Consider the following 144179-nt stretch of genomic DNA (forward strand, 5'->3'; position numbering starts at 1 on the left):
CCCTACTGGCACACATTATCAGTCCCCTTGTGCACGCTGACCTAATCCCGTTTGAAACAGCAGTAGATCAAAGCTAAATAAGCGTTCCCCTGAAGTGTGATCAGCTGAAGGCCAAGTCTTGGTTCAAGAGACCTTCCATAGCTGCTCCTCAAGAGAAAAAGTCATGAAAAGAAGGAAGGCAGTGTGGTATAGCAGTTAGAACAGGGGTCTTGGCAGCAGACACACGGGTTCTTTTTCTGACCCTGCCACTACCTTGTTGTGTAACCTTGAGCCAGTCATTTAAATGCTCTTACTGGCCATATGGGCAAAATAATATTCCCCCACCTTTGAAAAAGTACTTTGCGATCTTCACTGCAAGGTGCTGAGTTTTATTTCTTAGCACCATTAGTTAATGCCCCGTAGCCGGGGCTGTACATAAGGAAGCAGTGCTGCACATGGTGAGTGTACTGCTCTTGGAGTGTGCAGCAGGGTGCACAGACTGAGCACGCTTAGGCCCAGATCCTCAAAGGTATTTATTTAGGCTCCTAACTGCCACTGACATTCAATGCCTCTGAGGATCTGGGCTTTATGGCTAAATTGTCACCCTCTGTTGTAGCTGGTATCCTAGTGGCTCATTTTGCCAGTGTTAGTGAAATTTTCAGTACAGATGGGCCTGAGCCAAAACCCTGGACTTTGGGAGGGGGATTGGTTGTATTTTGCAAATAGCCCTTTAACCCCCCCCTGGGCTGAGCTATAAACCCAGAGCACCCCAAATTCCAGCTCCAAATGTCCTGATTTGTTCCCTCCCTGCTTTTAGAGGACCTGCCTGGCTTTGGGCTAGGTCAGAAGTAACTATGAATCCAAGTTTGTGAACTTTTCATTGAGCCTTGGAAGGAGGAATGGCTGAGCCTTCATGGCAGGGGTAGGCAACCTATGGCACACGTGCTGAAGGCGGCACGCAAGCTGATTTTCAGCGGCACTCTCACTGCCCAGGTCCTGGCCACTGGTCCGGGGGGCTCTTCATTTTAATTTAATGATAATAGAAGCTTCTTAAACATTTTAAAAACCTTATTTATTTTACATACAACAATAGTTTAGTTATATATTATAGACTTATAGAAAGAGACCTTCTAAAAACATTAAAATGTATTACTGGCACACGAAACCTTAAATCAGAGTGAATAAATGAAGACTTGGCACACCATTGCTGAAAGGTTGCCGAACCCTGCCTTATGGTATGGTTTTGCCTAAACATAAATGGATGGTTTGGGGGTTTTTTGTTTTTGTTTTTTGGACTGAACTTAGCTTTGAGTTTCTAGGGCATTTTAACTCAAGAGCTTTAAAGCCACGTGAACCAAAGGAAAAAGGTTTACACAACTTTCTGCTGACTAAACCACCAGGATTTGCACAGCTCCATAGGAGTATCTGTGGGGCAAAGGGATGGTGCAGGCTTTTGGAGGTGAGGGGGGGAGTCTTTTTTTGATCACATCACCATTAGGAGGAGATAGAGACCCCATCACCGCTTTACCAAATTTACCAGCCATGTACCACTGACTCAATCAGCAGGAAGCTGAAGGGGACAGTTAATCTTTTCCCAGTACAACTCAAGCTTTGGCATATTCACCCTCAGAGAGCAGACCATGTGAAAATAGAAAACAGATCTTCCACAGTACTATAGCTGTATGTGCATGGGGGGTGGGGGAGTTAAATTGCTAGTCTTTGAATGGCTGCACGATCCAACCATTGCTCAGCTGTGTTAGGCACACTGCACACTATAAAGGAAGGGTGGTGGAAGGTTAATGTGTGTGTGAGTGGGGGGGTGTTAATATTTTGGGATTTTAGTCTTGCCTCTGCTCAGACTTTCTTTGTGATGACAGGCAGCTTGACTCACATCTCTTTGGCTTCCCAGCCTGTGAAATGGAGCTCAAGCTATTTTGCTGCTTCCCTGAGTTGTTTGGAGGCTTTGTTTACTAATGCTTTGCAGTGCTTGAATGGAAAGCTCTGCAGCAGGGCAAAGTATGGTTGTTAAAACACAGCGACTGGTGGATGGGATCTGTGAATATCCCACTTTGCAAATACTAAATAAACCTCACAACATTCCTGTGGCAGTTGAATGCACTCAGCGCCTGGCAGGATCGGTCCTGTAAGGACCAATATCAACACCTTGAATTGCTCCCAGAAGTAGACAACCAGTGCAGCAGATGGCACACCAGCATGATGTGCTCCCTATGGCTATCCAGTGCTAAGCAGAGCTGTACGGATGGGGTATTAGGGCTGAACCACTGACTGAGCTGCCCCAGCGTACAGAAGCTTTTACTAACCGGGAAGGTCACTTTTCAGGGTGAATGCTGAAGCCTTCTTATTTTTGGCAGGATGAATTTTCTCATCCTTGGGGGAGATGGCAGGGCCAGTAAGAAATCGGTGTAACACCCACTCCACCAGCAGAGGGTACACACAGAGGGTACACACCTTCACTTGTAACGGGAGCAACCGCTTCCAAGTACTGGGCTCAGGGGTATGCAGAGCCTGATTTTCAGGAGCTGCTGAGCACTGACACTCCTCTTTATTACTATTGGAATTGTGGTTGCTCAGCACCCATGAAAATCAGCCCCACCCAGTTTGGGATGGGTTAGGGGGATTTGCGAGCAAATGATACATCCTGGGAGTAGGAAACATCAATCAGCTGAGTAAACAGCACAGACTGCCTCTGTGGTACAAGGGGCTGATCCTCTGCATAGGGCAGTAGATTGAGATTCTGAAGTCATTGGCTCAATTCCTGCTTCTACCATAACTTTGCATATGATCTTAGGCAAGTTACTTAATCTACTGGGTGTTTCAGTTTTCTGTAAAGTGGGGCTGATACCTCACGGGGATATTGTGAGACTAAAATCTCGTAATGATGTATAAATACCACTGGAGAGAGAGGTTCTGTGGCATAATATGAACTGTGTATACTACCAAGAAACATAAACTGGTGAACTCAACATCCTAAGTGGCCCCTTGCACTGGACCTGACCTGAACCACTGCATTACAATGGTTGTTGCAATCTTCTTCCTTGTGTTAATCCCACCAAGTGGGGTCCCCTCTGTGAGTCTTCTCCCTCCAAAGTGCTCTGTTGAATGCCATATCCTCTGTCTTCCTCTGTGACATGCCACCACTTCTTCTTGGGTCAGCCTCTGTCTGTTTCCTTCAGTATTGATCTGTTGGACTCTCTTCCCCACATAGTTGTCTGGACTATGTTTACCTAACCAAAAGTCTAAGCCTGCACTCCCTCATTCTTTCATTTATGGGTGTTACTTTGAACGTGTCTCTAACATACGCATTCTTCACATGGGTCTTCTTGCCTACACCACTCATCCATCTCAGCCTTTGCATTGCATTTCTGTGGAACAGATTATTTGCTCATGTTTCTTCTTTGTTGCCCAGCACTCCGCACCATATATTAAAACCAGACAGACTACCGTTTTATAGCCTGTTATTTTCCTGTCACATACTACACCACTTATGTCTCTCTCATTTGAGCCAGGCATTTATTATCCTAGCTCCAATTTCATCCTCCATTTCCACAGCTTCTGGAACCCTGATCCTGAAAAAATTGTGCTATTGGTATTGTGTGCCCATCTAGTTTCAAGGATAATTCTTCAGCATTTAGATTATTGAAATTAAATATCATACACGCTGTTTGTCCTTTGTTTATTTTAAGTCCATGTCTCTCCAACACATCAATTTATCAAGATCTTCTTCTAGACAGCCTTTCTCCTCACTACATAGAATATCATCTGCAAACTGCATGCACCAAGGCACCTCCTTTTGTATGCTCTTTGTGAGGGTATTCAGGACAAGGATAAACAAGAAAGGACACAGATGCACTCCCATCTTTACTGACCGTTCATCTGTTTCTCCACTAGCAGTTCTGACGATTGACATTGCACTTAGCTACATGGCTGGACCAAACCGCACATAAAGTGCTAGTACAATTTTCTCACTTATTCCCCGCCAGATGACTTTCAGAACTTGGTCAAAGGCCTTTTCCAGATCAATGAGCACCATGTGGATATCTATTGTCTACCTTCCTGGCACAAAGCCATATTGATTTGCATTAATATCTACTTCCCTTCTTAGTCTCTTATCGATGACTCTCTCTCTCTCATTGTTTAATTGTATGACTCATCAGCTTTATACCTCTATAATTTGTGCAGTTGCCAGCAGCGTTTTTTCTCACATATATCAGCACCAAGATACTTTACCTCCATGTGTTAGGGATCTTTTACCATCTCATGACTGAGTTGAACAGGAATGTCAGCAGATGCCTTCTAGTTCAAGCTTTTCCCATGCTTCAGAATGAATTCTGTGTGGATCTAGGGTCTTATTATTTTTCATTTATTTTATCTGGTGTGATAGGCTCCACTACACCAAAGTTCATTATTTTGAAGTCACATTGTGCTCTTGGGCTTTCTGCACTTAAAAGCTGTTCAAAATACCTTCTCCATCAATGCTTTATTTGACTATTATCAATCAGCACCTTTGATGAACCTCACTTCCTTTAGAGCTTTGTTATTTTTGTCCCGTGTTTTCACAGTCTGTGTGCTTCTTTTCCCACTTCCTTTGTTCCTAGTCCTCCTTAAAGTTACTCAAAGACTGATGCTTTCACTTTTGCAGCTACATTCCTGGCCAATCTCTTTACATCTTCGTATTCCTCCAGATCTTGTTTGCTCCTACTCCCTTGCCAGAATTTAAACTTTTTTCTCTTATCTTTTATCACTGCTTGTACTTCTTCTCCCCACCACCAAGTTTCTTTTTGAAGAAAGGTTTTTCCCTTTTGATTCACCCATAACTTCCTTCGCTCATAACCAACTCCCTAAAGTCCTTCTCAGCCTTACCCTGCAGTTTTTGCCACCTTATCTTTAGTGTTACACTCTTTGATTTCCTCTGTATCTTCATTCTAAGAGACATATATAAGATGAGTGGTCTATATTGACTAGTAAGACTCCCTTCTGCAATCTCCTTGCGGTCTTATATCTTTTATTTTCCACCAGGAACCAAGGCAGTCATCAATCTGGCTTCTAGTCCTTCCACTCTTGTAAGTAATCAGATATTCAGCTCTTTTTATAAAGAATGTGATGGATACATATAAGCTGCACTTTCACCTCTTATTCTTGGATTTGTAAAGGATGAAGATGCTCCCCCCATGCAATTGTGATGGCTTTGAATTCCTTTTCTGCTTCTATTTGTATTGGATTTTTCTCAGCGGTCTCAGGTAATTGTACTATTGAATTACCATTGACCTGGCTCCTCTGTCTTTCCCCTCTCTTGTTTAATGTCTGCTTTGAAACAGAGCGGGTGAATATGTTTGAATAATATTACATAGGCCACAAATGACTGGGGTTTTTTGTTAAATGTTTTACAATGATCTAGTGAATGCAGTATTTATCATCAGAGACAGCAGCATGCGGCACCACCAGGGGTTGTATGTTTATGGGCCTGACGCAAAGCCCTCTGAAGTCAGTGTGTATTTTTCCATTTACTGAAATGGGCTTTGGAGAAGGCGCTGAGCCCTCAGTTATGTTATGCCCTTGGAGACTTTCAGAGTTATCCCCATCCAACTGAGGGTTTGGTATGGTTAGGCCCAAATGCTGGATCCAGTGCATAGCAGAGTATCCAAACACCCTGGTAGTTTACAAACTTCCTGCCAAGACATGGAATGGCAGGGGAGCTAATCCATGGCCACTTCTACCATCTCAAGAATGCAGTGGCCCCTGATGCTACTGTGAAAACCCTCCTCCTCCTCTTGAGGGGGAGGAATGGGTGGTGGATCCATGTAGTCAAGCCAGATTGACTCATTTAGTCTGACTGTTATAATCAGGTGTGGTTGAGCTCACTTGTGAAGAAAGGGACTCAGCAGTTCCGGGTTCTAGCCCTGTCTCTGACACATGTTTCCTATACAATCCGGGAGCAATCTTTAACCTCTCCGTGCCTCCTTATTCCCATCACTAAAATGGGAATAACATTATCTTGCCTTCCAAGATGCTGTAAGTCTCAGTTCATTATGATCTCTGAAGTCCTTCACTGTTCCTGGATAGCAGGTGCTATATGGAAGTTCCAAGTATTATTAATACTGTAGCAATAAGCCAAAACTGGGTTTCTGACCTGGCTGGTTACAACTTGCCTCAAGCAAGTATCAGACCCAAAGACTGAGGGACTTTAACAACTCTCCAAGTGCAAGAACCCTGTACAGACTGAGCATAGCTTTTCTGATATGCCATTGCCAAATAAAGATAACAGGACTGGATATCTTGGGGGCTTATTCATGGGAATAGAGAGCTTTTCACCTATATATCACTATGGCCAATCCAGGTATAGGTCAGGAGAGACAAATCTATCACTGTCCGTTGTCCAACAGTCTGTTTGGTGACTGATGTTGAAATGACTTGGTGGTTCCTCAAAGCTGAGCAGCACCATCACTTGACACCCTCATCGGCAAGCGCAACCTCACAAAGCCGACAAGAAACAGGCCTGCTGTGTTCACCGTTACCATTCCTGGGTGCTGCATGGGGGAGTAGCACTCTTTGCAGCCAGTGCACCAAGGACCATTTCATAACTGAGGTAAAGTTGTCTCTGCTTTCTTTCCTGCCACAAGGACACTGCTCCTGCTCTGTATGCCCGGGGGAGGTAGGGAGAGAACCATGTATTGCAGACAGATGGCCACACAGCCAGCTCAGTTATTACCCAAGTAAATTAGGTAAATCACAGGCTTAACAGGCACTCTCCCTGAGGTAGGAGTGGAGCTGAGGCCATGATTGAAAATTAACAGCCTCTCAGAGGAGGCAGAGGCGAACGTGGCTGGGAAGCTTGCGGTGCTGGGGAGTTACATTGAAAAGGGTGTTGCACGCAGACTGTGTTATTATTGCACTTTAAAGCACGAGAACAAAATGTTTGGGACATGCTAATGACACTAGGAGAAACAGCCGCACTTTGATTGGGTAGTAATTGTTCTAATTATTTTCCACCAGAGCTGACATGAATATACCATAATTGGCCTGATTATTTGTCAGCACTGAACACGAGGAAGAAAACAATGCCCGTAAATAGTGGTGGATTTATTTTTGGGATTAGTTTAAAGGTAGAAAAGGGCAAAGCATCGCTTCAGGAGAGGGACCAATAACCCGCTCGCAGGCTGGAGAATTTACAAAGGCACTTTGGATTCAAAGGGGATTTATACACTCAGGGCTCTGTTCTATTATAGGTGGATTGGTAGCACTGCCTAGTGCTAGAGTTGCCCAACACTTCTCATCATAAGAACCTGTTTTCATTTGCCAGACTTTAACCATTCACATTCAGACTGAAAAATTCCATGCCAAGTGCCTGCCTGAGGTTGAATTGTTTTTGGAAAGTTTCAGCAAAATTGGCTCAGCCATTTCCAAGAATGGGGTTAAGGAAAACGACATTGTTTTGCCCATGTCAAAACTTTCGTACCGCTGAGACTGGGACAAGTGCCCAGGGAGGGAGAGTGGAGTGAGAGTGTTTGGGAGAGACACTAAGATCAGATGAGGTGCTCTGTGTGGGAGACTGGGACTGGCTAGGCAAATAGCCTGGGGAAGGAGACTGGGACTCGGACGAGGAGGTCTGAGGGGGACTCTGGGACTGCCTGCGCAAGGACACTGGGATAAGGAGCCAGGGGTGGGGGAAGACTGGATTGAGGGGTAGAAGATATAGGGCTGCGACAGGTTGGAGGGCACAGAGCAGAAGAGATGAGTCTTGTGGGGAAGAGGGACAGAAGGATGTATGACCATTAGAGAACACGCCCCCCTCAGAGCCTGAAATGAAACCCAATATTCCTGAGTCTCACTATTCCTCTGCTGTTAGTAAATTCCTCTGAAATCCACAGCAAAGTGAGTCCTGTCCCCACATAGAGCACATAGGCGCGGGAACTAGGGGCACAGGGGGTGCTCCAGCACCCCCAGGTTTTGCACAGGATCTTGGCCGCCAGCCCCAGTCTGGGGCTCCACATCTGCCCCCAGCCATGGCTCCAGCCTCGGTCGCCTTACCCCGTGCACATCCCCCGCTCCCAGAGTCACGGCCCTGCTCCCGGCCCCAGCTCTGAGGGTGGTGAGGGGTACGGACAGCGGTGAGGGGGGGCACAGCTCAGCACCCCCACTCTGAAAACTGGTCCAGCACCACTGATAGAGGTTGCCAACGTACTGCTGCTATCAGTTAGTCTGTTAGTCCAAGGTGGCTGTGGTGTGTAGCATAGTGATTACACTGAAATTCCCAGAGGGCCACTCTGTAGAAAGCAAATTTCCTTCTATTGAAGATGACGAATGTTTTGCCAGTAGAAGCGGTTACTCTTTGCATTTGACATAAGATGCTTTTTAAACACAGCCCTCTATGCATTTCTCGGCTCAGCATTCCGCCCCAACAGCAGTTTCAGTTCTTGCACTTGTTTGACCTCGGAGCTAGTAAGTTGTGAACACATCGCATTGGGACAGGCAATCGATACCAAGCCAGCCAACCCGCTAACAGACAGAGCTATTATTACAGTGGGCCGTGATGTGCTGCAGCCACAAAAAGGAAAACAGATTGTTGGGCTCCTTGTATGTCCGGAGATATCTGCATATCCTGTCCCGGGCTAACTGAAAACATGTGGTCAAGCACTGTCAGCCTGGCTTACAACTACACCATTTGCTAGCTCCTGAAAGCTCAACATCTTTTTTTTCCTTACTTCATTGCTTGTCCCTTGAATAAGTCAATTCAAATCTAACTATTGTGATGGGGCAAGGCCAGATGGCTACCGTAAAGTAGTAAGCAACAGATATGTTAGCCCCAGGCTAACCAAATCCCTAGTACCATGGTAACCAAAGGGCAGTTGCTCCAGGTTAATCAAGACACCTGGGGCCAATTAAGATCTTTCTGGAAGGCAGTGGAGATAGCTACATTGATTGGGCCACCTGAAGCCAATCAAGGGCTGGCTGGAACTAGTTAAAAGCCTCCCAGTTAGTCGGTGAGATTCGTGTGTGGGGAGCTGGGAGCAAGAGGCGCAAGGAGCTGAGAGGGAGAGGGTGTGCTGCTGGAGGACTGAGGAGTACAAGCGTTATCAGACATCAGGAGGAAGGTCCTGTGGTGAGGATAAAGAAGGTGTTTGGAGGAGGCCATGGGGAAGTAGCCCAGGGAGTTGTAGCTGTCATGCAGCTGTTACAGGAGGCACTATAGACAGCTGCGATCCACAGGGCCCTGGGCTGGAACCCGGAGTAGAGGACGGGCCTGGGTTCCCCCCAAACCTCCCAACTCCTGATCAGCCACAGGAGGCGTTGACCCAGACTGTGGGTTCCAGCAGAGGGGAAGATCACTGAGGTGAGCAAATCCGCCAATAAGTGCAGGAGCCACCAAGGTAGAGGTGCCATGTACATTGGACAAACCGGACAGTCTCTACGCAAAAGAATAAATGGACACAAATCTGACATCAGGAATCATAACATTCAAAAACCTGTGGGAGAACACTTCAACCTCTCTAACCACTCAGTGACAGACTTGAAGGTGACAATTTTGCAACAAAAATACTTCAAAAACAGACTCCAAAGAGAGACTGCTGAACTTGAATTAATATGCAAATTAGATACAATTAACTCTGGCCTAAACAGAGACTGGGAATGGTTGGGTCATTACACTAATTGAATCTATTTCCCTATGTTAAGTTCTCCTCACACCTTCTATGGGTCATCTTAATTATCACTTCAAAAGTTTTTTTTTTTCCTCCTGCTGATGATAGCTCATCTCAATTGATTCGACTCTTCCTGTTGGTATGCATACTTCCACCTTTTCATGTTCTCTGTATGTATAAATATCTCCTGTCTGTGTGTTCCATTCTATGCGTCCGAAGAAGTGAGCTGTAGCTCACGAAAGCTCATGCTGAAATAAATTTGTTAGTCTCTAAGGTGCCACAAGTACTCCTGTTCTTTTTTCAAGGTAGAGGAGGAACTTCGTCACACTATTTGCCAAGACGCCTGTTGTTTAAATGCATTTGTTCTCTTCACAAATACTGACTCATTTTCCTTTTGAGGATGCCATGGGCCTTTGAAGATTTCCTCTCTCCCTTAGTGAGTCCACTTGCCCATTGCATCATGGGGCAGTGCGTTAGCGAGGGAAGCCTGCCCTTGCTTGTCCCAAATCCCAGACAATAGATCCTTGCTCACCTCCACTATGCCCATGTGGAATTCATACATAAAGCACGGTGGCTTCTTGCCATTTCTCAGCAAAGATTCAAGGGCAGAGTCACTAGTGAGGTCTTGCTTTGCTAAGACTTTTACAAAATAGAAGCCGGATTCTGCACCCATTTAAGTGAGTGGGGAATTTGGCCCCTGTCTTCAGGGAAAGTAGAATCAGAATTTCTTATGAAACAGAATTAAAACTACTTTTGTGCAATGACAAAGTGCAGTTTGTGATGGAGCATCTTTGTTTTTAATTACAGTTGTCCATTTAAGGCCCAGATCATGTCTGTTAATGTAAACAGCAAAAGCATCCACTGACTTCAAAGGTGCAGAATGAGGCTCTCAAAATTTTTGACGTTTCAGTCAATACAATTTGAGGAGACTTTATCGGTGTGACAAGCTGTGCAAGGGGTGCCAAAAAGTCTGCCAGGTTATAGTGCAAATTACTGAAATTCTGCAGGATCCCAGTCCAGAAATGTTGCTGCCTCCCCTGCTCCTATAAATGGACCCAATACATGTACACGTACCCTACATGCATACACTTCCACCTACAACCCCCTCTGCCAAACACACATGTCCTGCCCACCCCACATGCACATACTACCCCCCCCCGCCCCGCACCTACAAACATACTGTGATGGAGCTGCAAAGCAGGGGACCTCAAGGCCCATCAGCCCCCTCCCCACTGTATAGCCCCTTCCTCCTGGCTAAGAAGGGATTATAATGGCGTGTTTGCTTTTCAATGAGTTATCTTGGGCCTGATTATGATTTCACTGACTTAAATTACATCCTGGAGTAAGTCCCCTTGCTTCAGTGGCATTACTTCTGTTTTACCCTCGAATTTGCCTAATGCTGGGTTATTAGCGAGAGCAATGTGCTGGAACACCAGCTAGCATTTAGAGCAGGTTTTTAAATGCCTTACATTTCCTAGTGCGTGGCTGATGAAAAAGACATGCCTACTGCAGGTGTGATGCAAACCAGTCATAGTAAAGCAATGCATAGGATGGTCTGAGGACATGGCTCAGCATATTTAGGGGGGACTTTGGATGATCAAGTGGATAGTAAGTAGATTTCTATAGGGATGGATGAAACTCAAAAGGATTGGCAGGTTGGATAAGCAGCCAAAAGGTCAGATTACATCTCAAATGGGCCCAGTTAAAGTTAATAGGCTTTCTGGTCAGGTGATACATAGAGCAGCCCAGTTAGTACTGCCCTGGGCCTCATTCTCCTCTCATGTCACTGAAATTCATGAGGGACGCCACCAAGATCGATGGAGAATCTGTCTCCCCTCTCCCCAGCCACCTCCTCAGGGATGGTGAAGGCAGCAGAATGGGAGCTTCTGGGCCACACCGAGGCACAACAACGTCGCTTCCCACGCAGAGCCCAACAGTCTATTTTCTGCTCTGAGGGGAAACACCTGCACATTCCCAGCTAGAGACATTAGTAGCAGGGTGAGGGCTGGGAAGAGAAGTTACAGGCGCTGCCCTGCTACTCAACCACAAGCAACCTCCCCCTTCCCCCCGAGCTGTGTGCAATAGGGGAAGGGCTCACTCTGAAGCTGTGAGATCCCAGGAATCAGGAGGAGTCAAAAAGAAGCTATGCTGAGCTAGAACATGCTTTGTCACACATCAACCCCCATTTCTATAGTGGGTGACACGATCCCTGCTGGGTATAGTTTGCACAAGGTACTTGGGAATCCCCAGGGCTGAAAGGAGCTGTACACATGCAAGCTATTTATTCGATTACTGTTATTGTAGTAGATTGAGAAATTCCCTTTTGCCAGCTCTTGCGATCTTAGGGCAAGAATTGTGATCTCTGACGTTTAACGTAAAGCCCCAGCTCCTAGAGCCAAGTGATTAGGAAGAGACGCTTAGCGTCCATTTTTTTTTAAAGTAACCTTCTAGTCTTCATGGCTGTGAGAAAAGCTTGAAAATGTGACCCAAATGCACCTTAAAGGCTCAGAAACCAAAAAGCAAATACTCCCCCCCGACATATTTATTCAGGGTTTTTAAGCCGATCTCCTGATTTGGGGGGGCGGGGGCGTGACTCATGATTTTTGAAGATTTGGAGATGGCCGTATTGCCTCTGTCTGGCTCATTCTCCATTCCCTCTGTGAACGCACCCAAGCCTTAAAAGCCAAAGTGACAAGCTCAACAGCAGGTGTGAATATAGCAGCTGTTAACGTTTAACTTTATTTTTCTTCTGATTGAAAAAGAAAAGAGAGAGAAAAGTTACAAAAGTACGAAAGAAAGGCAACAATATTGACAGGAACTCTCTGTTCTCCAGTCCCACCTCGTGGAATATCGTAAGAGACGACAGCACACGGCATCGCCTCGGGCCAATGAAAACACCTCATCTTGCTGGGTGATCGGGGTCTGATTCCAGCAGCACCGACTGACGTCTTAGAGTTGGGGGCACCCAAACCTTGCCCAACTGAGGGCCACACTGGCAGTTTGAGGCCCGTACCTAATATGCAGAAAAGGGAGCCAGGATATTGCTGCCCTCATCTTTAATATGGAGGGATGTGGCCTGAGGAGATGACAGCTCTCACCATGCAATGCTCCACCTTTTGATCCGGCAGCAGTTAAAGATCATGTGCACCATCAAAAGAGGGTATAAACAGAATCCCCCCCTCCCCCCCGTAGGGAGGAAGATCAACTAGGAGCGACACCTGTTTTGAAATGAGCACGCCCTGCTGGTAGCCACTAAAGCTTTCATTCCCAACAGAAGCACCAAGAGAATAAATCAAGCCAATGCCCTTTATTTAATGCTGGGGAAAGGGGCTTTATCTGCAGCCTTGAAATCCTTTAGTCACAGCAAGGGCAGCATCAGGACACAATTCTGCCCCCCGCCCTCTCCTGCCAATGTGCCCCAACTCGGACCTGCAAGGAAGGAAGGGGAGTCAGTCTCAGTGGTCCAGCTGGCCTCTCTGCTGAGATTCCCAGCAAAGAGGCCAGTTAGTACTGGTTTGCCATGGGAGCTGTCCATGGAGAGTGGGACTGGGAGCGGGCCAGCTCATTTTATATGGGGCACCAAAGAGCTCGCCACACAAGAGCATGTGGGAATTTTTCAGAAACCTCACAATTCCTCCACTGGGCCCCTCGTGCTCCAGAGAAGGAGAGGAAGTTACTGCAGCCCTGCAAAGGATGCAGCTTATGCCCCCTTGCACCTGCCCAAGGCTCAGAACGCTTGCTCAGAGCAGGGGAGCATGCAGGGAACAGGAGCTTCTGTACCAGACAGGGACACAGGATCTGAGTGCACCGAATACGGAGCCTCCCCAGCTCAGCCAAGTGAAACAAGGGCAGCCCAACGTTAACTGCAGCTTTCATGGCACAAACCACCTGGCTGTCCCGGGAGATCTCAAAACTGGTTCAAGTCTCACTGGCGACAAGGCCTTGTGAGATGCCTGGGACATGCCTACCCTCTGGAAACTGCTGTGGTTTGACAACAAGAGCTCCCTCCCGCCATACCTGTGTCAAAATCATTTACTCTGCTGGTGTGACCAGACTCAAGTGAGCTCCGCATCCACCACAGCACAAGGCACTGGCAGAATGAGGGCTCAGCAGGCTTCCCGGAGAGCATGTTGGACTTTGCTGAACGTGGTGTGGTGTCCCCAAACTCAACCTTGTCTTGGGCCAGTCACACGGAGATACCCGATGCCAAACCCCACACCACCTCTGGGCTGCACACAGCCCCAGTGGAAAGAGACCCCAAGGATGCCCCACCCCTCTTGGTTTGTCACTCTAGCCTTGTAGCATGAGGACTGAAAGCGGAGGTCTGACTGTATCCATGGTCAGCTGAGCACAGACCTTCCATTTCCCACTGCAAAGCCCAGCAGAGGACACGGGGATTCCCTTAACACCGGTGCTCTGTGCCTGCCCATTTTAACCATCTTTAGATTGGATCAGTGCCCCAAGAGCAGAATAATCAGGGTAGGCACCTGCAGGCTCTACATTCACACTCCCCAGACCCTAATTCCCGGGGCCCCTCAATTGTAACAGGGCTTCAAATGAGCATCATTTCAACAACCTTGCAGAAGGGCCCCATTCTCTTTGTAGGGTGCCCTAGGCAACCTCTGTCTCCAGCCCTGAAAACTCTTCAGTCTGGGGGAAGCAGCTGGCCCTCCAGCAAAGCATCAGGGGAGAAATCTACTCAGTTCTGGTGGGCATGCGGCAGCAACCTGCCCGGTCTCCACTGCTGGCCTCTACGCAGTGACTGCCTGCTAGCCCTGGAGGGCTAAATACACCTGGCATGTCCATGTGGCTGACACCATCTTCATGGCTCCACCGTAGCTTATGAAGCAGACTTGCTCATTTCACTCCCAATGATGTGAAACTGGGCACTGGTGCAAATCCACCAGTTTCTCCACTGCCACAGAGATTTCTATTGCAAAGATGTCCCCATTCCCTCTGGTCCTCCATCCCATCCCATCCCATCCCTGTCGGGGAGATGGGTGGTACGACAATTCCTGAGGTTTCGGAGAAACTCCTTCAGTAGGCACATGACGGTTCTTCAACTGGAGCTATTGGGCTCAGGGGCTTCAAGGTGCTGAGGGAACGGAAGGCAAAGGTGGATGGGTCGTACACCAAGTGGGATGGTGGGCGGCTCCCATTCACACTCTGTATGGAAAAAAGAAAAGGCAAAAGGATTTTGTCAGTGCTCATGCACACTGCAAGCAGCGAACTGGTTAGTAGGTACGTACACGACTCCCCTCTCCTGGATGCAATCATATCTGCCCCAATGTGTGTCACAGGCCCTGCACCAACAGCTAATAGCAACAGCACAAACAGTAAAGTTATTTCCTCTTTTTCTTCTTCCCCAAACCATGTCACTAGACTGGAGGCACCTGGGTACCTGTGTGATTAGGACCCAGGGCCTCTGCCAGGAGTGCCATGATGCAGCAGTGAGAAATAGGGGAAAGGATGTACAGGGTGCAACCAGAGTCGGGCGGGGGAGAGAACAGTCAAGCAACCACAAAGCATCCCAGTTAGGCCCAAGTGAACTTGAATTTAGCTCAAGTGGGTGCTGGGTTAGGATGTGAAATTAAGAATCACTGCTCCCAGGCTTGTAAATTCCAAGCCACTCACTACACACCAGATTATCATCACAAAATAAGAAGCTTCTGGTATTTCAGTCAATATCTGTTAGCGATGGCCCAGACCCAAAACCCTGGGCTCATGCACCCTGAAACGTTGGGGATCTGGATCCAGGTTCTGCACCCTGGGCCCATCTCTACCATCTCCCTCTCAAGTCTGCCATTTCATCTCTCTCTATTGTGTCTTTAGCTTCTCTCTAGTACATCTCCTCTCTCTCTCTAATCTGTTTGATCTCTCTAATCTCTTTCTATTCTACCCCATTGATCTCTAATGTCTCTCTAAACTTTCCCTTCTCTAATCCACCCCACCTCTTGCTTTCTGTTGTCTGCCTCTCCAATCTATCCCAAATCCATCTCTCTCTCTCTCTCTCTCTTCACCCTTTCTCTGGGGAGATTTGACTCTAACTGGGATTACAGTTTGCCCGTGAACCTCTTGGATTTGCAGTCTCCCTCCCGAAGGAGTTAGCCTATCTCAGTTCACTCTAGGCAGGTTCCTCTGTATGCGCCTGATTTTCAGAAGCTTTGAGCATCAGCAGCTCCCAAGGAAAATTGGCTGGAGCAGCGTGTGCTCAGCATGTCTAATAATCATGTCCTCTCTGGATTTTACACCTGTCATGGAGACATCCGGCCTGCTATCCCTTCTGGGCCAAACTGAGCCCCCTGCCTCAGACCAATGTCACTGTCCAGGCTTTCTCCGAGGGAACAAGTCCACATGGATGAACCAGGTTTAATAAACAGGAAATAAAATAACCCACAAGGTTGCAAAGACAACACAGGGTAGAAAGCGGGTGGGTGGTGACCAATGGAGCTGATCTTATCTGCAGCGCTAGGAGAGAGAGCCCGTTCCATGAAGCAGACAATGCAGTCCCCAAATAAACCACACGGCCTTCAAAGAATGCCCAGGAGCTGGCTGGAGCTCACTCAGGGCCCGACAGATCGTAGTCAGGGCCTCACAGCCTGGTTTGTACCATCCCCACCCCCACGCCCGATTCCTCCCCCTAGGCCCCAGCATGGCAAGCGCAGACACAAAGTGAAGACCCTGCAGTGATGCTGTATTGCACCACAGGATGGAAACATTGCTCCCTGGGAGACTCTTTGGAATGCAGGGCTGGGACTTGTGGATCAACCAGCTCCACCGCTGGCCGGGGTGGGGCAAGGGATAGAGGCAGGGATTCACCTACCTTAGGGAGGCACAATCTCTTTCATCTCAGTGTTGCTTTCTACTAGTGCTACATAAGCTATCCAGAAAGACCACAGATGCCCCCCAGCTCTGCTCCCTGTTCCACACTCCCGCAGCTCCGCTCCCATTTCCACACAGCTCCAGCTCTGTGCCCCCAACTCCTAGCTACGCTCCCCAGCTCTGCTCTCCACTTCCACACCTTCTTCCGTCCCGCGGCCGCGCCGCCTCTGCACTGCCCTCCACACTCCTCCTTCCTCCACTCGCCCAGCTAGCTAATCTGGCTGCCCCTCTTATAGAGCGCCCGGTACCGAGTGTCCCATTCTCACTGCCCCACTCGCCTTTCAGCCAAGCATCTTCTGCAGTAATGAAAATGCCTAGAAATCCTGCCCTCACACCACAGGCCCACACATCACTCCCCCCCCCCACCCCGAGGCACACCCACTGAGGACACTTTAATCCCCTCGAACCTGGGCTACAGCACAGCGCAGAGTGGTTTGCAAACCATCCTTGCCTGTCTCCAGCCTATCTGGCATTCAGCCCTGTCTTTGCAAAGCGCAAAGGTCTTCTGCCCCTGAGGAGGTAACGACAAATCTACCCCTAGCATGACACCATCTCCCCGTTGGCCAGGAGTGGGTATCCATTAGCACCACCAGGAGGCAGCAGAGAATTCAGGTGGAAATCCTGTGTCGCCCCACAGAGCGTTTATGTACTGGAATTGGGATACTGTCCACTTATGGTTAGCATTCCCTGGTCCTCTCCCTTCAGTCCCATCCTGCTTCCACTGAAATCATTGGGAGTTTGGCTATGGGCATCATTGAGAGCAGTGTGTGGCTGGGAGAGAGGGCAGCTGTGGGCTACACCTTAGGTCACCATGGGCTACATTTGTCCCTAAGGCTGCTGGTTGGATGCACCAGGCTCCAGCCTCTCTTCTGCATCCCCTAACAAGGACTCGCTATTTTCCTGAATGCTAGTGTTACTCACCCAGCCTAGGTGGACGACCCTTTTGTCGAGGGAGCAGAGCTTTTAGAAACAATTAGCAGCTCTTTTGTCCCCTGGTACAGAGACATGACCTCTGACACCTCAAGGTCATGTCTAACATGTGGCTGTCACCAGACCCTGGGGCCTTAACCTTTGATCCCCTCTTCCCACTCCCTGATGGATTTTAATTTGTGATCAGCAGGGGGACACAGCCTTTCCCTGCAGGCTTTCCGGCCAGCTGAGGTAGTCAATAGGGTCGTTACACCTTAGAGATGGAAAAAAAATCTGTTAGACCATCCAGCCCCTGCAGCATTTACTCCAGTCTAATGATGAGAGCAGGGATTGGTGTGGGATGTAAGGGGTGCAGGGGGGAGTCAGTGTTTCTAGGTTCTAGTCCCAGCTTTGCCACTAATCCGCTGTGTCCCCAAGTGACAGTATTTATTTAAAAATGAGACCCACACAAAAGCATGTGTGCGCCCTGCCTTGCACGCATGGCTGCCCCCTCATCCGCAAATCGAGGTGGTCCGTCAGCATGGAAGATGCCAAGGTTGTGTCTGGCATCAGCTCGGCCCAAAGCTCCAGCCAACAAATCGTGCCCTGCTACCTCCCCTGCCACCTTGGCTGGCCCAATGAGAAACTAGAGAGGCAGATTTAAGAGCTTCTGCTCAATAGACACCTGCTGTGGGGTTATATATGGTGCGTGCTCTGGCAGGGCTTGGAGCTGGCTGGCGGGTAACGTAGCAACCCCTATTCAGAGCTAAGGGGGCAGAATAAATCAGCAGATTTGTCCCTCTCCTAAGCAAAGAAGCTGCCTGTCAATGCTAAGAGGGGATGGGAACAAAGAGCTGGCAGTGCCCTCCATTTTGAAATGCCAGCTGCGACAAGGGGAGGGGGTCTGAATGAGATGATTTCTGGGGGGGTAGCAAAGACCCAGGCAGCAAGAGAAAGATCTGGGGAGAGAGGGACCCAGAGGACCTAGGAAAAGCCACCCACAAAACTCATCACATCTTGGGCAGAAAGGAGCTCTTTCATCCTCCAGAGTCCACATGTGGACGAAGCGGCCTTCACACTGCCCCGAGGAACCCAACATGAGGCGCCCGGCCCAGAACGAGAGCAGAGGTGGAGCCGAGAAAACTGTAAAAGACATAGTGGGAAAAGAGGAGCTCCCAGGAGGCTGGTCTGCTCCGAGTGCTTCTTCTAGCTGATCCATTGCTGCCCTGCCTTCAACCTAGCCTGTCTGTTGTATCCAGCTGCTGTTTCCCACCCCCTCAGTTGTAAGGGAGTTGGGGTGGGGGCTGTCTGTTGACTATATCTATGTACAGCACCTTCTACAATGGGACCCCAGCCCTGATTCTGGCTTCTTGGTCTGGGTAATAATGACATACTAACAAAATAATAAATAACGTTACGTTTGTATCACTCCTTTAAGACAAAGGCACTGTAGAGACGATACTGTAAGAATCACTGGAATGCAGCCACCTCTGAGGTAGAAGTTGGTTCACAGTGCACAACAGCTGAGGACAGGAACTGAATATTGTATCCAACTGAAACCGCAGGGGTGACAGAATCATAGAATCGTAGGACTGGAAGGGACCTCGAGCAGTCATCCAGTCCAGTCTCCTGCACTCATAGCAGGACTAAGTATTATCTAGACCCCCACCCTGACAGGTGTTTGTCTAACCTGCTCTTAAAACTCTCCGATGATGGAGATTCCACAACCTCTCTAGGCAATTATTCCAGTGCTTAACCACCCTGACAGGGAGTTTTTCCTAATGCCCAACCTAACTGCCTTTGCTGCAATTTAAGCCCATTGCTTCTTGTCCTATCCTCAGAGGTTAAGGAGAATAATTTTTCTCTCTCTGCCTTTTATGTACTTGAAAACTGTTGTGTTCCCTCTCAGTTTTCTCTTCTACAGATTAAACAAATCCAATTTTTTCAGTCTTCCCTCATAGGTCATGTCTTCTAGACCTTTAATCATTTTTGCTGCTGTTCTCTGGACTTTCGCCAATTTGTCCACATCTTTCCTGAAATGTGGCACCCAAAACTGGACACAATACTCCATCTGAGGCCTAATCAGCATGGAGTAGAGCAGAAGAATTACTTCTCGTGTCTTGCTTACAACACTCCTGCTAGTACATCCCAGAACGTTTGCTTTTTTGCAACGGCGTTACACTGTTCATTCATATTTAGCTTGTGATACACTATGACTCCCAGATCCCTTTCTGCAGCACTTCTTCCTAGGCAATCCAGTCTCATTTTGTATTAATGGATTTACTCTAATTGAAACTTACTTAGGACACCTGTAGACTTGCAGAAACTGCCACTGGATCTTTTAAAATCTCAAGTGGTCAGGATCTGTTTGATGTCTGATCCAAAAGATGGCCTCTCCCACAGGACAGCACCCTTGAGCACCATGGATTCAGTAGTGGTTCAGAGGGAAGAGCACCCTTGACTGATTTGCTATTACCACTTCCTGCAGAGCTGGCGTTTTCTTTGGAGTTCAGCCTCCCATCCTTCTACTGACCAGATGTAACCCTGTGAGACCATTTCAGGGTGCAGCGTGTGGTCATCTCGCTCTAATACTCAGGATGAGGTAAAGCCCTACTGATCTCCTCCCAGAAAGGAGGACTGCCAGGTGGGAGAACAGAGTTACCCTCTGGGTCTGCCTAGTGCCTTCACCTAGTCGGGGGAGCTTTCCTACCAGCCCTCTCCTTCCCTCCGGCATCTAACTGTGCATTATGACGAAGGTGAGGTGAGATGACTCTTGCTGATAAAGGAGATCCAAGTCACTCCCATGTTGGCAGGTCTTTGCAGAGCTTGCCATAAACCTGCTTGGCAGGGTGCTAAGGTGCAGCCACAGCCCGATTCTTGGGGCGGTTCCTTGGAAGGCAGCCTTTCAGTGTTCGATGCTCCAAGGCAATGTAGGGTGACCAGACAGCAAGTGTGAAAAATCAGGACGGGGGTGGGGGATAATAGGAGCCTATATAAGAAAAAGCCCCAAATATCGGGACATCTGGTCATCCTAAGGCAATGCCTCCACTGTAATGGCATTCTGGGAGGTGGGAGACTCATACAGGCCGCAGTCTAATATGGCTGCACATTCACTGCAGTCATTAACCGGGGGCCTTAATGGATTAAGCAATTTATTTACACAGCTGGAGAGCAGGCTGACATGCAGCAACTCGGCTGCTGACAGAAGGGCGCGCACTTGTTTGGACTCACACCTGTTCAAACACACACATCCATTTGCACACATGCAAACTGACAGGCACACTTGCCTGCACAGGCTCACTTGCACACTCATTCCCACAGTCACGAGTACACACACACACACACACGTACTGATCGCTCACCCTTCCCCCCACACACTGTACATGCACTCACAGGGCTTGTCTTCCCTGCAGCATTGCCCTAACTTGAGTCCCAGCCACACACAAAAGCTTTCACGCGAGTGGGGTGGAGCTTTTAACCCAAGGGGGTATCGGCTACAGCTTGCGCGATCGCCAGCTGCTGACCCGACTGTCCCGTGCAGCAATCCAGTCCCTCTGTGCAGCTGGAGTGCTACTTCACCGCACAGCTAGGCGAACTCGAGCGTAGAGAACTCAGGTGATCGCTGCAGTCAAGACATAATGTACGTTTACACAGCAGCTGCCAGTGTGAATGGCAGCTCCTGGAGCTGTACCTGCACTCACCCTACTCTAGCCACCTCACTCAAAAAAGCAGGGTGGATGCTGCAGCCTGGACTTCAGCGTGGGCGGTGCAAGTGTGTAGGTGACCGCGGGAATCAGGCGGGCTTATGCAGCTGGTACTGAAGCCCCTGCTGTGGCTGCATCGCAGCTGGTTTTAGCGAGCTAGAGTCCAACCAGCAGGAGCTGGCACTCATACCCCCATCTACAACGTAGATGTACCCTGAGCCTCAGTCACATACATCTTTTTCTTTCTGAGCCCCCCTCTCCCCCAACATGCTATAAAAACTCCACGGCCCACCTGTGCCACAATAACTATTTTTCTGCATATAAAAGTCAGGGCCGGCGTTAGGGGGTAGCAAGCAGGGCAACTGCCTGAGGTCCCATGCCATAGGGGCCCCTGTGAAGCTACATTGCTCAGGCTTCGGCTTCAGCTCCGAGTGGCAGGGCTCAGGGTCCTGGGCTTCAGCCCCAGGCAGTGGATCTTCTGTTTTCTGCCCTGGGCCCTGCTTGGAGGCCCCCCTGAAACCTGGTCACAGCCCCCCAGGGGGCCCTGGTTGAGAACCGCTGCCCTAATGCACCCACACACAAACACACACTTGCCTTGTTTATATATACACTCACTCGACACACTCGATCACGCGGACGTCCGTTCTCCCACATGCACGCTCTTGCAAACCTCTCCCATAACAACAGACTGTTACCAGCATTGTATAAATGCAATAAATAAGAAACCCATCTTGAAACACATTAACTAAAGAGAGAACGAGCTAGAAACACATTAACTAAAGAGCTAGAGAAAGTCTGGATGACGACTGGACCCAGGGGCCTCAAAGGCAGGAGGGGACGCCACGCAGATTGAAGATGACAGAAGAAATCCAGAATTCCAGAGCCCAGCAGATTAGCTGCTCTGTGAAAGCAGAGGAGTTTGCAGCTGCTCCACAAATTGGCTTCCTGGCTGACCTAGGCATGAATAAAGAACCACGGAAAAAGCTAAATGGGGAAGAGATGGTGTGTTTAGGGTTCACGGCTGCAGAGCTTAGCCCCATACAGAGATAAAATCTAAAGCTACCCAGGAAACCCCAAGGACAGAAAAGGATGAAGCCAGTGCTGAACTAACACTGTAGCACACTACTGTAGGGTGCTGTGCTGGAGATGCCCTCTTTTGGAGCTGATAGAAAACCAGGGTCCTGACAGCCTAACAAACTCCTGGTCCTTGTCATAAGACCGAGGGACTTAGCCCTGGTTTCCTGGCCAAATTCAAACTCAGGTTAATTCACACACTCTGCCAGCCTTAATTTCCTTTGCAGTTTCAACTGGACATAGGAGTCTTCTTTTCTCCTTGATCAACATGGTTGCAAAGTGCTGCAGTGCCCTGTTAAATAGCTGCTGCATTGCACATCAGAGGTGGCTGCCTTTTGGTGGTGGGTGAAATTTGTAGATCAATTTGTAAAGTCCTTTGAGGTGAAAGGCACTGTGTAAAGGCTCATACAATCCCCCCACCATGTATGGAAAGGAAAAAGTCCACAGTGGGGCCCTGCAAAGGACTGTCGGTGGTGCTCTGCCTTCGTAAGTGGGCAGGACCAGAGGTGTGCAGGAGGATGTTTCCCAGCCACCGCTTGCAGAGGAGCCTGCAGGTAAGTTGGGGAGAGTCAATGCTGCCTGAGTCCACGTGGCAGCATTGGCGGGCACAGTGTTCTTAATGCCAGTTCCTTCTCTCCTCCCTGTCACCTCTGCAACATTGTCACAAAACACCAGAGACCTTTCAACTTCGATGTGTAAACTCATAAACTGTGGGTGAGGAATCGGGGATCTAGTCCCAGCCCTGACTTGGTGTGTGGCACTGAGCAAGTCACATCACCTCTCCTGTGCCTCAGTTTCCCATCTGTAAAATAGGGGGATAATCCCCACTCCACAGGGGTGTGCTGAGGATTAATCAATTAATGTCCATGTGCTAAGATCCACAGAAAGGCAGTTTCCTATCATTTACTCTCTTGCTTCAGGCACTTTGCAAAATATAGATCCTTAGGCAGGGTTAATTGCTGTAGCTCCATTAACTTCAATGGGGGTCCAATGGTTTGCAGCAACTGAGGATTTGGAGCGGATCAAAGAATATTCCTCTTTACAAACACAAAACCCCTTCCTCCAATGTCTTTCCCCCCGGACATGTTTAGCTTAGTCTGGGATAATATCCAAAATACGTCTCCTGAAAGAACTTAACTTTGGGACCATGGTTATGCGTAAACACAGTTCCCTCTATCGGAGTTAGGAATGAAAGCCCAGATCCAAACACTCCCTCGCTTGAGGGATTTCAGATCCATAGCTGAAGTCTGCAGCTGTGGCCTGTCCCTAATGTTTACAGACATCTTGCTGACTTTTCCCTCTCCCCACACCCTTCTGTACAGTCATGGAACTCTCCAGGTCTTTTCTTCCATCAGCTAAGAGCTGCCCAGCACCCACTTCACGCTGTACAGCAATGTTGCTAGGGCCAGTCCGGCTTGTGAAGGTCACATAAACACGCCAGTGTCCTCGTAGAAGGGAGGGATATAAAACAAAGCTGCCAAGTGTTTGCAAATGTGTTTGCAGAGTTGTCAGGTGGCAACTGGCAGTGCTACAAAGGTGCAACCAGACAATAATATGTGAACTTCTTTGGAAAGATCTTCAAAGAGGCCTAACAGATGCTTTATGGTCAGTTACCCATAACCCAGGAGAGCAGGAAATGTGCCAGATCTGGGTTCTTGCTGACGCCATCCTACAAGATAAGCCTTTTCCTCCCCTCTTTTTGGCACGGTACTGTGCCTTTGAGAAAGCTGATCACAGGCCCTGCTTTAGCCTGCCTAATAAGCTGAGGCCCAGAGGGCATGTGATGAAATGAGAACGGCAATACATTTAGCAAGGCATGCTTCTGAATGCAATATGGCTAAAGCCACGTGGCTCACTTGCCACGGAGACTAAATGAAGGCCTGCATTCTGGACACTGCTCTCACAATGCTCCCATGCGCCAGCCAGTGCGGAGCACGGCAGGGTCACAGCTCATCTGCTTTGTCCCTCTCTGCTTTGGAACAGCCAGTGCCCCAGGGGGTACTAACTAACAAGCTGCAGCCTGTATAGTGCAGACACTGCAATTATGCCTGTGAAGAGGGCACAAGGCGGGATCTCCTAGCACACCCATGTATGGACAAGAAACAACCTGGTCCTTATTCTCTCAATTACAACTTCACCAAGTCTTCCCTGATCACATGTCTGTACTCTGCTGAAGTTACAGTGCCCCCCCCCCCCCATCCTCTTCCTATGACAAGGAGATCCACCCCCACCCCCCACAAGGCAACATGGCCTGGGTCTGACACTTACGCTCACTTTTAGTTCCATTCAGAGGCTGGCCCTGGAACCTGCAGAGCAATGGCACCAATTGTTTTGCCCATGTTGCGTGCTTATATGTGACCTCCATCCTCCACTCTGTGTTAGCCCAGGGCAGTGCAATTCCGCGGAACTAGGTAGTTTGGCACGGAGGAGATTATCCTTTCAATTTAGAAAGAATCAAAATTAACAGTGCAAAGTGAGTATTAATCATCCTGGCATAACTAGATCGCTGGCACAGTGCACTTGCCTGTGGACAAACAGCCTCGGTCATGGAAGCCAAGTACCGTAACTGGGTGTAGGATGACACAAGATGCAGATGGAAAGAGGATTACTGTGCTGTGGATTGTGTGAGCGTGAATGGGAGCCAGGTTCTCACAAGCCTCTCAAACAAAGGGGAGCCTGGAAACAACTGCAGCAGCACTAGATGCAGTGAACAAGGAAAGTGCCCCACCACCTCTGATTTTACTTCCTGCCAGCAAACAGAAGAGTTCTGATGGAGCACCACTAGCCACGGTGCAACCCTCATCTCCCCCCCCCCTCCCCGCCCCAAACATTCGTGCTGTGCCACCTCTTGGGCCACTCATTCCCAGAACCCACCAGGTGACCTCCCAGGCCCCATTCCTAGTTGTGTGACCCCATACCTCCTTCTTAATTCCTCTGTGAAACCCTATAGGTCTCTCCCGCCACCTCACTTGTGATCCCGCAGGCCCGTTTCATTCCCCACCACAACTGTCACAGGCCTGGGCTTTTTACTCCTTTGCTGCGGCTCTCCACGTGGACGGCGCTTTCCAACTCATCTTCTTCACAAGGCCCTCCCATAGCAGCACAGCAGCAAACATCAAGGACGGCGCCTCCGTTGGTGTTGGGCCAGCCTCAGAAGGGGCAGGATTTCAGTTTGGAAGAGCAGACAAATATCCGGATACTTCTCTGGATTCAGATTCAACAATGTACTGAAAATCTCAAGGAGAGTTTGGGCAACCTGAATATCCACTTCCCACTCCTTTCTCCACGAGCCACCGGAACTCCTTACGGTACACGATAGCGCTGTCAGCCCGAGCTCCCCAGAAGGGAAGGAAAGGGTGTCACACTATACGGTAGGGGATGAACAATGATGCTCCCTCACTAGAACCATTCCTCCCACATCCACGTGATTAGGGCGGAGGGTCTTGAGACTAAAGCACAGGATTGACTTCTGGGTTCTGTTCCTGTCTCGCCCAAGGTCACCCAGCGAGGCTTTGGCAAAGTCACTTCGCCTGTCTGTGCCTCAGTTTGCCTCTCTGTGACATGAAGATCATGACATTTACCGGTCTGTGAGGCTAAATTCATGAACGCTTGCAAAGCACTCACGGATGTGCAAAGTGCCATTGCCCTCTAGCTCCTTGGGAAGGCACATTCTTTGTGCCTCATTGCAGAGCGGAGATCTGCATCACTGATGCTCTGCCACCTGGAATACTTCTCATTTGCAAACAGCGCAGGCCTTTGCCAAAGAGGCTAAGGCCGGCACATCTTCCTTTTGGCTCCAAGATGAAAGGTTCCCTTGTTGTAAGGGAAGAGAACATGGTGCGGTTCTGCAGCAGCCATTTAGGATACAGATGCCAAAGATAAGAGGCAGGGAAGTCATTCCCGGGACCTGGCCCCTGTCCAAGCAGGGGACATTCTCAGGCACTGATAAGACTGAGGCAAGAACACAAGGGAGTTTATGTTCTGATTTTTATTCCCTATTTTATTTTCACATTGCAGAAAACATCTCCCTGATCGGGCAGATTATCAGATTGGCCCAAAATCCACACTCCCTCTCTGCCTGCCCCCGCAAGAGCTCTGGAGACACACAGGCACTTAGACGTTGTGTTCTCTACATGCCTGTTGCTGCTGAGATAAACACAGCTCTGTCAGGCTCCCATTCAGGGCTCCTGCACGCATGGTAAGTGAGTGAAGAACAAGGAAATAACGCAGGGTGATCCCCAAGAGGCAGGGGACAAAAGATTCTCCAATATTATCACGCAGCCACCTTCCTCGGCCAATTTGATGCCTCCTTTCACACACCCACACCTGACCCCACTCACGTACATTATACCCACAGACACACACACGCTATTCCATATGCGCACGTACACCGCACAAAAATGCACTACTCACATGCAAATCCTCAACACACGCATTACACACGCACATCCCCGCACTACACCACAACTGCATATAGACATTACAAACATTGCACACAGAGAAACACAATGCGCACTTTACCACACCTTGTGCACATGCACCCCCATTACACATGAAGGTATTGCCTGGACACATACTGCACATATCCATTACGCACACATCGTATTTCACACACAGTTTGTTACCTCCTATTTATTCATTCGCCCCTGCCTGTGGTGGCAATCCTCCTACTCCATTATGCCTTGAACCCTCTCTGGGGGTCTTTTCTTCCACCACAGCACCTGGTGCCTCAGGGTTGCTCTGCTGGTGCTCCTGCAAGTGTTTCCTACAAGGGCAAGCCACTGCAGTGTTTGGGGTTCCATTAATCTGCCTAGGTTCTCACACATGTCACATCGATAGCCCATCACCTTGCTGAAGAAAAAGAGACGCTGAGCAGGATGGAAGGGCTGCGGCCTCACACGCTCTGAGCTGGCACAAGGAAAGCAGTGTCTTAGTGCAACTAGCCAGGTGAGACAAAGTCCATGCAAAGGTAAAGCCCAGGCGAGGTCAGCTGCCCACGCCAAGGAGGACACACGTTTCTAAATGCTAACGCAGCATGCGTACTCCAGAGCACAAGGGCCAAAACCGCTGCCGCTCATCCTGATCTGTACTCAGCGGTGCTACTTTTCACAGGCTGCTCTCACGTCTCGAATATTCCTGGGGTGCGGGCAGCATCCTCACAATGTCTCACTGAGACATGGCTACACTGGCAATGGCGCCCTGAAGATGTCACGTCACAGCAACCATTTACAAGAACAGTATTTTTGAAATGGCAACTCTCTCACGGAGATGTACGCTGCCCTCCTGTAGAGCCTTACATCTGGGATCTCAAAGTGCTTCTCTGACATTACAGCGCTAAGCGGCAAAACACCTTGGGAGGTAGATCAGTATCACTGTCCCAATCTCACAGAGGGGGAAACTGAGGCACGGAGAGGTGAAGTGATTTCCCTAAGAGTATTCAGCAAGTCAGTGGCAGGACTAGGAACAGAGCCCAGGAGCCCTTGATCGCAGGCCCCTGTACAAATGATTAGACCACACTGCCTCTCCACCTGCCTACACTTCAGGCTGACTCCGTTGAAATCTCTCCTTATGCTGCTACAGAATGTGGGCCGTTGCTAGCAATCTGAATTTAAAGAGGGTTTGCAAGCTCCAGCTGGGACCATCTTCTTGTTCTGTGTTTGTACAGCACCTAGCATGATGGGGTCCTGGGCCTTGACTGGGGCTTCTTATCGTACTGCACTGCAAACTGATCTCACTTAGAGACTTATGCATCTAACCTGCTTAGGCACTTCTGAAAATCCCACCAGGTGCACACCGGCACCTAAGACCTTGAAAAGCTGGCCCCAAATGGCCATTTTTGCATCAAAGATGCACATATATTTGGAATGTGAAATTTTTGCCTGCTTCTAATGTCAAACCATCCTTATTTAGAAATACTCCCATTTCCACTCAGGACCCAGCACTCTCAGTGGGAGGAGCAATCATCTCAGTTCACTGTGAAGATCACTGACTTCCAAGCTGGATTCATGGGCCACCAAGAACAGCAAGCCACACACAGGAGCGGAAATGCAACTGGCTTCCTTCCAGCAGCCCAGCCTCCTCCCACAAGCGGTAATCATGGAAGCACTGATGGTAAATAGAGCCTTCACCTGTGATTCTGCCCCTGCCCTTCCTGGATGGTAGAAGAGAGTAGAAAATGTTCGGGACCCCTTCGTGCACAGATTGTCAATGCCTCCTTTGCTGAGGCAAGTCTAGTACTCATCTTCAACTATGCAAGAGTCTTACTACAAAAGAAACCTTCACTCAGTGATAGAGACCTATGCAAATTACCATTCAGTGTCTCATCGGCTTTCTCCAGGCAAGCTGAGTCAAGGACCTAGCAAAAAAGTTTCCAGGGCCACTTGTCAGCCACTATAATCCTGGATCCTTCTAAGTCAGGTTTCAGGCTGTGCCGTGGTACAGACGGAACCCTTCCTGCTCCGACGGTTGAGCTCTGTAAGCATCCTGCTAGGTCTCTCTGCCCCTTTTATACTGTTCATCACCAAGTACTCCTATCCCACCAGCTGAAGGGGGAACAGAAATGCCCTGAACTGACTCAGATTCTTCTCATACCAAACCCAGAAGGTTGTTATGGGCATCTTTCAAGGCCCTCCCCTCTGAGTCACACACGCTTCAATCCTCTCTCCCATATTCTTCAACATTTATATGATGCAGTTAGGGGAAACAGTGTGACCACAAGGGCAGAAGTGCTAGTCCAGTTAACGGTGTCTCCTGATATTCAAAGTTCTTAATGGCACTGGGTCTAGCTATCTGAGGGGCCACCTCTCCCTCTCAAATATGACTTCCCACAACAACTACATTCCACTGGAAAAATGAAACTATTGTGGGGGGGAAGAAATGAGCATGGGATACAGAACTCTGACAGGATCTGGGCCTACACTATGGAACTCACCCCCCACAAGAAGTAAGGATGACCAGGAACGTCACCTCATTCTGAAACAAATGCAAAACCTTTCACTGACATGGCTTCCCCTCGATACATTCCTCTCATGTACACAAAACCCCAACAGTCTAATCACAAGACTTGCTTCTTCCCGCAGAGCAGCAAGAGAGAAAAGTCCTAATATCGCTTCTTATTTTACATCCCTGGATGGTGTCATAAGAACCCAAATGGACAGATTTCTACTTCTGTGAAGTCCATGTGAGTTCCGCCAGAACAAGGACTGAGTAAATGCTTCCGGAGTTGGACCAATACAAGAGTAGTAATACTTGGCACTCTGATAGGGCCTCTCAGCTAAGGATCTCAACATGTTTTAAATATTATCTCCATATTATAGATGAGGAAAACGAGGCCCAGAAAAGTTAAGGGATTTGCCTGAGGTCACCCAGTGAGGCAGTGGTTTCTGACCCAGCTCTAACCACAACACTACCTTTCTAACATTTGGTTCTTTTTCTGAATTAAACCTCCAAATGGCTTCCTTGTAGCCCATCGCCTATTAGGACTGCACTGTTATTTATCAGCAATGCTGCTACAGGACTGACCCAGCCCAAGCCGCTACTGAACCAACGTCACACAAAACCAAGGCAACCACCCAAATCGTCGCTGAGCATATGGCACTAAAAGTCTTATGGGTAAGAAGCTGGTTATGGGGCTAGACAACAAGAATGGTCCAGTGGTTGGGGTAACCCTCGGACTTTGGTAACCTGAGTTCAATTCCCTGATCTGACACAGACTAGCTGGGTGACCTCAGTCAAGTCACTTAGTTGTGTGGTGCCTCAGTTTCCCAGATGTCAAATGGGGATAACAGCATTTCACAGGGGGTGATGAGAATAAATCCATCCAAGACAGTGAGGCGCTCAAATCCTATGGTAATGGGGCCCACATAAGAACCTCAGATTGCGAGATATCCTTATCCCTGTTTTCCTGGGGTGACTTCAGAAGCATGAATCTCACCCCACCTGTCAGAAAGGTTGCGCTCTAGTTGTTTGTTTTAGTGAGGCCTGACACGGGCTCAATAGGGAGGGAAGGAATAATTTGGTCTCAGATGCTCCAAGGCATACGAAGGGAGCTGGAGTAATGAGCTCACAGCGCTCGGGAAACCTCCCTTGAGTCTCTCACCTCCCTTAGTAGGTGCCACTGAAATCCGTGGGGAGCTGTTACCCAGTAGCACAGGAATAACCGCCAGCCCAGGGACAGAAAAGACAAGCGGACTGAAAGTGTGTGCGCATAAGGTGTATGGAAAAGAAGGAAGCTGATAAACAGCTTGCACCAAAATACAGGGGCCACAACTAGACCAGCAGCGTGTGTGTGCAGGACAGATACAGCCCTGGAGACGCCCAATACTGGAACAGCAAGAGCTGGTTGCTGGGAAGGAGTGAGCTGCAGTGACGGAGCTCTCTAGAGGTTCAGGCTGGAATAAGAGGGGGTGCACTTAAAGTCAGGATTAAGAGACTTGATAAGAGTTGTTCTGGGTCACAGCGGGGGCTCCTGCAGGGCGGGACTGAAGGGCCTTGGCAGAGGGGATTAGTATGGGGGTGGGGAGGAAATGATGGCATGGAAAGGTAGTGCAGCAGATGCAGGTACACAGAGGGCCTTGATGCTCCAGTTGCTTTTGGGGTGAGATGTCATGAGGATACAGTGTAAACCACGAAGACACCATCATGCATGTTGGTTTGCATTTGCCATTCATCACCTACAGCTGTCTAATTGTTGAATGCAATTACTGCAATGATAGTGGCTGTTTTTACACAAGGGACATTTGCTTTCTTCTCTCTGGTTAACTGATGGTGTTGTTTTCACCTGTATATTACAGTTACACTGCAGATCATCTGAGGATCATTTGGGACTCAGCTGTTAGCCTACTGAGGCATTTGGTTTAGTCTCAGGAATGCTAGAGTGTGAGATATCATACACAAATCTCTCACAGTGCCCTATAGATATAATTGCTAGATACCATTCACCAATATGCAGCTAAGTATCAAGGGATAGCCTTAGCCACAAAAACAACAAGGAGTCCGGTGGCACCTTAAAGACTAACAGATTTATTTGGGCCTAAGCTTTCATGGGTAAAAAACCTCACTTCTTCAGATGCAACATTCTGAAGAAGTGGGTGTTTTACCCATGACAGCTTATGCCCAAATAAATCTGTTAGTCTTTAAGGTGCCACCGGACTCCTTGTTGTTAATATGGAGCTAAGATACCTCTGAATGAGATGGTGATTAGGCAAAGTGTCAGCTAGAACAAAGTCAATGTATTAGGAGAGTATTGTGCAAACCCTCCCACGAAGCTCTGCCAATGGACCTCATTGCCAATGTCCCCTTGGAGAAGGGCACCATGGTCCAGTGGCAACCTGGGTTCAATTCCCTGCTCCACCTCAAACTTCCTATGTGACTTTGTACAAGTCACTTAGCCTCTCTGTGCCTCAACTCCTCATCTGTAAAGTGGGGCTAATAGCACTTCTCTGCCTTACTAGGGTGTTGTCAGGATACATTCATAAAGAATGTGAGGCGCTCAGATACTCTGGTAATGGGAGCCACATAAATACTTAAGATTGTCCTAACCTGCAGCTCTCATCCCTGGTTATTCCAGTCCTGAGTCCCACACAATTCTCTTCAGTTGTAACCTGCAGCCACGTTCCCTGCTACTCTGTATCTGGGACTCCCAAACAGCCCTGCTAATGCATCTCACCCCCGCACTGCTATAGCCCTGTTATTGCAGACCTGGTCCCCTCCTGATCGAGCAGGATCAGAAGCGCTCTATCGAAGAGTGGCTTTGTGCAATTACATGCATTTAGAGGATGCCGTAGAGTTTCTCTTCAAGCAAGATTTGACCCCAAGGTCTCCAGAGCGGAAAGGCCAATATATGATCGCCTTGAGCACCACCCCTCAATTATGTTGATTACAGTCCAGGCTCGGAAAAATCCTCCAGACCGACAACTCAATGGAAACCCACCCCATAGGATACCTCCACAAACCAACTCTCATTTGTAGAGATTCAAAGGGTGCCATCTCATTCAGACACATCTGGAAACACACCGGAAATAGGCAACTTACGCGAATTTTAATAACTCTTGTTTTTGCTCCACAGTTCTTCTTGAGCAGCATCTTCTGGAAGAGAAACAGAATGCAAGGGTTAGTAGCACTGGTGTGGTGGGAACAGACACAAAGCCTGCATGGAGTCACTTTACGTCAAACAGGATGGATGGTTCAGAAGAGTAAGATAAGACAGAAATACCAGATCAGACCAGTGGTCCATCCAGCATACTGTCTTTGATGGTGGCCAATACCAAGTACTTCAGAGAACGGTGAAAGAAACCTTCTAGAAGACAATTATTGAAGAATTCGCCCACCGGGGAAGTTTTTTTCCCTACTTCCCATCAATTAGTGATTCTCCTGAAGCAGGAGAGTTTATATTCCTTTTGGAAGAAAAAATGATCCTATTTAATGTATGTGTGGATGTTCCCATTATCCATATTTATTTTTATTATATTTATGTAGAGTTACATCATAGATTTTAAAAGCACCTACCTGTACTCATGGCTCTAGGTTCCTCTGGCAGGTATTCAAAAAGCCATCACACTTGTCACAAAATATGGAACCATACACCTTGAACGGGAGGAGTTTGTTACAGAGAACAGCTACAGAGACAACCAGGCTTCCACACAACTTGAGTCCCAGCTCTGTCTCCTTTGTTCATCAGGAAGTTTTATACAGCACCCAGAAAAGTAGGGGCTGAATAACATCAGAGTTAGTCCAAAAAAATCTGACACAAACTTTTGTAGTTGGAAAATAAGAGCTTTATTGAAAACTAAATATTTTATGGAAAAATATTTCAGAGTAATATTTCAATTTTTCAAAATGAAAAATTTGAAGGAAACACCAGTTATTTTATTTATTTTTGTATATAAATAGTGGATTTCTCCCGTTTTCTGTTTTCCACTTTTTACTAGCTGGAAAACAGTAACAGTAACACGTTGCTATTGTTTTTCAACTTGAAAAACGTTCTCCCACTTTCTGTCTGATTTCCAACTTTTGCCAACTGGAAAATAGTAAAAAAGTGAGAAGACTGGGGTACTCCCCAGTTTTTCACACTTTTTTTAAACCTCTCTCTTCCCTTTTCCAGTGTAAAAACAGGCAAAATACATAAAGGGGGAACAAAGCATCTGAAAACTAAAATAAAAAAAAATAAAAAACCACAAACACCTGGTTTAAAAAACTGAAACAAAAGTAAACATTTGAGGTTAAAAAAGTTTTTTGTCCTGAACAAAACAACAAATTCCCATGGAAACCAAAAATTTTTGATCCACTGGGAAAAAATTATCCCATTTTTTCACCAGCTCTAAGTAATCTACTCCAAGTAAACACTTTTAAAATGCTAGTACCAACAAAGAAAACAAAGCAACTTCCCAAAACTTGGAAAGGGAAGAAAAAGCCATCCACCACCAGCACAAATACCAGAGCAGGGCACCCAGCCCTCCACAAAAACATCCCTTCCCAGATACCTGGGGAAAGAGATGGGTCTTGCAGTATGTCTTGAAAACTAATAAATTTGGGTTTGTTTGGACCAAGTACATTTCAAAGTGTAGGTGCCCTGAGGACTGTTAATAGCTGACAAATATAATTAGTTACTTGCCTGAATCCACCATTTTCACTGGCCACCTAAGGGCTTTGTCACAGCTACACGTATTAGTTCCCGCCCCAGAATACTGCCCTGTAACCACAGCCTGTGGTGTCAGTGCAACCCCAAGCTCTCTAACCCTGAAGGGACTCCAGCAGCGATTAGCACAAACTAGGTGCAAGCAGACAAAGAGAACTGCTGAACTAACCCAGGCCTGTGCCATCCGGCTCAGCGTAATTCTTTGGGAATTCCTATAAAACAATGCAGGGCTCCATTCCCAGCACTGCTGCAAGGGAGTTATTGTAAACTTGGTATTTACTGAGAGGTGACTGCCTGTTTTTAAGACCCTTCTTGATTGCTGAGTGAGATGAGGGGAGGGCAGGGTGGGGAACCTAGTGGGGCTAAATGTCCTTTTACAAAGAGACCGACTGCATGGTACAGGGTATGCAGAAGCGAAGAGTCGTGGGGTCTTACAAGGTTTTGTCCTCACCACAAGCTTCTCTTACAAAGCCAACGTGTGATGTCTCTCTCTCACCATATCTACCCACTGGCTGGGAGGGTAAGGTGAGTTCTCCCAAGCTCTGAGGAGAGGAACTGCCTACAAGGGGGAGCAGCATGGTCTGGTGGTGAGAGCCTAGGTTTTCATCCCACCTCTGAGAGGGGAATGTTGCTAAAGCAGGGAACTGGGCAGCCAAGACTCCTGGGTTCCAAATCCCGGCTCTGTTATAAACTGTCTGATCTTGGGCAAGTCACTGGACTTGTCCATGCCTCTGTAAAACTGAGCTTATACGTCTCAGCAATCCCCGAGGGGGGCGGGAGGGAGTTACACCACTTAATTCAATGATGCTTGTAAAGCATTTTCCACAGTTGAAAGGAGCTATAGAAGAGCGAAGCATTGTCAAGCAGCCTGCTTGGCCCAGCCCCTGCTTGCAGGAGGCAAGCATGGTACCTCCCAGTCTCCCCTGCACAGCTTCCACTGATTCAAGGGTTCCCACTCATAGATCCCTTTACTCCAGCAAGGTACCATGTATTCACACCACTCCAAATAACCAGCTTCAAATTAGCATGGACACCAAGGCCCTGATGTCCCCCATTTAGTCAGGGGCTGGGTTGAGTAGACAATTCATTGCGACTGCAGCTGCACTTACGTAAGTACCTAATGCTCTTAAAGAAGAAGCCAAACATTACTTGACTAAATACTACATATTTTAATGAACTGGCTTAGGGGGGAGTGAACAGATAGATGGATGGACAGAGCCCAGTGAATGGAACTAGTATTGCTCAGCTGTCTCATAACCCCTATACTGCTAACACATAAATGGAGATTCTCTTTTACCTAAAGTAGTAGGGCTAAGCTTTAAGAGTGAGAAGATCTTAGTTCCATCCCTGCTTCTGCTATGAAGTTCCAAGCAGACAGCATGTTGGTAGCTATGAAGTCCTAGGCAGCCATGGACTTGTTACTTGGTAATGACCTCTCTGGTATGCCCCCTGCTGGACTTTCCCTGGGTACAGAAGTAAAATGTAGGGATGAGGGAACTCCAAGAGGGTCTGAGGTTTGGATAAGAACTGGTGCATCTCAGTCCCTTCGATTCTCTGCCTGTCGCACATAATGGTCTAGTCTCCTGTGGGCTGTAATACTTTGGTCTCATTTTAGTTGTCAGATCAAGTGTGTGGCTGTTGAGGGGTGTGGATGGCCTGTGATGTACAGAAGGTCAGACTAGATGTAGCTGGTGGTCCCTTCTCGCCGAAATTCCATGCCTCTGTGTGTGCCCCACCCAGGCTCTTGGGAGATTCTGTGGCCTGCATTGTGCAGGAGGTCAGACTAGATGATCATAATGGTCCCTTCTGACCTTAAAGTCTATGAGTCTATGAGTCTGCAAAGCTGGGCCATAAATCTCTGCTATCAGGCTTCTGCTTGGGAGAGCAACTGTGTTGCAGTGTTTCAGCTTTGCCGTGAGGATCAAGGAGGTGCAGAGGGGCATGAAATGGTGGGGAATTAAATGTTTTTGCCCCTCAAAATAAGGGTGGGTCCAGCTGTTATTTCATCCAGTGAAATTTCTTGCTACTTTGCTCCTGATAACGCAGCCATCACCCCTCTCCATGGAGGGCTGCAGCACCCCAGCAATGGTACAAGTACAAAATAAAGTCAAGCCTCTTTGTATGGTTTTACGTCCCTCTGGTTCCCTGTTCCAGAGCCAGTTCCTTGCCAAGCCCAAGCGCTGCCTTTCAGATTAGGAAGCTAAAGCATGCTGCTGCCTAGCAACAACGTGGGGACTTTCCAAGGCAGCCCCTTCTCATCCTGGCTCTCTAGGGCTTTTGGTCCGGCTCTGAGAAGCAGAGACTCATTAATTCATAGACACATAGGTACAAACATGGCTGAAGTAACATTAACGTAGCTGCATGACTTGGAGCAGCTTAAAGCTGGAGGAAAGGCCCATAAGAGAGGTGGCCGCCCAGTTACCATTAATTTCCCATTTTGCAGATGGGGAAACTGAGGCAGAGAGTGGTGACGTGATTTGCCTGCAGTCACAAACTAGCAAATGAGTGACAGAGTTGGGAATAAAATTGGATGCTGATTCTGAGCCAAGACTATCCTTCTTCCCTTGGCAATAAAGGGAATGGGATGAAAGAGGCACCTTTCCTACTCCCAACCCCTCATTTAAACTAAAATGTCCTTCCTGTCGACCTCAAATTGACTGTAGGCTTTAGAAGCTTAACTACAGTTATCAAAGCAATGGAGAACATATTGCAACAGGCCAGCGGCTCCCAAAGTGAAGGCAAAACCAAACTGACTGAAGAAAAGAAAAGTTTCTTCCAGGACTGCATGCTGAGCCGCTCTGAAGTGAAGGCTGAATGAGCTGACTGAGGGTTAAATTTCTGAGCACAACGTAAGCAGTTCAGCCTAAGAAATCCTCCCACCCACTCCACCTCCTGCACACAAGAGCACACACAGCGATCCCCTTTATCCCAGACTGGGATTTAAAAGAAAATTGCAGTGATTCAATACAATCACTTAGAGAGTTACATAGCCACTGAATAAAATATTGCAACTAACCCATGATCCCTAGGACTTGGCTGTATATCACAGCCATTCAGAGTGGCATGTAAACAGCAGAGACAAAACACTGAGCCTGCTGCTCTTAAAGCACCACCCTCCTAAACACTTGTGCTACAGCAGAAATCTCCATGTAGGCATTAGCAATATAGAGCCTATGACATGTTTTGGAGCAGTTCTGTTTCTGTCCAGTAGAAGTCACTGCACATTTATGTTTATACAACCACACACAAGCTACCATGCTACCAAGTTCTTTGCAATCTATATTAACAGACAAAAAACATAATTACCCTTTAAGTTAAGGCTGCTTCACTAATTAACATGAACGTTAAAAGACACGAATTCTAAATCATGTTACAGTTTTTAGAAAATGAGCATTTAAAACTATGGAAATGAACAGTGAAAGGAAAGTGCCGTGGCTTAATAATCAAATTCACTTGCAGCTGAGACAATCTCTTCAATGTACAAGCGTAAAATATCACACTACACTTTGAAAACCAGCCTTAACTCTCTACCCATATGCCTATTTAGCCTCAAATATTTCTACATCAAACAATTTTTAGAAATCTTGGTTTCATTTTTACTATCCCCACAACTTAAAACAAACCAGAATAGATTGTTTTGTTCTTTTTTTTAACCACTGGGCTTCTTTCCACTCCAAAGTTGCACTCAATAGAACAAAAATTGGTTTTTACATCAATTTAGTTAAATTGGTGCAAACTCCTGTGTGAAGAATCTTAATTCAGTTTAATATTGGTTTACATCAATTTAATTTAAATGAACAAGAGATCGGTTTAAGATCAATTGAAATAAACCAAGTTGAAAGTGAATGAAGAATGTCCATCTAGAGGTTTTGCACCAGTTTAATGAAAATGATTTTAAAACACACCTTGTAGTTTAACTGCTGTAACTATATGTGCAGATCAGGCCTTTGTTATAATATGAGGAATGTCAGATCTGCCCTTCCCTGGTTTTGTGGAGGACTGGGAGCGGTCTCCGCTTTTATTGAAGGTGTGTGGGTTTTTTGTCAGGGGTTGGAGTTAAATAGGTGTTCACAAAGAAGCAAAAAAATTTCAACAGCCTGATTAAAAATCACTTGTCCTCAGCCAGGTTTACTTTCCATGCTAGAGAGGATATCATACCCTTACTAGTTCTCCAGTAGTCCATAGAGTCTTCTAGGAAAAACAGGGCAGGCAAGGTCTGGTTTTCTAAAGTAAAAAAATAACATGCAGGGAAACAATTTTTGGAAAAGGACTTTTCGGGGTTTTGTTTTTTTATCCATCATAAAGAAGTAAAAAAGGCAGAGAGCATTTTCCCCCCTTTGCGGGTCACCTTTAAAGAAGCCTCCGGTGTCTTGCCCTGTGCGTTCTTCCTTCTAAGACACCCACTTTAACTTGTGAAGCAAAGGGAACGTATGGCACTTGGAGACATCACTGTAACTGGCCATTACACTTATAAGCATAGCAGAAGCTTTCAAACTTGCAGAGAGTGGGGATCAGGAGGATTTGGGGCTGAGAGAGAAGGGAGAGTATTGGGTAAGCAAAGGGGAGGGGAAATATATACGAAGAACTGGATGGTTGAGGACTAGATTGCTCAGGGGACTGGCAATGGGCAATCCTTTCACCTCTAGAGCAACAGGCCAAATTAGACCCAGGGCACTAGCTGTGGAAAGCCACGGCCCTCCGATGGCTCCTTGGTGTCTGATGCAAAAGGAGTGGGGGGCTCACAGTCCAGTTCCCACTGGGTGGGCATCCACATCACCAAAACCATGACGCACTGGCCCCCTTGTTGGCAGAGCCATCAGAGAAGCAAAGGACTCAATGGGGCCACCAAAAGAGCTCCCCTCTTGCCCTTAGAGGTGGGATGAGACAGATGGCCAAGGTGGGAGAAGCTCTCCTTGTCCAGGGTTCAGCCTCCAGAGCTGTCACTTTTCAGGGGCACTAATCCGCTTTACAGACAAGAACCGCCACTGCCAAAAAGTATAGTGCAGCATGTGACCAGGTGAGGTTCCTCTAGGGCAACCACACAGTGTCTCTCCTCTGCAGGCGCTCCAGGAGACCAGGACACCAGACCCGTCATTAGGGTGGGAACAGCAACCCACCACACCCTAGCCTACAGCACCCGCGAAGGAACGAAGCGACTCCCTCCCACCTCCCCAGCAATTATTGCATCTGGCCCGGCGTGCCGAGGGTTAACGCGGTGCAAGGGAGGGAGCAGCTGCAGCGTGGCGGACAGATGAGGTCAGGCCCCAGCACAAAGTGGCTATTGTGAGGCACGCTGCTGCTGCTGCAGGCTTCTGCTTGACTGAGTTCCACCTACGTCTCACCGCGTGGCAGGGTGCAGGCAGGGTCGCGGTGGGGGGATGGGATGCCCATGCCATCTAACACGCTGCAGCCTCACCCCATCAGCACAAAATGGGATTTCCGCTGGACTCTATATAAAACAAGGCCAGAAAGAATGACTGGGGAGGTGGGGATAGGCCATCTCCAATAACTGGCCAAGGACTGCCCTCCCATGCACTGCCCTCCCTGCCAGGAGCCTGCCGGGCACAATCAGAGCTCAGCATCAGACCTGGCTCCTCCAGGTTCTCCTTCCCCTGCCACCACACAGTTTCTCCATAAAATCATCTCAGAGCCTGAGTCCCTGCACCTTGTGCAGTCATATACACTGCAGCAGAGCGGTACCAAGCGGCCAGATCACAATCAGGAGCGCTCAAACAATTTGTACAGCGGGGGTGCTGAGGGCTATTGAACTAAACTGTAAACCATGTAATGTGATGGAAACTACTTCGAGCGTGGGGCTGCCGCAGAGCCCACAGTTCCAGCACCTCTGATCACAATAGCTGTGCTTTGCACTGGTGTGAATCACTGCACGGGGTGCAGGGCAACAGAAAAGCAAGCCTCAGTTGTCTCTTCATTTCATTTACTTGGCAAGAGATTTCCCCAAAGCAGAAGGCAGGTTTCACCACCTTGTGAGTCTGGAGAGAACAAAGAGTGATTTCCCTATTGTCAAGACTTGGGTTGGGTGTTTGGTTTTTGAATTCCTTAGCACTAAGCAATGTTGCTAGAGCTTGGGCACAAATGCTTCGGTCTGGTGAGGAGCCTACAATGCAAAAAAAACATGGGGAAAAAGGTCAGATTTCACTGGTGTAAATCTGGAGTAACTCCACTGGCTCCAGATTTACACCAGGTAGTGGGATCAGAATCAGGCTCAGACTGGATAGTGGGGGGAATCAGAGAGGCAAGTCGACAGATGCAGATTAGACAGATTATTAATTAGCTAGATTAGATTAGACAGATAGGAAGACAATAGATGGACCATTTTGCTCTGCTCAACACAGAAATCAAGATGGGTTAAAGAAGGAAGGCTAAGGCAGCTTTTCACCACTTTTACACCTCCCCTATTCTCAGGGCTGCCTTAATTTACCCCAGGCTACACCTAGGGGCCATTGAGGCAGCTGGGAATAGCCAGAGGCCAGTGTCACTGGGGTCATGTACTCTTTCCCTCAGCTATGCCCCCTACAGCAGGAGAAGGTTACAAGGGTGGGGTGGGGAAATCAATCCCTTGCTCTAGCCCAATTCCACTGTATGAAGGACATTCCCCACGCATGGGCACCAGGTTTGTATAATTTTTGGTGGTGCCCAGAATGGGTCCAAGATGAGCCATCGCGTCCATAGGATGGGGCCCCATGCTTCAGGGGGATGTGGGGTCCAGAGCAGCCTGGGTGGTTAGTGGGGGGCCTGGCACTGGCAACAGCGAGCGAGCCGGCCCCAGCCTGCTCCACCCTGCCCTCCTGGCTCCCAGCATCAAGGAGTTGGAAGCCAGAAAGAGGCAGGGAGGGGGCTTGGTGGAAGGGGTGGAATGGCGGCAGGAGGGGGCGGAGCAGGGGCGGAAGGAGGCGGGGCAGTGGTTTGGGGGAAGGGGTGGAGTGGGGGCAGGGCAGAACAGAGGCAGGAACAGGCGGGGCAGAGTGGAGCAGGGCAGGCTGGGGCCGTGTTGCTCGCTGCTGCCATTGCCAGGCCCCCCAGAACCCCCCAGTCTGCCCTGGACCTCACGGCCCCTTGAAGCATGGGGCTCCCCAAAGTGCATGGCCCAGGGCAGTTGCCCCGGTCCAGCCTATGGATGGGACGGCTCTGAAAATATAAGCCCAATCATTGGTGGAGCCAGGCCCACGTTCCTGAATATTAGTGGAGCACGGGCACCACGGGCCCATATAACTCGCCGCCTATGTTTCCCAGTGGCTGGATCCACTGGCTTTATGGCTAGCACAACAATGAATCAAGCTCTGTGAGCTCATGTCCCACACTTGGACTTGGGTCCCTGCCTAGGGCTAACACTGCAGGGTGCTGGGTCTTTCACATAAAATGTTACACCAAAATGTCTTCGACCCAGCTCTGGGAGCTGCTCAACTAGACCTTGCAGACATCCTGGGACTTTTGGAAAAGGAGTATGGGATAATTCAGGTATCCTGGCCCATCCCTCATCTTTCTGTCTTGCAATAAAATAGATTCTAACATCCTTGGCTGCATATGAGATATTGCTGCATGTTAAATGGCTGCTGGATTCACCTACAGAGTCACCACACTGGTAACCCTACTGAAAAATAATACACTATCAGCCCATAACCCCGGGGAGAGGTTGGGAGGGGGGTAATACTAGAGTAAGCTGCAGTGATTTTGACCTTTACCATGGAATACCATTGAATTTCTTTAAGGGAGTATTAGAGAGACAAGGTGGGCGAGGTAATATCTTTTACTGGACCAGCGTCTGTTGGTTCAAGTTACACACAGCTCTTTTTCAGGTCCCAGAAGTTGGTCCAATGAAAAACATTACCTCACTCACTCTAATAGCTTGGGACCAACACGGCTACAGCACCGCCTACATGTGAGGGAGTATCTCTTTCTTGTGTATGTATTATTAATTATAGGTTTCCCATTATGCTTATCTCCAAAGATAGTATCTGAGTTCCTCAAAACCATTGATGGACATAGCATCACAACACCCACTGGAGGGAAGGAGGGAAGTATTACCACCCCATTTTACAGATGGGGCAGCTGCTGAGACACAGAGCTTAAGGAGCACAAAGGAGCACAGAGCCAAAGGGTCCTTTAAATGTGGGAGCCTTCATTTTTGGGTGGCATATTGGGCCTGCATTTAGGAGATATGAGCACCTACAATTCCCCTTGATTTCAGTTACAGTAGTGGATCTTCAGCACCTCTGACGATCAGAGCCTATGTGTCATCTGAGGTTAGAGAGTCAAAATCAGGGGGCACATGAAAATTTGAGCTTAAGTATGGGGAAGCAACTACTTCACTACACACAAAATTCTCCCCCACCCCATCCCAGGGAGAGGATGAGAGACTAAACAAACCACAGATGACAGATGTTAGTCACCTTACTTAATGCACTGCTGGAAGGCGCTCAGATCCTATAGTGAGGAGGACGCTGTAAGAACAAATCTAGAATAGAACAAAATAGACCAGAACCCTAATTTCTGCATCACAGCTCGGTGAGGTCTGCAATCTGACAGTGATTCTGGATCCCATCTGTTTTTAAAGTCCAAGATAGCATCAGTGACACCAGAGAATCCCACAGACTTTTTTGGGGACCACCCTTGAATATCACTTGGAAGCTACAGCTAGTACAAAGTGCAGTTACCCACTTGCATAGAGCTATGATCTTTCTAGGGAATGGATTGTCTGAATGTACGTCCTCTCTATTGTTTCTGGGTTGTCACTATAACATATGGGCTCCAGGTACCTTTACAGACAGCTCATCTCCTTACGCACTGCTGAAACTGGCAAGATCAGCAAAGGCATCTTTGCTAACATCCCTAAGATTTGATTTCTGAGGCCAGGGAGCTGGACATCCTCAGGGGAGAGTCCTCAGCTCTGCATTCACTTCCTGATTTGACCTGACAATTTGGCCCGTGCCTGTTGATCTGCAGAGCATGTCAGCAGGTCCATCTATTCACTTACAGCCAAATATTAAAGTCCTTTCTCAGTTTTCTCTTGGGCCTTACGCAAGCAAAACTCCATTTGCACATGGAAATGCCCTGTTTGAAAACGCAGACACCTGGAAGGTGAAAAATAAACACGGAGGCAGCATTCATTAAATCCCTTTCACTCCAGCTCATCTGTACAGTATGTTCCAAGATTAGCCACTGCTTAGACAACAAGTTAACTCTTCTGTTTGCCAGACCCTGCTGAAATGTCTGGGGCTCTAGTTTCACAGCTGTCAAGCCTGGAAGGGGGTCTTCAGAAACAGCTCACAGGCTTCTGATTCATTGTTGCCAATCTGACATTTCCTCCCCAGGTTCCTGGTGCCAGGTCCAGTGCAGTCCATAGGGAATGTCCAGTCTCGCCTAGCATATTATCTGATGTCTACATGATTCATCTCACTTTTGCAGTCACCGCCAGAGATCCTTGGAAATATTAACGAATAAGTCCTGGCTTAGATGTGAGCTGCAATCCTGCCAGCAATGTTTCCACTGGGGTAACAGCCCTGCCAATGGCAGACATCTCCTGCACCACTTTCTCACTCCCTTTCAAGTGCTGCAGCACCGCAAAAGAGAAGAGTGAATTTGGGCGTACCTCTCAGCCATATGGCCCAACATGTGCTCATCCAAGGTTTTCTTGTTAGTTTGCATGATGGTCCTGAGTGCTGTAAAGGGGTTAAATTGTTAACACAAATCAGGCAATAGAGTAAATTAAAGTGTATATGCAGGATTGTTCCTTCAACAGCAACACAGGGACTTCTCGGGCTAGGGAACCTCCACTGCAGTCCCTGGACAGGAAAGAAATCACTGCAAGAACCGACTTCCTTGTCAACTGTTATCTTTTAGCTGGACATCAGGAGGGACAGAGTTCAGAAACTTCTGCTCCCAAAATAAAGGTCACTTACAACTTAAGCTAAAGGAGCAGCTTATTTAGGCTTCATGGGCAACATAATTACATACAACTGAGCAGGTTCTCTCCAGGAGAAGGAAGCATAGACACACACAAACAATCAACACAAATGCCTAGCAGTTGTACTGGGATTTCTAAAGTTAATCAGATATGAGTGCCAACCTGCAAATAGCACTGGGATTTAGAGGCAATACAGGCTGGGGCCACTGGGGGGGTGACACTATCATCTATACTTGAGACTAAGCCCTGGCCAGAAAAGCAACCAGCTAACAGGATGCCCTTAGGCAACACAGGTTGGGTGACTGCATTATGCAGAGCACAAGAGGCTCAGGGATGTAATGATATGTCCTTGCAGTTATGCTGTTCAGGCACTAGACGTCCCTATACTGCATAGATGTTTCTAAAAAGGGAACGGTCTCAGGAAATCAACAAAAGGTGGAAATGAACTCGTTTTGTTGGTAGTTTGCTGCTTTCTTCCACAGTAAATACCTGCTGATCAAGGAAGTCTGTGGCCCTGTATATTATGATGGGAAAAGTGATTACCTTAGCCTCAACAGTGCCCAATGTTTGTTAACAGCGCCAAAATGTACTCTTTTGGCGCCAAAATAAAATCCCTTCAATTGCTCCAAATCAAAACTTTCCCCTCCAGAACTTTAGGAACCTTTGCAATGCACTTCTTCGTGTATATATGCAACACGGCCCTCTGCTGAATGGAAAGTCAGACCTGCTGATGCCTTTCTGCATACATAGCCTTCTAGAAGGACCCTAGTGAATATAAATCAGACTAGTACTGTGACTTAGGCCTGGTCTACACTAGGACTTTAATTCGAATTTAGCAGCGTTAATTCGAACTAACCGCTCAACCGTCTACACTAGGAAGCCATTTAATTCGAACTAGAGGGCTCTTTAGTTCGAATTTGGTACTCCACCCCGACAGGTGGAGTAACGCTAAATTCGACATGGCTAGCTCGAATTAGGCTAGGTGTGGATGCAAATCGAACTTAGTAGCTCCGGGAGCTATCCCACAGTGCACCACTCTGTTGACGCTCTGGACAGCAGTCCGAGCTTCGATGCTCTGAGCAGCCACACAGGAAACGACCCGGGAAAATTTGAATTCCTTTTCCTGTCTGGACAGTTAGAATCTCATTTCGTGGTTGGCCATCGGGGCGAGCTCAGCAGCACCGGCAGCAATGCAGAGCTCTCCAGCAGAGGAGTTCATGTAATCTCTGAATAGAAAGAGGGACCCGGCATAGACTGACCGGGAACTCTTGGATCTGATCGGTGTGTGGGGCGAGGAGTCTGTGCTTTCGGAGCTGCGCTCCAACAAACGGAATGCAAAGACCTACGAGAAGGTCTCCAAAGCCATGAGAGACACAGGATACAGGCGGGATGCAACGCAGCGCCGCGTGAAAACCAAGGACCCCAGACAAGGCTACCAAAAAATCAAAGCGGCAAACGGACGCTACGGAGCCTGCCACCACTGCCCCACCAGTGACTGTGGACTCTGACGATGGGACAGTGTCGACGGCCAGTTCCTCGGTGATGTTCGCGGACGGGGAAGATGAGGAAGGGTTTGTGGAGGACGAGGCAGGCGAGAGCGCTTACAACGCTGGTTTCCCCGACAGCCAGGATCTATTCATCACCGTCACGGAGATCCCCCAACAACCCTCCCCGGCCATTAACCCGGACCCTGAATCAGGGGAAGGAGCAGTCGGTAAGTGCTTTAACCATGTTAACTTTTATTCTTAATATAACAGGAATCTTAACTGTGTGAAAAGGAGGGCTCTCTATATATGGGGATAGAACAGAAATCATCCTTGGAGATCTCCACGAAGCTCTCCTTGCGTTAATCGAAAAGCATCAGCAGGAGGTTCCTGAGGAGAGCTGCCTTATTGGGTGCTCCGTGGTAGCACATTTTTCCGCGCGAGGCTTTCATGAGGTACTCAGGGAGCACTGCCTCCCCGAGCACAGCTGCATCGGGCCCTGGTTCGTGCTAGCTTTCACGCAGCATGCGCTCTCTATCTCCTTCAGTGACCCTCCTCAGGGTGATTTCGCTCGGAGAATCCTGCATCTAATTAGGTTAATTACTGTAATTTTACGCCTGGACCAAAGTATTTTTAAGAAATCTACAGACAGACGGCATAGCACAGACTCAGCACGCAGCTGCGTGACGAGCGTAACGGAAAGCCAAAGAATATAATGGACGCTCATGGAGGGAGGCGGGAATGAGGACGCAAGGTATCCCACAGTTCCTGCTGTCTCCGAAAAGTATTTGCATTCTTGGATGAGCTCCAAATGCTTCTAGGGTCAAACACAGTGTCTGCGGTGGGTCAGGGCATAGTTCGGCAATTTGCGCACACACCCCACCCACCACCAGAAGTGAAAACAATCCTCTGTTGACTCTTTTACATGTCACCCTATCTTTACTGAATGCTGCAGATAGACGCGATGGTGCAGCACTCAACACCAACATCCTTGCTCCCCCCACGCTATGGATGGCTGATGGTACAAAAAGATGGAAATCCATCCTCATCATCAGCCTATTGGCACATGGGGCAGTGCAAAAGGGCTGGTAACCATGCCGACTAGCATCAGTAAGTTCGATCAAGGGCGCCTGTCCCTAATTTTTGATGGCAGATGGTGCAATATGGCTGGTAACCGTCCTCATCATTGCAACAGGGGGCTGAGCTCCATCAGCCCCCACCCTTCATTGTAAATAAAAGATTCAATTGCCCCTGGACTAGCAGAGGGATGATGGTCTCCTTCATCCATACTCCTTAATGTCCTGCCTGGACTATCATTGCAGGTGGAGGCTTCCTTCCACTCATTTCTCACAAACAAGTCACTGTGTCTTATTCCTGCATTCTTTATTACTTCATCACACAAGTGTTGGGACAATGGTATGGTAGCCCAGGAAGGCTGGGGTAAGAACGGAATGAACAGGTGGTGTTGTTGCAGGAGCACCCCCTGTGAATAGCATACAGATCATAATTTCTGCAGGATCTGACACAGAGCAGCTGTGCTCTCTGGTTCTATGATACAGTGGTTATCTAGTACACTTGCCTATATTCTAGGCAGGACTGATTCTATTTTTAGATACCAAAAAGGAGGGATTGACTCAGGGAGTCATTCCCAATTTTTGCTTTTGCGCCCCTGGCTGCTCGGCCAGGGGCACTTATGACAGCACCAAATGGGGCAGTGCAAAAGGACAGGTAACCATGCCCATCTTATTACCATCTTATTACCAATTTATGGTATGGTAGATGGTACAATATGGCTGGTAACCATCTCTGCTGTCATGCAAAAGCAAAAGCATGCTGCTGTGTAGCGCTGCTGGCCCGCCTCTGTCAGCAGCATCTAGTACACATACGGTGACATACACAAAAGGCAAAACAGTGTCCATGGTTGCCACGCTATGGCGTATGCCAGGGCAATTCTGGGAAAACGGGCTTGAAATGATTGTCTGCCGTTGCTTTCCCGGAGGAAGGAATGACTGGCGACATTTACCCAGAATCCACCGCGAAAATGATTTCTGCCCCAGCAGGCACAGGGGTCTCAACCCAGAATTCACAGAGACAGCCTAGACTCAGTTAATTGTTCGCAAAAATGTATCTTTGCAAGGAATTCACTCCCTGTTTCCCATCTCACAGCTTCCACTGTCTCCAGACCTGCCACAGCATCCCCCTCGCAGAGGCTGGCGAAGATTAGGCGGCGAAAGAAAAAGACAAGGGACAAGATGTTCGAGGAACATATGGGCTGCTACCTAGCAGAGGCGGACCAGCAGAGCCAGTGGAGGGAGACCGTCTCTCTGTGCCAGCGCTCACACAGCGAACGGGAGGAGAGGTGGCGTGAGGAAGACAACCAGGCGACTGAAACAATGCTTGGACTAGTGAGGGAGCAAACGGACACGCTCAGGCGCTTTGTGGATGTTCTGCAGGACCGCAGGAGGACAGAGCCCCCCTGCAGTGTATCTGCAACCGCCCTCCCCCGCCACAAAGTCCCATACCCCCCTCACCGAAAATAATCAGGAGGAGGGGCGGCCGGGGACGTGAATACTGTCACTGCACCACAGCACAGTGCTCAAGTACCCAAAAGCTCTCATACCCTACAGTTGCCGAAGTCCTTCACTTCCAGACTCACAGTAGTCCCAATCCCAGTCCCATCCCCATCCCCTAACTGTCTACTTAATTAATAAAAATGATTTGCTGTTAATTACTGTTTCCGTTATGTTTTTTCAAAGAAGACTGTGTTCGAATGGGGGGCGTGGGGAAGGGGGTGGTTAATTGCATAGGACAGTCACCTTTCCCAGGGTACAGACACGGGGGCAGGATCAGCAGCGGGTCACACACACGATGCAGTCAGTAGGCAACCTGGTCGGTTTTTGGAGGTGGTTTCCAGGATCTGTGTGGGCGGGGGAGATGTGACTTTGCAGCGGGGGAGGGCGGTTACAGATCTTATACAGCGGTCCTTGTCCTGGACCGCTGAGTCACGCAGCTGAGGAATCTGTATCCGTCCTCCTCCACCACAAGGTCACATATCCGCCCGCACACAGAATTCCATAAAGAGGGATGGCAGGCTCCTTTGAAAGAAGCGGATAAAGTGCGAGGAGGAGAAAACGGCGATGATCGCAGCGGGCTCCGTGCTTGCAGTGCTGTGGCGTCCGCGCTGTCACTGACCAGAAAAGTGCACGAACAGATTGCCCGCAGGCGCTTTCACGGAGGGAGGGAGGGAGGTTGTGATTGACGGTTCAATGACGACACTTACCCAAAACCACCCTCGACACATTTCTCCCCCCAGCAGGCATTGGGGGCTCTACCCAGCATTCCAATGGGCAGCGGGGACTGCGGGAACTGTGGGATAGCTTCCCACAGTGCACCGCTTCCAAAGTCGACGCTGGCCCCGTGAATGTGGACTCAGAAATTCGAATTAGTGTATTTAGTATGGATACACAAATTCGACTTCATAAGGTCGAATCCACAAATTCGAACTAAGTTGATTCGAAATAGTCTTGTAGTGTAGACAAGGCCTTAGGGAGCTAGCCTAGGACTCCAGAAAACCATGTGCAATTCCCTGCTCCACTACAGACTTCCTGTGTGACCTTGGGCAAGTCACTTACTCTCTCTGCGCTGCAATACTCCATCTGAAACTTGGGGACAATAGCACTTTCCTACATCACAGGAGTGCTGGAAGGAGAAATACATTAAAAATTGTGAGGAACTCATGAAAAATCAAAATTGAAGGAACCTCCAGAGGAAAACAGAAGGTTTAAACCCCCAAATAAGCCATTAAACCCTCTGATTGCATACTGTATTATATTATAAAATATATCAAGTAAGGTCTTTTATGAAAGCTTATAATATTCTGAACTTGATGGTCACTACAAGACATGTATACAGACCATGGTTATAAATTTATGAATTTGTCTGCATAGAAAACTGTGCTCACAAACTCCTCCACCTCCCTGCAGGGTGGTGAGCAGTTAGGCAAGGAGAGGCGCTTCCCAAGTCAGATGTCTACACAGAACTGGCTTCAAATAACCATCCAATGTCCAGCCCAGGACAAAAAATAATGGACAGTTAATGGGAAGACATTGAGACATCCTGGCAATCATGCCAAGAGGGAATTCCCCACTGTGAATAACCATGAGGCAACATTGTCTGAGAGAGGGGGGAGAAAGGAAAAAGCCTTTTAAAAAGAGGCTTGGAATGGAGGCTGGTCATCCAGCAACTGAGAACAGCATCTAGGTGGATCCCTCTTATAGCTAGTGGGTACTCTGGGAAACTGTTCAAAGGCGTTAGGTAACTTGTATTAGAAAAGGGATTTTGTCTAATACCAAAGTGTAAAGCCTGAGGTTGCATCTTTACGTTTATTTTCTGTGTAACTTGTATATATGTTTGCTCTCCCTCGCTATCTGATCTTTGAATCTGTTGTTTTTTTATTAAATAAACTTTTGCTTTATTTTTATTCTAAACAGGTCTCCATTGTGCATACTGTGTGGAGTATGAGTGCCAAAATGAACTGATACCTGGAAGGCAGGTTTCATGCCTTTGGAGGTTACAAACCGGAAGGGAATGGTCAACATGTCTGGTACTGAAGAACACGGGAAGGACAGATTTGGGGAGACCCGGTACGGGATGGGCTGTTTGTATCATCCTGCAATGAGTAACTAGGCTGGTGAGCACCAGGCTGAGACCTTATGCTTGTAGGCTGGCTACTGGTGTCAGGGATCTGAACAGGGCCGGCGCAACCCATTAGGCGACCTAGGCGGTCACCTAGGGCGCGGACATTTGGGGGGCGGCGACCGCGGTGGCCGGATGTTCGGCCGCCGCAGTCGTCGATGGTATTTCGGGGGCAGGACCTTCCCCCGCCTCCGTCGGGGGTGCCATTTTGGGGGCGGGACCTTCTGCCGCCTAGGGCGCCAAAAAGGCTGCCGGCACTCCTGGATCTGAACCATAGCCATATGGCACCACGGAACCCTGACATTACAGGCCAGGTGGTGACAGAACCCTTTACGGCTCTGTGTGGCATTGGGAGGGCCATATAAGTAGATAGATTCTCCATTAGCGTATAAGTGGCTGAGGCTGGTGTTTTGAAACCGTGGGTTCAGAGTTCTCTTCTCCATACCAGACATATGCAAACCCCACAGTAACAATGGTGCCCAATGCTTAAGTCACACATCCATTACATACTCTGAAGAAATTTCTGTTATTATATCTGATTTATAAAACTTTTTGAAGAAAACAGGATCTAAATGTTAAGCTTTAAAATTATCTGAGAGCAAGTGCCCCTTTAAAGGGAAGGTGTACTCTAAAAAGTGGCTCTGTAAGCACCACTGACAATGTATATTGTCTTGCAGTGATACCAGACCAAATCTACACACTTTGCAAGGTTAGAAAAGGGGTTTTTTTCCCCCAACTGCCAGCCCTGAAACCTTTCCACTCTGATCCAAGAGCCTGGTCTGATCTGGTCCTTTCTGACTCATTCATCACCCGCAATAAGGAACCTATAATCTGAATGTTGTTAAATCCAGCATTTATAGTGGTGTTTCAAGTATTCACTGCTGTCAACTCTCAGAATTTTATTCAGAGCCTTATAATATCAGGTGTTTTGTTTCTTAAAGCCCCAGCTGCTGGAATCAACAGACTGCATGAGAATCTCAGCTTTCACTTTTTTTTTAAAAGTAAGTTTCTAGCCACTATGACTGCAGAGAAAAGCTTGAAAACAAGAAGCAAGGGCAGCCTAAAGGCTTAGAAGACGCATGAAAGCAACCCAACGGTTAACTGTTCGTGAAATCTCATGATTTTTTGGACCCTGACTTACAATGTTTGAATGCATGTGGTGGGCAATACTGTGTATTTGTGTTTAATGGGACAGATCCCTGGGCCCTGAGGCGGCTCAAAGCAGCCAGAAGGCTGTCCTAGCCCAGGGGAATGTCTAGGTGGCATAAAACCAGCACTGCAAGCTCTGCGGCACCTGCCTCCATTCCCCTCCCCCACCTATGAGGGGCGTATGAAGAGATTGTCAAGTAGGGGACTGGCATTTGGGTCAGCGGATCCTTGATCAGCAGCACAAAGATCCCTATAATGGGACCTCTCCAGCCAGTGTAAAGTGTAGCCTTCACATTGCTCTGAGTGACACCGGGGTCTTTCAGCAGCCTCAGGTGACTTAGGGCCACCTTCCTCGCCTCTCTTCAGCTCAGGATCTAGCCCACTGAGTTTATGTTGCCACAGGCTGCTTTGTTAACCCAGCAGGCAGCCATTTATGGGGGGCGGGGGGTGTCAAAAACCCCCCACAAGATCTGCTCTTCACCTAAGATTTAAATGCCTGCATGGTGGAGCAGCTCTGAAGAGGCCAAAGCTCATTCTTTTGACTGCATCAAGGGCTCTGTGAAGCCAAAACAAGGCTGCATAAAACAGACACACAGGCCGCTGCTGAGACCCTGGGGTTTGCTTGATCTCCTGAGCACATGGTTCGAAGCGCCGTCCCTCCCTCCCAACATACGCGCACCCACATAATGACACCCCGTCAGTGTCTTAGCGAGCCTTTCACCTTCACATGACTGGGCTTGTTTATGAAGGATTAACTTCATTTGTGTATGCAAATGAGCACACTTTTGCATAAATAAGTACTATATTAGAAATTACAGGCCAGGATGATTAACAGACTGAAGGGACTACTTCTCATAGCATTATGAGCTACCAGGGGATGAGAATAATAGAAGACGACGACTAGAATAATAAATAAAATAATAAATAATAGCGGGAAATGCCGGACTAACCCATTTGCTCTCTGCCATTCACTTGCCTCATATTCCCTTCTGAACACCACGTACATAATAACGACACAGGGGAACACTCTGGAGTTGCTGGCTGGCTAATAGGATAAAAGGATCTCACTCTCCAGTGAGCTAATCCATTTATAGGACACGTAATTAACCGCTGTGTTTGCAGAACATTCTCCCCAGCAGTTGCTCGGCTGCCTGAGACTTGCACGAGGCCTGAATGCAACGGAACCCTGTCTGCACCTGCTTCACATCACGATCGTTTCACTAGCTGGCAGGGGGGTTAGGGCACCATCTGCGGCAATAGCACGTAGGGCTGTGATGGAGTTTGATCTCACGTGCTGAATGAAAGAGCTAGATCAGGCACCTGGTTGAGTAATCACTACAGAACACACAGGACTTGCTATTCCACTGCCTAGCCCTTTGTCGGTCTTTCAGTGCACGTATGTATGTGGCCCTCATTGCTGCAGTCTCCAAGCACTATTTGGATCGGGTAGCATTTTACATCCACTTAGCTCCGTTCTAAATCACTGCAGGTGGTGCATGGTGGTGGAAAAACAGGCCAATAGGAGCTAGATACTGCAGGAAGCAGAGTGGGCAATTCGATAGGCAGCACTCTTCCCCGTACCCACATACACACTTCAACCCATACCAGACTGAGCTTCAGCAGTTATCCTTGCCCATGGCTGTTAGCACACGTCAGCCGCCACACGTCACACCATTTTAAACTTCTTATGGCAAGAGAGCTCCATTTGGACTTCATCAGACCTCTCTTGAACCTACTTCTGCCTCTCTTTGCCTAACTGCATCCTCTGCATTAGTGATCTTAGTGTATGTCAGGGTCTTATTTCAATCAAGTTCATTCCCAGCACTTTGCCTGAAACAAGCTGCTGCCTCAGTGATGCCTCTGGAGCCAAGATTTTGATTCAATCCATAATAGCAATATTCAGAGTACAGATGCAAATTTGAACTTCAAACGTTGTGTTCTGCCCGCTGCGCATGCCTATGTATTTTAATACAAATTATTTGGATCCAGAAGTTTGGAAGGCAAAAGAAACTAGCGGCTGAATTTAGTGGAGAGTTCTGTACTGCAGAACAAGCAATGTACGCAAGTTTCAAAATTGCTAACTCCTGCTGCTTTCTATCTCACCCAACAGCCCCACCACACACCCAGCAGCCACACTCGGAGGAAAATAACCTGGTGTTTTTCAACCTCTTGTGGTTTATGGTTTCACTCCTCTCTGAGGTCTCCCTGTAGAATATTCAGAGCATCTGCCTGTAGTTGGAGAGCTTGCAAAATGTAGCGAGCAGAAGGGAAGGATTATGGCAACATAAAATGCCTTTCAAGCACCCCATGCAGGATGACTCAGTTAGATATTCCAGAAAGAACACTATGGTGATGATCAAAATTGGAGAAAAGACATAGGCATACTTAACAGGATCCTGTACTATCGCTGTCTTCATCAGTGCACGATGTATTTTCCAAAAGCCCTTTTCCAAGATGGCATCAATTCCATCCTTGACAATTAGGCTCACTCCTCCAAAAAGCATTTCAAGAAGAGACAAAAGGGCTAAATGTGTGATTCAGGGAATGAGGAGAACCCTGATTAAACTGAAAGAATGTTTTAAGAACACTTTGCGTTATAAATAAACTACAACCAAACTGCACCCATCATGATATCACAGCGACATGTCAGGCAGTGAGTACCTAACAAAACACTCCAGCTTTGCTTTGGAGGTTTGCATTAAGATATGCTGAACGTACCAACTTATCACCTAGCTGGGCAGAGTGTGTTCTTTCTCTCTGCATCGGTGTGCATGCGTCTCATCTCTTTCTCCAGTACAGAGTGACACTAGACTCCTCAGCGGTAAAGGCTGAAACAAGCCTTCCGTTATAAACCTCATTATACTCCCTGATCTCCAACAGCTTCACCAAACCACCCTGCCTGCAATGTCACAAGTGTGAATTTACAGCAACACAGAATTTATCCAGGAAAATTGGACCAGGTATTTGAATGAAACGGGGTGGGGGAGGCAAAATCAGAGGTGCTCTCACATTGTGGACATTTCCGCATTTCCACAGTGCAGGCCCAGTTATATGAGCTTCGGAAATTATCTACCAACCTGCCAGATGCTTCCTGAACACCACATTCGCCCCATGCACCGTTAAGCCAAAGCCTGCAAGAGCATCTGGCAAACGTACAAGGGGATTTCTACCCTACAGAGCTTGCAAACTCTGCAGTTGTAGCCAAAGGTCATGTCCGCACTAAGAAAAGGGTGTGTTTTTACAACAAGATAGCTAATGTGTTATAAAATCCTAATGTAGGCAGGGCAAGCTGTAGATTTACCTTGATGTACCTGGGCAACTAGGGTTCACCTTAACCAGCTACACAGAGGTAAAACTACAGGTTGACCTGGCTATACTAGGATTTTACAATGTTATCTATCTTGTTGTAAAAAACATACCTTTTTTCCTAGTGTAGGCATGGCCATAGATTTTACAACACAGACTACAGGATTCCTACAGCCCTTAGGAGAATGCCAAGCTTTGCAAGCTCATTCCCATATGAGACAACTTTGTATAAGAAATAGGCATGGTATGGTGGTGGTGGTCGGGGGGTGAAGATCTCCCAACTCTACTCTCCAATTTTTATTCTTTTCACTTCCCTTTAGCCAGCAGAGATTCTCTATTTTCTCGATGTGTGACTTTAAAACTACAGTTTGCTTTTCAGGGGGTTTCCTTTAAACCACTGACCTTTCTCCACATTAACTGAAGCTCAACAAAGAGCTGTGTGTGTGGGAATAGTGCCTGGGTGAGATTTTCAAAGGCTCCTAACTCTGCTCCCATTAACTCCAGGGGGAGCAGAGTTAGACCAACACTGAGGGGTTTAAAAATCTCAGCCTAAGGGTTCAAACACAAAGGTCCCGGTCCTGCATGCAAAACACCCACTGATTTCAATGCGTGCAAGAAAGGCAAGATGGGTCCACAAAAGTGCAGTTTTGTAACTTTTAAGAGTCTCCTTTGAACCAACAGGAGATGGGCTACTCAGAGTTAAGAAGGAAAAATCTAAGTTATGAACTCCGCCCATGCTAGGACAGCTGTGCTAGTAACAGCTGGGCTGCACAGACTCCCAAGCCAAAGCTTTTCCAAAAGAATATTTCCTAGAGTATTAACTCTAGTTATGGGCCTGATGGCACAGCCAGTCCTGCCCATCAAACTGGAACGACAGAGACTCTCAAACTTGGCACAGGCAAGCTCTGTAATAAGTCTCTCTAATTCTGTCGTTGCACAAGGGGAGTGCAAAATCCTGGCATTACTTGCTAATCCCATATCGTTGTGAGACCATCCTGTTCCTACCGCTTCCAAATCCAAGCCGCGGTCGTTCCCTCGCTCCCCCGTTTCCCTGCTGCTCTTCTGGAACCCAGGATCTCTGCATGGGGAGATGATGTGATCCAGACACATCTCACTGCAGCAATGCTTGGTGCTGTCAGTTAAGTGCAGGAGGGTGCTACTGGAGGGAACGGGTATAATAACTAGAGCAAAGGTACGTCTTTTGGGGTTCTGCTCCCACAGCTGCACCAACTCTATATAACTTTGAGCAAGTCACTTACAGCCAAAGAGCACTCAGCAGCCAGGTCCCACTGTTCCTCTGTCAAAAGTCTGGCCACTGAGTTAGATGCCTAAATAGGACCTGGTCTCTTGAAAATCTGGCCCGTAACCTCTCTGCTTCAATTTCCCCATCTATATAATGGCGATACACAGTAACGCACAGGGGTGTTGTGAGATTTAATTAATGAGTGTAAAGTGCTTTGAGACCCTCGGATACAAGCCAAAATGCAACATATCGCTGACACTAATCTTGGATTAGCTGAACTATGTGGAGAATAGCGGAGCATGTTCCAACAGCCATGCGCCTTGCATTGCCCAAACAACTCCTGGTCCTCCGCCACCAATGCTGTACCCTGGGGATTCCATTTGGGGCTCGGGCCTTTCAATGCTAGCAAAAGGTGTGGCTTCCCAGGCCTGGAAACTGAGATCGATTCACCCACAGAACGAATACAACACGGGCAGCAATAGCATATGGAGGAGCTGCCTGCCCGCTCCCCCTACGACAGTGCAATGAGGAGTGTGCAGATACGTGCGGTATTTGCATCACAATGAAGCACCCACACCAGGGAGGGTTGGGCTCGGCAGACAAACAGTCCATTCAGAATCCAAGCTGTCTCTCTAGCCCTGATATGCCAAGGAAAATGTCGATGGGACAACCCAACCCTCCCCTCTCTCTATCCAAGAGCTGTAATGCATAGGCCAGACCCCATCTGTACATTCCCAAGCCGTATCTACTAATTTGTCCTGCCGGAAAGTACAAACAGGTCCCAGCAAAACTTTTTAATCCACCAGAGCCCTCAGAGCCAGCTGGGGCAAGTCCAGAGCCAGGGAGAAAGCTGGCATTGTCCTCCCGGGCTGTGTTGAAGGAATGCCTTTGGGAAACCCTCTGCAGAAAGGAAGCACCCAGCTATCTGAAAGCAAAGCAGGGGGGAAATACCAGTGGAACGCAGCTCCCAAGGATCCACCCTCGTGTCCACGCAGTTAAAGTTGCTCATTCCTCCTCAAGTCACCAATTTAAACCAAGTCACTTTTGCATTAGGACAGCCTTTGATTTAAAACCCCACCCCTGAGAACATGTCTGGCCTGCACACGGCCTGCCAGTCAAACACGGACAATTCCAGACGCTGGCAGACAGGCACCCAGTGGAGAGGAGGAGTCAGGCTTTGCCAAGCACTGTCATATGTAACAATATGACTGAGTGACAAAGACAGTAAGGTTCAGATCCCAACACCCTCCTCTCCCATGCAGATGCCCCAGTGAGTGGCCTATCTTTTTGCTCGGGGGCAAAGTTACATTCCATTCACCAGCCAGGCCAGGCCACCTCTCACCAGTAGCTTGGGCTAGACCACCCCATCTCACGGATTTGGTCCTAGAGGCACATATACATCTCAGTTCCAGCCCAGCCATAGCTACTGGAAACACTCTGGACGTTGCCCTGTGCTGTATCAGCTCTGAAGTATCCATGCCAATGTGCCCACCTGACCTCTTTTCCCTCTGGCCTGCAGCCAGAGCACCAGTCTTAGTCTAATGCCTTCTTACCCGCGGCTAGGGCTCAGAGATAAAGGGAGACAGCAAGGCTGGAAAGGTCTCCAGCCAGCCTGCCAACCCCAATTAAAAGCCAGTAACTTCAACTTCAGGGTCACAGTTTAGTGTCCCCAATGCCAGGTGCTATTACTGTCTCTTTGAAGATCCCGATACACCCAAGATGGCTTCCTCTCTCGCTCCTCAGAGGGCTCCTCTGGGTCTCCATTCCCTTCAACTCATTCTCCCCCAGCCCATGCACATCTGATTTCCTTCCCTTCTCAAAGCCCTGCAATGCAGCCACAAGCATGGTGAGGACTGAACAAGACTCTCTTTGGGACTTGCTGATGCCACCCGTTAAGTAGCCAGAAGGGGTCGCTGTTGGGTCACTGCCTTTCTCCATGGGGGCTGAATGCATTACTGTTGCGGGGCTCCCATTCTCTGCTGTCCTGGAGAAGGAGAGACTGGGACTATTAATCCAAGTGTAACCTCTCGCTTGGTATGTGACCACTAGATCTCAGGAGACTGACTCATGCTCCCTCAGGAGACACCCCCTCGTGCCTTCAGTCAGGAACCAATGCAGGAGGTCATCAAGGCAACAGGCTCCAGAATCTGCTCCCAGAAGGAACAGATGTGAGTTTGCTGCTGCTTGCTGGTAATAGCAAGGGTGGTGTTAAGATAGCATGATGCTCAGAACAGCTATATTCACCACGCAGTTCTCTCAGTTGCATAAGCTCATAGGGATGGAGAGCACAGAGGAAGTGATGCTGTGTTGCTGGTCCCTTGGGGAGAACAAGATCGAAGCACAGCTGTCCTTTCCTGACAGAGGCACCCATGTGGAGACTCACCCATCCATCCTCTTTCAGCCTACTCCCATTGCATGCAGGGGCAGCTCCAGGCCCCAGCACGCCAAGCGCGTGCTTGGGGCAGCATGCCGCGGGGGGCGCTCTGTCGGTCGCCGGGAGGGCGGCAGGCGGCTCCGGTGGACCTCCCGCAGACGTGCCTGTGGAGGGTCCGCTGGTCCCGCGGCTTCAGTGGAGCATCCGCAGGCACGCCTGCGGGAGGTCCACCAGAGCCGCTGGACCGGCGACCGGCAGAGCGCCCCCCGCGGCGTGCTGCCATGCTTGGGGCGGCGAAATTACTACAGCCGCCCCTGATTGCATGTATGACAAAGGCAACTCTTAAGATAGGCCAGGACCTAAACCGGAAGGAAGGCACTGAGGGACAGTAGCAGAGATGTGTGGGCCCAGGCATGGAATGGCAAATATATTCCACATCAGGACTGAAGTGCACTGTGAGAGCTGTGGCTGGAATAACAGGAGATGCTAGAAGGTAGGAACTGGGGTTCATTAGCAGCACAGCTATAAGGAGACCTAGAAATGGAGCAGCAACAGCTGCTCCAACTCAGCGCTGAGGGGCAATAGCAGAGCTGACTGGGGGCAGGAACTGGAAGAGCAGAGGGGTGCTCACAACTCGGGATTACTGACGTGCACCCAGAGAGCTGTGTGAAGGGAGCCCACACATCAACAGATTCGTGGTGACCCATGCTCAGAGACAGCTTTGCTGTTCCTGCAGAACAGTGGCTGATCCCTAGCTGAGGAGCAGCTCTCCTCCTGCTCCGATTCAACCAGCCGTGCCAGTGCACAAGAGCTTCCATTGTCGTGTGTGTTTGCACAGAAAACATCTCCCAGGTATTCCATAATGATAACCATCCACAGCACACTTACAGGGCAAAACGGAAGAGAGAGAGAGATCTGCTGGATGGCAGAATTATAATCACCTCCTCAGAGGCAGGGTGGGGGTGCCCACACCCTCCCCATTAAGCCCCTCTCTACTTCCCAGCGCCTGGGTGTTCTCAGATGGCACCCCTCCCTCCCTTCCCTGCTATCTGCCTACACGGACTCTATAAATGTCTTAATCAGCAAACCAGATGTCAGCTCTGAGGGCACAGAGCCAAAGATTCTCTCCAGTAAACATTGGACCAAGAGAACACAACAGCCACCATCTCCCGGCCTCCTCCAGGGAAACGGAGACAGGGGGCGAGAGAGAGAATGGGAACCGTCTGCCATTCTTCGTCAGCAGTGAGTGTGGTAATGTCTGATCTCTTCTCTGCTGCAGGGCTATAGATCTTTGTGGGGTTGACGGATTGGATGAGCTAATAAATCTTTTCAGTTCGAAACTGCTACAGTCCTAGGATTGCCTCACAGCAGTCAAGCCCCTCCCCATCCCCCCCGCAATGCTCTGAACCCCTTGTTGTGCCTGGCATATCACCCCAGAATGTTGGCTGGGGGGAGGCACAGAGCGACAGGAGACTCTCCCATTGTGATAAGGCAGAACTGCAAGATGCAATTTGGGGGGGAAATCCAGGATTTCGTAAATGCAGAGGCCAGAGGGTTACGAAAAGCAGGAATCAGGACACGGATGGTGCACTGGGGATCAGGCTGCTGCTGTCGTGGTTTCTCACAATACGGCTCCAACCAGGATGTGGAGCAGCATTTAGACACAAAAGCAGCTGAGGGCCCACATTTTCAAACTCCAGTGCCTATCATTACGCCACTCGGTCAACGGCTTGATTTTCAGAGCTGTTGAGTGACCACAACTTCCACTGAAACCATTAGGAGCTGTAGGGGCTAGATTCATAGATTTTTAAGGCCAGAAGGGACCACTGGGATCATCTGGTCTGAGCACCTGCAAAACTCAAGCCAGGGAATTTCTTGATGGACAGCCCTGGAGACTGAAGTCCACCACTTAACCACAAATAAAGAACAACATAGGTAGTGGCAAGTTAGCACCAACTGTGACAGGAGTTTTGCAGGGTCCATCAAGCAGCAGATGAAGGGCTCCAAAGAGGCAGCAGATAAGCAGACTAAGCAATTGTCTAGGCCGGATCCCGAGCAGCTCAAAAAGGGCCCCTCTTCACTATTTAGTATGTGTTGGGGGGGGCACAAAAATACTCCTGCTTAGGGCCCCCAATGGGCTCGCACGGCCTCTGCGGCAGACGGTAATAATTTTCAGTCATTAACAACCTGGGCTTGATTCAGACTGGTGACCTGGAGGTGAAAAGGGCTCTAGAGTCTTCTCTGTCCAGAGGCCGCTTTTCCTGTCTCCATTTACCAGACAAGGGCAAGCCCCAGCCACCATGGGGATTTGTAAATCACCACCATCCTGCAGTCCCCTTTTTACTTAATGCAGTGAAATCAGCTGCATGTTTACAGCTCAGCAACCAGAGCTAAATCTGTGCCGAATTCCCATCACAGTGGGGCAGACACACACAATTCCCACTGTTTTTCTGCTCCTTCATATGACCAGCATGAGGGCCAGGTGAGCTTTCAATGCTGCCCCACATGGCAGGTTTATTCCACCTGAGATGCCAGTATTCGTCAGCAGTAGAAAGGAATGGCAATGTGACCTGCAGCCATACAGAAGCTGGAGCAAAGGGTGGATTTCATGGATAAGTCCAGAGGAGAGGATTGCCTCGAGTAGTCCGTGGAGCAGATGTTTCTCAGACCCTTCACATTTGGTATGAGATCACTAGGCCCTCCTCCCAGCTTCATTTGCTCACACACTGAAGGTTTCTCCACCCACCAGAGAGGATACAAAGTCAACAGGGGGAGCTTCATTTCTCCCCCAGGATATGCTCCAAATGAAAACACCGGATAATGTTTTCCTCCTCTATAGCCCCTTGCATCTGCAGATTGGAAAGCACTTCACAAATAGGAATGAATTATGCCCCAAATCACCCTCTGGGAGTAAGATATTATCCCCTTTTATATACCGGTATATATATGAAGAAACTGAGGCCCTGAGGTGCAGTGACTTGCCCAGAGTTTGGGAGTTCCAAATAAACGCCGCACCCATCCCCAGAGGGGAACAGCGGCCCCAGCCTTTCAGGGACATGCACAACCCGCACTGAAACGCATGCAGCTGGCATGGGCGCTGCCCAACGACAATGATCGAGCGGCAGCTGGGACAGGCTATTCACGGGAGCCGTGTGTGCCGGCACATGCCAGGGCTTTTCAGCCCAATTAAAAGACAGAATGGGAAAAAGATCTTCTAGGCTAATTTTTCTAATCCTCTGCAGTAGCAAAGAAAGAGTTTATTGATTGCATCATGCCAGCTCCAAAGGGCAGAGACTGTGTGGCAACCAGGCGTGGCAGGGAATGGGGCTGCCACTTGTCCAAGCTCATTGCTATGGCACAATGCCACACCATCACGCTGTGATGTAATGCTGGGAAGGGACCTGCCCAGAATGATTTTCTTTTAAAACCCCACCTGTTTAGGTAGGTCTGAGAGGCCAGAGCAGAATCCTCTGGCTATCCACAGGACCGGTAAGGTATGGGGAGCAGCAGGTCAGGCTTCCCCCATACACTGTACCTCATAAATGTGCTTCAGTCCTGACCCAGGGGCACCATACCTCCAGAGGGGAGCGGGGAATTCAGACTCAAAGTCCATTATTTGTATTATTGTAGCATCTTGGAGCTCTCCCCATGTTGTGCTAGACATTATATAAACACAGACAAACCGACAGGCCCTGCTCCAGAGAACTTAGCCAGCCAGTCATTGGCCTCTCTTCAGAGACTGCCGGGGAGAGGCCAATTGTGTCAATTTCCCTGGACACTGGGAACAGGACTGAGACTCATCATCTCATTTCACAGAGACCCAAGCGACTCTCTGGATCCACGTTGTGTCACTATTCAACCTAGACTGGGTTTGACATAGAGGTGAAGGACTCAGCATCCCACCTCCGCCTCTACACCATGTAGTCCCCACTCCACCAAGACAAACAGGCACCTTCTTGCTCAGCCCCACATTTTTGCTCCCTGCCTGTCTGAGTCCTACCTGCCAACTTCCAGCACCCACCTCTGGCCGTGCAGACCCAATGCAGCTGGAGGAAAGCAAGACAGCTTATTTTCCTCCTTGCATCCAACAAAACCATCCACTACATTCTGCTGGCTGAATTTATATTAGTAAAGATAATGAACAAGGCAAAAGGAACAGCTTGAAGTTCAAAGCTCAGGTGGCATCTGCAACTCCTGGCCATTTTTATTACTACTCATTTGAATTACACCAGTATCCAGAGACCAGGGCTTCATTGCATCACATGTTGTACAAGCATTTCAAAAGAGACAGTCTCTGCCATGAAGAGCATGCGATCTAAAGAGTCAAGTCAGTCAAAGAAAGGGTTATTAGGTTATTCCCATTTTATGGATGGGGAACTGAGGAACTGGAAAATTAAATGACTTGCTCAAGGTCAAACAAGAAGTCTGTGGCAGAGCAGGAATTGAAATCAGATCTCTAAAGTCCCAGCCAAGTGTTTTAATCACAAGATCATTGATTTAGCTGAAGCAAAGTGAATCTGAAATGACTGGGGGAGACTAAGGCCTTAAAAGTCAGGTTGACAGTTACAGCACTCAGGCACATGAAAAATAAATATCCCTGAGCACCATAGCTATGTCAGCTAACCTCCAGTGTAGACACTGTTAGGCTTACAGAAGAATGCTTCCGTTAGCGTAGGTACTGCCACTCATGGAGGTGAAATTCCTACAGTGATGGAAAATCCCCTTCCATTGCTGTAGGAAGTGTATGGTGCCGTATCTGAGCCACTGTAATAGCTGTAGTGTAGACATGGCCTCTACAGTCCACTCAATCATGTTACTTCTATACTGATTTTTCTGGCAGTAACCACTCTTCAATGGTGCTTTTAGACTAGTCCTCAGAATACAGGGGAGTTCCCCTGGACTTGGGTCTGTCCTGCAAAAGTGGGCACAAGTAGCAACCAACGAGGGGATAAATGAGAGGCCAGACAGCCCTTCTGGGCTGTGATCATGAAGCTCTAAGCCTGCAAGTGTTTGGTTAGCTTATGTTCAATATTTTTAAAAATAAAATTGTGAAAAAATTCAAAAATGTTTCCATTTTGCAGGAGTCAAGATGGACTGACCCATTTTTATTCCTCACCACCCTTTTTTTTTTTAAATCAAAACCATTATTGAAGTTTTTCATTTACCAAAACCTGGGGGTTCCGAAAATGAAAAGCGTCAATAATGTTCTCAATCAAAATTTCTTTGAAGAGAGAGTCACAAAAAAATTCTAAAACGGCAACTTGCAAAATGTTTCATTAAAAAAACCAAAAACGTCTTGTTCAAAATAATTCCAGCCTACTCTTCTTTCCCAGTTCTCATGCTGTGATCCGAGCAGAGAGGAACTACTGTGAAAAAGGCCTGTCTGGTGGAGCTTCCATTGTCGCTGAAAGCAGGAAGTACCAGGAAGAAGCTTGTTTCTGCAAGATTCCCCACCTCCACTTCATGGGTTCTGAAAAGCCTCAGCAGTTTGGGAAGCTGAATCGAAGGAACCTCCAACCCTTTTGAAGTTCACCGGTTGCCAACGCACACTCGTAATCATGGTGCTGCGCAGCGACCGTGGGAAGAATCAATTCATGCCCCTGACTCTGAGATTAAAGACTTGTGTCAGGTGCCAAGAAAGGGTCCCCGTCCCTCCAACCATACACGCAGACCTCCCGAAACTGACGCATTTTGCTCAGCTGAGCACTGGCTCTTCTGTTTTTTCTTCTCTAACTATGCAGGGCCCAGATCTGTGCGCCTTGCACAGCTAACACTTCTGTAGGCGTCAGTGGATGTTTTGGGTGCACCAGGAGTACAGGATTGGGCCCTCTGAATGTTCTGTCATTAATTGCTTGTTGAGCAGGGCAGAGAGGCTGGCGGATGGGGGTAATGTGCTGAAATCACGAGGCTGGGCATTATGCATTCATGGAGCACATGATGCCAGCCGTGATGGAGAGGGGGCAGCTATTGTGATAGGGGCGATGATGTCTTGGAGACAATGGGGAAAAGGGTCCTTTGTTCTGTTTTGTTTTTTTTTTAACGATACAGAACAGATTTGATCTTTCTTTTGGTGGGACCCTCACACAAGTTGAAAAGGGGCCTTGTTAACAAGGCTAAATTCAGTACATCAACGCAAAAAACAGAGCAGAAAAAGTCTGAGTTAGAGGCCTGAAGGCAGGAAATTCACAATTAAAATAAGAGGATCTGTCCTTACTCAACAGGGGTCACCAGATGTCCAGAGGCATATGACACCCATTTTCCACCTGGTGGGATTTTAAAACTTGACACTACATCAGTGCAGGAAGAAAAGCAAATAAGGTGAGAGTTGAGATAGTCAACAGTGGAATAATATTCTAGTGAAAGGAGACAGATCAAACAGGCATGAAACAGTTCAGCCAATCATACCGGAAGCAGGACATCTATTCAGCCCACAAATACCAAGTTTATTTATACTCAGTAAGAGTCAGTGCAAGATCCAGTGATTTATATGTCTTCATCCTGCTCAGATACAACATTGTGAAATCAGGAGCAACGCCACTTAAGTCAATAGTTACACCTGAGTAAAACCCTCACGAGTCAGTGAAGAAGTAGACTCCAGAGTCCAAAAACTTCAGAAATGGATCCAACATTGTCTGACTTACAGAACTACATTTATTCATACAATGAGACTTAAAAAAAAATACTGGGCTACCAACAATCCCTGCCTCTGAATAACTGAATGTTGTCGGTGAACCTAAGACCTGGAAATAGTAGATATAACTCCACTGAAGTCAGCCAATTTGAATCTGGCTCTCTATAGTGCAATGAACTGGCTAGTGGGGCTGTGTCTCCTCCACCCTGTTAATGGATGGAAATCAGGACTGGTCAACAGTGTCGCACAGAGTCAATATAGCTAATGGAGCCTTTACCTCAAACAAGAAGCCCTAGCTGGCCACAGATCTGAAATTCTAGAGAGGAGAAGAGGGATGGATTGATGATGCAACTGAAGAGATCTTCACATGAAGTCAAGCAATGTACAGAGTTACTACCTCTACCTCAGCAGCAACCAGGCCTCCATTTACCCTCTGCTTGCAATGGTTCCTTCTCAAGTCATAAGAACATAAGAACGGCCATACTGGGTCAGACCAATGGTCCCTCTAGCTTAGTATCCTGTCTTCCGACAGTGGCCAATGCCAGATGCTTCAAAAAGAATGAACAGAACGGGACAATTTATTGAGTGATCCCATCCCCCGTCATCCAGTTCCAGTATCTGATAGTCAGAGTTAGGCACATCAAGAGCAAGGGGTTGCATCCTTTACCATCTTGGCTAATAGCCATTGATTGACCTATCCTCTATGACTTCTAATTCTTTTTTTAACCCAGTTATACTTGTGGCCTTCACAACATCCCCTGACAACAAGTTCCACAGGTTGACTGGGTGTTGTGTGAAGTACTTCTTTTGTTTGTTTTAAAACTGCTGCCTATTAACTTCATTGGGGGACCCCTGGTTCCTGTGTTATGTGAAGGGGTAAATAAAACTTCCTTATTCACTTTCTCCACACCATTCATGATTTTATAAACCTCTATCACATCCCCCCTTAGTTATCTCTTTTCTAAACTGAATAGACTCAGACTTCTTAATCTTTCCTCATATGGAAGCTGTTTCATATCCTTAATCATTTTTGTTGCCCTTCTCGGTACCTTTTCCATTTCTAATATAACTTTGTTGAGATGGGGCGACCAGAATTGCATGCAGTATTCAAGATGTGGGCCTGTCATGGATTTACACAGTGACATTATATTTACTGTCTTGTTATCTATCCCTTTCCTAACGGTTCCTAACATTCTATTAGCTTTTCTGACTGCCACTGCACATTAAGTGGATATTTTCAAAGAACTATCCACAGTGACTGCAAGCTCTCTTCTTTGAGTGGTTACAGCTAATTTAGACCCCATCATTTTGTATGTATAGTTATGTTTTCCAATATGCATTACTTTCCGTTTATTAACATCAAATTTCATCTACCATTTTGTTGCATAGTCAGTTTTGTGAGACCCCTTTGTAACGCTTCACAGTCTGCTTTTAACTTAACTATCTTGAGTAATTTTGTATCATCTGCAAAGTTTGCCATCTCACTGTTTACCCCTTTTTCCAGATCATTTATGAATATGTTGAACAACACAGTATAGACCCCTGGGGGACACCACTATTTACAACTCTCTCCATTCTGAAAACTGGCCATTTATTCCTACTCTTTGTTTCCTGTCTTTCAACCAGTTACCGATCCATCAGAAGACCTTCCTTTTTATCCCATAACTGCTTACTTTGCTTAAAAGCCTTTGGTGAGGGACCTTGTCAAAGGTTTTCTGAAAATCCAAGCGTGCTATATCCACTGGATCACCCTTGTCCACGTTTGTTGACCCCCTCAGAGAATTCTGTTAGACTGATGAGGCACGATTTCCCTTTACAAAAAAACATGTTGACTCTTCCCCAACAAATCATGTTCATCTATGTGACTGATAATTCTGTTCTTTACGGTAGTTTCAACCAATTTGCCTGGTACTGAAGTTAGGCTTATCAGCCTGTAATTGCCAGGATCGCTTCTGGAGCCATTTTTTAAAATTGGCATCATATTCGCTATCCTCCAGGCATCTGGTACAGAAGGTGATTTAAGTGATAGGTTACATACCACAGTTAGTATTTCTTCAATTTCATATTTGAGTTCCTTCAGAACTCTTGGGTGAACACCATCTTGTCCTGGTGACATTACTGTTTAATTTATCAATTTGTTCCAAAAATCATCTCCATTGACACCTTAATCTGGGACAGTTCCTCAGATTTGTCACTTAAAAAGATGGCTCAGTTATGGATATCTCCCTCACATCCTCTGCAGTGAAGACCAATGCAAAGAATTTATTTAGCTTCTCCGCAATGGCCTTGTCTTCCTTAAGTGCTCTTTTAGCATCCTAATCATCCAGTGGCCCCACTGGTTGTTTGGCAGGCTTCCTGCTTCTGATGTACTTAAAAAAAAAATTTGCTTAGTTTTTGAGTCTTTTGCTAGTTGCTCTGCAAATTCTTTTTTGGCCTGCCTAATTATATGTTTAGACTTGACTTGCCAAAGTTTATGCTCCTTTCTATTTTCTTCAGTAGGATTAGACTTCTAATTTTTAAAGGATGCCTTTTTGCATCTAACCACTTCTTTTACTCTGTTGTTTAGCCATGGTGGCATTTTTGGTCCTCTTACTATTCTTTTTAATTTGGGGTATACAGTTAATTTGAGCCTCTATTATGGTGTTTTTTAAAAGTTTCCATTAAGCTAGCAGGCATTTCACTCTTGTGACTGTTCCTTTTAATTTCCATGTAACTAGCCTCCTCAGTTTGTGTAGTTCCCCTTTCTGAAGTTAGATGCTGCTGTGGTGGTGTTCTTTGGTGTTTCCCTCCCGCCCTCACAAGAATGTTAAATGTAATTATATTATGGTCGCTATTACCAAGTGGGGTTCAGTTATAATCACCTGTTGGACCAGATCCCCGTGCTCAATTGAGGACTAAATCAAGCATTGCCTCTCCCCTGTGAATTGTGTGAAGCTGACTTACCTGCTGCATTTTTTCCAGGTCAAGGCTGGGTCTGCTGACCTTGTCCCCATAGCCTTGCCGGTGTCTCTTACAAGGCATGACTTGCTCAAAGCCGGCCCCAACACTTGTGAATATCAGAGGCCTGGAGGCTGGGTTCCGCACAAGGGGCTGGAGTCTCTTAGGAGGGGAGGCACTGAACAGCACTGGGCTGGGGCTAGCATGCAGACCATCGGCTTGTTCCACCACGGGCCGGAAGGACATGCCACACAAGTTCTTCACTTCCTCGTCACTGGAGGATGTGTTGTTGCTGTCACCACAGCAAGAAAGCCTGCTGACCTGAGACCACTTCCGCTTCTCGGTGGCAAACTCTCGGTTGATGCGCTCCAATTCCTCTTCCGAGCTGTGGCGATCCAGGCTAGCATGGAAAAGGGCCCGGACTTTACAGCATTGATTCTCCTGGTTCTGGAGCTGATTGGTCGCAAGAGGGGTCAGTGTGCAATTCCGTCTTCTCTCTGAGGGAAGGAGGAGAAATGTGAGTGGTAGGACAGGTGTGGGACAGAATGGGGTGGGACAAGGAGCCAGAGCGGGGAAGAGGCAGGATTGGGACAGGTTGGAGTGTATAGGGTAGAAGGGGTCAAGTTTGGGAGGAAATGGACAGAAGAGCCTGGAATCCTCTCTAGAGCCTGGAATGGAACCCAAGATGAACGCTCTTCTGTCAGCAAATATCTGTGAAACCCATTGGCCATGTGTCTCATCCCCATCTAATGCTGGTCCACAGAAAGGACGGCAACCTGCTACTGCTACCCGTTACTTTGTTAGCTCATGTGGCAGTGGTCTCACTGGTGGATCTCAAGGTTCCACCCTGCTGCTGACCCACATGGGTGTCAATCTGATGCCACATGATGGAATTTCTGTTTTCTCCGTTTCTTTTTAGGAAACCTATGAAATGGCACCCCCAGAACAAACTAAATTAAAAGAACCATATGAAGGGTTGCAAAATCATGCTCTCAAAAGTCAGGAAGCACCAGAAGTAAGGTTGCCTGTGTTTCTTTAAGTCAGCCCCCTTGGTGTCTGCATTATGAGATGGTCTCAATTACATGAACGTACACTATTTTTTCCACAGGACCCTGCATCATTCAGTGCACAGGATGGACCATGCTCTGGAGATGAATCATGGTTGTATAGTGAAGCAGGAGACTGCGGCCTGTACAACTCCTGCCTCGTATGTGGAGTGCAAGAGTGGCTAAAAGTCACTCCAACAGAATCAGGTGTGCACTGAGGCAGGGGAAGGAGAAGGAGTGAACTCATGATGTAGGAAGTCGAACGCTGATCTAGAGAATTGGATTATATCCCTGCTTTTGCCATAGAGTTCCTGTGTGGTGCTGGGCAAATCACTTCAACCAAACTTTCCACAGGTGGCCATGAATTCTGTGTTCCTCATTTTCTGGGTGCCTGACTTGAAAACCTGGGATCTGATTTGCAGAATTGAGCGCTCATCCCAATGGGAGCTGTGCTTTGGACATAGAAAGTGCTAGACAATGATAAATTCTCTGAAAAATCAAGTATTATGTATCTCAGATGGGGCACAGGTGTGTTGGGAAAATAAATTCATTAATCTTTGTGAAGCACTCTGATACTGTAGTGATGAGCACCATAGAAAAACCCAGGAGGAAATGAATCATTGTGTCTTCACAGCAGGGTTTGAACGGTGTGCAGTAAGTAAACAACACTCAACAATGACGAGAAAACAAAATACTGACAAGCTCTCATTCAGCAAGCATTGTACATTCTGGGCTCTCAGTGAGCCAGGGGTCCTGTGGAAGAAAAACAGTATGTGCTCATGTAATTAAAAACTGTCTCCTAATGCATACCCCCAAGGGGACTGATTTAAGGTAGCACAGGAAACCTTACTTGTAGCACTTCCTAACTTTTGAGAGCTAGACTTGGCAACATTAATCATGTTCTTTTAATGTAGTTTTTGGTGGGTAACATGATATTATATAAAAACTAGGCCTGCTATCTGAAACTTACAAAGAGAAAGCATTGTCCAGTAGATAGGGCTCTGGATTGCAAGCCAGAAGACTGGGTTCTAAGCTCTGCCAGTGAGATGCCTGGAGACCTTCTCCTCCCTGAGCTACTGTTTCCCTGCCCATTAACAGGAGGTTAATGATACTTAGGGCTTGTCTCCACAGGGACACTCAATTGAATTAACTAAAGGTGTGAAGTTAAAGTGCATGAACCCCGCTACATGGATGGCCCCATTCAGAAGTAAAGAGGAATTAGTTCACTTTATCTTCACTCCTTTTAGAGGAGGATTAAGGGCTTTGTCTACACTTGAAATCCTACCGTGGCACAGCTGCACCATTGCAACTGCACCGCTGTGCACTTCAGTGTAGACACTACCAACACCGATGGGAGAGGTTCTCCCATTGCTGTCGTTATTCCACCTCCCTGAGAGGCAGTAGCTAGGTCCCTGTGAAGACAAGCCTTTAGTGAACAGCTTAGAGAACTGTGGCCTTGGTCCTGCAAACATCTGCACAGTTTCATTGATGTGAGTAGTCCCACTGACTTCAAGGCTGCTCTGACTTACGCCAGGGCTGAGCAGGGCTATGCGTGGTCTCAGAATATGTGGGTGCAAGACTGGCTTAAAGCCGCTTGAATAGAACAACTGAAATTAGTCCCATTGTGTCCTTGTACACTGGCAGGGACTTGTTCATGTACAGGGAGCTTAAGAAGGATCCTTTCTATTGATACCCTTGTGAGCTGTTGTTTACAACCCCTGCTGATTCCAGCAGCCCTATAGGGCTTCCTGAGCAAAGATTGTCAAGCTAAGGAGGATGTGCATGGAGATGGGAGCGTATGCAAAGCGTCCGCTAGGGAGATGCAGGCGGGACAGTAGAACTGGCTGTGGTGCAGGAGGAATAATATGAACTGGAAGGCAGGTCTCTATCAGGGCAGAGGGGCAAGGCAAAATGCACTTCCACCATGGTAGCCTTGATTTATGCTCGACTCCCTTGTCCCTTTACCTCTGTCGATCTGAGCAAGCTCCTGGTTCTCTCCCTCAGAGTCGTCGCTGTCCTCCTCATCACTTGGGGGGTAGGAGATCTAGGCAACAAGTCAGAAAGGGAAGGTTGGTGTTAAACATCTGATGCCCCCTGCACCTCTGCTGCCCACTCCCACTTCCCGAACCTCTCCCACTCAAATCCTGCAGCCACCTACCACCATGAACCACACTCATCCTGCCACCACGCAGACACCCTGCATAAACATCCTCCTCTTCAACCTCAAACTCCACCCCCACCCCCACGTACCCAGCTACGAAACCCAGAACAAACGTGCACCGCCTGCTTCCACCTCACCTCCCCAACCTGTCCCCGTAACACAGTGGTTCTCAACCTTTTGTATTGGTGACCCTTTCACACATCAAGCCTCTGAGTGCGACTCCCCCCTTATGAACTAAAAACTCTCTTTTTTATATTTAACACTATTATAAATGCTGGAGTGAAGCGTGGTTTGGGGTGGAGGCTGACAGCTCGTGACCCCCCCATGTAATAACCTTGGTTGTGACCCCCTGAGGGGTCACGATGCCCAGTTTGAGAACCCATGCCACAACACAAACACATCTCCTCCTCCCAATCTCCCCAAACACACACACACTGTAACCACACACAACCTGTCTCCACATCCACCCCACACGTACACCCACTTCCCCAACTCCTCCCCACCGTGCTGCCACCAACTCCCCCTCCCCCGCCAACACACACGCATCCTGTCAACAACCACACCATCCTACAAACCACACACATGGCCCTAGACCAGTCACCCACCATGTGCACCCACTCGCTCCTTCTAGGAACACACGAACCACCGAAGAACATACACGCCCTGCCACGCTTTCTGGAAGAGTCCAGTGCAATTTACCAGCGATGGCACAAATTAGATCCTATAGAAATGGAATAGGGCTGTCTAGAATTTACTTCCAAAAGCCTACAGAATATGACAGAAAGAGACTCCTTCTATAGGTCTTTTAGAACCACCCCCCAAAATTTCATAACGAATTAAATCCTATAGGACAGATTAAAAAGATCTTTAGAAAGGTTCTCATTTGCTATTATGCTCTATAGGACTCTTCCATAAAGGACCTTACACATGGCCATACAACAGATACACCTTCTTCTCCAAAGCCAAAACACCCACAATGTCCCTTTCCTACAGGCACACATGCCATGCCACCACAAACACACATGGCTTGCCACCACTCAACCCCCACCAGCACCCCACCAATAGGCTTTCCCCATTAGCAGTGACTTGATTTAGCAGCCACTTTGACTGGTGCCAAATCTTCCAGGTATATTTGGAATATACATTTCATGTTGCTGACAATTCCAGATATACCTGGATTTGGCCAACCAATGCGCCTGAACCAAAACCCCATATCCAAGCACCCACTAACATGGGGGCTATGGGATTGTTTGGAATTTTTTAATCTAAATTTGGTGGCTGGCCCCTATGCCTGAGACAGACTGAAGCAGAGTCCTGGATCAAATTGCTGCAGCTTGGATCCAATTCTAGATAGAACACATCTGACATTCTGCTGAACATTCCACAGCTAGCTGGGTAAAACACACCTACTGTGTTGCCAAATGTGCTGATACGCCTATGGAGACTGTGCCTGCAATGCTGCTGAATGTGGCACACATAGGAATTACCATCATGCTCAGACCCGATATCCCCGTATCCCATCTCTGCTAGTGGCCAGCACCAGATGCTTCAGAAGAAGATGCAAGAATCCCAAGAAAGCCCACATAATGGGCAATTTTGGAATAAACTGCCAGTAGAGGAGTTTACTTTGTAACCCCAGGCAATTAGTGGTTACCCAAAGCATACAGTTTTCCATCCTCTATACATTTTTAATCCTACCTAAAATAACTGTGCGTGGTCCTATTATTCATCTAATTAACAAAAGCTTTTTCTGAATCCTGCTAGGCTCTTGGCTCACAACAGTATCCTGTGGCAATGAGTCTCACAGGTTAATTATGAGTTATGTATAGGAGAGGGGAAAAAATATATTTCCTTTCAAAGTTTTTAATAGGCTGCCTTTTAAATTGCATAGTGATCCACGCAGAATGCACACATGATGTTGGTACACATCCATCTTCTCATACTTCACTGGTCCCCAGGAAACGTCACTGGAGTCACACAGCCCAGCAGGTGCACGCAGGGACTAGCAGTACAGGAGAAAATTCACTTCACTGGAGCCATATGTGGAAAAAACAAATAAGAGGAGTGGAGAAGGTCTACAGCTGGCACCAAACACAGGCACAGCATCTGTATCAACCCAACCACCATCCTGCAGTTTGATGTAAGTGGGCGTTGTCAAATCTTCCCTACATCCCTTCACATTTGCGTCTCACCCTCCTGTATTTGCAATGCCCTGCTAGAAACTGGAAAATATTTTCCTTCCTGGATGGTTTGATAATTTCCCACTACTACTTGTCAAACCATGACAGTGAGAGCTGGATTTTCCTGAGCTCGGCATGCTGCTGAAGTCAATGCAGTTGCTTGTTTCTCCACAGCAGCTAAGATTACATTGTGCGTGTGAGCGCGCACGCGCGCACACATACACACACACAATTTAATAAGGACATTTAGCACTGAGGAGATGTGCCAAGTTAACAGCCATGGAGTATGAAGTCCTCCATTTGTCCACAGGGCTAGTGCAATATGTAGCTATTATTTGTATTAGAGCAGTGCCCAGAGGCTCCAGCTGAGACTGAAGCCCCATTGTGGGACTTGCTATACAAACACACAGTGGGCTTCTCTTCAAAGCAGAGTTAACTCAGCTTGTAACTTGATTGCTGCCCCTAACTTGAGTTCTGTCCACACACACTGAACTCAAGTGTGGTTGCTGTTAACTCAAGCTGGCTGGCCTAGCAGGAGGGATAGGCTAAAACTTTTCAGCTGCTAACATGACCACTCTGCAGTATGGAAGCAGGTTAGCGCCTCGAGCATCGCTAGTCCTCCAGTGCCTTCCCACAATGCCCCATGTGCCCAGAAAGGGCAGGCAAGTTCTCAAACAATTCCCTGGGAAAGAATACACAGAGCGGCTCAGCTTACTAAGCAGTACTAAGAAGCATGGAACATGTAGGGTTGCCAACTTTGGTTGGATGAATTCCTGGCGGTTTCATCACATGACATTATCTTTAATTAAAGATTAATCCTTAATTCCTGGAGACTCCCGGACAATCCTTGAGGGTTGGCAACCCTAGGGACATGCCCTCAGACGTCTCAGCATGCTACATACCACAGCAGCTGGAGTGTCATTTCACGTTGTGACTTCTCTCGCTCAAGCTGAGTAACTCCAGTGGAGATAACTGGAGTTAACACTTCAGTGAAGGCATGCCCAGCAAGAGACAGTCCCTGCCCCAAACAGTGTACTCTGTGCTTTTAATGAGGATTAGAATGGAAAAACTGAGCCTGTGGCAGTAATACCACGGGAGTGCCCATAAGTGCTCCCATACTCTGGTATGGCGAGCAGTGTGATAGAAACGCCTACATGGATAGATGTGGTTCTACCATCTGTATAACTATTTATCTTACTGAGACAAACAGGTTTTTAGCACTAGCCACGAGACAAGCTATGCTCCGTTCTGCCTTACATGGCTTTCACAAAACCACCAAGTGAGGGCTAATTCCAGAATCACAGCAATTAGAGATGGAAAATACCTACTAAGTCATCCTATCTCTTCCCAGCACTTCCCTGGGGAGGCCATTCCTCCATCCAGCAGCTCTTACCCGTAGAACATTTCACCTGATACTCAGCCTCGACTTTTCCTTTGTTCAATTACATCCCAATACTCCTACTATAGTTAGACCCCTAGAGGCCACACTCAAGAGTTACTTTTCCTTTTTTGGTCTCTCCACCTTACAAATATCTGCAAACAACTATCATGCCTCTCCATAGCTGTTATTTAGCCTGTATTTTAGTTCTTTTAATCTCATTTTATTAGTAAACCTCTCCACATCTTAAATCGGTTAGGCTTAAAGAAAAAAAAAAGAGTGCAGATGAAAGGTGCCAGACTGACAGCCCTGGAAACTAAAGTCCTCCATTCATCTCCAGAAGTGATACTGTACAGGCAGAAGCAGCAGTGAAGCTTCCCCTGCATGGTACCCAAGAAATGTGCCTCAGCCCTGACAGATGGGCTGCTTTCATGGTAGACTGAATATTTTTCCACACATCATAAAATTAGCTGGTGGAACTCACTGCCACAAGATATCGCTAAGGCCAAGAGATTAGCAAAATTGAAAAAAAAAATAAGGGCTGGACATTCATATGGATAAGAATTTCCAGTATTCTAGTAAAATTTAAACACACATTTTGGAAGGATATAAACATTCATGTTTCAGTGCATAAGCAACCTCTGAAGTGGAGAACAGATTCTCTTCCCTAGCTCCTCCTGACCTTTACCCATAATACCCTGCTCTCTTAGGTGTTCCCAACATCAGCTTCATGCCTCCACTGAATGACCCATGCTTTATATTAGCCTCAAATTTGCCTCTGTCCAAACAATCCTTCATGCTAAATGACAGCATCCATCAATGAGTTGTCTGCATCACAAACAGGATTGGTGATGGAAAAGCTCATACATGCCAAAAAGGCCAACTAGCTCCCTCTTCGTTCACTGCATAAGAAATGGTGTTTGCATCTGTGTGTGAAACTAGCGGGAATGGGGGAGTCTCCAGTTTTCTCTCTCTCTCTCTCTCTCTCTCACACACACACACACACACACACACACACGAGTGTCCCCAAGTTACAGGTCAGGGGTGGAGCGCGAGGGCCAAATGTGCATATAATGTCTGTGTGCGCGTGAATGGCAGTTCATCGGTGCACGTTTGAGAATGCAAGCCAGTATGTCTGGAAGTGTGTCTGGGTGCAAGTATAGATGTGTGGCTGTTGTGTGTGCACAGGAGCATCAGGGAGTGAGAGCAAAGGTATGTGCTTTGGTGTGTCCGTGCAAGTGTTTGAATGGGTGGTTGTATTCGCCTCTCTATGCTAGCAAGCATGCGTCTCTGAGGGCAAGCGTGTGCGTGACAACATTGCTGTGCATGCGTGACTATGTTCAGGACAGAGAGGTTGGGAACGTATGCGAGTGCACAACGCACACGTGTGTTGAATCAGAGATCTGCTCCGGCTGTTTCCAGGACTCCCCGTGACGCACACATCGTCTCAGCGGGAAGCTGGGGCTGTATAAATACATTTATGAAACAAACCATCCTTGCGACTGGAAGGGCAGGGGATTAACTGCAAATCATCCTCAATCTCATTAGTTCACTCTCCCCCTTCAAGCTGGAAAACTCCTGCCTTTCCTCAAGCAGCAGCTTGTTCCGTCCAAACTGGGGACAGTAAGTGTCTGAGGCAGCTGAGTTCACTACAGATGCTCCTTCTGGACCCCTGGCCTGCACTCCTGGATTGCACTATGAATGTGTGTAGGCCATGGGACCTCACCATGGCACACCTAGGCCACTTCTGGAATGCTGGCTTCCTAGGATAGGTACCGCGGTGCTTCAGACTGCAGAGCTCCTTGCTGCACAGGCGTAACTCAGCCCTGGCTCTTCAGAGATCACCTCAGCCACTACTAAATGAAGGCCCAGATCACGTGTGCCCTATAGAGAGGCTTAACTGAGCTAGTCTCAATGGTTGCAGTGGGCAAAGGCTAACCTGTCTGAGAGAGACAGGGGCCCCAGTCTTGCTGCTGATTACATTGCCAGGGGGAACTCATTCCTGCCCCCTCCCGCTGGGATTTCAGGCAAGGGGCTCGGGTCAGTTTGCCCAACCGTTCTACGGTGCCTCCAGCAGACACTACAGTAATGGGCATCCTACAGACCCCACAGACAGGCTGGGCCCCTGGTGCTGGCTCGCCTCCTTCCCCACTGCTAGGCTGAACTGAGAGACAGTTACAATTTGCTAAATACTTTCCCACTATTATTTTTCCAGCTCAGCAGTGGCTCTAGTTGCCACTGGGACATTACAGGCTCATGAATGGGAGGAGGCAGTCAGCGTGATCGCAGATGGGAGGGGAAAGTGTCCACAAGAGTGGGGTGACCAGCTGCATTCCATCTTGAGAGATGGGCAGGCGCTGGGCCGGGCACACAGAAGGGTACCCACGGCGAGATGGAGCGAGGGGTGAAAGGTACAGCCATCCTGGAGCCATAAAGCCTTTAAATTCCTCCTGTCCTGCTGGGCATTTCCTGCTGTGCAGGGTGAATGCCGCTGAATACCACCAAGGTCCTGCAGGCAAAGACAAGGCCTGCCCTTCCTGCCAGGCAGCAGAATGGTATGGGCCCAGTATTGTAGGGTTCCTATGCCCTGGAACACACCAACCTTTGAGGTGACTAGTGAATTTGCAGGTGGTCAGGGGCAGTGACCAATGTCTCCTCAAACCAACCATATGTTGTTAGCCTCAAGGGCTGGTAGAGGCAGCGTTCAGGAGGCAGGAGGGAGGAGCGAGGACTTGGCACACAGCCTCACCCCTCCCTCCTGGCCGCAGCAATCAGCTGGTTTGCGGAGTTCGAGAGGGAGGGGGAGCCTGCACGCCGACACCTCCCTCCTCCCTCCTGAATGCTGCAAGCCAGATGATTGCCACGGGCAGGGGGCAGGAGGCAGGGGGAGGAGGTGGAAAGCGCTGATCCGCGGGGTCTGCCGGTGGGCGGGAGGTGCTGTGGCAGGGGAGCGTAGGGGAGCTGATAGGGGGGCTGCCAGCTGTGGACAAAGCAAGCAGCCAAACAACGTTATAGTGAAGCATTGCACAACTTTAAACGGAGCATGTTCTGCAATTGAGCAGGGATGTAAGATCGAAACAACGTTAAGCGAAAGGACATTAAGTTGGGAGTTACTGTATTTGTGCCGAGCAGAGATCATTTGGCAAAAGGCCAGTTCAGCTGACAGTTTTCAATGACTCCCCAGAACCTCCTGGGCCCCTCAGTCAGATAATCACAGCCAAACAGTACTTGGCTCAAACAGTGTAATTGATAACGGTGCTTCTGACCCGCCCAGCCCCCTCCCTAAGAGATCCAGTCAAGGCGCCTGCTGTCCCCGAGAAAGGTGTCGTTAGCTGACGAGAAGCTCCCTGTGTTGGGAGATCTCGCTTGACAATAATCTCTACTCAACCAGGTGGAATCGCATTAGAGACACACACACACACACGAACGACAGTATTACAGTCAAGCTGGAAAATGCATTGTAAGGGGCAGCGCAGATGTTTCAGGCAACCCAGATAAATCCCTGTTTAACCTTTTCAGGGCAAGGAGATCTAAGTGCCCCATCCCCTAGGGATTTACATCAGGTCTCTTGCGTTTCCCCATCAAGAGAGCCAAGAATGTAGGACTTGCTGTTCAGGATCAGATCTTGGGTCCACCTGTTCAAATGTCTCCAAAGTAAAACCCAGAGCTTGTTAGCCACACAGTTGGCCAGGTTTGGTGCCCACAAGCTCAGATCACATGAGATGCTGCTGGCAAAAAATCAGGACCATCCAGAAATTTGGGGTGACCCTATGTACTTTGGATTCCTTCCAACCAGCCAGCAGATTTTCCCCAGGGTCTCCCATTTGGAAGAATTTGACCTTGCAGCACAAGAACCAGCCAGCAGGGTTTCCTCCCCATCACACACATGATCTGGTCCAGTGGTAACAGGCCAGCATAACCTAGCCTCTGCATGGTTACATCCCAATGTTGCATTGCAATCCAGTGATGCCTCAAACAGAAACTGGGGGATTGCTTTTATCTTTGCAGGTTAGACTCATGCAATTCAAGATGAGTAGCAACCCTGCCAGCCAACCTGGTGGCCAATGCTATACAATGTGCATTGAGCTGGAGTCCTGGGGTCGTCTTCTCGTTCACTCAGGCTAGCAGAAGGCAGGGAAAGCTGTGTCAGAGGGGAAAAAATTACCTAGTCTCTGGAAGAGAGGAGACAAAAAGAGTGGGAGGGAGCTCCATTGCTCTACAGCGACCCCTGCAGGCTGATTCGGTAATGCCATCGACAGGTTTCCCAAGAGAGAACTGTCCAATCCGAACCAGCTGAAGTGGCCTCTGTTAGCCAAAAATATATACGTAGAAACTGTTGATCTCTCAGTCTGTCAGCTGGGCTCCCTCTTTCCCTAGCGTACACACATATGGCAGCAGCACAGCCCCCTAAAACCACTGGCCATGGTGCCAACAGCAATATTAATTCTTAGTTGCCACACTGTCTTGTTTATCTCCTCCAAATAATGAAGCTGACTTTAGATGGTCGCCTGGGACAAACACGTTGTTTAGTATGTAATAGGTGAAAGGGCAAACGAGGATTTCTTTTCCCCCCAGCTCAACTGCAGACCCTTTCCCACCAAATTGCAGTATCTGGCTAGCAGTCTGGCACTCCTATATCGAGAGAGGAAATTCCCCATTCAAAGGTTTCCTCTTCCACCTCACGCCCATGTACGCAACTGCAAGTTATGACCTCCAACACAGATAAGAGAAATCATCACTCAGACGAATCCACTCCAGCCTGAAAAAGACAGAGATGCCAAACTTGCTCTTGGACTTTTAGGATGGAAAAAAAAATAAGGAGGAACTAGGAAGGTTGCTTGGACCAGTGGTAAGGGCCAAACATGCAAAGCCAAACACAGATGGAGGGCTTCGGGTAGCACCTTGAACGCTTGTGGGTCATTTTAGACACACTTCTATGCATGTTTGCTGCTGCCTGACATCCGGGAAGGGAACCCAGCTCAAAATGAACCACAAACCAGAGCAAATGGACCAATCTATTTTCATTGAAATTCAAAAAGTAAATGAATAGTGTTACAATGAGGGTAAAGAATATTAGGATTTTTTTAATTTTTAGATTCAATAAACTCAGGGATTAGTAAATATAGGGACAAACCCTGAGGTCCCTTCTTGACCCACAGCTAAGGATATTTCTTTTTTAAAACTACAGGTTAGATCTTTATCAGCTATAAATCAGTGTTGCTTCACTGGCTTCTCACATTACACAAGCCTCACACTGAGTGATATTTTTCTTAAATCCTCAGTTTCGGAAGTTACGAGATTATATGAAAATCTCAGCTTTCAGGTTTTTATTTTTGTTTATTTAAGTTTCTAGCCCTCATGACAGAGGAGAAAAGCTGGCAAACCTGAGTCCTAAAAGTTCAAAACCCAGAAGCACCCCCAGATTTGTTCAAGGTCTCATGACTTCTAAGCCAATCTCATGACTTTTGGCAACCTCCTGAGTCATGATTTTGAATGGTTGTGGGTTGGCAATACTGCTATATAGATCAACTAAGGATCTCATTTTAACCTGATGGTGTTATTTTAGGCCCCAATTCCACCAGGTACTTAAGCATATGCTTAACTTTAAGCACATTAACCGTTCATTGAAATCCGAAGGTGTACTTACACACTTAAATTAGGCACATTGCTTTGAAGTACCTCATTAAATTGGGTCCTTAGTTACTGCTTGACTCCCCAGTAAGACTGAAACTAACCAAAATAGCATAAAGCTACAAACAGTGATGAGGAAAGGAAAATGTCTTCAGTTCAGATTTTAAAACGGAGCCTGACGATCTTAAGGGAATGAATTCTTTGTGATGGGAAGAGCTAAACGAGCATGAGCAGCAAGCAGAAAGGGATGGGGGAATAGCCTCCTAAGGAGACAGGGATGAAAATAAATTCCATTGAGCAAGACTTTCATCAGCTGAATGAGCAATCTGGTAGGAGGCCAGCGGATAGCTGGAGCATACAACTGCAGCAGCAGCAGAAAAATCAGAAAGCCAATACTCTGCCCTGACGAATAATAATCATGAGCACTTATGCAGTGCTTTGTAAGGGAACCCATTCAGCATTAGTAATGAGCTAGATGGTAAATACTATTTTCCTCATCTTACAGATGGGGAAACAGAGAGAGAGAGAGGGGCCAAATTGAGACCCAGTAAATGGCCAGAGCAGTTAAGTGGCATGCCCATGGCAATACAGAATAGTGAGTCAGAGCAGGGTCAGAAGTCCCTGTCTGCCAGTCCCATGTTCAGCCCACTCGACCAGTGGTTCTCCACCTTTTTCACCCAGGACTCAAAATCTGTCCATGGCTTCTTGCTGGGACCCATCAAAACCCCAGAGGTCACAGCAGAATCCCATTGCTGATTCTGGAGGCAGATGCCAGGGGGAAATAATTGAAGGCTTGAGTGGGCTGTTGAGGTGACTTCTCTACTGACTAGACCATATTGCTGTATGCACTGAGCAGCCATGAGAGGCTGTTCTCCGTTACAATGAGACTCAGATGAGAACAGCATTTACCTTCCTTTCATGGGCTAAAAAGTGGACACCCTTCTCGTTCCCCTAACCAGAAAATAGTGCTTCATGCCAGTACAGAATTAGTATTCCAGATACAGTCATTTCAATAATATTTCTGGATTAAAATAACGTTTATATCTGGAGGTTACCTAGCTCCTAGAACTGGAAGGGACCCTGAAGGGTCAAATTGAGTCCAGAGCCCTGCCTTCACTAGCAGGACCAAGTACTAATTTACCCCAGATCCCTAAGTGCCCCCATCAAGGATTAAACTCACAACCTTGGGTTTAGCAGGCCAATGCTCAAGCCATTGAGCTATCCCTCCCCACATAACAATAAAGGTGTTGATGTTACAGTAATTCAACAATTACTGTGTTGTCAAACATTCACTGCTGTCATGGTGTGAATAAAAAGTAATAGGCTAGAACCTGTGATGGATGCATCAAAGCTATTAATTTTGTGCACCTTGGGCTAGGTATTTCAATCTATCATTGATTATTTGCACTGCAGTAGCACGTAGGCACACCACTCAAGGCCCTAGTTTGACAGACGTATAGACATGCAATGAACACACAGTCTCTGCCCCGAAAAGCTTGAAATCTAGGTTTAAAAACTCAACTCGTAAATTGCACCAGCTACATATGCATGCAGTAGTGCAAACAGTTAATTGTGGATGGAAAAAAATGCATCTGTGTGATTTGTGAGAGTAAAAAAGAGTGCTACAGTTGCACATGCAAACTCGTTTGGACACAATTAGCCATTTTGTTCCTATCGCTGTATATTTTTGCACGCTTTGTTACCTGTACCTTATTTATCCCATGTACCTAGGCCTAGTTCTTCCAGAAGTGATCTCCAATGCAGCCAACCCAAAACTGGAATGTGATGGTTCTCTGCATACCCAGGACTGTGAGTCACCTTATCTTCTGCTTCTAGCGAGTGGAAGGCTTACCCTGACCGTGGTAACTGGGTATTAGCTCCCTAATACCACCAGCTTATTAACCATTCAAACACTCTCCTCTGGGCTAAGCCAGCCCAGCCTTTGCCCTGCAGATTAACAAGAAGTGCACCCCAGTCACGGCGTCCTTTTGAAGCAGTGCACTGTGACTCCCAGCCCCTGACACTGGCTACTCACAGAAATCCCAGATCCTCTGTGCCCCAGTTTATTAGGTTTCCCTTAAACCACCACTCGTAATAATATACAGCACTTGTAATGAAACAAAGGAAGGTTTATTTAAGAAAGCATAGTGATTCCCCTAGAAACAAGAGAGAGCGATGGAAACAAATGGTTACAATACAAAACAAAATCAGAAAACACAAACTAGCGCCTATATGTATTAATAGTTACCTTTCCTATCTAATACACTAGGCTTTCCCCCCAAAGTTCAGTCTGTTGCAGAGCGGGCTGGTTTCACAGGAACCAGGATCCAAACGTACATGAAAACACCCCAGCTCAACAAGATGTCTCCTCAGTGAATGGATCCAGAGTGCCTCTCCTCCCTCTGTGTTATATCGGAACACTCATTTGTCTCTATTCATAGTCAGGGCAATCCCCCCTTGTCTGTTGTAATGGTCCTTTTTTACCTCCCAGTGGCTTTGACTGTTTGCAGTTGCCTTTGATGTTTTTCCATTGACTGTTCTGGGATGGAGCAATGGTAGACAACTGAGCCTGGCATTACCTCACCAGCTAACTAGGGAGGACTGGCAACTCCCTCCTGCATGAACAAGCCGTCACTCAGTAATATCATTTCCTGGTGACGCCTTTTAACCTTAAGACCGCGAGGGCATAAACTTCAATGTAATTACATTATTCCTTGCATACCACACATACACACATAACACTATGATTATGAATGTCGCTAAGTTGCAAGTTTTCAACAGAGACCTTACATGTTACTCTTTATGGATAAATACCCTGTAAGCAATGTACTTGCTGTAGTGAGTTTGTCAGGTCTGAGACAAGAGTTGTTAGCAAAGAACAGGGGATCACTTGCCAGTGTGTCACATGGGGGTACAAATAACTGCACTCATTGGGATGTCTAACCACCTGCTTCAGCGGTTCAATTCTGGAGGCCTGGTTGAGGCCTAAAAAGCAGGGGTATGGAGGGGTGTGGTTCTCTCTTATTCCCTCACTTGGAAAATTTCAACAGAATGCTGCTCACAGATTTAAACTCCCTTTCTCTTTTCCCTAGACACCCTCCCCACCCCTACAGAGTCTGTTCTACAGCTGCCTGTTGTCACAGAAGATGGATCCCAAACTGTAAAATTCAGATCTGGCTTTGCCTCTAGATTTCTAACACTCCACCAAGTTTTGGAAGGTTTTGTATTTCAGGTTTCAAGTTGGTCCTCCTCTCTAGCAAATATGATCAGATGACAGAGGCAACAGGTGAAGCTGTATGGGATGGCTCAGTGTAAGAAATGTATGGCCACATGTGTAAAGACCCCACCTTTAGTAGGAATAGAACCCAGGGCCTCCAGCACTGACAGCACAAGCAGCACCTGCATGAAATAGAGTAGTAATTCCATCAGCTGCTATGGTAGGCAGGTTCTTATTCTCAATGAGGCCAGCCACTAAAGGAACATGACCAAACACATTAAGCCCATTTATTACATGAAGTACCATTAGTTAGATCCACAAAATGTTCAGGGGCTCTATTCTGAGAAGCATCCAAAAGTTTGAGTGCCAATCTAAAAATCTTTCTGAACTTCTTGAGTTTGCAAAATTGGACTGAAAATCCACTGAAGAACACTCAGTTGCAAGATTTCAGTACTGCCTGCTTCCAGTAGCGCTAGAAATGTTAAGAACAGTCTGTTCCATAGTATTAGGAACTTCCAGCAAGCATGTGAAGTGCAGAAGCGCCTGACAACGTGGGTGGAATCAGCTAACCAGATTTAAAAAAAATAAAAATAAAAAGTTCAGAAATTGCTTGGTTTGGGTTTTGGCTGGAGGTCAGATCTTATTTTATCCAAAGTGATTCACGTCTGACAACAATAGACCTGATCTTACTCCCATTCATGGCAAAACTCCCACTGACTTCACTGCCTGCAGGACTGGCCCCTTTAAACTTACAATTACTCGCCCAAGGCTGTTTCGAAACCCAAGAATACATGCATCACACATGCAGCAAAATGTGCAAATTGGGAAGCTGAGAAGATGCTGACGTGTTCTCCAAGAATGTGGAGCTCAGAGGGCCTGTTTGTGACCAGCTGCTCCCGGAATATGTAAGGGAGCGGGTGGGGGGTTTGGGCAGGCCCCAGACACAACTCTCCAAAGCACAGGTACTCCACATGTCCCCAGTGGTACCTTCCCCAAGTCAACAGCCACTAGAAGATCTGGCCAGACACCCAAGGGATAGTATTGTGTACTCTATGAAGCAGTGAGGAAGGGATGCTGGCCTGAAGTAAAATCCCACCCAGAGCTCCCCACAGTGGTTCAGCTCCACATTGCCCCCAGTGGCCATTAAGGCATGTTTGAGTCCAGCGTGTGGAAACTCTGGCTTCGTGCCCACGCACGTTTGTGCCAGTCATTGTACGAGCAACTCCGGCAGGTTGCAATGACACTTGCACAGGCCCAAGTGTCAGGCTTTGAAGACACTGAGATCTAAAGGCTGTAACAATAGGCCTTCAAAAATGCAACTCGCTTGTTTGTGCCGCAGAATCTTGACACTTGTGTGAATAAAATGGCTGATGCTTATAGCGCCGGTTTCTGTGGATGCATATGTGCATCCTGAAAGCCTATGGGGCCCTGTTGGTTCTCAGTGTCTCATTTGCAGCCCCAGAAATCTTGCAGGTTTCGGAATTCAAGATTCAGAAAGAAAATTAAAACAAAAGATGGCTAGAGCCACACAAGGCCCAAAGAAATAGCCCACGCACAAAGCATGTCCTGCATGGGATCAATCAGACACAATCTAAAGTAATGTTCCTATTGCCTCCAAACAACTCCCTCTCCTCACCCCCGTCAAAAACAACAGAATCCACAATCCAAACTGGAAGAAGTGAACGGGACATAGAACGTGGAGGAAATATCAGCCCCATTTCTCAAAAAGTTGCCACCAATCTAGCCAGAGCAACTATGCAGGAGCACAGATGCATACTACAATCTGCCCCTGTGTAATGCATACAAAAGACTCCACTGGAGACCGCTGCATAGCACCCCCACCCCCCAAACCAGGCAATAAAGGCTGCTACTTTTCCCTGGTCCCTTCTTTGATTTGGGGCCAGATTCTGCTCTCACTGGCACCAATGCAAATCCAGTGAAACTGCACTGATTTCAGTGGGATTACTCCAGATTCACCCCCCAGTGTCCCGAACCAGAACCTGGCACTTTGTGTATGCCTCTCACCCTGGCTCCATTTTTATTTCACAACATATGGTTGATAAATTCCTCCTTGCCTTTTGCAGAGGGGGCTTGGATATACATTGGCCTGAGTTTGCAGTCCCTAGCTTTCCAGTACAAACTAAACATGGATATAAGCAAGGTACAGAAAGCCTTAGGTCAGTGAAGTGAGCCAGGCTGCAAACTCCAGGCCTGATTCTGGCCTTCTGATCCAGGAGAAAGAGAACTGCAAAAATATTGAAGAGAATGGAGCTCAGACTAGTAATGTTTACACAGTGCCTACCACAATGGAGCTCCAACCTGGCTGAGATCTCTAGGTGCTACTGCAACATCAAAGAGGTGTGATTTTAGATACCTATATAGATATAGATACACACACACACCCCCTCTGCTAGGCAACTCTCTCTGCACTCAAACATGCACCTTATTAAAAATATTACTAGTCTAAAAGACCAATATATATGTTTCTCCACCACACACGCCTTCTATATTATATCCTGCCTTGGCAAAAAGGCAGGCCTGCATTCAAAGGAATAGGTCTTAATAACATTAATGCAGTACAGGCCAATTCCAACCCTGACTGGCACTCTGAGCAGGGTGAAAGGCAACTGACCCCGGACACAGAATGCTGAAAGTTAATAGCTTTATTATCCCTCTTATTAATTAGCTGCACCATGCCAAAAAAAAAAAAAAGACACGCTGGGAGCTTTTCTTACCTTTAGCTGGAAAGGCTGGATCTCATTCAAACTCTGGTCCCTGAGCTTTTTGGTTAAGATCTTCAGCATGGTATAAATCCAGGGAGCGAAGAAAGGGTTAAGCATGCACACTCGCACACATCTACATCTGCTGAGCTGTTGCTGCTGCAGCTTTGCTTGGAGGCACTCAGAATAGCTTGCATTCAAGCAGCCCCCCAGGTACACAGACCTCCTAAAGGCGACCAAGCTTCAGCTACCCTGATTTCAGCACTGCCCCTCCCCTTCCTCCTCCACCACCACTCTCTGTCTTTTGGCCCTCACTTAAAAAAAAATCCCTTTTCAACACTTAAAAAAAATTAAACTTCCCTTCTTTCTACAGGCTGCAGAAGGAGTGAAGGTACCAGCTGGCAGGGCTCTGCAAGGGACAGGAGACATTTGGTGGAATATGTTTTTATTAAGAAATGGAAAAGCTGTTTAGCAGAGGCCCTGGGCTCTGCTCATGGTAATGGTCTAATATGCCATCTCTCTCTCTCCTTGATGCCTGCTGCTCCAAACAGGCATCCTCCCTCTCTCTCTTTCTCTGTCGCGCCCCTCTTCGCTCTCTTCCCCCCCTCATCCACGCTCCCTCACACACACACTGACTCTCTGTTTCTCTCAGTCTCTGTGTCTTCCAGCAATGTGAAACTTGTAACAAACAGAACACCCAGCCAAGGCTCCCATTGGCCAGCCACGGAGGACTGTGTCAATTTCAGTGGGCAGGGCTTCCATTTAAAGGGAAATCGAAGGGGGCAGCGAGCCACCCCATCCCCCAAACCACTCTGTGGGTCCTGGAGTGGCAGGATAACAGGTCTCCCTCTCCCCCCTCCACACACGCTATAAACCTTGGAAGGGGAATTTCTACAGGGGGGGTTTCAAGAGAGATCACTCGCTATGTAGCAGAAGGAAGTGTTTCTTATTAAAACAAAAAAGAATCAAGGTGGGTTTCTCATACACAATCTGATCCTGCTATACAGGATCATATTGCTGCCTGTGTTGTTCTGTGGCAACAACTGATAAAGGGGGGGAGCTGAAATCCAGGAAGCCCATCAGCTCCCTGAACCCCCTCAATGCACACAGAATGTCTGGCTTTCCTTTTCTAGCAGGGCCTATTCGGGGAGTAGGGAGATGGGACTACAAGGCAGTGAGAGTGGGCAGGGGTGAGCCCACCTACCAGAATACTGGGAGGCAAGAGTGTCGTCTGCTTATGGACTGAGACTCTCAGAGTCAGGCTGGCTTTAGGAATCAGTAACGGGAGCCTTTCACCACTGGTTTGAATCCACCCACATAGTGGCAGTAACGGGAAGTCCTTACGAAGGAATGGGCACTGAGTGATCTCTGTCTAGTGGGAAGCTGTATCCATCACTATAGGGCACCTTTGTTAGCACTCTGCTCACACAGGAGACGGAGGGAGTGGCCCACATGCACCGACCTCCTGGAATCTGTCCATTCAAGTCAGATTCAAACCCATGACCTAGCACTGAAAGGTTCCCACTCTCACCCCTCAGCCATCCAGGCCCTTTTGGGAGAGGTACTACAATGACAGCATTGGAGACAACTCTTCTCTCCGCAGCGCAGGTGCAGTGCAGGCAGTGACAGCACAAACTTCCCCCACACTATGGTGCCAATGTGTCTGCAGTGACCCCCTCTGTGAGTAAGGGGGTTGTGCAGGCTCCAGAAGCCATACGCTTCTCAGCCTTGCTGGCGACCCTGCCAACAATGGTACCAGTGGCCATTCTGAACTAATGGGCGGCCACCAGCTCGTTTCATATTGGCTACCATGTGGCCAGCAGGATCAGTAATGCCAAAGTTATTTCAGTCACTACCAGTTTACACTGAATTTGAACCATCAGTTTATAGGTGAAAGGCCCCATTGCCCGTCCTTCGAGCCAACCAAGCCTTTCAGCCCCACCTGCCCCAGGGAAAAGGAGGTCTCAGCTAGTGTAGGAATCCCCAGGAAGGCCAGTGTGGTTAACATGTCAATTCTCTGTTCTCAGCCAAAGCGCCTGTAACAAGATAAGGCAAGAACTGATAATCTGCTGGCTGTGGAGAAGTGAAAGAATGTTTTAGCTTCGCAAGAAAGGGACTCAGTTCAGCTCCAGTCAGCAAAGCTATTTTTCTTAAAGGGCCCCCACATCCCTGAGCCTGCATCACAAAGACACCCACCTCATCTTCCAACGGTGCTTCCTTACAAGGTGCTGGGAGTGGAGCACTTCAACACTTGTATCTGGTATAGTGTACTCAGCGCGTACTCCACCTATCTCAGACCACAGGCCTGATTGTTTCACTTTCAATGGATTTTCCCTATGTCTCTCCAAGAGGTACTCCCAAATTATACCAAAGTGAAATCAAAATCAGACCCTATAACTATGCCTCAGCAAATATCAGGAGGCTGTCTAGATATCTCTATCTAGGTGTTTCACGTACACAGGAACATGGGTAATGGTATATCAGATCAGACCATTGGTCCAACTAATCCAGCATCTTGCCTCCAACAGAGGTTAATACCAAATGCCAGAGGAAAACATAAAACCTCCACAAAGCTGTGAGATATTATGTCCTGTTGGCAAGGAATTATCCCTGACCCCCATATGGAAATAAGCACATGCCCTGATGCATGAGGATTCAGAGCCCTTCTAATTTTGTTGTTGTTGTTCTATGAGTGTCACTGCAGAAATTCACGCAGGGCAGTTCCTGAGGCCTTTATTAACTCCATATTCAGGCACTGGAGACATGGGAGCTTTGCCTAAATAAGGAGTATGGGCTGTAAAATATGACCCATAAACCTCAGTCAGCTAAAACTACAGGGTTTGACTCCTTTCCTGCATTTGGGCAACACCTGGGACCATGCCAGGCTTGCTCACGCTTCCTACCAGGAACCAGGACAGGCGCGTTCCAGAGACCACTTGTTTGCTTCAGGGCAGAAAAGGGGATAAAATAACTACCTAGAACACAGCACCATTCCAAAAGGCCTGCAGGTTCTGATAGAACCTGCCATCTGACAGGCCTGCAGCTGGCAGCCTTTGTGTAAACCCGCATAGACCCCACGGAGTGCAGAATAGCCACTGCAAAAGCCAAGTGACAGGTCCAGCACCAGTGGACTCTAACACGGTTCCTGGATGGGTGCAGCTAACAGAGCATGCAAGAGCAAACGACCGTGAAGGGTTGTGATTGTGCCTGAAACATGAGACAGACCAGTAATAATTATACTTTGTATTGACACAAGACCTGATTCTGCAGCCCTTACTAACGCTGACTAGCACAAACTCAAGCAAGCAAGCCCAGTTCGTACTTACATTGAGCAGTACATCTCACTCGCAGTGCTTATGTAACAACCGAGAGACCCCCCGGACGTCGGCAGGCAGGATAGAATCTGGGGCCTCTGCAGCTTAGTGCATGAGCCTCTGTTGCAGGAGCTAAAAGCCATGTGGCTATAGAGCAAACTCATTAATTTCTCTCTCTAAGTGTTCTCGGTGCCACTACATGGGACAGAACACCACACCTGGTAGGTGTGGGAGTTACACTTACTCACACTGAGTGGCTTGCACATGCACAAGTGGTCCCACCACTTTCTCAAGCTGGCAAGCACATGCTCCCAGTGGCTTGTGGGATGTTGCACCTCAATGCGCGTATAGGTTGCAAAAACTGAACATAGTAACTTTCACACAAGGATTGAAAAATATTTTCCAGTGGTGGGTAAGTAGTATTATCCTCCCCAAAGGAGAAAACTGAGGGACAGAGAGGTTAAGTGACTTATTGAAGGTCACAGAGGAAATCACTGGCAGATCCAGGAACAGAAGCTATGTCTCCTGGCTCTCCGTTGCATGCTCTAAGCACTATACCAGATTGCAACCTAACCTGTTGTTTGATGAAGGATCATAGTGCTGGAGCTATGCAGAATTCAGTAGTTTCACTTCCCAGGGTTTCATATGAGCACTTGCTTTGGTTTTGATTCTTGTGGGTTTCTCACCCCTGGAGTTTTGCTTTGAATATTGGGTTCACACCAAAGCTAAATCTCAAAGTGAAACTCAGTCAAAGGGGTTTAGTTCCATCTGGCTGCACAATGAAAACACAACAAAATGGTGAACAATGCACAGTGATGACGTAAAACGAACCCATGGATCGGCCTCAGCACCACTCAAAAGGTTAGTGAAAATAGCATATTCCCTGTGTCCATGCCAAGAGGTGGGGTTAAGGCAATAGCAGGGACCCCAGAACACTACCACCTTTACCACTGTACCCCATATTAACTGTGTTGTGACATTTTCACCCCCAGATCCCCATGCTGTGGTGCAGCATCAACAACAGTCTCAGACTTGGAGACAATTTCAATGTCCAGTGAGCTTCAGCTCCTAGGACATGAGACAACCCATCAAAACCAGACCCCATCCCTGGGATAGGATCTGGATGGAATGGAGACTCAGGAATGGAGAGTGGCTAGTTCCCTGTACCACACAACATACAACATTGCAATTGCACAGCCAGGCCAAGATGATGCTGCAAGCCGAGCCAGCTATCTTCAGTGAGACCCACCTGTTGCATTTCTTACTGTCTTGGGGAAGGCAGCTCCTGGAGAACATGCCTTAACTCTCTGCGTGATGCACCTTCCTCATCAGAGATGCTGCTTTGTGGGAGCCATACCAGAGCAGTGCAACTGGGGGGGCGCCATGTGTGGTTAACCAAGGATTAGTTTAGGGAATGGATTCCCTCTACATTCCCTTGTCCATTATACCCCAGGGGACAACATGATACCTGATGCAGCTCATCCAATCCATCTGTCCCCCTGACTCCCTTGTTCCAGACACAAGCGCAGGAAGCTAACGAATGGGGGCACCACATCCATGCAGCAAGCCCAGCAGGCAGGCCCAGACAAAGGATTCTTGTACGAGAAGAACCGCTGTGGACATCAGCAGGGGATTTTTTTGGCCCACAGCACTCTGTAAACTGGTGCCCTACCTTCCCTCCCTCACCCACCAAGCCAAACTGCATCACACTCTTCAACCTAGGCTGTGGATTGAACAGGCCAGGCTGCATGGGAAATGAACTGCAGGCCAGATGGTTCAAGCTCCATCTAGTGGGCATCTCCCTTCATTACACCAAAAGAAGCTGCAGAATTAAAAACTGCAAGGTTAAATTCCACCCGTAGGAGGAGTGTAAGGCAAATGACCCCAGGACTGCATTTGGCCCCAAGCATGGAACCATGGACCCAAATGGTTTGCAAAAGTTCCCAAAAGGTTTGCAAAAGTTGATAATCAGGGGCAGCAAAGCAGAAGCAGGCTGAAAGCTGAAGCTGGAGCAAGGCTGCATAGGGATACTGGGCCAAAATGAGGTAAATCCAGGGAACATGACTGTCGGTCAGATTTCAGTGTCTGTAAAAAGAAATGGGGGAGGAGGATTGTTTACATAGCCCTGATATGTATAGAAATGTTCTCAAGAAATTGTAAGTGGTAAAAGAGAAATAGTGTGGACCATTGGCCACACCACCGTACAGAGGCACTGGGCTCTGTTCCTGGCTTTGCCTCTAATCTACCATGAGCAACTCTTTATCCGCTCTGTGCTTCTATTTTCCCTCCCATCCTCGAGTTCTTTTAGATTATAAGATCTTTGGGGTGGGGATTGTCTCTTACTATGTGTTTGTACAGAGTCTAGCACAGGGGGGTCCCAGTCTTGGTTGAGGCCTCTATCCACTGCTGTAACATAAAAAATAATGACATAACTGACCCCATTGCAAGGCATCGCTGTAACTTTTGTGGTTAAGGTGGCCCCTCCTGCATCCCCAGAATATCAGGCATTCTGTTACTTCCGGGAACACCGTGGGCCCGCCCCTGCATGTGTGGCCTCACCCCTGCTGCCATGACCTCACATGCACAGCACATGCAAGGTCACGCCAGCGAGGATGGAGCGGCACGCTCTTCAAAATGGCATCTTCCATGCAGGGGCGGCTCTACGTTTTTGGCCGCCCCAAGCAGTCATGCCCGGGAGGCGCCCCAGAGCCGCGGGAGCAGCGGACCTTCCGCGGGCATGACTGCGGAGGGTCCACTGGTCGCGCGGCTCGGCTGGACCTCCCGCAGCTGTGGACGGTTCGCAGGTCCGGCGGCTCTGCTTGAGCTGCTGCAGGCATGCCTGCGGGAGGTCCAGCCGAGCCGCGGGACCAGCGAACCGTCCGCAGTCATGCCTGCGGGAGGTCCCCAGGAGCCGCGGGACGAGCGCCCCCTCCGCAGTCATGCCTGCGGCAGGTCCGGTCGTCCCGGGGCTCCGGTGGACCTCCCGCAGGCATGACTGCGGCAGGTCCGCCGGCCCAGCCTGCTGCCCCCTGGGAAAGGGCCGCCCCACGCGCGTGCTTCCCGTGCTGGGATCTGGAGCCGGCCCTGCTTCCATGTGTACCAGACAGTGGACAGACCACACAAAAACAGGACTGTCCATCTTAAAACGGGACAAGGTGCCTGCCTGGGTGCAATCCACATCAGTCCCCTCTGATATCTGGTAGCAGGAATTCGGAGGCAAGCACTGTGCTCTTAATGCTGCAGCCCCCAGTGGCTTCCCCTAAAAACTTGCACACTACGAGTCACTGAGGATTCCTTCACTAGGGCTGCTAGAAATAAGAGATGCAAACAGCCTAGGCAAAGATCCAATCCACTGAGTAGGTCACAGTCGAAAAAATCCTGTTTGGAGGACAAGGAATGGGTGTGTGATTAGAAAGCCACTTAGGACTAGACACTGAGAATGTCTAGTTATTGTCAGATGCTCACAACATCCTAGAGGTCTCTATAGAGTATGTTTGAGTAGTGTCTGTTTATCTGTGATGGCTGGTTTGGGCTGATATTATAGTTTATTTGCATTATAAAGAAAAGAAAAGAAAAGAAAAGAAAAGATGTTGTAACATTGGGTTCAGTGGCTACTGACCCCTTCAATGTGAGTGCACCCATTGTAACCCTGACCCATGCCATGTGACTGGGACCAGTCTCTTAACAGCACTGTTGTGCCCCCTCCGCTTTATTGCAATAATTCAGGCTACAGCTGGCTACTTATCCCTTCCTCTGCTATTGCCAGTGTGACAGCCACTATCTCACCAGGTATCGAGCCAGGGCCCTCCAGAATAAAAGCACTAGCTGCTACAGCTTGTCCTAACATTCCTCTAGTTGGGGACTGTAACAGACTCATTCTCCATGGATTGGCATAGAGGGGGGCCTTGTAATATAGTTACACTCCCAGCAGCTTATACCAGTAGTGCTCATAGTAGGCTGCAGATAGGCACTTAGCCCAGCTAGCAGATGGCATAAGGCCCATTGCTATCAGGGCAACCCTGCCCCTCACAAACTAAGGGTACGTCTACACTACAAGACTATTTCGAATCAACTTAATTCGAATTTGTGGAATCGACCTTATGAAGTCGAAGTTGTGTATCCACACTAAATACACTAGTTCGACTGTGTGAGTCCACAGTAACGGGGCCAGTGTCGACTTTGGAAGCGGTGCACTGTGGGAAGCTATCCCACAGTTCCCGCACTCCCCGCTGCCCATTGGAATCCTGGGATTTCCCCCCAATGCATGCTGGGGGGAAAAATGTGTCGAGGGTGGTTTTGGGTAACTGTCATCATTGAACCGTCACTCCCGCCCTCTCTCCGTGAAAGCGCCGGCGGGAAATCTGTTCGCGCCCTTCTCTGGTCGGTTACAGCTCGGACGCCACAGCACTGCGAGCATGGAGCCCGCTGCGATCATCGCTGCACTTATGGCCGTTGTCAACTCCTCGCACCTTATCGTCCACCTCTTCCACAGTCAGCTGCTGAGAAATTGGGCGAGAAGGCTCCGTCAGCGCGGTGAGGACAGGAAGTCACAGAGTGGTGCAGACCTCTCACAAAGCAGGGTACACCGCGCAGTGGAGATCATGGTGGCAATGGGTCAAGTTCATGGTGTGGAACGGCGATTCTGGGCCCGGGAAACAAGCACGGACTGGTGGGACCGCATAGTGCTGCAGATCTGGGATGAATCACAGTGGCTGCGGAACTTCAGGATGCGTAAGGGCACTTTCCTTGAACTCTGTGACTTGCTGTCCCCTGCCCTGAAGCACCAGGACACCCGGATGTGAGCAGCCCTGACTGTGCAGAAGCGAGTGGCCATAGCCCTCTGGAAACTTGCAACGCCAGACAGCTACCGGTCAGTAGCGAACCACTTTGGCGTGGGCAAATCTACCGTAGGGCTTGCTGTGATTCAAGTAGCCCACGCAATCGTTGAGCAACTGTTCTCAAAGGTAGTGACCCTGGGAAACGTCCAGGTCGTCATAGATGGCTTCGGTGCGATGGGATTCCCAAACTGCGGTGGGGCTATAGATGGGACTCACATCCCTATCCTGGGACCGGCCCACCAGGCCAGCGAGTACATTAACCGAAAGGGCTACTTTTCTATGGTGCTGCAAGCACTGGTGGACCATAGGGGACGTTTTACCAACATCTATGTGGGGTGGCCGGGCAAGGTTCATGACGCGCGTGTGTTCAGGAACTCTGGTCTGTTTAAATGCCTCCAGGCAGGTAGTTTCTTCCCGGACCACAAAATAACGGTTGGGGATGTGCAGATGCCTACAGTGATCCTCGGGGACCCAGCCTACCCGCTAATGCCCTGGCTCATGAAGCCCTATACAGGCGCCTTGGACAGTGAGAAGGAACTCTTCAACTACCGGCTGAGCAAGTGCAGAATGGTGGTGGAGTGTGCTTTCGGACGTCTCAAGAGGAGATGGCGGAGCTTACTGACTCGCTCGGACCTCAGCGAAAAAAATACCCCCATTGTTATTGCTGCTTGCTGTGTGCTCCACAATCTCTGTGAGAGCAAGGGCGAGACCTTTATGGCTGGATGGGAGGTTGAGGCCAATCGCCTGGCTGCTGATTACGCTCAGCCAGACAGCCGTGCCGATAGAAGATCCCAGCGGGAAGCGCTGTGCATCTGGGAGGCTTTGAAAGATAGGTTCCTCGGAGAGCAGGGTAACCTATGACTCTCCAGTTGATTTACAGAGAAGCTGAACCTGAGCCTGTTTCAGTGACTGTTGACTTTGATCTGCGGTTACATATCCCATTCTCCAGGTTTCCCCCCTTCCAACACACGTTTTAAAATAACTTTAATGGAACACTGATTATTAATAAAGTTTTCTTTAATTATGAATTCCTGTTCAAGGGTTGAAACATGGACGCGGACTGTGGTGGGTACGGTGTGCACTGATGTCCAGACCGCTTCTACACTAGAGGAATGACAGGCTCCTGCTCCTACAGCGGTCTCTGGGGGGAGGACGGTTGCAGGTGGGTGTGCAGGAAGGGGTGGGTTTGCAGGAAGGGGTGAGGGGTGCCGTCTTTGGGACGGAGTTTGGATGCAGGCTCTGGACTGGGGGTTGGGGCGTAGGAAGGGGTGAGGGGTGTGTGGGAAGGGTGAGTATGTGTCTGTGGATGAGGGCTCTTGCTGGGGCTCAGGGCATCGGAGAGGCTCGTGGCTAGGGGGGAAGGGCATGGTAAGGGCAGCCTGCCTTGCCATTTGTGGATGTCAGGCGCTAGGACCCTGGGGCAGCATACACCTCACAGACTGACCCGGGGCAGCATTCACCTCCCAGAATGACCCTAGTGCCTAGTGACTGCAGTCTGTGTGTGTCCTGCTGTTGATCCTGCCCCCAAGTCTGTACCCTGGTAATGGAGGCTGTCCTATGCAATTAAAAAACTCCTCCCCCCCCTTCACACAAAGTCTTCTGACAAGGAAAACGTGACGGAAACAGTGAATAACAACAAACTACTTTTAATACTCAACTACACAGTGGGGGGATGAAACTTGGATTTGGGACTGGGTGATCCAGGAAGGGAAGCACTTCTCACAATTTAGGGAATGAGAGCTGTTTGGTACATGAGCGCTCTGCTGGGGTGGAATGAAAGTTTTCACGGCCCCTAGCGCCCCTCCTTCTTGTGATTTTGGGTGAGGGGGGGACAGGACTTTGTGGCGGGGGAAGGCGGTTGCAGATACAGTTCAGGGGGGCTCTCTGCTCCTGCCTGCGGTCCTGCAGAACATCTACAAGGCGCCGGAGCGTGTCCGTTTGCTCCCTCATTAGCCCAAGCAGCGTTTGAGTCGCCTGCTGGTCTTCCTGCCGCCACACCGTTCGCTGTGTGAGCGCTGGTGCTGACATAGGGTCTCCCTCCATTGTCTCTGCTCGGACGCCTCGGCTCTGGAGCAAGCCATCAGTTCCGAGAACATGTCGTCCCTAGTCTTTTTCTTTCGCCGCCTAATCTGCGCCAGCCTCTGTGAGGGGGATGCCGGGGCAGTTCGTGAAAGAGCCGCAGCTGTGTGATGGGAAAAAGGAAGTGATTTCCTTGAAAAGATACATGTTTGCGAACACTGAACACAGTCTACTCAGTTTCTGTGAACAAGACCATACAGGGCACCTAGTCTCACGAGCTCTCAGGACAAGTTCGAGATTTCGGAATACGCTTTCATTGGCTGCGGTCTTGCACAGGAGATCGGACAAGCGGGGCGGTACAGCTAAATCCGTGTAGCAGCCAGGCCTGGTAAGCACTACACTATAGGCTGCTTAACAGTTAATGGATAGCTGTGCCCTCCCGCTGAAGGCAATCTGTAAACCATAAAGTCTGACCCTGTTCCAGCCCCTCGCGGCTGTGCACGGGAAAGATCACTGTATGCTTTTCCTCTGTGGCCTCCAACACGTGGCTGTTAAGCGAAGGTCATTGCTATGCAAAGTAAAAGTCAAGCATTCACAATAGTAACAGTACACTAATTGCCCTAATTAGATGCAGCAGTCGCCGAACGAGATTAGCCTGAGGCGGGTCACTCGGAGAGAGAGAGAGCGAATGCTGCTCGAATCCCTGCACAGACCAAGACCGTACGCTGCAATGCTGGTGGAGGCAATGATTCCGCTGTACATTAGGATGGCCTGGCGCGGAAGAGTGTGCTTCCACGGAGCACCAAATAAAGCATCTCTCCCCAGGAACCTCCTGCGGAGACTTTTCGAGCTGCTCTCCGAGAGCTTTGTGGAACTGTCCCAGGAGGATTTCTGTTCCATCCCTATCTGTGTGGACCTTCTCTTTATATAGTTTTTTAAGCAAAAGGTTTTATATAGTTTTTACATATTTTCTATTCCTGTTTTTTAAAAAATAAATGTTTCCATGTTTATAGCACTTACCGACTGATCCTTCCCCTGATTCTGAGTCCGGGTTAACGGCCGGGGAGGATTGGTAGGGGATCTCTGTGAGGGTGATGAAGAGATCCTGGCTGTCGGGGAAAGCGGTATTGTAAGCGCTGTCGCCTGCGTCGTCCTCCACAAACCCTTCCTCATCTTCCCCATCGGCGAACATCGCCGAGGAACTGCCCCTCGACACTATCCCATACTCAGAGTCCACGGTCACTGGTGGGGCAGTGGTGGCAGACCCACCTAGAATGGCATGCAGTGCCTCGTAGAAGCGGCAGGTCTGGGGCTGTGCTCCGGAGCGTCCGTTTGCCGCTCTGACTTTTTGGTAGCCTTGTCTCAGGTCCTTGATTTTCACGCGGCACTGCGTTGTATCCCGGCTGTATCCTCTGAGTGCCATGGCTTTGGAGACCTTCTCGTAGGTCTTTGCATTCCGTTTGTTGGAGCGCAGCTCCGAAAGCACAGACTCATCGCCCCACACAGCGATCAGATCCAGGACTTCACGGTCTGTCCATGCTGGGGACCTCTTTCTATTCTGGGATTGCATGGACTCCTCTGCTGGAGAGCTCTGCATCGTTGCAGGTGCTGCTGAGCTCGCCCCGATGTCCAACCAGGACATGAGATTCAAAGTGCCCAGACAGGAAAAGGAATTCAAATTTTCCCGGGTCGTTTCCTGTGTGGCTGGTCAGAGAATCCAAGCTTGGACTGCTGTCCAGAGCGTCAACAGAGTGGTGCACTGTGGGATAGCTCCCGGAGCTAGTAAGTTCGATTTGCATCCACACCTAGCCTAATTCGACATAGCCATGTCGAATTTAGCGCTACTCCCCTCGTCGGGGTGGAGTACCGAATTCGAACTAAAGAGCCCTCTAGGTCGAACTAAATGGCTTCATGGTGTGGACGGGTGCACGGTTAATTCGAATTAACGCTGCTAAATTCGAATTAAAGTCCTAGTGTAGACCAAGCCTAAAGCAGACTAGAGGAGAAGACTCTGAAAATTTTGAAGAAGATTGGTCAGACTTTTTTGAGCTACAAGTCATTGTAATTACCCTGATCAGAATGTTTTACTTGGGTCTGTCATTTTTGGTATGATCTAGCTAAAAGAAAATGCATAAACCATATAAAATATTTTAATTAAGCAGAGTTAATGAATGAGGCATGTAGTTGTGGTTATTACAATGCATAGAAGTATGCACTATAGTTGTAGCTGTGTTGGTCCCAGGATATTAGAGAGACAAGGTGGGTGAGGTAATACCTTTTAATGGGCCAACTTCTGTTGGTGAGAGAGAGCCGAGCTTTCCAGCCACACAGAGCTCTGCCTCAGGTCTGGGAAAGGTACTGGGAGTGTTCCAGCTTTCCCAGACCAGAAGAAGAGCTCTGTGTGGCTCCAAAGCTTATCTCTCACCAACAGAAGTTGGCCCAATAAAAGGTATTACCTCACCCACCTTGTCTCTCTAATGAATGGCAGAGCAGTTTGCCCTGTGGTGGCTATTTGCTGTTTAGCAAGAACTATAAATGTTCTCAGGGGCGGCTCTAAGCATTTTGCTGCCCCAAGCACGGCAGGCAGGCGTGCCTGCGGGAGGTCCTCCGAAGCCATGGGACCAGCAGACCCTCCGCAGGCAAGCCGCCGAAGGCAGCCTGCCTGCCGCCCTCGCGGCAACCGGCAGAGCGCCCCCAGTGGCTTGCCACCCCAAGCACGCGCTTGGCGTGCTGGGGCCTGGAGCCGCCCCTGAATGTTCTTTACCACTGTAAGAGACAGTTTTCTTTAACTCAGAGAATAGAAGCCCATGCTTTTGGAGTTAAAGGACCAGGATTCGAGTATCAGATTTGCCACTTGGTGAGATTTATGTAATAAAAGTGACGTTCTCTATTTAAAGCAAAGGATTAGTTGCAGTGATACCCAACTGGGGTTTTATTGTTTGGGGTTTTTTTCCATGTGAAGTTGGAAGAAAATTGGCCAAGCTGCTTCTGAGTTACGGGCCATCGAAAAACATCCTGGATACTGAGGCTTTTGGTAGAAACTCCACAGTTAAGGTTGCAATAATGGTTTCATTAAAATGCAGCATCCTTGTTAATGCACAGTCAGGTTCCCCTAAAACATCCTGTCCTGATTATTGCTATTTAGCCTGCACTGAGTTGAGTAGTTCTCTGCACCTGTGCCATGTACAAAGCAGCCAGAGTGGCAATTCAAACCTGTACAGCTAAGCAGAGATGAACAAATGTCTGGATTAAAAATAGAAGGTATCACTTCAATACTATATTTGGGCCCTGGACTCACAAAGTCTTTATGGCTCCTTAGGGGTTTCATTCCCTCTGAACTCATGCATGGCACCTGAATCTTCAAGGGATTCCCAGATATAAATGTTTGTAAATCCACAGCAGTGACTCACACAAACCATCTGGAGTTACACACACAAGAGAGACTTGAAAGGCAGGAAATTCAAAGTTTAAAATAAAACACCAAAAGTTGGGAAGTCAGGAAATTCATAGGTGAGACACCATAAACAGCCTTCACTCTGAGCAAAAGTTCCTGGCCACTGGGGAATTGTTATTAATTTGCCAGACCTATGATTTATCGAAGGATTGGAGTAGGATTACAATCTACAGTGCCAGACCTGCATCGCTTCAACAGGTTCTGTCAGATACATTTCTTATGGTATCTTCTGCCTAGGTATTCTTATGTCCCTCTTCAACATAGCATCTGAGCACCTCACAATCATTTCTGGATTGTGATCCTCACACCACCCCTGTGAGTTAGGGAAGTGGCAGATCTGACAGATGGAACTGAGATGCGTGCTAAATTAAATGACTTGTCCACACTCATGCAAGGAATCTGTGGCTGAGCCAGAAATAGAACCAAGGTCTCCTAGATCCCAGCCCAGAGCTCTGGCTGAGCCATAGGAGTGGGTAATTGAAGGCGCTCTCATGGGATGTGAGATGCTTACAAGGGCCTTATGCTTACACCTGCAGTAGACTGGGGTGTTGGATCTGAGACTGTGGCATACCTAACACTCCTCCCAAACTTTAAGATTCCCCCTTTCTTCCCGAACCACACTCAGTACTTTCAAAGCACCTCATAGGGGAAAGAAGCCCCTAGGTCCTTCCCTGTGATCCAGTGCTTTGGACTGTGATCTCTCTCCTGTCACCAGGCGAGGTTCATTACCCAGCTCAGCAGTTACCAATGTCAGACCGTCTTCATTAAAAGAGGAAAAAATTAGAGAGACAATCGGTGAAAGAGGGGCCAACAGCACCAGAAGTGTCTCTCAGCAGCCTGCAGCCTGTGTTACAAGTGGGGAATGTTATCTAGGGGATCACTCAAAAGTCTAAAAAGCAGTCTGTGTACTGAGGGGACCACCAATTAGACTCTGGTCCATTCATAGCCAAGCTGTCAGCACAGGTCATGTGGCTAATGTCTCTGGGTCCAAGAAGTGACTGAGCATTAGAGAGAGGCCTCGTTTTATTTTTGTCAAAGGCCTTCAAGTTCAGCCTCCCACAAGTTCTGTCATGTCCCCCACACAGGGTTCTCTAATAGGCAATCTCCCATCTAGTTGCCTCCTTCCAAGTGTGCATATTTCTCTTCCTCCAAGCATGGCCAAGTGAAGGCAATCAAGAGGCCAATGTACACTTCCCTTGGTCCTGCCCCTCAGACTGAAACCCCACCCCTATGATTGGCCACACCCCTCCTTGGGATGGCAGCAGGTTTCAGAGTTAAGATGAGTGAGGCAGTTCAAACCTCTTGGAGCTAGTGTTTCAGGCTACCTGCATACTCAGGTGGACATCCAGCATGCTCAGTTCACATTGTCAAGCTTTTCTTTGCGTCTATAAAGGCTAGAAGCAGGGGTTTTAAATGAAAACTGAGACGCTGATCTCACCACCCCACTCCAGGAGCGAGGGCGCTAAGCCCGGGTTTACAATGCCTGCGTCTGACAGCTACTGGGCCTCACCGGAGGGCCAGCTTTCTTTACTGTCTGTTTTTAAGGAATGTTACACCCTGTTACAAGTCTCACCACCCAACAGCACCCCCTAACAGCATGACTCAGTACTGCAGCTCTCCCACCACAGATTCCCCAAACACCCTACAGACTACACCCACTGAGGAGGTGACTTGGCCCTCCAGCCAAGCCACTTTAAAGCATTCAGCCTGTACCAGGGTAAGAGTCCCATAGTCCAAGCCCAGAAAAACATCAGTACAAGAGTCTTCTGTCCCCCTTCCTTACAGGCAGGCTCCAAGCAGCAATGGTTTGTTCCACTAACCACCAGTTCTAACCAGGCGTCATCTGGGTCAGGACTACCTCCTACAGAGCAACCTGCCCACTTTCCTAGCCCGCCCACCCTCTTCCTCTTTTTCAGTCCCACGCCCTGCACTGGTGTAGCAGGGTGGGGCTAATTTAACAGGGCTGCCTGGCTTAGGCCTCCTGGTCCTTAAAGTGGCAGGCCATCTTGTAACACACCTCCAGGATGATGTCTTTAAAATAGAGGTGTTCTGATCCCATTTGTCCCCATCTTCTCCAAGACCAGGGTGTTCAGAACCTGAGCAGTCCCCAGAAAGTTTATGCATCTAGAGATCACTTGAATTTCATACAGTTATAAACTTAGAGCAACATCATACTCCACAGGCCAGATGCTGCTCTCTGTGACACTGATGTAAATCTGGAGTAACACCATCGATGTCAGTGGTGTAACACTGAATTACATCAATGTAATTCAGAGCAGAGCATTTCAAATATCTTTGTCACATCCAGATTTCTAAGAACATTCTGTCTTCAAATCTGCAAACCATAATACACCAAGTACAGTCCTTGGCCTTAGGAATGTGTATGGTGCATAAGTGAGGCGGTCTTAGTGAAAGCAGAGCAGTGTTTGGAACAGGAGCTTGTGGGTGATGATGAGAAAGGCAGTGGTAGATCAGGATTACCAGGGTCGGCAGTGAGGATTAGCAGTGCAAGAAGTAGAACATGGAAAAATGACCATGTTTTGGTCAGCTGGAAAGGGATTGTTGGTGAAAACATGGAGGATGGGTCAGAGTTAAGGTTGTCTGTGGTATATTAAATATCATTCATGCCTGCCCCTACTTTTAACTTCAGGAGGGGAATGAGAGTTTTATCACTGACTTTAATAGGTGCATGCCCAGGCCCAAATCCCTTAAGAGTGAAGGATCCAGTGTTCTGAAAAGGGCAAGAGAAACACAGGCAATTTATTTATTCTTTTTAAATGTATACAAAGCATCCATTGTCTCCTCTAGGAGCATGTGCATAGCCATTAAAGGCAGATCAATTAATGCAGAGCCAGACTGACGCCAAGGGGCCCAAAGAGAATGCCCAGTAAAAACACAAACTCAATACAAATTCACATACATGCCAGGGTCCCACTCTAAGAGTTGCCATATAAATACGAGGCAGAATCACACACACCCATCAAATCACCCCTTAGGTGAAAACCTTAGCAAATATATAGGCATTGCCTGAAGTTCAGCAGAGCCAGGCTCTGCCAGCCTAAGGGGGAAGAATATTTCAGCGTCAAGGGGTCGGCACTGACACTCCAACTCTCATGATTGTCAGTGAGAGTCCTAGCTGCCCATTGGGCACAGGATGAGAAAGGTGACCCCTGGGTAAGCAGGCTGCAGAACAGTGCACTGAGATGAATAAGAAGCACGTTCTACTGTGGTCTGTGTGGGGAGCGCCGCGTAGCAGCCACATTCTCCACTAGCAGAAATTTCTGAGTGCTCTTTAGGAGGGAGCAAAGGCATGGGCAAGTAGGGCCAGGCCTGTATCCAAGAGGAAATGTCACACTCTCCTGGCCAAGCAAAGAGCACTCCTCGAGGAAAGCCCTGTGACCTAGGAATCATCAGTCTAGCAGGGTGATGTTTTCTAAATAACAGGAAGTTGCTCCTGGGAGCTGCTAGCTCCTTTTTAACTACAATTAATGGGCAACGTTAAATAATCCTACTCTTACTGTGTGTGTTTTTATTCAGTGGGACTCATCAAAACAGCAGGAATTAAAGGACACTCCAATAGTCCAGTCCCTGTCACTCCTACCAGGGAAAGCAAAGTGTATGCTTGTCACTATGACTAGTACTGAACAGCAGGGGGCTGCCAAGCCCTTCAGAACTCACCCAGGCAGACAGCAATGTGACTATTAGCCACCAGGGGACAGCAAAGGAACGTGATCGCATGAGCCAGTCACATTTGTACATAAGACACAGTCCAGAGTTATCAGTAATTGTATCTTTAACTGGAGTCACTAAAAAGGGAAACTTTTGAGCAGTTTTAAAGGCAATGGGCCAAATTCAGCCCTACTTAATTCAGCGCCGGCTCTTGTTGAAGTTGATGAAGTTTTACCTTGTCTAAACTTGATTGATTATACTTTTGTTTTATTAGCAGTTAGAGCAGTAAATGTGTTCCCAAGAAGAAACTGCCCCTTCCTAGGAACCTAATAATCCTGGGTATTATTTACTCTCTTACATTTGAGGAGCTCAGAGCACTTTGAATTAAGCCTCAACAAAATGCAAGGTAGGGAATATTATTACAGGTGGAGAAACTGAGGCATGGAGTGGCAAAGTGACTTGCCCACAGTCACACAGCATGGCTGTGGCAGAGCAGGGGTCTCCTAACATCAAGGCCTCCTTTGATCACTAGAAAATGCCACCTCCAAAAAGACACATTGAAGATCTCCAGTAAACAAGACTGAACTAGGGCCCTGTTTAAAGTTTGCTTTCATTAAAAAAAAAAGTCAGTCTCGATTCCTTAGCCCTGATGGAGCATCTCAGGACATCCCCTCACTACAGTCACTCAGTGGGATTAGCTATGTGTAATCAGGGGCTGCTACAGGCAGCCCACAGTCAGTCTGCTGTCCTGGGTATCCCACCATCTGAGAGCTCAGTAAGACACGCAGTTCCAGGCATGGGGATGGCGTAGTGTGGCGGGGTTTATTATTTCCTGCACACACCCTCCTCTTTGCTTCCCTCCTCAGATAGTTGATGAGGTTTTGTGAAAGCAGGATGCTGTAGAGCAATAAAAGGCATTGTGTCACCTCCCGCTCTAGGATTCCCGTCTTGGGTGAGTTGGGACATTAGATGATGTCGCAACTCCTTGCCAAGTTTTTCCCATTGTGGTGGCTTGCAGAGTTCCTTCCCCTTCCCCCACCCACCAGATCCTGCTAATTTACTGGAATTACTGCAGTCATAATATTAGCATCTCCAGACCACCCGTGAGTTCCCCTTGGAAAGTGACGTACACTCACAACTCACTACAGTAATAGGGCCTTGTCTAGCCCCTACCTCGTCATTTGCCACCCCCCATTTTTCTTCCTGAACACAGCGACGGCTTTATTCATAGTTTTGACACCACTAACTACTAAAGCAGGCCCCCAAAGCAGAGCTGAATCCCACTGCCCAAACTCTGGAGGTACTGCTACAATAGGAGCCACAGCTGTAGCACCTCTAACTTTGAAAAACAAATCAATCAAGGAGAGGAGAGGAGTTGCAAACCCAAACCCAGTTGTGTGTCTCTGCCACGCACCTAGATTATCAGCAAAGTCCAAAGTCAGCAGGTGAGGAGGTGTGCAGCCTGCATAGAGATGATCGCAAAATACACTGGAGAGGGAGAATAAAAATTAAAACTGAGGAAGTAGGGTTGTGTAGCTGGTGTGGACTAGAGGTAGTGTAACCCCCATACCTCCTGGGTGTGGTGTTCTGTCCCATCTAGTGGCACTAAGACCACTTAGAGAGAGAGTTAAATGAGTCTGCTCTATAGGTTTACCTAACAGGCAGTTGGCTTTTAGCTTATGCAGTAGAGGCTCATGCACTAAGCTCCAGAGGTCCCTGGTTCAATCCCAACGACCAGGGTCTGTTGGTGTTACAGTAGCGCAGCAGAACAGGATTCCTGGGTCTTATACCTAGATTTTTCTACTGACTGTCTTCGGACAAATCTCTGAACCTGCCTAGCTGTTTTCAATGTGACAAATGTGGATAATACCCACCGCTGCAAGTATTTCATCCCTCTGATGAAAAGCTCTCTGTAAGTGCACATCTTAATTGTATGATGTTTAAGATCACAACTGCATCTGTCTTTTAACCTGATGGAAAACCAGAACACTGAGTAACTAGAGTAGGAGTGTGATCTCTTAGGGCATGTCTACATTACCCACTGGATCGATGGCAGCAATCAATCCAGCGGGGGTCGATTTATCACGTCTAGTCTAGATGCGATAAATTGACCGCCGAGTGCTCTCCCATCGACTCCGGTGCTCCACCGGAGTGAGACGCGTAGGCGGAGTCGACGAGAGAGCGTCAGCCGTCAACTTGCCACAGCGAAGACACCACGGTAAGTAGATCTAAGTACATCGACTTCAGCTGTGTTATTCACGTAGCTGAAGTTGCATAAATTAGATCGATCCCCCACCCCCCAGTGTAGACCAGGCCTTAGCGAAGATAACAAAGAAAGAGGCAGGGTTCTTGTGCTATCTCTACCACTGACGCCTTGTATGGTCTTGAGAAAATCAATTCACTTCTCAGGGCCTCAGCTTCCCCATCTGAAACAATGTGACAATAATTAATTAATGGTGGTAAAGTACTTGGAAATTGTCAGATAAAATGTGCCACCTAAGTACAGGGCATAAACGAAATCTACTACTGTGATGGTGAGAAATATGCCAAATAAATAGCCTCTGTTTACGTCACTTATCCGGTGACAGTTCTTGTTCTCTGGATCCCTTGTTTCCATGCTTCACCTCCTACGTGGGACAGAAAGACACAGCCCACGCCAGTTCACATTGCCCACTGCCTCTGGTCTCTTTCTACAGCCTCAGACTATTTTTCAGTGGCCTTTCTGCACCACCAGAGACTGAAATCTTTATCTGCAGCCAGGACCACTGCTGGACTCTGAGAATTTAGCTCCTTTGCACAGTGTTACAAAAAACAATCCAACAGCAGCAACCCGAGAGCAACTCCTTTGCCTCCAAAGCAGGGCAGCTTGTCTGTGCTCTCCAGTTTCACTGCCATGGCAGAGGCAGTGTGGTCCCAGCAGTTAGAATAGGATTCATGGGGTCTAGTCCTACCTGAGTGTGATCTTGACTAAGGCACCACACCTCCTTGTGCCTCAGTTTCTCCTTTGGTAAAATGGAGCTAATACCAATCAAACAATGGGAGGGGGAGAGGCCAGGGGAGTTAGGTAATTAACATTTGGAAAGTGATTTTAGTTTGACATAGGAATAGCCAGTATCCACCTAGTCCAGAGTCCTGTCTCTGGCAGTGGGTGCTTGAAAGGAAGGTATAAGGAACCCTGCACTACAGGCAGTTATGGAATGACCAGCCTCCAAAGCAAGTTTTACACAGCAACTACTGTCCATCACTGTTGACCTAAACTGGAATGAGCCAGATTACCTAGAGGTGACTCTTTGGGTTCTGTGCACGTACACTTCCTAGCACAATGGAGTCCTGGGCTGTGGCTGTGGCTGCTAGGGGCTACTGCAATACAGATAATACAAAACAATAACCCAGGGGTCGGCAACCTTTCAGAAGTGCTGTGCCAAGACTTCATTTATTCACTCTGATTTAAGGTTTCGTGTGCCAGTAATACATTTTAACGTTTTTAGAGGGTCTCTTTCTATAAGTCTATAATATATAACTAAACTATTGTTGTATGTAAAGTAAATAAGGTTTTTAAAATGTTTAAGAAGCTTCATTTAAAATTAAATTAAAATGCAGAGCCACCCGGACCAGTGGCCAGGACCCAGCAGTGTGAGTGCCACTGAAAATCAGCTCGCGTGGCACCTTTGGCATATGTGCCATAGGTTGCCTACCCCTGCAATAACCCCTTAATCACCTCACTCCTGCTTTGCTAGCTTCTAAGTGCAGAATTGTGATTGTCTTATTAGCCAGCAGCACTGGCCTATGTGCCATTGGGTATTTGACCTGATGATTCACCCAACATTTCTAAAGAGGTGACTAAGGATGGAGAAGCCACCTATTTAATTAAAGTTGCACATTATCTTGCTGGTGTTTCTCAAAGAAGAGGTTTAAGGAATGTAAATCCCCTGGGTGTTTTACGAAATCTTCAGAGGGGTGTTGATTTTGCATTCATCCTCTCCCTTGGTGGTATATTTTTATTATCTTCCACAATCAGTCGTGCTGTAGCTCACAACTATAAATATTTTGGCATTGCCTGACAGCTGCAATGTTCCATATTGTTCCACTTCAAACTTCACATCATCCATTATCAAGGCCCCTTTGTAGCAGAGTTTCGGCACGGACTTCCTCCTGCTAAGCCCAACGGAGTGCAGACCTCCAGCTGCAACACTGATCAATGCCAGGTACATTAAGAGGCAACTTCAAAGGAAGGAACGATATGCAAACAGCAGGACAGAACCACTAGAAATATTAGAGGTGTCCACTCACGACCAAGGTGATGGGGTGGTTGGAGAGAAAGGAGGAAGACAGAGAGGTGGAGTAGTTTGGGAGAGGGGTTGGAAGGAGAAAAGGTTTGAGGAGGGAATGGAACGTGTCCTGGGGAGAAGGTGGCGTGGGGTAGAGGGAAGGAATAGTGCGAATTAGTGGAGAGAATGTGATAATTTTGGAAGGAGGAAATGGGATGTCTGGGGGAGAAGGTGGGTGATTTGGGGTCATAGAATGTGGCTGTCTGTGGAGAGAAAGCCCATGGCTTGTAGGAAGGAAATGGGGGTCTCAGGGGAGATGATGGAGTGCTTTAGAGGACGACAATAGTGGACGTAGGTTGGGAGGTAGAGGGGCAGACTGGTGGGAATCTGAGTGGAGAATGTACAGAGTTGTAAGGGAAAGAATGGAAGTGTCTGTGTGGAGTCTATGGATCCCACTGTCCTCAGCCTCCTGTCAAGATAACAGCTCCCTCCAGTCGTGTGCAAACGCCTTAGAAGAAGCCAGTTTTGCTGCAGGCCTTGCAGCTGATGCCTCAGTCGTTTCTGACATGTCGCTAGCGGGGAGAGATTTAACATGTACTTATTCAACGTCGCTAAAAATACTTCAGCAATTGCGGGAAGGATGGGGGAGGCTAATTAATGGGGAGGAGGAAAGGTACTGGTAACTTGCAAGTGCTGAACCGCAGTGTCCAGGTACTGAATTTGGAGGGCTCCCTGATGAGAAACCACTGAGTATCCAGGAAGTCTCTGTCCCTAGGATCTGCTGTCAAGTGTCACTTCATATCAGGGATAATGGGCGCCGGGGACCAGAGACACCCTACTAGTAAATAAAGACTGATCAAAGGGAGGAAATTACAACATTAGGGTCTACTCTAAACCAGTCAGGTTCCTGCTCAGAAGGTGCTAACTCAGTTTCCCTGTCCAATGCAGAGAAGGGCTTATCTGATTTCATTCCAGACAGGCGGGTAGGTTTCTTTGTTACAGTGAGTCCCTTTCCTGCTGTGTCTGGACTGACTCACAGCCCTGCAAGCCTTTGTCTACTTCCCAGCTTCCCCATGTGGTCAAGGGAGCGGACGGGGCAGAAGGCCATCACTCACACTGACACCCTGGGGCACAGCTGGGTGGACCATTCTCTTTTCCTTCCCTCACTTGGTAGATCCTGACCACCAGGTGTATCCAAACCCATATTCTGCAGGGTTGTGACGCTTGCTTCTTCCCCCAGCTCCACAACTAGGTTTTTCTCTTCAGCCCATCCAGGCCCAAGGAGGGGAGAGATTGTTCTCTCTCCTGCCCCCATGTGGTGGAGAGAGAAGATCTATGGGGCCTGGGAGATGCGGGAGCTCCCCTGGTGGAGGAGTCAGCAGAGCACGGAGAGTGACTGGAGGTTATCCTTCCACACCAGACAGCTCCATTCCCATCCCTGTTAATGAGAGATGGGCCTAAATGAAGAGCTAGGATTCAAACATCCTTGAACACTGAAGGAGCTTGGACCCAGATCAGAAAGTGCTTGGATGCCATGGTGACTGGCACCTTAGAAATGTGATAGATCGAGGGAGCACATTAGAAGTAGATAACACTTTGTAGCCTTGGCCCTTCTCTGCTAGTTATTATTATTAAAGATGATGTTTCACATCAGCTTCAAACTCCTGTGCAGGGAGAGAACAAGCAATCTCAGCCACCTAGAAGACGATTGTCTGGATATGACAATGTTCAACCCCAATGGGCTCTGCCATGCTGCATTATTTAAGCCCAGTAACCAAATTTAGTAACCACCCCCTGAGGCGCGCTGAGAAAAACGCAGCTCCCAGAGATTCATTCCCCAGCAGCAGTAAATCCAGCAGTAGCTGTTGGCTTCTTCCCTTAAAGGACCCACACACTTTTCCTCTCCTCTCCCTTCTGTAGGCAGGCTAGGGTCTGATTCTCCATTGCCATGTACCTTATGTTGTCATTTACATATATGCAAAGTGAGCACTGAGTGAGTGTGAAATGCTGCTACGTCCAAATGACTCTTTTAAACCCCTATGCACAAAGGTGAATGGTGACCTAACGTGCAAGGCAGTGGAGAATCAGGCCCACGCAGTTTTTCTAGCAGCTACACTTGGTGGTACTAGAAGTCATTAAAGCTTTCAACCCTTATGCTTCAGGGCATAATGGGATCACCTGCTGGGGGGTCAGAAAGGCCACTCTTCCCCACCCCGACATGCCAGGGTACAGCACTGTACAATGAGATGCACAATGGAGGCTATTCTGTTGTAAATGAGCAGTGGGCCTCGCCCCAAAACCCAGCTCCAAATATCCCTCAAAGCTGGGGCCTTTTTCCTATTATAAAGAACAGCAAAAGGACAAGGCAGGTGATTATGCAATGCATTTCAGTGAGGGGAGATGGGGGGATCTTGGAGGGCTTCGCTGTCCACATGTGCTCTAGGCACATGCCTGTCCCACCACAATTTTCCTGCCTGCTTGTTTTTAAGAACCAGGTGCCTTTCCCAACAGCATTTCATTTCCCTGTCTGGGCTGCAGTCCGGGTCTCGTGGGGTATTGCTAGAAGACAACAGAGCCCAAGGCAGGATTTAAGACCATGCTGCCCTAGGGGATCTGGGGGAAGGAGGGGTGGGATAAAGTCAATATTTAACCAGCACCAGGCCTGATGTGAACACTCGTCCATTGTTTAATTTATCATTACACAGCGGTGACCTCATGTTTACACTGAAGGCAGCAGAAGGGAGCTCTCCCTGGATCCCAGCAGAGCTGGCTTCAGAGTTATGGGATTTACCTTGGCATGCGAGCAGGCTGTTTCATTAAAAGCTAAGCTCACCCCCCACCCCCCGGGAGCCAGGGAAGGATGCTGAAACCTGCCTGGACCAGAAGTGACTCCCACTGTAATGGTTATTAACTGCAAGGCGTGTCTGCTCCAAGGCAACGAGCAGACGCTGCAGCCTCTTAAACCTATCTGCTGTCTCTTGCATCCCTCCTTGGCCCCTGCCCGGGGCCTGGCGCGCAGCAAGATGCAGACTGGTGTTTTACAAACACAGGCTTTTATAACCCTGTGTGGAATGGGGAAAAGGCACAAGCCCAGCTGAATGGCCCCGGGAAGAGTTTGTGTAATCGGAGTGTGCATGAATTGTCATCCTGATCCACCTCTTGTGTCCCAGCTGAACCACTTCCGAGCTGCCAGGGGAAATAACAATGGTTTCAGAAGGCTGGTCATTGCCTTTTCCCCAGGGAAACATCGCACAGAATCAACCCTCCTGCCCAAGCTCCCTTTGGTCTCTGGCCATTGTGACAAGTTGGCCAAGCTAAGAACAATTGGTGTATGCTTGGAAGGGAGACCATCCAGGCAAGGGATAGCCTGGGGACTGCATGAAGCAGTGTTGCTAACTCAGCAGGCAATGCCGTGTGCTTTCCCCCACGCATGCTGGTAGGGGTCAGCTGTGCTGCTGGAACTGCCATTTTCAGCAGAGATGTATCCTCGCCTGACCAGCTGTGGTTATTAAAGATTCCTTGGCGTTTTTTTCAAGCGCAGCTATATTAGTCCCACTGTCCTGGCCCAGTGCCAATGTAGGTCATATATGACCTTCCTAGGACACTGTTTCAAATATGGCCCAGCACAACAGTAACCCAAACTCATCACTGTCTATCGGTCATTTGATTCATATGGTGTTGGGTGGGTCTCAGTCTTCTTCCCAGCGGACAAGTGCCCACATCACAAAAGTGACCACCATGGTCGGTATCAATGTTGGCCCCTTTGTTGACACTCCCAGCACAAAGGCCAAAGTCTAGACTAACTCATGAAGAGTGGGCTACTCTCTACTTCTTAGACGTGGCCCTGTGGCCCATTCTGTTCTTACCTTCTTGGCTGAGACTGCCAACAAGGTGGTGAGTTGGGACAGTAAAGGGCTTTGGTGATGGGGAGACTGGCCCATTGGGAAGGGCACCCTCAAACTCATTCCAGGCAGGATAGAGATGACTTGCAGCCACTGCTGAACTATTCTGGATTTGAAACCACACGATGGGGGAAGTTCTGGAGATGGGGGAAGTTCTGGGATTAAGATCTATGAGCAGCCACCCATTTTTAATCTTTTCTGAGGCCTTGTCTACGTAGAGAAATTGATCAACACAGCTATTGCGGACTAAGCTATTCTGCAATCGCTATTCCGGCATAGCTCTGCATATGGACACTTTATTCTAGATTAAAAGTCACTTTTATTCTGAGATAATTACTTTGCTTGGCGAGTCTGACTGATTCCCCCTCCTTCGTTACATGAGGATAACGAGTCCTTTGGAATTAGATTGCAAGTTTTTTGGGCACGGGCCATGTTTGGGGTGTGTTAATGCAGCTCCTAGTACCATGGGGCTAGAGTCTCAAGGTTAGCCTGTAGCTGCCATGGAGTCTCTGCCCTCCCACGTGGAAGCCAGGCTGGGAAAATAATAATAAAGATCTTAGTGTGAATACACCAAAGACTTCCAGCAGCTGTAACTAACATAAGCCTGTTTGGCAAAGGATTAGGGCTCCACCTCGCTCTCTCTCCAGGGAACCTCAGCAAGGGCACAACTGGGATCCTTATCTGATGAAAGGGAGGGTGGGAGACATGTATCCGCCCAGCCTGGGATTTCCCTGAGACTATCACAGAGCTAGTACTCATCCCAGCCAGACCCAGGTCAAGTGAAGCAGCTCCAAAAGCAACCCGCAGGAAGGGGAAGGCGTAAGGCTGTGTGTGTGAAAAAATAGATGAGCTCAGGCCAGTCCAAAGCCATTCTATTAGATGCTCTGAATGCAAGGCCCAGCATTCAGCCAGCAGCCGCAGACTGCTCTGCCATGCTAGCTGGGGGGCGGGGGGCAGGGTTCTATCTGCTACGGGGGAAGTCCAGGCAGATAGTGTTTCTGGAGTGGGTGGACTGGCAGGCAGGGAGGAGAATAGTGGCTGTTGAATGGGCCAAGGGACAAACCTGTGATGTGTCTCAGGTGTGATGTGCGAGGAGGCCTCCCATTTCCTGCTGGGGCTCTCGTCAGCACCCAGCAGCGTGGGCACTGGAGAATGCGTGGAGGGATGGGCCCTCCCTAGAACAGCAGGCTTCACAGCCTGACCCTGGGACAGGCTTCCGCAGGGTTGAATTGGCCAGGGTACAGCCTAGGGTGTGGTGCTTCTGGGCGGGAGCCTGAATGAGAGGCACAAGCTGCTGCCCTGCACCAGCCCAGGGAGGAGCATGCGGTGACACAAGGCAGCACAGGCTGTGCTAGTTGGCTTGGGAGCTAGAGAACCGCAGGGCAAATGTGCAATCCAGCAGGCTCAGCAGAGACTCCCCTTTTAGATTAATTGCAACTGCGTTGCGTCTCTTCTCTACCGTGAGACGCCCAAATGCTGGTGTAACATCCTTGGCTTCAGATGAGTTATACCAGGGGTGAGCTTGTCCCACCGTTGATTGTTTTTACATCTCCCGGAGGAAGCTGTTTCCAAACTGCAGCCTTCGCATTCCTTGTCAGGTTCGCTCTCTGCGGCATTGACATCCACCTCTGGGTTGGTGGGGGGGGGGAATCCTGTCAGAGCATTCATCCCTGCAAACAGCAGGCCCAATGCTGCTCCCACTGGAGTCAAAAAGGGAGCTTTGCCATCAACTTCACCAGGAAGAGGATCGGTTGTAACTGGGGCTCCCTTGGCTAACTAACCTTGGAGCCCCAGTTACAAGAGGGCTGGGGAGAGAATTTCTAAGAGGCAATGACAGAGAGGAAGTGGGTGCAAGAGAGTGGGGGGGGGGAGGCGGGCAGGGAGGTGGAGAGGAGGAATATGTATGTCATGGCTTACCTCAGAGCCAGAATTAGAAGCTGGGTAAAAAAATCAAATCACAGCAGGAAATAATGTGTTGCTTAAAATAGCAAGATCAAATGGGAGAGAGAATGGGGAGTGGGTGGCGTTTGAGGTTGCTGCTCAGTTCCGCCCTCAATGGCAGGCTGATTAATATGTCTGTGCTACTTGTGTTTATGTAACAAAGGCCACTAAAGGCCAAGGCTGTATTTTTGCTCACACTGCAGGGGAGTCTGTGAGCCTTTTCTCCCCCCCATAGCATTAAGTGGGAGGATACGCACTTGTACTTCCTGCCCCGGAAAAATCCATGCTTCGGTAGCATGCACGCAGTTAGGTTGCCATGGCTTGGCCAGCTGGAGCAAAGTTCCTCAGTCCTTGGACGGCGTTTTCTTTCTTCCCCACAGAAAGCTCCTGCTCTCCAGAGCATACCTGAAAGCGCAGTGGAGCCGCCAGCAGCACTGTAATAGCACACGAGGTGCCGGCGCATGTTACTACACATTTCATGCCCGGGCACTCTGTGTATTTTGTAATGAATCATTGTTATGTGAGACAGGTCAGGGAGTCCATTTCCCTGCCAGTGCAGGGCTGTTCCCTACAGTATATTTAGTCCCTGGCACTTCCCTGGGAGATTATTCCACACTGAGGTTTTTTCCGGGTAAATACATTATATCCTGATAAGTACGTTAAAGATTGTGAGGTGCTCAGACACTAGAATAATGTAGGCCACATAAGGACCTAAGGTAGATACTCAGCCTAAGGATTCCTTCAGTTGATCACAGCTAAGTTGCCTGAATGTGGAGGAGCAGCCAAATGACCATATGATACATAGTCTTAGCTCTTTCTAAACTGTGGCTCATCCACATGCTCATGTGCTGTGATTTCTGCTGATCTCACACACTAAGCCAGTACCTCCAAAGACAGATGGGAACCCTGCCAAGAAAACCTAAAGTGCTGTAGGAAGTTGGTGTTTCAGCGGGTCTCACTGGCCTCCGCACCTCTGAATGGTGTGGGAGGCTGCATTGCTAGAGGCTCCCTCTCTTGGCTGTGTGGTAAAACCAAGGCCCTGGCCACCAGTGACTATGACAAATCCCACAGCAATATTCATAAGGTTAGAAACGTTAACTCTGGTCTCCTGGCTACATTCCAGCTGAGGGAATTACATTTTGCTTCATTACAAATTCTCCTGGCAGTTTCAGTGGATACATTTTTTAACACCACACCCCTGCGTGGGTGCTTGGCAGATGAGATTGGCCTCTGGTGCTAAGGACATGAGCCACTACTGGTGAGCTTAAAAAAACAACTGTCTCTTTTACCTCAAGCTGTAGCAGGCTCATCAGCCACCACTAAAGGGAGCTAGAGCTCCACTCTGAGTGGGCGTGGGTCGCACATGCCCCCTGGCTGAGGAAGCTCATCCCAAACTTTAGCGGCCCACCACTTTTAACACTGCCCTGAGACAGAAGGCCACGCAGAGTAGGTGGGGGTTACCCAGTATTCGTCTCGCTTCCTGCCCTAAGCTGTTGGCTGGCATTGCTATAAGATGTCAAACAGCTGCTGAGTTCCATCTCTTCAACGGCTGCATTTCCATGGCAGGTGAAGCAATCTCTTCTCTATAGTTTGTAAGGCCCCAAGCTCCAGGGAGCTCTGGTGGTTGAGACCCCTGTGCCATGCACCCCTGGCATGTCTTTAAAGCCAATGTCAGTTTTGGACTGTGCCAATAGGGCAAGATCGGGTCAAAAGTTGTGGGATGAAAACTGTTATATAAATATAATGGGCCTGATTCCCCTCTCATGTACAGTGTGAGAATCGTCGAAGCCAATGGAGCTAATGCTGGTGCCAGTGAGAGGAGAACTGGACTCAGAGCTGATACACACGTTCCCACAGAAAGAGACAGGTTGAGCAGAATGATGGAAGTTGCGAACAGCAGATGCAGGAAGTTGCAAACAGCAAAAGTTCCCAGAAAACTCAGTCAACATGGAGAAACATGTAACTTTCTGGTAATTAAATCCAATCATAGTAAATAGCTCCATCCTCTATGTTATCCTTCCAGTCAAATATAGTACCTTCATGGAAGAAATTCCTCAGTATGTTTCCTGTCCGGGGCTTACACTTGCCAGGGATTGAATTTCCTGTAAATCTAGCATAAGGAATGGAAAGCAAACAAGTTAAAAAGGAAACAGGAGCTACACATTTTAACCTGTTCTACAAAGATCAGTTTGAACAGATGCACTTTCCCCCCCTCTAAAAATAAGCACAAATTACTTGGGTTTACAAGTATTAATGGGGTTAATTTTCATCATGAAGTCTGATTTTTACTTCGCTCCCTCTATTTTTTTTAATTTCCAGCTGCGATTCTCTGACTTAGCCTGCAAACGAAAGAGGTTGTTTTTGCCAATAGCAAAGCGCTGTGCATCCTCTCAACCATCTGGAAATGGGCTTTTTTTTTTATTCCCCTCCCGTAAATAAAAAAATCTTTGCCTTCCGGAAGCTTTTCAAGCATCAGAGTGGATGGTTATGTAAAGAAGTCATGAAAGAAAGAGGTTTCATGGTAACAATTAAAGGGCTGAAATATAACAAATCTCATGGCTTTTTGAGTAGCTGGTTTTGACCAAAACTGCCACCTTCAAGAAAAATAGGTGGAATGGAGAGTGTTGTCTAGCAGCTAAAGCATAAGACAGGACTCCTGGGTTCTATTCCTGGCTGTACTGTGGACCTCCTTGTGAACCTGGGCAAGACATTTAGCCTGTCTGTGCCTCAGTTTCCCCATCTATAGAACAGAGATAATAATACTTTCCTACCTCATGGGAGGCTAAACGCATTAATGTTTGTAAAGTGGGCTGAGATCTTGGGGTGAGAGAGGCTATTAAAATGGAAATTGCTATTATAGCTATATGCAGAGACTAACAGGGCTGTCTGGGAGCCAGAGACTAGACCTGAACTTGATCATCACTCACCCCAAGGCAAGTGTTACGTGACCACACTAGCCAGGAAATTGCAGGTTTGTAAGAGGAGACAGAAAAGGAACTGGAGCCATATTGGCTGGTACAAACATGTTTACCGTGTCCAGCTGAGAATGAGTAACAGCTGCTTTTTCATCATCCTGAATTCTCTGTCACTACCAAAGTGCTGCTGTATGCTGAAGTGTCCTATTGCTGTGACTCAAGTCTATGAGTCATGGGCTGCATCTCTAGCACATAGAATCACTCACTCACTCGCTCGCTGGGATGAGACCGCAGAAATCACAAATCATCTCAGGTCTCCTATGGCGACTAGTCATAGAAATATGGATGGTTATTTACAAACAGGTCCAGAACACATTTCATTCTGGGTGCGACTCCGCTGACTCTACATCAGGGATCCATATTAGGGCAGGGCAGGAAATTCGACCAGGGGGGTAAAAGAGTCAGCAATAAATAGAAGCTTTTTTTTTTCTAACATTTAATTCCCATTCCCCAAGCAGCTTCAGTGCATTTGAACTAGATGAGATGCAATACATGTCATTCGAAACCTTCCGCCATTCTCACTTTTACTGGTCACAGCTGAGAGCTCGGCTGGCAGTTGCCAAGTCGCATGTCAATTGTCACCTCTCAGTATTAATCAGAAACCAAAGGGGGAAAAACCTAAGTGAAAGAAGTGGTTGGAGTGAATGTATTACAAAGAGTCATCAGGTTTACCCCAGGCATGTGCATAATGAAAAGCTCAGCTCCTTGCTTGCTGTTTGTTAACCCTTTTGTGGCTGTCCCTCGACTCCTTGCTCTACTAGCGTCACTGCTCGGTTGCATCTTTCTAGGCAGACCTGTAATATTTAACAAGCCACCTGGTGCTACCTGGATATTGTGTGTAGCACTGCCTGACACAACAGCATACACTGGAGCATGTAACTCTCTCAACCCAGAGCTGCAGTAATAACTTGCCAGGAGCCCTGAGCCTCACATCTAATTTATATAACCTTCTGGTCACCCTGCTTTTTGACAGGGGCAGCCAACACATTCAGTGCTTTGTCTTGAGCTGGGCACAGGCCACTCAGATCAAACTGGAGCAATGCCTGCTGGGACCTGTAGTATCTTTGAGACTCACGTCTGCATTGAAGAAAGACTGGAGCAGATCTACATCTGGTGTAAATTGTTGTAGCTCAGTTGACTTCAGTGGAGCTACCTATGGTGACAACTTACCCTAGCTGAGGATCTGCACCACTGTTGGCCTGTGCATCATCTGTTCTGTGGATACTTGGGCCCAATCTACACTAGAAACACTTTGGCAGTATTAGCTGAGTTTCCACTAGCAGGGTTAACCAATATAACTATACAGGCAACCTTTCTTGTATAGGGTTCTTTTGCTGGCAAAGCTTATACCAGGGATCGGTAACCTTTGGCATGCGGCCCATCAGGGAAATCTGCTGGCAGGCCGGGACAGTTTGTTTACTTGCAGTGTCCGCAGGTTCGGCTGTTTGCAGCTGCCACTGGCCCGTGATTCACCGTTTCAGGCCAATGGGGGCTGCTGGAAGGGGCGCGGGCCAGTGGGAGCTGCAGTTGGCCGAACCTGCAGACGCTGCAGGTAAACAAACCGTCGCAGCCCACCAGCAGATTTCCCTGACTGGCTGCATGCCAAAGGTTTCCGATCCCTGGCTTATACCAATTCCCTAAACAAAATAAGCTATACTGATAAAAGGAATTTCCTGCCTATATAACTGTATCTATACTATGGCTTTTTGCCAGTATAAAAATGTAAAGAATCACCCACCTAGCCAACATTATTATACCAGCAAATGTTTCTTGTGTAGACCTGGCCTTAGATTACCTCAGCATTCAATGCTATCAGTCCTTTCCTTGTGTCTGCGGGCTCCGGTTTCTGAGAGATTATTCCATATGCTAAGAGAAGCCTAGTGTTTCAGTTTCCCGTCTTCAGTACATTTGGCTTGCCCAGGCATCACTCCATTTAATTTGTGAATCTGGACCAGTCTAGACAAGCTCCCAGACACATAGTGGAAAAGTAAATCCAATGCGAGGAGCGGGTAGTCCCAAGAGTCAGGAAGTGACTTCAGCTGTACCAAGTCCTTTGTTCCCGTAACTCTCTGTGGGTTTGCCAGCAGCCTTATCATCCCTGCAAATAAAGGGCTGTTTCAGCTAACTGATTACATCTTTTGCTTTCCTTTGCAGTCACCCTGCTGCTAGTTATTCTTGACAATCAGTGCCATTGATAGGTTAAAAAAGATGCTTTTGCATGTTTCTCTATTTGCTAACTGTATTGACCCAACAGCCCTTGCTGAGCTGGAATAGGAGCTGGACTGCACTAGGAACTATTCCGTCCTTACAACATTCAAATGTGCAGGTCACACGCAGAGGGAAAGGGTGAAAATTGATCAGTGGGTTCAGTCGGGTGGAGGTGCCAGAATACGGAACCAGAACTGGACTAGCAGGAGTTGATTGATGCAGGTCCAGGCGGAACTTTGTTAGGAGAGCCAGTGGACGGGAGAGGGAGACAGCCAGAACAGCAGGTTGTACAGGTTAGGATGGAGGAGGACTGGCAAACATGTGGAGGTGCCCAGAGCTGGGATAGTGGGGAGTGCGGTAGATCAGGCGGGGCACAATGGCAAGGGCTGTGCAGGAGTCCAGCTACAGATCAGCAGGAGGAGCGGCAGCTTAGGACTCAGATGCATTAGTAGAGCTGGCGGTTGGAAGGGGGGGCATTTGTCCAGCATCTACTTAAACTAGCAATAGCAATTGTTCATTGTGATAATTCATGCACCAGATCCACTCACCGATTGAAAATAAGCAAACCAATGTATTTTGGAGCTATTGGCAGGGACAGTTATAAACACAGATATTAAAGAAAGCCAACCTTACTGCATACGAGAAAAACAGTGAAGGGTAAATGTGCAGTGCTACATACATGATTTTAATTACAAATAATAATACTAGTGTGCCAGGGAATATCAGACAGAAATCATACTATTAGATCAGCGGTTTTAACCTTTTCCATATGGCAACCCCATGTTTCAACAGCCAAAAATTTGGGGATCCTTCCCACATCTACCCGCAAAAAAGGGAAGGATGATCTCAAACCAGCAAAGACTTGTGCCCAACCCCAGAATGAGAATTAATAGGCATGGACAATTAATTTTTTTCATTAAGAACACACACACATATAAACGTGCAGGGAGACTTACTTTATATATAAACACGGGTGCATTTGTTCTTGAATGTTACACTACAGTATTTGATCAAAAGGTTTGTGCATCTTGATCTCAACACTTCCCAAAGAGCCTGACACCTTTATTTAAAATCTCTGGAATGAAATGATAGGGTTAAATTAAATGATAGAACTGCTCAATCGTTAACTTTCACTTAAGAAAAATAACAGCATAAAACATGGGCCAAATTCCTTCTTGATGTGAGTCACTGGAGTGACGCCACAGATGGCTTTAACCTAGTTTGCTAAATGACTAGAAGATGGTCAACTTGAAAGTGTTTTTTTCCTCTCTAAAATAGTTCCCGGAATCCTGCTTGCAGATGCATCACTGTGATTTTAGTTGATGTAACAGAGTGGGTGGTGCATCTGAATAGCATTTTGTTTGACCTTTTGCTTTCAGAGGGTTGCTTTTTTTGTTGTTGTTGATTTCTTCTAAGAAACTCTCACACAAGCCTCTTTCCCCCACCCCCTTGAACAGCATCCGCAGCATCCAACCACGATGCTTCCAGAGAGCGGTGTGGCTTGAACAATGACGATACCACACTCTTAATTTGTTCCAGCCGTTTTCACGCTGACATTTTAGAACTGATGTCATCAGCTGCTGAGATTTCATTGCTGCTGCTAAAAATAACAGACCTGCTCATCCCCCCACCTTACCCTGAATAACAATTCATTAATACAGTCTAGCCCTCAACTTATCTTTCCTGCCACAAAAACAGGGGCAGGTATTGATAGCTAAGAAAACAGCAAGCAGAAAGCACTAAGGACACCTAGAGATATTTTGACAGGCTGCAAAAATAAATTCAAATCAGATAAAGTGATATTTTTGTAAAGAGGTAGATGTGCTTTAAAAAATAACATGAAATATATACATGTAGAAGACCAACCTGTTTTAAGCCTACCTCAATATATAGTAGGAGGCACTGCTGACTGTCAAATGTCTTGGGTTAAATTCTGCCTTTGCAGCCTCCCTGTCTCCCCCAAGCCCAAAGAAGCCTGATTCTCTGCCATCTTGCACAGCCTTGTGCAGTCACTGGCACCTGTGCAATGTGAGTGTGAAACACTGCCGAATCAGAATCCATCATTGGGGCCTGATCCAAATCCTGGTGAACTCAGTGGGAGATTTTCCATTCACATCTGTGGGCACTGAATCAAGCCTGCAGTTGGCAGGGTTTGACACCCCATTTGCACTCACTTGGTGACTACATAAGGTGCAGGGCCATGGAGACTGGCCCAAAGTCACTGAAAAGAGTTTTAAATGAGAGCACAGGGTGCCGCATGGGGAGTTTTTTTATCCTTCAACGAACGGTTGGAATTTGCTCCATATTGGTAGAGATTAAGGTCCAAATTTACAAAGGTATTTAGGTGCTGAGTGGGATTTACAGAAGTGCTTAAACAGGTTAAGTGCCTAACTCCCACTGAAATCAGTCAGGCACGTAAGTTGCCTGAGTTTGAAAATCCACTATGCATCTGTTTGCATCTTTAAACACCTAAATAAATCCCTTTGTAAAGCTGGCCCAAAGTCACTAGCCTCTGAGACATGTTTGGGGACTTGCGTGAGAGGAACTAGTGTCATTGCCACGACGGTGGCCCATATTCTAATAACATACCCAGCTGTGGGGATGAAGACCGAGGTGAGTATTATCTGGATACAAAGGACAGCTCACCCCTTTTCTTCTTACCAATCATCTGTTACGGTTCTCAGGGGAGCCAGGACTATGAATCACCTTGTTACCCCCCTGCCTCCAGTGAGGGCGAGGCCTGCTTGTGCTAACCTGGGGGTCAGCTCCCTGACTCCCCCACTCCATTGGCCACCCAAACAACCTGCTCTGGGCTCCGCCAGCCCTTATTTTGCCTTGCAGGTTAACAATAGATGCACCCCAGCCCTCCAGCCCCTTTGAAGCATTCCCTGTCAGTGTCCAGCCCTTCTCCCCAAAACACTCACACAATTCCCAGCTCTGCGGTCTCCAAGGGGACAGTATACTCACCAGCTTACTTGGTTCTATGCAGGAGCAGCACTTAACAGCACAGCGCTAAGATATATTTATAGTGAAAACAATCATTTATTATCAAAGAGCAAGATGTAACAGGTAGTGATTAAGGATAAAAGAAACAACAGGTTACATAGACGTATATACTTTCTAGAGCCTACATTTAACTTAACTGTACAGCAAACAGGAGAAGATCAAGAATGAGCTCTCAAAACTGGAGACTCTCATACAAAACCAACCTTCCACACAAACTTCCATGTGGCTGGACTTTACAAAAACGAGACAAGGCATTTACGACGCACACTTTACTTCTCTACAGAGGAAAAAGGACAGTAAACTATCTAAACTCCTACATGCCACAGGGGGCTACAACAGTGGTACCCTTAACTCATCCAACAATATTGTTAATCTATCCAACCACACACTTAGCCTGGCAGAAGAGTCTGTCCTATCTCGGGGACTCTCTTTCTGCCCCACCATCCCCACCCACATGACACAGTTCTGTGGTGATCTGGAAGCCTACTTTCATCGTCTCCGACTCAGGGAATATTTTCAACACACCACTGAACCCACAGGAACCCTCCTACCAACACTACAAGAAGAAGAATTCCGTGTGGACTCCTCCTGATGGTCTAAATGACTGACTGGACTTCTACATAGAGTCCTTCCACAGACGTGCACAGGCTGAAATAGTGAACAAACAGCATCACTTGCCCCATAACCTCAGCCATACAGACAGGGCCATCCCTAGCTATTTTGGTGCCCTACACAGCCCTGCCACGAGGGGGCTGTGTAGGGCCTCAGGCCTCCGCAGGAGGGAGCGTGGGGGTGGGCTGGCCCCAGGCCTCCACGGGGGCACTGTGTGGGGCCCCGCCCCAGGCCTCTGTGGGGGAGGGAGCGGGGGGTTGGCCCCAGGCCTCCGTGGGGGGGCTGTGTGTGGCCCCACCCCAGGCCTCCATGGGAGGGAGGGCAGGCCCCAAGCCTCCATGGGGGATGGGGGGTAGGGGGGCTGGCCACTTCCTGTGGGAAGTGGAATGACCCAGCCCCAGCTTGCTCTGCTCCTCTGGCTCCCAGGCTTGGGGGGAGGGGGAACCGCCCCCCAGCACTCGCCAGCGGCCTGGCTGGGAGCCAGGGGAGCGGAGCAGGCTGGGGCCGGGTCACTCTATTTACCGGTGAGTGCAGACCCGTCTGCTTCTGGAGTCCTCAGGGTAGTGGGAGCAGGGCTGGGGGGGGGGGGGGGAAGAGGCGTGGCAGGGTGGAGCAGGGGCCCTGGGAAAGAGGCAGAGCAGGGGATGCAGGGCACCAGGAAATGCAACACCATCCACAGCCTCAGAAACAACTCTGACATTATAATCAAAGGGGCTCACAAAGGAGGTGCTGTAGTCATCATGAACAGGTCGGAATATGAACAGGAGACTGTCAGGCAACTCTCCAACACCACCTTGTACAGGCCACTATCCTCCGATCCCACTGAGGAGTACCAAAAGAAACTACACCATCTGCTCAAGAAACTCCCTGCTATAGCACAGGAACAAATCTACACGACACACCCCTAGAGCACTGACCAGGGGTATTTTATCCGCTACCCAAGATCCATAAACCTGGAAATCCTGGACTCCCCATCATCTCAGGCATTGGCACTCTTACAGCAGGATTATCTGGCTATTTGGACTCTCTTCTCAGACCCTACGCTATCAGCACTCCTAGCTATCTTCAAGACACCACCGACTTCCTGAGGAAACTACAATCCATTGGTGATCTTCCTGAAAACACCATCCTGGCCACCATGGATGTAGAAGCTCTTTACACCAACATTCCACACGAGGATAGACTACAAGTTGTCAGGAACAGTATCCCTGATGAGGCCACGGCACACCTGGTGGCTGAGCTTTGTGACTTTGTCCTCACCCACAACCATTTAGGATTTGGGGACAACTTATACTTTCAAGTCAGTGGCACTGCTATGGGTACGCACATGGCCCCACAGCATGCCAACATTTTTATGGCTGACTTAGAACAACGCTTCCTCAGCTCTTGTCCCCTAGTGCCCCTCCTCTACTTGCGCTACATTGATGACATCTTCATCATATGGACCGCCAGGAAGGAGGCCCTTGAAGAATTCCATCTGGATTTCAACAATTTCCACACCACCATTAACCTCAGCCTGGACCAGTCCGCACAAGAGATCCACTTCCTGGACACTACAGTGCAAATAAGTGATGGTCACATAAACATCACCCTATACCGGAAACCTACTGACCACTATATTTACCTACATGCCTCCAGCTTCCAACCAGGACACATACATGATCCATTGTCTATAGCCAAGCCCTAAGATACAGCCGCATTTGCTCCAATCCCTCAGACAGAGACAAACACCTACAAGATCTTTATCAAGCATTCTTAAAACTACAATACCCACCTGGGGAAGTGAGGAAACAGATTGACAGAGCAAGGCAGGTACCCAGAAGTCACCTACTACAGGACAGGCCCAACAAAGAAAATAACAGAACACCACTGGCCTTCATGTACAGCCCCCAGCTTAAACCTCTCCAGCACATCATCAATGATCTACAACCTATCCTGGAAAATGATCCCTCACTCTCACAGACCTTGGGAGGCAGGCCAATCCTCGCTTACAGCCTCCCAACCTGAAGCTAATACTCACCAGCAACTACACGCAACACCACAGGAACACTAACCCAGGAACCAATCTCTGTAACAAACCCCATTGCCTTCTCTGTCCCCATAGCTACTCTAGTGACACCATCATAGGCCCCAACTACACCAGCCACACCATCAGAGGCTCATTCACCTGCACATCTACTAATCAAGTATCAGAGGGGTAGCCATGTTAGTCTGGTTCTGTAGAAGCAGCAAAGAATCCTGTGGCACCTTATAGACTAACAGACGTTTTGCAGCATGAGCTTTCGTGGGTGAATACCCACTTCTTCGGATGCCTCCGTATTCACCCACGAAAGCTCATGCTGCAAAACGTCTGTTAGTCTATAAGGTGCCACAGGATTCTTTGCTACATCTACTAATGTGATATATGCCATCGTGTGCCAGCAATGCCCCTCTGCCATGTACATTGGCCAGACCGGACAGTCTCTACGTAAAAGGATAAATGGACACAAATGAGACATCAGGAATGGTAACATACAAAATCCAGTAGGAGAACACACTTCAATCTCCCTGGACACTCAATAACAGATTTAAAAGTAGCCATTCTTCAACAAAAAAAACCTTCAAAAACAGACTTAAAAGAGAAACTGCTGAGCTACAATTCATTTGCAAACTTAACAACACCTCCTCATCAATTTTTGGGAGTGGACTACATCCACCCTGACTAAATTGGCCTTCAACATTGGTTCTCCACTTGTAAGGTAACTCCCTTCCCTTCATGTGCCAATATATATTTATGCCTGTATCTGTAATTTTCACTCCATGCATCTGAAGAAGTGGGGTTTTTACCCACAAAAGCTTATGCCCAAATAAATCTGTTAGTCTTTAAGGTGCCACTGGACTCCTCATTGTTTTTATGGGCACAGACTAACATGGCTACCCCTCTGATACTTTGTACCATAATAAATGGAGATTCCTTGCCACAGACGCAACACAAAAAGGTAGAAGCTACAGAAAAAATAAAGAGAATGTGAAAGAGTTATAAAAGTTTGACTAAAAAGAAACATACAAGCTAGAAATTTTTCCTCTGACCTTTGTCAGCCATTCTAGTCCAGCATGGAACAGTCAGCAGGGTCACATGCCTTTGGGCTGAAGTGAACCTATCTTTGTGCTGACGTGCATCTCCTTGTGAACGTCAGGACTGGTCTGGTTTGAAGCCCCAAGGGATCTCTGAGGCCATTCAATTTCCTCAAGCTTCTGTGCTAACCTTTGCAACCATGCTAAAAGCATCAGTAATTCAATCCCCCCCCCATTCCCGGCTCCTCACCCAATGCATTTTTGCTTCACTAGCTGCTTGCTGCGTGGCACCTTCCGTTACAGATTGAAATAGGAGTGGGAGCACTTGGCAGATCAGCTAAGGGGACTGGGGAGCTGTGGAGAAGGACTGCTCTTTCAAGCCAGGCAGAGGACAGGGCGCTCCCTTTTGACTTTAACAGATGAAGGGGAGCTGTGTTCCTCCCCATGCCCCCCCTATTGTAACCCTGCCTCCTGTGAAATATAGTTCAAAAATGCTTTAGTTGAGCAATCACATTTAAGTTGCTACAGTATTTTTTCATTACAAACCAGCAGCCCAATTCTGCTCTCAGATATCTCCACGCAATTCTCTTGAAGTCAATGGGCCCAATTCTCCTTACACTGGTGGATCTCCAATGGATTTACTCAAGATTTACACTAATGAGAGCAGAATGGGGCCCAGGAGATTTGCCTGGATGTAAATAAAGCAGGTTTTGGTCCCCTGTGTGTATTTTACTTGGTTTTGCTGACAGCTACAAAAAATGCTTTCAGCTTTGGACTTGTGGGCCTGATTCTGTTCTGACTTCCCCAGTTTTACACTGGTGAACTGCCATTGAAGTTATTCCTGGCTTTCACTGGTGTGAGAGGAGAATCAGACCCACAGCTTTATTTGTGACTTACACCAAAAAGAAGCACCTCACCAAAAATCCCTGTAAACCACATGCATGTGAAGAGATAGCTCTGCTTCAGAGGAACCTCTCAAGGCAAATAGCTTAATAATTTTTAAGAGTTTTGACATTTCTGAGAACAGTGTCTATGGGTACACTTGCTAGGATACAGTTACAAGGGTTTTCAATCCTCATGATTCAGGGCACAAACTGATCCACAGCTAGGGGTCAGGAAGGAATTTTCTCCCCTGGGATACTTTTGTGCTGTGAGGAGCATTATGGGAGATTTATGCATTCCCCTAAAGGCTTTAGTCACCATCAAAAAAAAAAAAAGATGCTGCTCTAGATGGACTATTGGTCTTCTAGTATGATAAAGCCTGTGTGCCAAATTCTGCCCTTAACCATGCAACCCCACGGATGTAAGTGCAGAATTTAGCCCTGTACTCTTCCTTTACCAATTAAAGGCATGTGGGGAGCATGTTTAAGGTAGAAGAAATACACAGAAGTGCCAGGATGGTATTATTTTTTCTGACTATGATACACCAGGGGCCTGATTCTGCACTCTTATGTTTTCTGTAGACATTTACACCGTGACAAAATGAAAGACAAGGTCATGTGTCCAAACCAGGTTTTTATTATTTGTAGTATAGTAGTGCCAAGAGACTATTCAGATCCAGATCAGAGTCCCATGATGCTTGACACTGAACAAACATATAATCACAGACATTCAAAAGATGGGAGAGAAAACAGAGTCACAGGGAGGTGAGGTGACTGGCCCAAGATCAGACAGAAGATCAATGGCCAAGAATAGAACTCACATCCCTGGCTTTATGCCCACTAGGCCAGTCTTTCTCCTATATACGCCGCAGTTTTAAGAACTTTCTAACTCAGCATGTTATGTGTATTGATCAAGCTGCCAGTTATGAATGGCATATTCCAGTGTTAAGGCTCATGACGATTCACCTTTTTCCCTTCCTTTGCACTCCATGGCTGAAAGTTCTTTGAAACAACGTTTACTCGGAATTAGTTGGGCACCCCACCCCCGCTCCCTGGTGTAATGTATAACAAAAGGGGGCATGCCTGTTAAAACTCTGTCCGATTCTACTCTGAGTTAAAGTCAATAGAGTTATTCTGGGTTTATGTAGGTGTAAATGGGATCAGAGTCTGGCCGCAGAGCTCGGAGTATACATGAACTCAAGCCTGTACAGAAGAGTGCAAATTCTGTATCCATTCAAACTCCGTGTTATTCCACTGACTTTGTTGGGGTTCCACAAAGTGTTGATCAAGGAAGAATTTTTGCCCACCAAGCATTTTATTTCCACTGTTTGCAGAACAGAATGCTGGTACAGAGCGATGAGGATTAGTACCCATACACCGACGCCCTGATCTGGCACCTCCTGGTAGCGAATAGCGATCTAGCTGAGAAACTCCTGGGGGGCAGAGAAAGGTCTCCCTGCAAGAGACCAAGGTACCTAGTGCCTTGCATCCAGCAGATGACAATGGACACCACGGAACTATACAGTGCAGAAAAAGGGGGAGTCCCGCACGCCTGGGAAGCTATTGACCCACACTGAGAGCCAAGGGACGGTTTAGAAGGGGAGGCTCCCTACCCCCATCACTGATCCGTGGTCTGGGGAGCAGGATCGAGAAGGCAGGATTTGGTTTTCCACAAACAAAAGCCAGAGGTAAACAATGACTCCCCGCCCCCAACCCACGCTTTCCTCTCCCCCTTGCCCATCTTTGGGAAGATGTTGAAAGAGCCCTTGGGAGAACCGGGAAAGGGGATGGGGATTGCTGGGCTCAGCCGGATAAAGCTGCTGCTCTTGCTGGGAAAGGGCCGTGAGTCACCACCCCCACCGACTCCCCCAGCCCTCTCTAGGGGCAGGTTTCACACCGCGACCAGGTTTCACATCCTCCCGGGGCAGGATTCACCGCCCAACATCAGAGGGGGAAGCCCCTGCTGGCTGCCACCTCCCCGCTATGGGCGGGGGCAGAGCCACAACTAACCCCTCTGGGGGCGACAATCACCCCCCTCCCGGGGGCACCCCCATGCTGGTTCCCCCTCCCTGCCCTGCCCTGCGGGAGCCAGCCCGGCCCTGCGCCCAGCCGTCAGAACGCTCCCGCCTTGGCCGGAGCCCTTCCCTCCCCGGCGGCCGCGGGGAATCCACCAATCAGCTTCAGCAATATTTGCATAAAGCAGCTGGCGCGATCTAGGTAGGAAAAGCGTGAGAAAGGGGCACATAGGGCTAGTGTCGCCCCTCGAGGTGAAGCAAGAAGCGCTGAATCCCACTGAGTGAAGCTTCTATATAGGAACTAATAAGTCTAAGAGAGAGATAATACTGGGGGACGGGAAAAGAACGCTGTTCACCCTACCTTAAAAAATAAAATTATAGCTGTGGTTTATATACCGTTGTAATTGTACTTATACAATTGCCCGGATGATCCTCAGTGGTCTGGGGTGCAGGCTTCAAACCTGTAGCTGTCTAGCGACAGAGTGGTTCAATTCCACCTTTCGGGCGTTTATGATCCCCAATTTTCACCTTCCTGCGGGGTGTCCAAGTTCTCTCAGCAGGGAGTTTCCCTTGGGTAGTAATATTGGTGGGCTTCCTCCTAATTATATTGCAAGTACTGCTGATTGATCAACTCCACTGTCACTGATGCAGGCCCTAATGCTGACTGATTATTGGGTGTTATTGATTTGTGAATTTCCCCATCAATTATCAATTGATTAGTGATGCTTTGCAGAACATTCACCAGCATTGATTGGTATTGCTGGAGTTCTTTATTATTGACAGTTGATACACTAGTGAGTTTCCATATTATCAACCAATGTGTGCTGTTGATTAAGGAAATTATAGGTTTATTGATTGGAGAGATTTTCTGTTCCTGAAGGGCCCTTAACTATTGTTTGATTAGTAGTGCTATTGATGGGTGAGGTTCTTGCTGACCGGTTATTTCATGTTAACTGCTGATGAGTTTCCTGGTTGTTGACTTGTGGGAGTTGTTTAATTAGTAGTATTTCTTTTCATTGATTGATTAGTGAAGGTCCCTAATATTGATTAGATGGATGAAGAGTAATATTGATTAAGGCAAATCCCTATTACTGAGTAATTGTTGGGAGAATTTCCCTGTAAGTGATGAGCTGGTGGCTACAGGCAGATATTTTTAACATGTCCGTTCATCTATATATATATTTTCCTGAACTCTTGAATTTACTATGTTTATTACTTTTCCCTGAGTTTGATACCCAGCTGTTGTTGCCTTCCTCCTTTGCCCAAAGCATGCACTGGTACTCAGCACTGCTGGAGTAAGTTGACAGGACTTAGATGGAGTATGCAGAAGGAAAATCCAAGTTTAATTGGATTCTTCTAAGTAGATCTTTATTAGTGTCATTTCACATCCTACAAGAGCGGAAAAAATAAAGGAAACCATGCTCTAGATCTGCTCCATATTGAATATACCCTGTCTCCCACCCACACTATCATGAAGATTCTTCACTCCAGCAATAAACATTGGTGCTAATGATGTCACCCAGCCCCATGAAAAATAAAGGTTAATGTGATGCTGAAAAATATATGGTCCAGGTAGGAAGCATTAATTCTGTGATGTCCAATTGCAGAAGCTCCAGCATTGACCTTAGGATATGCAGGGCTTCAAGCAAGCAGAAGACTCCAAGCTACTCCAGAGTGGGGCATAGTGAACTTGGACCATCATTGCCTCCCCTCTGGTTACACTGCCCGGAGTGGGTAATCTGACTGGTGAATTCCACTGCTGGAGGGCAGGAATGGACTAGCCCACGAGATGTTGTGACAACACAAGATCATGAGACCTCAAGGGTTTCTTGTTGCTGGTTGTGCCTATTGCTGACCCTGAGTGACTCTGTTTCCATTACAGAAATTGACTCATTTGGTCTGATGGATGTTGGGGCAATAGAGCATGAGGTGCATCCAGGACCATTATTGTTTGGCTTAAATCTACTGAGTGGTGCCACCAATCAGGAAACCTCCACTTTTGCACTAGCCCGTACTGTCATTTTTATGAATAAACTGGCCTACGGGGCAACAGTTTGCTGATGCTCTGAAGTGCACATGTCACATCAAGGCTTTTTATTTATGTGTAGGATATTTGCGTGAGCTTTCCACAATGCAGCTAGAAGTGACATGAATTCCAGATGGCTGTCCGCTTTGTGCCATTCCATCTGTTTCTGTAAATCAGTCAGTTTGCGGCCTCTGCTCATAATGCTCTTTCTGTGTGAAATACCACCATGGCCTCAAAAATTAATTAATGTAATGCAATTTGGCTTTGGGCTTTTGTTTCCATCAGGGCTAGCTCTGGAACGGCCTTTGCCCTACAGTGGGCAGCTGAGAACGGCAGAGCTAGCTGCCAGCTTCATAACAGAACATAATAAGCTCTTTCATGTTTGGTTTATAAGGGAACATGCTGTTTGTATCTGTTTTGTTTTTTTCCAAGAAGTAATCTGGGATTAAATTATGACAATCAAATTCTTATATTCCACCCCATGCCTCACACACAAGCACACAGATGGGGGTTATGGGCTCTGAGCTAGAATTGAACTGCACAACCAACCAGTTTGCATCTGTTCTTGGCATTGACTTTGCTTGTTTCGGCAAAGCAACAAGAACAAACCGGCTCCTATTCAACCGTCTTGGAAGACAGTAGCAAATTTAAATTGTGTGTAGTAGTCTACCCTTAGGGGGAGCTAGTGGGTTCCTGACTGTCAGACACATCACCCAAAGGACAGTGGATCTCCTGCTCCATGAAGGTTATGGTAAGCAGAGTTGGTCCCAGGATTTGTGGGGTTCTAGGTAAAGTAGTATCTGGAAGCCACCCCTGCACTCGTTGCTTCCCTAGAAGGCATTTCTCCCCACTCCTCTGCACTTACACATTCCACATCCTGCCCATCTGTGATGCCTACTTAACTGGGGCAGACCCCTCCCACTTCCTCTGCTCTGCTACCTCTGGTGCACTATGAGCATTGCCTGGGAATCCAGGAGTGGAGCTTTATAAACATCATGACTGGCTCTTACATGGGTGCAGCAGGGCCTCTTTCACCTGCTCCACATAAGGGCTGGGACAATTGCAGTCCCAGCATTCAGGATTCCATGAAGTGGGCGAGGCGGAAGCAGGGACACAGCCCTGCGCTGATGCATGAGGGCAAACCAACTGTACATTGGGAACTTGGGGGGGAGCAGTGCCTCCTGCTGGGGCTGGGTGCCACCCCCAGCACGGGATTGTACCTTAAAGGCACAAACTAATCCAGTCAATGTGGAAGGGTAGGTAGTGGATTCATTCTCTGATGCACTGGTACAGGGGACAGAATGGCCCACAGATGGGGGAACTGGAAGCTGGCTTTCCAGCTGATGTATTGGAGGGGCATGGGTGCCACGAGGCCCTTGGAAGAGTGGTAACCTCTTTGTGTTGGTACCGTCCGATGACCCCTGTGGCTAGAGTAGAACATGGATGCTGAATCAATTGGTTACATCATGTTGGACAAGCAGCTAAAAACTTTGTACAAAATATGGCCATTCAGTGATTGGCCTGGTAAAGTGTTCAGTGTCTGAACCAAATGAGTGCTACTCCCGACATGCAAAGGGCTAAGCTAAAAGTAATTGAACAATCTGTAACTGAACAATCTAAAAATGGTTAAAATACAAGCAATGGAATCTTTGGACCCACGTTGCACGAGAATTTTGCTTTTGCTGAAATGAAGTCACCTCGCTTTGTTTTCCAAGCGGAATCACAGTGTGGTGTGGAGGAAGTGTTGGTGTTCATGGGTGAATGTGTGTGACATGGCTCCCTGTGCGTATGGCTGAGTGGGATCTGACTCAGTGAACATGTGTTTATGGGTGAGTGTACGACCGCATGCATGCATTTTTCTGTGCAGATAACAATGGCTCTGCCTAGATTACCTGTGAGGGCTGCACCCAGGACTTCTGGATCTAAAAGAATTAGGATGACCAGATATCCCAATTTTATAGGGACAGTCCCGATTTTGGGGGCTTTTCTTATATAGGCACCTATTACCCTCCACCCCCCGTCACAATTTTTTACACTTGCTGTCTGGTCACCCTAAAAAAAATAAGCATCTAAGACCCAGTCTGATTCGTTTGGAAGAAGTAGCACTCACAAATCTCTTTTGTGGTCCAGCCACTAGAGGGGAACAAAGACCCATGCTGGTTTAATGTGAGGTACATATGCACAAATAGGTCCAGCTCATCAGCTACAGCTGAAGAGCACAGAGTAAAGCTTGAGAAGTGGGGGATGCAAAGCTGAACTCTGCCCAGCTGATTTTAGGCTGCCTGTGTGCTGGGGCCATCTCCCTAGGGACTAATATGGCAGCTAAAAATCAGCAGGGAAGTCAAAGCCACCCCCTCTACACAGGAGCAGGGGCAAGGGTGGGTTTGAGAGTTGTCATTATGCTGGTTCTGCACCACTGGAGAGGCTGATCCAGCTATGCCAGCTTTAGGGCCCAAGTGCGCTGGTGGTGCAGTGCAGAGAAGGATTTGGGCCACTCTGTGCTTACGTGTGCAACCTTTTTTTATATTTTTTATGAATGGGGAAAGCTGAGTTCTCGAGCCTGGGCAAGTGCCAGGGGCTATTGTTGTCTGTGTGAGTCACAGACGTCACGGAAACACTGCAGCCAGGGTTTGATTTTGAACAGCGTGTACCTGTGTGCATCCCACACGCACACATACAGCTACAGAGGCCGGAGCCCAGCAGAGAGGCAAAGAGTGTTTGCTAGTAGCATATTGACCTGAACTCCTTAAATGTCATTAGACACACTCCCTTGGCAAAAGGGTGGCTGGCGTGACTCACACAAATGGGTAGAGCTAGACAGTCCCCCATCCTGTAGGGCTTTATTTGGAACTAGAAAGGTGTCAGTCACCTCCCCTCCAGTGCACTTCCCAGACCAAATCCAGCAATGATCCCTTTGGTTTTGACAAGAGCTGGTCAGAAAATGGGTGCTTCTCCCCCCCTCCCCCCCCCCGCCTGGAAAATTTCAGCATTTCATCCAAAACCTGAAACATTAAAAAAAAAAAAAAAAAAAGGAAACAAACAAAGGGAAAAAAAGTGCCAAAAATCAAAGAGTTTTTGAGTTTCTGGTGTTTCTTCTGCTGAAAAATCAAATTTTCAAGGAAAGCAGACCCTCGCTGTGAAAATGTTCATCGTGTTAAAAATCCAATGTTCCATCAAAAAAATGTAAGCAGAAAATATTTTGTCCAGCCCTAGTTTGGGAATAAAAACTGGAAAATATAGTCAGGAATATCAATCCTTTATTTCAATCTAGGGTGCACAGGATACACATTCAGTGGGATTTAGGGACAGTGCCATTCACATGAGTAACACAAACAGGATTTGAGACCTCATTTTGGGAGATGCTGAGCTCCCACCGCACCATTTGACTTCAATGAGAGCTAAGAGCTCTTAGCAGTCACAGGAGGCACTGCGCACTTCATAGGATGCAGCTGATGGGTCTAAGAGAAACAACATATATTGTAAGGTATATAGCTAGATCTTTTATGAGTTTATTGCCAGCATATAGATTCTCAGAAGCATTGTTCTAATGTCTTCAGCTGATTCAGACTCCTTATAGCCAAACTGTAGTGTAGATCTAACTTCTATGTCTCTTCTTTTCTTTCCATGTTATCCTGCTTTGCTGAAAGTTACAAATAGAACTCATGTATTTGAGTGGAACTAAGTTTATATGTTCCAAAGTTTTTACTAAATGTTAAATAACTGGTTAGAGTTTAAAACTGAAAGATTTTAAAACATATGTATTTTTTACCACTGATCTTGTTCAATTTCTCTTTGCATTTCACTCCACTCAGACTTGGAAACTATGCTAGTCCTTTCCTTTATAATCTGTATAAAGTCAGTTTCACTTCCTGGTTCTCACACACTAGCACAAGGCAGTTCTGTTGGGTCACAACAAATCAGAGGTTTTGTTTAAATCCATAATGATTCCTTTATTCCCTTCAGTCTATGAAAATCTTTCACTTCCCCTTAAGGTTTGCAAAACAGCCTTTTTTAAAAAAAAATCTGAATTTTGGACCTAAAGTTTGCTGGTATCGGCCTTTTAAAATTGAGAAGAGGAAAAGGAGGTGAATATCATTGATAAAATAATAGTCATGAAAGGCGACTATATTGAAGAACTGTATTAACATGGTATATCCTGTGCATGGCAATAATATTTGAAAGGAAATAGCAGGTTTTCTGATACAGAACTCTTCTTCTAAACCAAGACAGTTAAACAGTCTGGAGGTGTATGCCTTGATTCTGTTCGTGAGTAGCACCAATAGAAGCATGTGTCATGGCAGGGATGCCGCGATGTAGGTAGGCATTAGTACTCTGTGCACACACACCTGAGCTGTATCCATAATATCTCCCAATGGTTGACCTGCCATTATATACACTCTGTCTCATCCTTACTAAGAAAATGGCTGCAGTTGCAAAGGGAGTACCAGCAAGGTGTGGATAAAAGGTCTGATGGATCATCTAGTCACCAGAGAAATGTAGTGATGGGAAATTAAACATGTATAAGCCAGAGTATGTGACTGCTGTCACCCATGCCCCTCAAAGCAAACCTTCCCAGGGAAAACCAGATTCCAGCTTACGCCTGATACTGTAGCTTAAAGGGACATCATGCTGTTTACATCACCTTCAGACTGAAGTGTGATGGGGGCATATCCACAGCCCATGAGCATCTGACAGATAACTAAGGAGTCTGCTGCCTCAGTGGCTCAGAGCACTCAAGCCCATGACACTGAACCACATTTTCCCAAGAGACTGTCATGGATGGTTCCACCTCTGGAGAAGCTGGGGTGCTGCCACAGGCAGAGAGAGGAGAAAATCACATCAAAATAAAACTACTTTGCCTTCATCCCAACTCTGTATAGGCCAGCGGTGGTTGTTCATTGAACAATGAATGCAGTTGCTTCCGTTTTGTAGTTGAAAGAGCCATTCTGGAGCAGCCCTTCCTGTGCCTTGGCTTCTGTAGCTGGTACAGCAGTAGGGGGCTCCAGAGCAGCAAGAAGGATTTCAGGGAGGGCCGACTAGCAAGCCCAGCGGGGGGAATGAGGGGCACTTTCCAAAGTGACTTTAATTAACGAGCACATGTGCAGCTAAGGAGAGTTACAGCATCCCACTCAGAAGACAGACGTGGAGCGGTTTCTGGAGCCAGCCATGTTCTGTTCAGTAGGAAAGCGCTTTTGGACTGCCCATGGATTGGACGGCTCTTGGACAGCGCCGCAAGAGCAAGTCCACGTACGGGCTGCCTGCCTTTCAGCTGCCAGCTCCAAGCGGGTTGTTTTTCTTGTCTTCTCATTTTCAAGGAGTGCGCAGCCAGATGGCCTGTTTTCGAATGCACTGTGCGTTGGTTGGATGTGTGTTTGGAGAAGCTGCCAGCTTCACGAGAAGGAAGAAAGAGCAAAAGAAAGGAAAAAGCGCCATTTGGTATCTCTTGCTGGGATCTAGCCAGAGTTGAGGCTCTGTTCTAAGAAAGGGGGAGTCTTAAAAGAAAAATTGTAGGCAAAATTGAATGCTGGAGAAACTTTCATGCTCGACAAACTTTGAGACTGAAGTTCTCTACGGTACCTAGCCCATCATCTATCCTACTCAAAAGCACAGAGCAAGTACTTCAAGGGCAAGCTTCATGCACACACCCTGCTTGCATGCCAGTGTGCCTCAATCATGACCTGGAGCGACCATCTTTAAAGTTGAGTTTCCATAGACCATTCAGACCATGGCCTATCTGCTGAGACTGCCAACACAGAGGCCAGCTGGTGCCAACTATTATGGTCCTTTCTGCGATTTGGCCACTGGGATCTGGAATTAGACCATCCAACCCATGCAGGTCACTCCTAGAAAAAAGGAGCCGTCATGGACGGCTGCCCAACTGTCTACAAAACTTGTTCTGATTTTGAGGAAAGGAGCAGCATTCCCCTCTTGGATCCAAATGACATGTTGAGATTGAGATTCTTGTCTCTCTGTGTGAATGGAACTGTCCCCTGTGTGGATCTGGAAGACTAAATTAGCCCTCGCTGAAAAAATATACACCTTTCAATATGTGGGATAATTTATTTAATGCCCTGTAATAGATAATTCTATGGCACCGTTTGAATCTGGGCGGGAAAGTCTGTTTGGAGGGAGGGGTAATTCAGACATTTGGGTAGCTTTAGGATTCAATTAGCCTTGTCTCACTCATGCAGGTATCTTGTTTTGGTGATGCCAAGCCACAGTAAGCAGCAGCAGCAGCAGCTATTGGTATTTTGGGCCAGAGGAAGCCATGTCTGCAACCATCCCCTCCGGCTGAGATGCCACTGTGTTTTATAAGCAGATTCATCTGCCTGCTTGCTGAAATCCTGACATGGAGGAGATTGTGTGTGTGTGTGTGTGTGTGTGTGTGTATAACCGCAAACCTCATGTCTCTCCTGATTGCATCAAATTATTTTCACTAAAACGATCAGAATTCAAAGGTCATCAGGGCAGACAGTGTCTCCATGGCAACACAGGCTGGGCTTTACAGAGCAGGTATTCTTCAGGTAACAAGGACAAAGATGGATGTTCTGACTCCTACTCTGGTTCACACACCCCAGGCAGAACCTTCTTATATCTGTAATATTGTAGTACATCTGTGGCTACGCACCATGTCCTCTTGTAATTTCACAGCAGCAGCAAGGACAGAACTCACAGGCTCTGATGCCACAAAGCACAGGCACCTGCCACTTGAGCTAAAGGATCATCTCCATCAGCTGCCCACAGTCTAGATACACATATCTGAGCAGTTTAGATGCCACTCACTACAAGGCAAACTAACCAGTTTGCTACAATTCATGCAGAGGGCACCATGCATATACCACTCCTATTATAAATGAGTCTTTGGGCCAGAAAAGTGCAAAGTAGAATTGAATGAGATTTTCTCCAAAAGAAAAAAGAGGCACCTTTAGGACACTGTGCACCTTTCGTCTGAACCACCGGCATAAAGAACAGGATTAAATCACTTTATTTGAAGCGGGAATTAATACAGAATATTTGCTTCCCCCTTAATCAAAGTGCAGCGTGGAAGAATCCAACTATGAGCTCCACAGCTGTGTGGCGGCAGCCAGTTTGCATGCGGCTAGGGCTGATTACTTAGTCAAGTGATCTAATTGCCTGATCTTCACTGAGGTGCTGTGTAATAGGACTGATAAAGAGGATACGTTTTTCCATAAATTGTATGGAAAATGTAGAGCATGGGGAGCCAGGACTCCTGGGTTCTGTTCCCAGCTTTTCTACTGACTCACTGCTGACCTTATGGAAGTCCCCTCACCTCTCTCTGCCCATCTGGCTGCTGAGGATCATCATACTTACATCTTGCACTAGCGGGGAAAGGCGCAGGGGAACGTATGAGGTTTAAATCTTTACAAAGAGCTTTGAGACCCTTGACTGCAAGGCGTTATGTGCTGTGAGTGCAAGGTATTAGTCCCAAAATACACACACTGGCCACCTAGTGCAGCTGTGTCAGTCGGCCATTTCAACCTGTGCATTTGTGGCATGTCTCTTCTTTCCACTTGCTTTATTTTATCGTTTTGGTGCTTCTCCTTTCCCAAGCAAAGGCAGCATCTGCTCTAGTTTAGTTCCCAGCAGCTGTTGCATCATGTCTGGAATGCAAACTTCTGCACAGTGTTTTTAACTCAACAGACCAATCGAAAAAGGGTGAGACAACTCGCTGTAGCTGTTTGGACCGGAGGCTATACTGACTCCCTAACCAATGAGCTACAGGAATTTTGAAAAGTTGTCAAGTATTGTAAAGAGGAGCAACCTGCCTTCCCAGTGCCACTCACGTCTGCTCTGTCCCACCATGGGGTGTGATCTTCCTGGAGTTGGTGACACCGAGCAGGGTCAAGGTTAATCAATATTTGGCTGGGGGAGCTCTGAGAATCGCTCAGCTGCTGCTGGATGTGGGATTGGCAAATCAGTGGCTGTCCCCCTTCCCTCCAAGTTAAAATTCAACTAATACCCCAGCGTGGCATTAGGATATGCTGCCTCTTTCGGGCATTGTGGTGGTGCCCATAACTGAATGCAATATTACAGGTGGGGTTGGACCCCAGCTGGATAGCACCTGCTCTATCAGATGGTCCCTTTGCCTGTGCAGACTACATATAACAGAAACTGTCATGCTTCAGAAAACCTCAAAGGCACTACCGAGTGCATAGTGGAAGCTGTTTGCTTCGTGGAAAGGAAAAATCTGGCTTCTTTCATCTAAAGTTAATTAAAGCTGGGATTTTCAAAGGAGTTGGTTCCTATCTCACTGGGGCCCTATGTTGAATGTTTCTTGAGGAGAGAAGCCACCTGGCTGAGTCCAGCTTTGCAACCATCTCTTTTGAAGTCGGTAAGTAGAAAATCATCAAAGAGTGACTTACAGTTGGGAGCAGCTCAGCCAATCAGGTTCAGAGATTCCCTTTTGGCTCAATCAGCTGAGCTGGTGTCTACAGCCCATGACAGCCCCATGCTGGCTGGCGGTAAAGAGAAAGGCACAAATACACACATACAGCAAGTCTAGCTACCAGATGGGAGATCCCACAAACTGGTTGCACCCAGATGGAGCAAGAGCTGAAGAACATTCGTTCAGATCAAAAACCACAAATTGGCTTCAGCAGTTTTCGCAACCCCACTGATTGGCTTCTAAGGAAAACTGGCATGAGCAAAATTATGTTCACAAGTCTGTTCCAAGAAACGGAGTGTATGTGTATTCACATGGCATTAATACTCACACCAAAATTGTCTAGCAGCCATTTTGAAAACTCTTTGTGGACCTGTGAATCATCTAATCCAGGGGTCGGCAACCTTTCAGAAGTGCTGTGCCGAGTCTTCATTTATTCACTCTAGTTTAAGGTTTTGCGTGCCAGTAATACATTTTAATGTTTTTAGAAGGTCCCTTTCTATAAGTCTATAATATATACCTAAACTATTGTTGTATGTAAAGTAAATAAGGTTTTTAAAATGTTTAAGAAGCTTTATTTAAAATTAAATTAAAATGCAGAGGCCCCCCAGACCGGTGGCCAGGACCCGGGCAGTGAGAGTGCCACTGAAAAATCAGCTCGCGTGTCGCCTTTGGCACACGTGCCATAGGTTGCCTACCCCTGCTCTAATCAGTGAGCAGAAACAATACCATGTGAGTCTAGGGACCAGTCACACAGCACAAATAGGAAATACTCCAAGCAACAGTAATGGTGACTCACTTGTGAATGACCCATAGGGAGAGATGTGTTTGTCTAAACCAGTAATTCTCTACCCACGGTCCATGGGCCGCTTGTGGCCCAATCAGCACAGAGCTGCGCCCTGTGTGACATCCTCAGGGCCATACGGGTAGTATATATATTGTGAGGATGCAGCCCACATAACACACAGAGAGCTGTATATGTGGCCCACAATGGTAAATAGGTTGAGAACCACTGGTTTCATTGCATATTTGTGACTCACAAACAATTGAGCAAAAATCAGTCTATTTGTAGATAATACACAAACAGACAAGGGTAAAAATTGTTCAATAAATTGTTCACTGCAAATAGCTCACCCAGTTCTCTTTAGTGTCAGGTCATCTGTTGGCACACCCAGTGAGTGAGTGTATTTTCTACTCATGAAAAGGAGCACAGCTGCTGATTCTGTTAGAAATATTTCCTTGCTTATTTCTATAGATTCATCCCTCTGAGATCTCCAGTTGCTTTCCAGGTATTAATTAATTCAGCCTCACAACGACCCTGGGAGGCAGGGCAATATCATCCTCCCTCCCTGCTTTTTACAGATGGGGAAACTGAGGCACGGGATTGGTTCAAAGTCACTCAAGGAGTCAGTTGCAGAGCCAGAAATAGAACCCAGGAGTCCTGGCTCTCAGTTCCCTGTTGTGATAACTAGGCAATGCTCCCACTCTGTTGAATTCCAGCTAAGCTCTTTGTACAATAATTAGAGCAAGTTTATTTCCTCACTCGTTAACAATTAAATCTGACAGGCTTTGTACTAGGAGTGCTGAAGCTCTGGTGAGGAGAGGGGCTCTTCCCCATGATGGGAAGCCTGGAATGTCAGCTTAGGTGGCTTAAGTAGGGGCCTAGTTCCAGCTGCCAGATATTTGAGTTCATGCCCAAATCTCTGTGGCAGAGTTTTAGGAATGGGCAGGAATGCAAACCACCAAAGGTGGGGGGAGGGGAGTCCCAAAAGGGTGAGGGGAGATTTTAAATAAAATAGTGAATGTGGTTGTCCTTAGCTAGCACCTTCCATCCACTGAACAAACATGAATGGATGTTTACCTGGCTACGTTTCTCCTGCCTCTGAACTAAACAGGTATTATACGAATCGTACAGGTGACACACCAAGACACAGAGAGGACCAGGCCAGTCTTTTCAAACGTGTCCCCTAACTCTGGGTGCTGCGCTTCTTGGGCAGCCAGTTTGAGGCCTGATTTTCTGCATGCTGAGCGGTCACAGCTCTCATTGAAAGGAGCAGGAATGGCAGGTGCCCAGCACCACTGAACAGCAGGCCAAAGTGTCTCAGTTTGGACCCCCACGAGCTGAGGCACCCAGGATTTGATGACATGTTTTAAAAATGGTGGCCTTAAGTGACTTGCTCAAGGTCACCCAGGAAGGCTGTGGCAGAGCTGGGAGCAGGATCCAGTTGTCCAGACACAAAGGCCTGGGCTTTAGCCACCAGATCATCCTTTCCTTCTGTTGGAGGAAAATGCAGCAAGAGAGAGGCTGCCCCCCACTCATAAGGCTTTTGGGACAGTCCTGTATGGTAAAGAAATACAGAGACATGGCCAGCTCCCAACCCCCTTTCATTTGTGGCTAGCTGAAAATGCTCTGTGGGCTGAGATGGTCTGTAAACTCAAGATGGGGATGAGCTATTGCCCCTAAACTCCAGAGGGCAGGGAAAGCTGGAAACCACCTGTAAGAAAAAAACTCTGGGAGATGGAAAAGCTGATGAGAGGCAGGACCTTCTGCTCCTGGTTCTCCCACTGCATCAGTCCCAGCTCCTGAATGGCCCTGAGCTCTGAATGGCCCTAACCTCCAGGGCACCCTGAGCAAGAGCCATTGCTGAGCCATAATGGCAGGAAACCCTATTGTTTAATGTGCCTTAACAAATTACTCTAAGCTCTTTGGAGCCAGGACTGTCTTTCCATTATAGGTGTGTACAGCACCTAGCACCAAGGGACCATGATCCCTGACTGTATTGGTATTACAGTAGTGCATCTTGACACTACTGTAATACCAATACTAATGACCCACAGCATCCTTACTCCTCTGGGGCATCCCAACCTCCTAACACCATGTGTCTGATTTTGATCTAATGAAATCAATGGAAAAGTTGGCACTTATGTCAGGGGGCCAGTGTTTGGCCGCAGACATGCAGCAGAAATCTTTGGGTAACAAAGGGCCACCATTCAGCACACTCTCCTTTGTCTATGTCAGGCAGGGCCGCCTGGGGGGGGCAAGTGGGGCAATTTGCCCCAGGCCCCGCAGGAGCCCCGCAAGCCCTGGCCCAGCGGTGGTCTGGGTCTTCGGCCGGCATTTCGGCAGCGGGGGGCCCTTCAGTGCTGCCAAAGACGTGGAGCAACTGAAGGGCCCCCACCGCCGAAATGCCACCGAAGACCTAGACCACCACCTGGTGAGTACAAGCACCACAGCTCCCCTGTTTTGCCCCAGGCCCCCTGAATCCTCTGGGCGGCCCTGACGTCAGGGGTCCCCAACGCAGTGCCCGTGGGCGCCATGGTGCTCGCCGGGGTGTCTAAGTGCTCCCGCGTTCTGGCCGGCGGACGAGCATCTACTGAAATGCCGCCGACAAGCTGCACCATCCAGAGGTGTCGCTGCTGAAATGCCACCAATTCTCTTCCGTGGCTCCTCATCTGGTGCCCGCCAGACGAAAAAGGTTGGGGACCGCTGGTCTACGTCAACATGTGACTGCCCGGTTGATGCGCCGAGCATGGGGATAGTGTGTGATTGTGCAGTAAGTGTGCAGGGCCTGGGCATTTGGCTCTGCCTCTAACAAGGAGACTCCTGGGCCAGACCTCCCCTGCTCTTTTAGTGACCTGTGGAGCCGAAACTCGGCTACCTCTGCTCCCTGGGGAGGACGTGACGATACTCCCCACCGGTGGGGTGGTGAAGGTGGAGCATGGGGCAGTGGAGGGAGAAGAATGTTCAACTGTCTGGCTTAAAGGGAGAGGTCTGGTGAGCCAAGGCAGTGGTCTTTAGGTCTGGATGCAGATTAGGGCACAGTTTGGGGGTTCATTGGGGCCAGGCTCTTCTCCTGAGAGTTTGACTCAACATAGCAGAAATCTCAGAAATCAGCTCTTTCTGCGTGATTTCTGACCTTGTGGGCTGCTTCCCAAGGACCCATGCTGACAAGAGATCATGAGATCCAAGGATTCAAATCTGAGCGTCCCTATCAACCTGATCTTTGACGGGGTTTGGATTTGAGCTTCTGGATTGGGCCCATTTCTTAAAGAAAAAAATACAGCAAGTGTAAGAAGCCATGAGTTGGAGCGTTATCCTGTATAGAGAGGGGCTAAGCCAGCCTGGGGGATTTGGGGAAGTGAGTGCTACAAATAGACCTCTCCAGCCAGGGCCAGGTTTAGGGCAATTCCCCAGATTCCCGGGAATCGGGCCCCGCGCCTAAGAGGGCCCCGCAGTGTCCGGAAGAGGGTCCCCACACCCTCTGCCGAAGTGCCACCGGAAACAGCGGCAACTGATTGAGCTGCCGCCGAATTGCTGCTGCTATCTTCGGCGGCAGCTCAATCGCTGCCGCTGTCTTTGGCGGCATTTCAGCGGCAGCTCTTTCGAATTGGGCCCCGCACATCCTAAAGCCGGCCTTGACTCCAGCCACTTCCCTCTCAGAGGGGCTCAGGTTTCCAAAGCAGGTGGGAAGCCCGGTGCTTGACTGTGTCCAAGCGTCTGGTGACATCTGTGGCATGTAGGTGTGTTCTGTGGCTGGCTAGAGAGTTCATGGCAGCAATACTGCAAGGGCTTGGGAGACCCAGCACAACTGCAACTAGGGTGACCAGACAGCAAGTGTGAAAAATCAGGATGGGGGTGGGGGTAATAGGAGCCTGTATAAGAAAAAGACCCCAAAATTGGGACTGTCCCTATAAAATCGGGACATCTGATCACCCTAACTGCAACTGACTGTGTGGTTGTGTGGGGTCGGGAGAGTCTGTGAGAAAGGACAAGGGACTTTTATGCAAGCAAGCTCCAGATTCAAGGGAAACTTGCACTTTCAAGAAAGGAGAGTTTAGCCAGAGCCTAGAGTGTGAAGTTGAGCAAGTGGCTTTGTAAAGAAAAGCTAAAGGGAACTTCCACGCCCAGTTGCACTACAGAAAATGACACCGAAAAACCTGCAGCTGACGAGAGGGAATCAGGTTACTTTGCAACTTGACAGATGCTACAAAAATGCCATGTTTGTTTGCTATATCGATACACATTTCTCCTACTCATTACTACTACTAGTATGTTATTATTTGTACTGCAGCAGTGCCCTGCAGCCCCAGCAATGGACCAGACCCCAACACGCCAGGCACTGTACAAACACAAAGGTGGTCCCAGCATCCGGGCCTGTCAGTTGCACAGAGTGAACAGGCTGAACTAAGATCAAAACCTCCTACACCCTGGAATCTTTGCTCTAAAGTCAAAGCACCCCTTCTGCTTAGGTATCAAGGGCCCAGTCCTGCAATCACTTCCAGCCATGGCGGGTACTGCTACGTTTAGCCTCAGAGAAATCAATGGGGTTGATACAGTAGGGAGCACTACCCCTATAAAAAGTGTTTATAGAATCAGCCCTTAGACAAAAAAGGTCCCTGGGACAGGAAACACACCTGGCTTTGAGCAGTTTTCCAATGATGCACCAGGAGATATACTTATTGCTAATAAATAATCTAATATTGTTATTATTATTTATTATTTGTGTCACCAGAGCATCCTTTCTTATGCACCACTGGATTCTGCCAAACCCTAGAAGAGAAGAACTGAACAATTATAAGGCAGGCTGGTCTTTGTCACGTCCTCCCATGGTGCCAGGACATTTGGCATTGTGAAATGTTGACGTTTCATCATGGTTCAGCTAGAAAAAGTGGCAGG

At 48.0% G+C, this 144179-nt stretch overlaps 1 protein-coding gene and 1 non-coding gene across 3 annotated transcripts; one reads left to right on the forward strand and one right to left on the reverse strand.

The window, feature by feature from the left end:
• Nucleotides 1–12343: 12343 nt before the first annotated feature.
• On the reverse strand, nucleotides 12344–86576 carry LOC123367061. Of its 2 annotated transcripts, XM_045011055.1 has the most exons (5): nucleotides 85932–86575; nucleotides 70595–70673; nucleotides 67590–68080; nucleotides 32237–32290; nucleotides 12344–14801 (listed from the first exon to the last, which is right to left on the reverse strand). In XM_045011055.1, exons 1-5 carry the CDS (start codon nucleotides 86034–86036, stop codon nucleotides 14673–14675), a joined length of 858 nt encoding a protein of 285 aa, XP_044866990.1. In that variant the 5' UTR covers nucleotides 86037–86575; the 3' UTR covers nucleotides 12344–14672. The 2 variants fall into 2 exon arrangements, with proteins under 2 accessions (XP_044866990.1, XP_044866991.1); XM_045011056.1 differs by lacking the exon at nucleotides 32237–32290 and having other exon boundaries at nucleotides 85932–86576.
• Nucleotides 86577–128492: 41916 nt separating this feature from the next.
• TRNASTOP-UCA lies at nucleotides 128493–128579 on the forward strand. The gene has a single exon. It is a non-coding gene; the product is annotated as a tRNA-Sec (tRNA).
• Nucleotides 128580–144179: the final 15600 nt, after the last annotated feature.

This window comes from Mauremys mutica, chromosome 3 (genome assembly GCF_020497125.1).
Source record: "Mauremys mutica isolate MM-2020 ecotype Southern chromosome 3, ASM2049712v1, whole genome shotgun sequence".
Lineage (NCBI taxonomy): Eukaryota > Metazoa > Chordata > Testudines > Geoemydidae > Mauremys > Mauremys mutica.

Coding starts and splice junctions, on each gene's coding strand:
- LOC123367061 (XM_045011055.1), bottom strand. CDS start 86,036: ATGCTTAACCCTTTCTTCGCTCCCTGGATTTATACCATGCTGAAGATC. Junction 32,291..67,589: donor ACCTGGAAAAAATGCAGCAG/GTAAGTCAGCTT, acceptor TTTCTCTTCCAG/AAGATGCTGCTCAAGAAGAA. Junction 14,802..32,236: donor CAAGAGTTATTAAAATTCGC/GTAAGTTGCCTA, acceptor TTTTCCATACAG/AGTGTGAATGGGAGCCGCCC.